Raw genomic sequence first — 121896 nt, 5'->3', positions numbered from 1 at the left:
TCCCTCTGGGGTGTAAGCGCTAGCCTGGCGGGGCTGCTTCCCAAAGCTTTCAGACCTAAATTGGACAACAGAAACCCCCAGGCCTGGAGCCCTTTCAGTTTGCTGGGCAGGGAAAATCCTTGAAAAACTCAGTTGGTATTGGGGTTTACAGACCATTCCCTGAGAATCTGAAGGCATCAGAGATAATGGTTCTGGTTTGAGGACCTGTGAGTGGTGGCATGAGCAGCCTGCCAATCCCAGCTTCCCTCCCTTAGGCCTGTGAGGACAGGAAAGGGAGGGGTGGTCACTTGAGTCAGCATCTCTCCCTCCTTCCCACACTCCAGGCCACAGGTAACAAGACACTGACTCACTAGCAACACCAGGTGGCCACACATACACAAAGCCCTAACCTCCGCTGCTGAGTCGGAGCGCGCCCTGCAGTGGTGCTTCTGGGCATTTCCCCCCAGTTTTGACAGCATACATATTGTTTATATTGAAGAATGGCTAATAAAAGGAGAGCAAATGAATTTTCCTTTTGTAAAACTTAAGTGATAGCCCTGGCTGGTGTGGCTCAGTGGATTGAGCGCCAGCCTGCAAATCGAAAGGTCGCTGTTACGATTCCTGGTCAGGGCATATGCCTGGGTTGTGGGCCAGGTCTCCAGTTGGGGACGTACAAGAGGCAACCAACTGATGTTTCTCTCCCTCTCTTCCTCCTTTCTCCTCTCTCTAAAAATAAGTAAAAAGAAGTAACACCTGAAAAAAAAACTTAACAGAATTTCCACATTGCTTCCTTTTTAGGATCCCAATCCTGGGGTAAGCAGGCAGAGTAATTGTTCTCATTTTACAGATGGAAACCATGAAATCTAACACAATAAAAATTAGGATACTAACAGGATTTTCCTGTGGAAATTTAAGAAATTGAGGATTTATGGTAAATTTTTAATTCCCAAACAAGTAACTTACCTTAGTCAGTAATATGACATTTAAGGCTGCCTATCAGGCCAGTGGAGAGAGGGAGCAAACCACCTCCTATGCAGGCACGAACCAGCCAGACCATGACCCACCGGATAGGCCAGCCACCGGAGGGTCTCCAGCTAGGGAAATGGAAGGTCACAGGTGCCACTGGCTGGCCTAAGGTATAGGAAGAGCAGTAAAAAGAAAACAGACAAGAAAGGAAAAATCAGAGTATTAAAACAAGGTCAAGCGGCAAGGCACATTAAGTCTCAGAATATGAAGTCTAGACGCGCTGCGCCAGGTCTAGAGGATAGAAGGTAGCAACCTCCAGACACCAGGACCACCAGGATAATGGGAATGCTTGGACTCGGGAGAGCAGACCTCCCAGTGAGGCCCAAGGGAGCATACTACAACGCCTGCAACCCTGGAGGCATATAGACGGCAGGGGCCGCTATTGCTCTGGGTAGGTGCTTAAAAGGCGAGTGAATTCTTACTGTGCCCAGCTAAGAGAAAAGAAGAAGGAGGCAAGACATCTGTCATGGGCTATGGGTTCGTGTTTATTGGCATTCGATACAGAGTCCTGCCCACGGGCAAGGAGGCAGCCCAGGCCGTGGGTAGGAAAAACAGCCTCTTACTCCACATTCAACTCACTCTACCCACACCACCGCCACCCCCACCAGTAGTCCAAAGAAGGTAAAAGAAGGTAAAAGGGCCCAGGAACATGCTGTGCTGTTCTCTCAACAGCCTGCTGAGCCTCAGAATTGGAGAGTGAGGAGTATTTGGAGTTCTGTCCATTTAGTTTCACAATAAATAAGCAGAGGCAGGAGGTGGCGGCAAAGACCCTGGCAGCCACGCATCTTGCTAGGTCTTTATAGCTGTGTCTCTGGATTTGTAGGCAACTCCTCGACTTTTCAGCTCCCGCACGATTCCTGTGGCAGAAAAAGAAAACAACTCTGTGAGTGAAGAGGGTAAGAAAGATCCTGCAGCTACCACTTTGCGGGGAGAAGGGAATTTCTAGACTGCACATCATAAGTCCTGCTTGGTTGGCTCGTTGCCGCTGAAGATCCGGGCAGGTGTTTGATGAGCACTTCGTAACAATGAGAAGGGAAAGAGGCTCACTGTACTTGCCGAAAGCAAGGATTCTGGAGTCAGAATGCCTCGGTTCAAATTCTGCCTCCTCACGTACTAGCTGGGTAACTTTGGGCAAGTTATTTAACCTCTCCGTGCCTGGGTTTCCTCAGAGTTTGTGAGGACCAGTGATTAGTTCCCATAAAGGACTTCCAGAGCTAGGTGCAGTAAACAAACACTGGTGGTTATTATGACCATTATTACCTTGGGGCAGGCGACCAGTGACTGACACTGCATACACACCAGGCTTAAAGTTACCTGAAAAAGAAGAGAGATCGCAGTGACCGTGAGTTAAGACTAACGACCAAATGGAGGCCTACGCTAAAATTTTTTTAAATGCTTCAACTCCAAAAGAAAAACAATCACTTATTCTGGCTACAAATATTAAGTGACTTTCCTTGTCAGTCCTACAGCCCAATCTTTCTCACTCAAGGCCACATACCCAGTGGTTGAAGACTCCCCCACCGCACTGAGAGACAACAACACCACCAGCCCAGGATAAGGAGAGAGGGAGCTACTTACTGACTCGCTGCCACTTGGAGACCCAGCTGTCCTCTGGACTCATCATAGCAATGATTCTAGGAAGGGAAAAGAAATACTCAGCCAGAGAAGAGAAAGTCTGAGAAGTGCCCTCTACTCTGTCCCCGGCAGCACAACGGTTCTAGGAGAGGAAACCCAGGACTGACTGAAACTTTGATTAGGCTGCTTATTAAGTTTGGGTTTGGTGCCATGGCTTAGCAAAAGTGACTCCACTTTGCCACTCCCCCCTTTTAAACAGTAATAACAAATAAACAAAGGGACTACAGTATCGAGTGTGCATATGCATATGTAGGAAGTAAACTTCTATGACATTTTTTTTGCCCAATCCTTTACTCTTCCTTCAAAGAAATCAAAGAAGAAATGAAGTTGGTTCACCTTGAAAGAACTTTAGCAAGTACTGGTTAGAGCCCAGTTTGTGTGTAAACCCTTAATTGGCCTAAGGGCAAAAGAAACAGCAGCACCTTCTTACCCCCTAAAGAACACTGCCCTCTGGCTCCTATCCTGGAAAGGAAAATTGAGACCTGGCCACTTATGTTTATCTCATTTCCTCTTTTCCCCACTGGACAATCTGGGTAAGGGTCAACTTTTCTTACAGGGCCTCTCAGAGATATCTACGAGCATCAGCTTCGGGGCAATAATTTACCATCACTGTACCTTCCCTTCTCTGCATGCATTCAACAAACATTTAAGTATCCATAACCTTCCGGGCCCTGTGCCAGGTCCTGGTGCACAAGGTAACAACAGTCCCTACCAACAGCAATGAGCTGCCAGTCCAGTGGAAATATAATGAAAGCCACACAAGTTATTTAAATTTTCTAGTAGCCATACTTAAAGTACTAAAGACAAAAAGATCAAATTAATTCCAATAACATATTTCACTTAACCCAATATATCCAAAGTATTTTCACTCTGGCATATAATTAAAAAAACAAACAAACACATTTTGCATTCTTTTTCCTGGGCTCAGTTTTTGAGATCCGGTGTGTATTTTACACTTAAAACGTACCTCAGTTTGGACTAGCCACATTTCATGCACTCAAAACCACAAACGGCTAGTGGCTACTGTACTGGACGGTGCATCCCAAAACAACTTTGAGATCAATCAGGATTATGGTCTCAAAATCTGCCCCACGTTTACTTGGAGGTGTGGGGTGGGGAAGGGGCTTACCCATCAAAGGAAGAGCTGGTGCAATCATATACCATCTCGCGGTTACCCTTCATCTGAAGGTATGCATCACAATTGTCACAACCATCATATTCAAACTGGTCTATAGTCTGCGCGGGAATAATTTTAAGAAGGGAAGTGAGCATGAACAAGGTCAAAAGAAAAAGCAGCTTTCTCCACACGTCTACGTGGTCAAGTAGAAGTCTCCCTATGTTGGCTCTGTCTCCTCAGGTCTTATCAGGTCCCCCACTCACCAATCCCATAGCCCCTAAGTTTCATCCTCACATTCCTTCTTCTCTTGTTCCCAACTGCGGTTTACCTATTCCTTTCCCTAGTCTCCTCAGGGTCAGGCTCCCTCTCCAACTACTTCTTCTGCTACTGATGCCCACCCCACCCTTTTTGTCTCCCAGTGCCCCTCGGGCCCAACAGAAGTTCACTGAACGTCTGTTAAGGGTCAGGCCAGTGCTAAGAGTCGAGGGTTCAAAGGCTTGTAAGGCTGCTCGTGCCTATGGCTGCAAGATCTGTTCCCACCGATGTAAACTATGGCCTCCTACAGTTTCTTCCCATGTCCCGTTCTACCCACTTTCCCCACCTTGGTCCCCCATTGCCCCTAAGACCAGGTCTCCGATGCATACCTTGACTAGCGAACACAACAAACAAGCCCGGAGATGCCGCAGGTCCTTAGGCACCGTCTCCAGGGCCATCGTCTCCGACAAAAGAACAGCGATACTATCACTGCGGCCTCATCCACAGAATATAAACAACGAACTACCCAGAATGCTCACCACTTCCGGTACCTCAGACTTCCGCTTCCGGTTGGGAGGCAGCGGGCACCATTTCTCCCCGCGCCTTCGGAGATGGTTTCTCCCGCCTGGAGGCGGGGCTGGCCGGGAGTCACCTGGGTGGGCGTGCGTCCCTGTCACCTGGGCCAGCATGAAGGCGAGGCCCGGGCAGCCGTTGGGCCTATGGGCGGGGCACTTGGAGGAGGGGCGGGTGCGCCTGGCGCCTGCGCGGGAACACGCTGAACGCGCTGCGGCGCGGGCCATTTGATCTAGGCCGCTGGCACCAGGTCCACCCCTGCCCGCCAGTCCTCTTAGGAGGATCCCAGCTGACAGCTGAGAATCTTTTTTGTCCTCCCGTTTTAACAGTGCAGGGTCAGAGTCTGCTGTCTCCCTCTGGATTATTTCTGCAGAGGCGAAGAGAAATCCAGGGACAGCCCCCCCTCCCTCCCATCTGCGAGAGCCTTATAGGTGTCCGTTTACTGTCCACAGGAATGCTGGCCTAGGAGCGGATGGCCGGGCGAAAAAAATGCATACTTAATGATTTAAAACGCTACCTACGTTTCCTCGTTGCAGCTGATAATTTATGCTTTGTGTAGCTTTTAGCATTTAAAGTTTTATTTCAGAACATCTGTACAGGATTAAGTGTCCTTTAATTATATATTTTTTTCATTTTACCCATAGAAAGCTAACGGCCTTGCTCTGTGGTTCAAAATCGGGCACCAGACCACCACCACCCCTACCAAATCTTTCCCAGAGAGCAGGAGGAGGACAGCAAAGGCCTCTCCAGGCCCGGTGGGATTTCATACCAGCACAGCACCACAATAGTGCCCGCGAAGGCAGAGCACGGTTGTTCGTGTTTATCTGACTGGAGACTGGAGCTTTGGGGTGTAGACAGTTTCAGGCCCTGCTGTTCCGTCCCCCCCCCCAACTAGGCCCCCTAATTGAGACTGAGCTGCTTCAAGGCAGGCCTGCTTCCTGTGCCTCCGGTGCTGTGTTCAGCTGGGCTCTGCGACTGGGGTTAGGAGGTGTTCTGTCACTGAATACTTTCCCCTTTGGGACATGCTTTCCCTCTGTTATCTCAGGGGAGCGCCGCAACTGTGAAGGAGACCCATTTTATGGGTGGAAAAGTGGGGCGCAGAGTATTAGCCCCAGATCATAGAGAAAGTCACTAAAGTATCACAAATTAAGAGTGTGAAGTCAATAGTATAGTAATAATACAGACTGAACCACCGTGAGAATCCAGTCATTCTTTCTCCTTCCCTGATCTCATTTAACCATGCTTTCAGGGGCTTACAAACCAGTTCTTGCTGCCAAGCCCACCATTCCACCTTATCGTTTCAGAAATCAGAGCCTACTCTCTGCTATCAGTATTTATTTCTGTTGATGGAGAAGATGAAGTTGTTACCCTGAGTGACAGTCATAACAAAACAAAACCATGAGACCAAACTGCATTTATGGATAAATATATTAGCAAATAAATACATTTCTCAACATAGTGCCTGATTCAAGCGTCTTTCTGTCTGGTTCAGATATAAATAACCATGTGGGTGCCTAGGTGCCAGTTCCCCACTGACTCTCAGGGAAGAAGATTCCCAGGTGGGGTCCTGTGCCCACTTTGCTCCCACATTCACATTCCAAATGGGATAATGCCTGAGGGGCCAGCAATGATCAAGCTGCCCTGGGGTGAATGTCATCCCAAGGAGGCCCCTCAGCCCTTGCCCACTGGGTACCAGCTGCTCAGACCAGACTTCCTGCTCCGACTCCACTATCACGTGCACACCATCCTGTGTGTCCCTGGCCTGTACGGCTTATACTGGGAAGCGGAGCCTCTGGAACATCTAAACCCAAGGGTCCCACTCTGCTTTTCCTTTGTTCCTTCCTGTGCCCCATCCCTGCTCTGAGAGAACACTCTCAGAGAAGAATTCATTGTTGTCCTCGGTCAGCTGTAATTCTGCCCTTTCTACCTTCATTCCATCCTCCCTTTTCCTAGATGAAGTCCAACAGAAATCGTCCTCTTTCTGCCCACATTGGGACTTTGAGACAGGAGATCTCCAAGGAAGTTATTCCCTCCTACTACCCCCCACCCAACTCCCAGAGAAATTGGGGCTGCTGGAGTGATAAGGGCGTCTGAAGATCAGAGGCTTCACCCCAGGTTCTTCAAGGTGCTGTACCACCTCAGGGAGAGAACTCCATACTCTGGCTTCCCAGAGCCTCTCCTCTGGCCTAACATAGTGTATATGAAAATTAAGGACGAGAAGGGAAAAACATATTCCCTTATGTACCAGGGTGGGTACTGCTTGGAGAAACTGCAGATCTCCTCACTCCCAACTGTTAGAGGACTCAGGGGTCCCCTATGCTCTTGGTCATTTTGCAAACAAGGAAAATAAGAGCCAGGGTTACCGCTGATGCAGCAGCCTCATCAAGGAGGAGCCGAAGCTGGTGTGCAGGATTCACTCAAGGAAGGAGCACAGAAGGGGTCACGCATGCATTCGGCTGGACCCACTGGCAGGTGTCAATACGAGACTTGGGATGAGGAAGACCTGCTGGGGCTGGGGGAAGGAGCAGCACCTTTATAACACTTATCTACCCATACCTAGCTTCCTGCTTCCAAAAAACAGCCTTCAAGGGAGCCAGCCCACACAGGTAGTAGCTGGCTCCCTGCTGGACGTGGACTGGCTGCACTGCAGATGTGCTCTGCGGACAAGCTCCGGATCTGGGAGCAGGAAACAACATCCCCTGCCATCTGCCATCACCACTTGTCTTCCAGTGGTCCCAGGAAGTGTGGCGAAAAGAGGGGTGTTTTCTGAGACCCTTTCTTCTCTCAAGAGCAGGACTCCATGCCAGGTCAGGCCCGAGTCATCCAGAGCACGCTCGTGGTTGGAGGTAAGCCTGAACATCTCACACAGCCTGTTCACACAGCTCCTCAAGCTCCTCCTCTGAGCCTGTATTTAGAGAGAGGGGGGGCAAAGAGGTCAGTGAGGGTCAGGGCAGCCCCTTGCTTATACCACCTGCAGGAGAGTAGAGCTGGGAGGGAACCACAGAGAGGGACACAGGGGAGAGAAAAACAAATCTAGAGGAAGAGAAACATACATAGCAACCAGTGTGTTACTCATTCACCCACTAAATATTTATTAAGCACTCATGAATCTGGCCTGCCACCGTGTGCCAAATTGAAGACCAAAAAGAATAAATAGGGACCTGACAACCTCGTAGGAGAGAAGGCTTGTGTGCAGAGGGCAGTTATGCCAATGGGACAGGGCTGGTGAGTGGAGGAAGGAGAGAGAGATCACGTCCAAGTGGAGCAATCAGAAAGGGCTTCCTGAGAGTGGAGATAAATGAGCTGGTCCTTAGGAATAGGTAAGAACTAGAATTCTGGGAACAGGAAGGCAGTAGAATATTCTGGGCTGCAGAAACTGCAAGAAGTGTCAAGCTAGTTCAGCTAAACAAGGGAAGGGAAAGCGAAGAGTGGAAACTAAGATTGGGAAGAAAGATGGAGGTTAGATGGTACTAGAACTTTGAAGGCCAATGCAGGTTGAATTTTTCTTTACTGTGGACAAAGCAGAACATTTGAGGGTTTCTGGACAGCTTATTTGGGGAAGGTGACCCTGGCAGCAGTATGGGGGGTAGGGGCAGGGCAGCTGTGCTGCACAACTCTCTGGGACGCAACACTGAACTTGGTGGGGGGGGGGGTCTGCAAGGGGGAAGGGCAGAGCTCGGGGGTCCTACCCTCGATCTCTCAGTTGCAAGTAAAACATGGGCAGGGGTCCTCAGTACTGGAGGAGAATATGACAAAGAGAAAGTTAACAGAACCTGGCGTTGGCTGGATTTGGGGAACAGGGAAAAGGGAGTCATGGAAACTAGTTCTGAGTTCGGGAGAGAGGGGAGGTGGTGGTCTGTCACTGGCAGCACTGAGGGCACACACGTGACAGGGTCCACGTGGAGCTGTCAGATGCTTGGCCACAGCCTACATTACATGGCTCTGTGAAAGCAATTACAGGGCGGGGCAAAAGTAGGTGTACAGGTGTGAGTACCTGAAACACAGTTTATTCTTATATTATTATTTATTAGTTATTGTATTCTTTTCCGTATAAACAACCGTAAAACTACTTTTGCCCCATCCCGTATTTCTCTATGGTAACTGTTTGTATGCCTGTCTCCCATAGACCTGGGTCTCCAGGTTGACACATCCCATGTACTTGGAGCCTAGCCTGGAATCTAGCACAAATACAGAAAGTGGGGGAGGGGTGGAAGAAATGAATGAATAAGTGATAGAAGCTCAGGTCCTGCCTGTAGGATTCCTAGACTCTGAGGTCTTATATTTCAAGACCTCTGAGTCTCCTTGTGGGATGGAGGGATCCTCCGAGAGAGGCCTGTAGGCGAAGAACTGTGTCGTTTGCACAAAGGGACAAGATGGGGAAGATCAGGAGGTAAAAGGGTCAGGAAGAGCAGAATTTGAGCAAATAAATACCAAGTTAAAGTTGAAGAGTTACATGATCATCATTGCTTGTAATACAGTATCAGGGATGCACTGAACCCCCAAGAAAATGAGGCCCATCTTATTAACAAGAGTACTTAAAAGGGAAAGCCTAGCTGCGCTTTTGCCCCAGGGGAGAGGAGAAAACCTAAGGCCCCACAGGGCTGCTGCGAACAACCCATGACCTATTTTTCTTTTTGCATCATTCACACAGCTCCTCTTGTATGCCCTGGTATCGTGGTTATCAGTCATTATTTCTCCTCTGTGCCCTCCTCATGGGCAAGAAATGCTTCTTGGCCTTCCTTGTGTTTAAAGCTAATATTGTGCTGCATGCATTGGTATAGCTGTACCAATTATTAAATTACTGAAACAATTCAATTTGAGCTGCTGCCCTGGGCCACCCCAAGTGCCCTCTAATGTCTCAGCCACACTAGGACTTCCCCCGAGGCCTCCCTACGATCTGGCAACCAAGAAACGACACCTGGCAGCGCTGCAGCACCAGGGCGCTCTAGCCAGCATCCTGTGCTATGCCAGCTGTTCAGTACTTTCAATGTCATTCCTGTCGTACCCTTCTCAGCTTCCATCACCCCCCTGTCATCTGATTTCATTCGTCCAGCAATATACAGCTCTACTCTCCTCTCCCCACCATGCCTGCTTCCCCTGAGAACTCACCAGGCTGGGCTGGCAGCACCTGGCAATGTGGGTAAGGGCATGGCCTGCCCTGTGGGGTGCCAGAGCTCCATCTGCAAGGCCCTTCCCCAGAGGGGTGTGGTCCCAGGGGCTGGCGTGGAGTCAGACACAACCACACAGGCTGTGAACTTGAGTAACAGTGGCCTGGGGTTTCTGGTAGCACCCTCCTGTCCAGACCTGGAGGTCCACAGATCAATGGGTGGGTCTCTGGGGACCAAGAGTATGCCAGGCTGGGGTCATAATGGGGAAAAACTTGGCAAGTTGGGTGTACAGTCAACTCCTGGGGCCGAGAGGCTGGGGGAGGCTCTGTGGGACCTCCCCGCCATTTCCTCTGTGGGTGTCGGACAGGGAAGCTGTATTTCTGCAAGTGGAAGAGACTGCTGGGACTGGGACTGGGGCTGGAAGCATCAGTTAGGGCTGGGGCTGGCTCTGTGAGGGCCCGGGGCCGTTGGGGGTTGGGGAGCTGCCCTGAAGGGGCCGCTGTGCTGTATCTGGCAGCTTGCTGATCAGGAGCCGGCGGCTGGGGCTTAGGTTGTGGCCGAGGAACAGCAGGCCTGGACTGGAGGACCCCAGTTTCTGCACCAGGCTTCCTGCCATGCCACTGGAGGCGCTTTTTGTAGTGGTGGTGCCGATGGCGGTGGTAGTGGACGTGGCTAGAAACCTGGGCTTCCTCTCTGGGCACCACTGAGTCCAAAGAACGAGGCCTCGAGGTCACACTGGGCTGAGTCTCTTCCCCCTGGGGCTCCCCTTCCAGGCTGCAGTATACCAAGGGGTCAAAGTCACTGCTCAGAGAGCTGCGGAAGGTAGAACTGCTGCCATGGATGCCTTGCAGGCTAATGTCCGTGCAGTTGACCACTGAGTCACTTGAAGAGCCATGACAGGGTCCCGAGCTGGAGTCACTGGCTGGCCCATCTGCCAGGTAGCCACTGCGTTCTGTGCAGTAGCTCTCTGCCGACCCACTGCTGTCATGAGGCCTGGCCCGGCGCGGGGGCGCTGGGCAGGTGGTGGCGTGCTGAGAGGTGCACTGGAGGGGGCTCAGACCCCAGCCCTGTGCAAAGGGGTGCTGGGCCACTGCCAGGCACTGCTGCTCGCCTGGAGCCAGGGGATGTGCAGCCCTGGGGAGGCGGTGGTGTCTGGGGCCCACACCTGGCTCCTGGGATGGTAGGAAGGAACCAGGTCGTGGGGGCCGAGCCACCGAAGTCCGGGAAGGGCCCAGCAGGTAGGCAGCAGGGAGGTGGTAGTGGGCATGGCCAGGATGCTGACGGATGAGGTGGAGTCTTCGGCCTGGCTCCTGGTAAGATCGAGAGGGTCCCAGGGACTGGGAAAATGAATCTCCCTCTGGAAGAAAAGAACCAAGGGCACAGGTGTTTGCATAAACCTATGGAGGGTGCATTGTACAGAAAGGCAGGTTATAGCACATCTCTTTGAGTCTGCATAGCCTGAGAGCTCTCCATCAGAGTTCGGGGGACGAGAGCATCCCTAACCTGCACATGGCCTGGGATGTCCTCGCTCCCTCCAGCCAGGTTGTCCCCTGAGTCCCACTGCGCAAGACAACCCCTGCTCCTCCCACCAGTCGTTTAGCGCTTTTCACCCAGGGCCCCTGCAAGCCCACACTGTACTTTGGATGAATTAGAAAGACACTGTCTTTTCCACAAGATACTTCATTGACCTCTTTTAGAAATTGTCATAATCTCCTGGTTTTGTTAGAATTGGATACTTTATTGCTAGAAACTTGGAGTAATAAATATACAAATTTAGATTTAGAATCAACAAAGTTGTCATAAAAATACACATAATTTCTAGAATAATAAAGATGCATACAATGTGAAGCCCGCCCCGCCCCCCAGACAAGGCATTTCTGAACAGTGCACGGCTTAAAGAACTGGGAGGTAGTGCTGTTTTCTCCTCAGCTTCAAGGCAAAACCCTTTCCCACAGGGAAGTCATGTTCTAGCCCCCCCACCCCCACCTGTACACAGGGGAGACCTTGCCCCACCTCCTACCTACGATGTTGAACATGCAGAGGGGACAAGTGCGATGCTGATGGAGCCAGGGGTCCACACAGGCACGATGGAACTCATGGAGGCAGGAAATGACTCGTAGCTCCTGGAGAAAATGAGGAGGTTCAGACCAAAGTTATCTGTAGCTACAGGACTGTCCAGGAACCAGAAGGTCCTACTGACTCCCTCTGGCCTCTCCTTTTTGCTAACATCTACTTGCAAAAGGCCCCCTAGGGGACGCGAAAAGGCATAAGCTTTGGTATTAGGAAGACCTGGATTTTGCCACTTAGCTGCTTGACCTTGGGCAAGTTTCTTAATAGACAGTTTTCTGCTGTGCAGAAGGATCAAAAACTAACCTACCTTCACCCCTCCTGGTCAGAGACTAAGAAGAGATAATGCATCTAAGGCACAGGGAACACACTCAACAAACAATAGTTCTCTTTCCCTGGAAGACCAGGAAACTAACCAAACTCAGGGCTGTCCCCTACCTCTGCCCCAGCAGGATACAAAGGACACAGATGCGGCCAGAGCACCCACCGCCCACACAGGTGAAAGGCGAGAACGGCCTTACCTGGCCCTCAGAGAACTCCTCCAGGCAGATGGCACACACAGGGGCTGAGCTGCAGCTGCTCCCTGAGTCTGGCCACTCAGCCCTGGGCCCTCTACAGCTGGCCCGGTACCTCCTGGTGGCCAGCTGGCTGATGGCCCATGCTGTTCGCTGCTGAAGAGGATCCTGGGAAGAAGGGTAGGGCTCAGAATGGGCATGGGCTCCTCTTCCCTCACCGCTGGGCCCCAAGTTGTACTCAGTTCCCAGTCACCCAGACAGATCATGTGGTCAATTGACTACCCTTGAGAGTTGGTCCCCTTCAACTTCATATATGGCTCTGCCAAGTGGGAAAGCTTTTATCCAACTGCCTGCTGAACCTCTCAACTTGAATATCTACCGGGCACATCAAACTCTGCCCAGCCCCCTCCTCAAACACCCAAAGTGCCGCAACCTGAATTCCCTAGTCCCAGTTAAGCACTCCTGACCATGCCTGCCCTCCCCATCTCAGTGAATGGCAATTCCATTCTTTTAAATGCTCAGACCAAAAATCGGGGTGCCATTCCTGACTCCTCTGTCTCACACTTCATGATCAACCTATTAGTAAACCTGTGGGCGCTACCTTCAAAATATACTGAGAATTTAATTCTCACCGCTTTCCTACCCTCCCCCCTCCAAGCTACCATTACTGTCACCTGGATTCCTGTAACAACCTCTTAGCTGGTTTCACTCTCGCCAGCCCTGCCTCCTGTAATCCAGTCTCTGCAAAGCGGCAGGAGGGACCACGTTACACCTTCAGTTAGATCAAGGCACTCCTTCTGTTCAAAACCCTCCAAAGGCCCATTTCCCCCGGAGTCCAAAACGAAGTCCCGACAGGGACCGAAGCGGCTGGCACACCTGGGCCTGTCCTCACCTCCTGCCCTGCCCTCACCCCCCTCCCGTTCCAGTCCCACGGTCTTCTCACTGCTCCTCCGCTCCTCCGACAGACAGCCCCGCAGGCTTCTGCCTCAAGGCCTTTGAACTCACTGTTTGCTCCATTCATTCGCTTGGTCCCCAGAGACCTGCCCAGGTCGGGGCCTCCCCCCCCATTTAAGGTCTTCCCTATAATGTCATCTTCTCAATGAGGCTTCCTGGACTGACTTTTTTTTTTTTTGACTTACTTTTTAAAATTAGCTTTTTCCCCTTTGCCTTCCTTCTCCTCCTTTCTATTATTTTTATTATTTTCCCTAGCATGTACAGCCATCTAAAATACTATATATTTTACTTATTTTGTTCATTGTCTGTCTCTTCCCACTAGAATGGAAGCTCCTGAGGGAAGGGATCTTCTTTTTTTGTTCCCTGCACTACGCCCACCTGGCACATACGATGGAGCTCACTGTGTTTGTTGAATGAATGAATGAGCAAACCTATGGAGAGAGGCTGCTGGAAATCAACAAAGTCAAATGCAGTGTATATAGATATCACCTGTTTCATGGCCATAAAGATACCTTCTTTCCCCACTTTTCTTTCCTGCTCCCCACTGTCCCACACACAAGCACATGCCCACCTCCACCAGGGAGCCCACCGTGCTCACCGGCCTGCTGTGGCGGGGGCGGCACCGGATGCGCAGCACTGAAGCCAAGATGACCACAAAGATGGTGCCCACCACCGTCAGGAGGATCCACACATCATAATCTGGCTGGGAGAGCGAGCAGAGAGGGAAAGGGTCGTACTTCTGGAAGGAGCTGGGCCGGTTTGGCAGGAACACAGGTGCCCCAGTGACCCAGAGATTGATAAAGGTCCCCTTGAGTCTTCCAGTAAGGAGGCGGGGTGGAGGAGCCTGCAGGTGGGGTTAAGTGGGTCCTCTCTGCCCACGGGCACCCGAAGGAGATGGTCCTCCGGATGTCAGCTGTGAGAGGTACTATCTGAAAAGGGGGGGAAAGGGGGAAAGGAGACCCCTCCCTGAGAGGTGGGAGCTACCCAATGAGCAGCTGGGTGAGGTTTGCTGCCAGCTGAGAAACACCAGCCAGGGTTCAGGGGGCCCCCAGGGCCCAGGGTTTTTCTGGCTCTACTACTCTGTGCCATGAAACCACAGAGCTGAAAGGAACTTTAGAACTCAGCTGGCCCAATCTGTTCTTTCTGCAGTTGAGGTCCAGAGAGGAAGAAACTTGCCCAGAGGCACACAGCTGGTGGATGAACTTGTACTAGGAGGTTCCTAAGGTCTCTTCAGCCCCAGGAGTCCAAGGGCTTTGGTGGGCGATGCCATGAGCCAGGGCGAGGGTAAGAGCAGGTGCTGGGCAGGGTCTGGAGGGCCGCAGTGCTTACCCAGGCTGGGGGCTCCTTCAGCTCAATCCTCACGTGGGCCTTCCGGTTCTTGTACACGAACTCCATCAGCTTCTCGGCATCCTGACCCCAGATCAGCACCACCGGCCAAGTCAGCCCCAGGGGCTGCTGCAGCTGCAGAGCAAAAGGGCACAAGCGTGGCTGTGTCCTGGCTTCTCCATCCCCTAGTCGCTCTGTCCTCCTCTGCCCAGCCCCCTCCTCAAACACCCTGAAGTCCCTGGGTACCTGCTCGGCAGCAGCCCTATCCTCAGTGATGTCGAAGAGGACAGCGCTGGCTCCTCGCTCACCTGCCATTCGGGCCTGCAGAGACACACAGCAGGGGCCCAGCTGAGGTCAGAGAAGGACACAGCCCATCCATGCACCGGCCTTACCTGGCCCACCCACCCCTTCCTAGGATCCTGCACACACTGCACCTCTGTATACTCACCTGTAAGGAGTCAGTGGGACCAGGATCCCCTGCCCTGCCCTGAGCTCACTCAGGTCCTGCTGCCTCCAAGGACAACATTAGGGCCTTTTGTGGTGGAACAAGCCCTTAACGAGGGTTTCATGAGTGTCAGGTGGCCAACTAAGCTCTACTGATAAAACCAAATAAGGCAGCTCCTGCCCTCAGGGTTCCACCAGTCTGCCTCCAGTAAGAAGTGTGAGAACAGATAGTAGCGAGTGACCAGCACCACAGAGAGTAAGGGTGACCAGTCCCCAGTACAGAGAGGGAGAGGGGGACAGCTGAGAGGTGGAGAGCTGCTTCAGAATAGAGCTGGGCTTTCTAGGGGTTAGCCCTGCCTGATAAGAGGAACCTGCAGGGCATCCCCCCAGCTCAGGTGAAGTTCCAAGAGCCTGGAACACGGTTGCTACCCAAGGTCTCTGTGGCAGAGCCCTAGGCCCAGCCTGTCTCGTAGGCTCTCTCTGCCGGCCATACTGTAGTTTGCCAGCTCTTTCTCTGGCTCCAGTTCAGGGATTTAATGGAGTCCCTGTCTAGTGCTTTATCCCTTCCTCCTGTCCCTGAGGGGTGGAACTAGAGACTCAGGTGGGGAGGGACCTGAGAGGCTGTTCCCACAAGGACACAGCTGTGCACATGTGCACACTAGCCAAGGCTCCACAGGAAGGCTTGAGGAAGCAGAACCTAGCCAACCAGGCAGAGCAGAGCGCAGAGCCAGACACAAAAAAGCAGGAATCTATGGGCCCTGGGTGTGGGTTAAGAGAGGTGAGATAAGAGCTGAGGGCGGGGTGGAGGCACAAGGGCAAAGGACCGACCGACAGACACTGTTGCTACCCTTGGTGTCAGGTCTCCCTGCCCAGCACAGCCACTTTCAGACTTCCTCCCTAGAGCCAGGGCTCATCTTGTAATGGCATCCGGCTGGGCCCTCATGCCCCCGGGGGCCTGCTGAGTCTTTGGGGCCTTCCTGCAGGCGCTGAAGGAGTTAATCCTTCTGCGAGTAGTGGTGGCAGGAAGGGAGCCAGTGCTGGGGCTTACTCACACTCTCGGCGCTTTGATCTCTGCTTCCCTTCCCGGGGAGAGCCTGTTGGGGCAGGTCTCCTGCCAGGCAGGCCAGGGGAGCCTCGGGAGCTCCCGCTCCCTGCTGCCCGCTCCCCGCTCCCCAGGTGGCAGCAAGGCCAGGGGCCCCTGGAACAGGCAGCCTGCACGCAGGGGAGCTGGGGGACGGTGGTGGAGAAATTTAAGTGGGGCCCTGTTTTTGTCGGGAGAGTAACTCCCCTCTTTCCTCCTTCTTTCCCTGAGAAGCTGGGCTGGGCCCTGTACCAGCACCGGGGCTCAAGCTTGCTGGGCTAGTGGACTGGAAATTCACAGGATCCAGAATGGAGTTACTGATGAAATGAAGAAGTCACAGGCTCCCTCTCTCTCCTGCCCGCTTCCTCCTAGGAAGTCCACCCCACCTAGAAGACCCCATTTTCAGAGTCCTCAGAGCTAGGCTACGGGAGCAGCCTGGGGGAAAGGTGAGGGACTCCTGCAGCTGATCTCACAGTCCAGGACTTGGCCAAGGGGTGGGGAGGTCACCCCAGTAGTCAGAATTGAAACTCCTGGATCCTCCGTGCTGCCAGGCCTCATGTTTCTCATCCCCAGAATGAGACCCTGGACCCAGCCCAGTCTGGAGGAGCATGAGGGAAGGGCACAGACCTCCTTCTCTGGAGTGTTTCTTATTTCTCCACCCCTCTCTCTTTGAAGGATTGGGGTAGGAACAGTGGAAAGTAATTACCATGATGTTCCAACACCCCGGTCCCTTATTAGCCCATAATTACAAAGTGTAAAAGTGATCAAAGAGAGAAAGTTGGCCAACAGGGGAAAGAAAAGGACTTTCAGGCAGTGGGTGCCTGTGTCCAGAGTTCTAGGAATCAAAAAATCAAGATTGGGGGCCAGACAGCAACCCACGCTGGGGTTATCAAGGCTTCAGACCACCTGCACCAGAGAAAGTGGGAGGGAGGGAGGAAAAGAAGCACTTCTTCAGGGACTGGAATGTGGAAGGCAGAGAGAAATGGACCACTGGACTTCAGAAAGACAACCCAGAGAGCTCTGGGAACTGCAAAGAGTCAGCCAGCCCTCTAGGGGCAGCAAGCAAGGCTGCCCACAGCCTCCAGCAATGGGAGCCAGTGCAGCCCAGGACTTGGCCTTAGGTCTTCCTCTCCAGACACAGTGACAGTCTCTGCACATCTCCTCCTCATCAAAGACCGACTGAGCACCTTCTATGCCCAGGGCTTCAAGCCAGGGAAAGGCAGGCCCCCAGAACAATTCATAGTCTAGTTACCGAGACAACGCATATACATACAATTATAATGCTGATAACGACATTCTAGAGCACAAAATGAATGAAACAGACCAGTAGTTTCCAACCTCTTTTCACTGCAGAGAGCCCTTCTCTCCACTACACTCACCACCATAACACACACACACACACACACACACAGACTATCTGACACAAATCTCCAATATACAGAACAGATCAAAGTGAGCTGAGGTTGAGGGTAGGAGTCGGGGTAGGAAGGACTCTTGGTTTCCCCTTTCCCCAGACACCGCCATGAAACACTGTGGGGGAAGCATGGCCAGAGACCCTGGTGGTGTGCCAGGAGGGAGGGGCTTCTGCTCCTAGAGGGCTGGCTGGGCCGAACTGGTCAGGAAAGATTCACTGCGAGTGGTGGGACTCCTCTGGGCTTGAAAGCAAGGGTAGGAGGAAAGAGAAGGGATATAACCTTAATTGAGACCCACTCTGCCCAGACTGCTTAGGGTGGAGTCCTGAATCCGCTAGCTAATTATTACCTGTGAGACTTTGAGCGAAGTCACTTAACTGTTCTGTGCCTCAGTTTTCCTTTCTGTAAACTTGGGCTAATAATAGGACCTACTTCACAGTGTTGTTTTGAGGACTGAATAAATTAATCCAGGTAAAACCTTATCATAGTGCCTGGCACACAGTACATGTTCCTTACGCATTAGTCACTACCAAATCAGCTATTACTATGTTCTTTGCATCTGTGATTTCATTCACTTCTCAAAACAACTCTCCAAGATTGCCATCAGCCCTCTTTCGCACCGAGGGAAGCCAGGACTTCAGCCTTGTGAGCGCCTGGTCACCAGATCTCGGTCTCTGTGGTAACAGAGGCAGGGCTTGAGCCCATCTGCTTGCCTCCCGAGCCAGCTCCTTCCACCACGCAAAGGCCACTGCTCTGGTCCAGGTAGGTGCAAGGCGATAAAAGCCTGGGCAACCACAGGAATGCCAGTGGAGTTGCTAATAAAGAAACAGCAAGCAGCCAGGTGACTGGATAGGGGGAGAAGGGTTGGTGGTGACAAGAATGGAAGAGGCCAGGAGAATTACGTTGAGGGTTTCAGAGATGGTAGTGAAAGAAAAAAAACACAATCTTGTTCACTGTGAAAGCGTGGGCTGATGACAACGATAGTGTGTTGCAAAATTTACTGAGTGATTACTATGTGTTTGGCATAAGGCTAAGGGCTTCCCTCTGGACTGTCTCATTACATTCTCCTAACTACCTTATGGTATAAGTTCCATTAGTATTCCCATTTTATGGATGAGAAAACAGAGGTTGAGAGAGGTGAGCTATGACGTCTAGGAAACACGGAGGGACTGTGAAGACCCCAGGCTTCAGACCCAGGGTGGTCTGGCTCGAGTCCCAGCTGTCCATCCCTGGTGTCGGCCCCCCGAGGCTAATCAGCACGTCAGAGCAGAGCTGATGAAGGTCAGTGGTTTTCAAACATTCCTTATCAAAGACCTACCCTTTACCTATGCCTCCCTTGAGCTATTTTTTAAAAAATATATCTTACCTAACTGGCTGCATTTATTATGTAACACATTTTCCTATGAGATAACTCGTATGAACGCATTGAACTGTTAGCATTGTAACCAAGAACAAAAATTGAATATTTCAGTTAAGCCTGTGGGACTCTCAAATGTTGGAAGTAGCTCAAAGACCCACATTACTACCTTCCCAGACTTCCTTCGGGCCAGCGGATCCCTGGTAGGAGGTGGTGACCTGAGGGAAACCTTGGACCTGGCCAGCGAGACAGCATGGGGCTAGAGCAGTTCCCACCAGAGGTTCCCACCTGGAGACGGGGTGGAGGATGGAGGGGGTGATGCCAGGTGAGAAGCTGAGGGGAGAGTGTGGCTGGGGAAGGGGGTGGAGGAAGCACGGGCAGAGACCACAGAGGTCACAGGGCAGTGGCCAAGGTGCCTCTCTATATCCCTGTGGGGTGTGTGTGTGTGTGTGTGTGTGAGCTTTGGCACCATTTGCCACTTGACATACATCATTTTCATCCTCACAGTAACCACTGTGGTGGGAAATAAAAGTCCCATTTATGGTGGTGGAAACAAAGGCCCAATGGATTCAGTACCTCCACGAGCACTGACCACGTCCTTGTTTCCCAGCGTCTGAGCGCGTGCCTGAGTGCGCTCCTCCAGGGGGCGAGAAGAAAGCCTCCTGTGTGGGCCCGTCCCAACAGGTCGCCAAGTGTTCGCAGGTGTGCGAGATCATATGCTGCTCCGGAAGAACAGCAGAGCTCCTCTGAACCCTTCTTCCCCCATCTCTCTCTCTCTGTCTCTCTCTCCCCCATACATACTCTCCATTCACATTCACACTACCTAACGCTGAGAACTTGAATGAATAAATGACATTTCCCCATGTTTTGTAAAGCAAGGGGAGCGAAATAGCCAGAAGCAGGGTAGCTCCAGCCTCACAGTCTTGCAGAGGCACCACACTCTCCAGCCCCTTTGGGTGTGTCCTGGCCCCCATTTATTGCCCACCTCCCCTGGATTCCACTTCTGCATCTGCACGGCCAGGCTGGGAGAATATCTTCACCTACCTGTGGGCACCACAGTTAGAAGCCTGCCCACATCCCTGCCCCCACAGAGACCTGAGCCTGAGTACAGTGAGCAGGTACACAGGCAGCAACTGTCACCCTCCTGGGAGCAGGACCTTGTTCCTCAAGTCCGTATGACTGTGCCACGCACAACCTCACTCCAGCCCGGCTTATGTCCCCATGAGAGTCTTTCGCATATGTCCTGTTTTCCCAGCCAGAATGGGAGGCAACAGAGCGGAGAGAATAAAAGCTCAGGTCTGAGACCTGCACAAGGCTCAGTTCAAACCGCAGCCCCACCCTTCCTAGCTGTGTCATCTTGGCAAGTTACTTAAGTTTCTGATCCTCACTTGCCCTATATGTCAAACAGGGAATAACAATGTCTAGCTTTCCTGATTGTTATGAGAAGTAAATGAGACAATATGTACAAAGAATCAGTCCCACGACTCCGGGCAGGCACACAGGGCAAGCACACACAAAACAGTGACGTTAAAGCAGGGGTCACAGGGGCCTGTGCGGGGCAGGCCCCCGGGCAGCAGGGCAGCCAGACAGCCCACGTCTGGAAAGGCCACAGCTGCTGCCAGCTCCAGCCAGCAGCGGAGCCCCGTGGAAATGTGGGGCCACCAGTTTGCAGTTTGGGAGGAAGAGTGGGAACTCTTCAAGGGGAGAGGCAATGGCTTCTGTTCCTGCACAGCGCTCGGTAAACAGTTCCGAAAGATGGAAACGCCCGCCCACTGGCCCCTATTTGCTCTGATGTGGGCAGGGGAAGTGGTTCAGGAATTTCCAGGTGATGGGGTAGGAGACGGGACAGGGCACATGCCCTAGGTGATGGTCAAAAGGTTCTGCTGGTATGGCCCTGGCCAAAATCATTGTCCAGATACACCAAGATTGCAGGTTCGATCCCTGGTCAGGGCACATACCAGAATCAACCAATGAATGCATAAATAAGTGGAACAACAAATTGCTGTTTCTCTCCCTCTCTCTCTCTCAATTTCCCTCCCTCCCCCCTTCTTCCCTCTCTCTTCCTCTAAAAAAATAAATAAAAGTAAAATAAAATTAAATTATAAAAAGGTTGCACTGGTCACTGGGTGGTGGGAAAGGACAGAGGCCTGAGTTTCCAGCTCTCTCAGATCAGTCATGGCTCCGGAAAGCCTGAGCGAATCGGGCACACATCACTCTAAGGAGAAAAGAGGCCAGAGAGCACAGGGGCCCCTCACAGCCTGGACCCGGGTGTGCACGTGGGGCTGAGCGTGAATCTACCTTGCTGGCCAATGACAGGCAGGGGCGGGGGGCCCGTTGGGGACTCTCCAGCTTGACGATGCTGATGAATCCAGGCTCCAGGTTGTCATCATCACTGGCGTTGCACAGGTACAGGGGGTGGGACTGCAGGGAGAGAGAGAGAGAAACGTTAGGGAGGCTCCAGGGAACAGGAGTGCGCTATGAGAGCCAAGCGCTTCTCCACTGTGCTAGGAAGGTACCAGGAAGGCCCTTGGTACTAGGAAAGGGTGGGCATCCTTTTTCGCTTGCCTCACAGTAAGCTAGTGAGCATCCATTGTCACTGCAGGGGTGCCAGGGCCAAGGATACATGGAGGTGGGGCCAGATAGGGTGAGAGGTGTCCAAAAGGGGGACCTAACCGAGGAGCCTGCTGCAAAGCAGCCCTAACAACCCACAAGACTTGGTTTTCCAGACAGGTTGGACGCAAAGGACTCTCTTCCTGGTCCCAGCCTCTCTCACCTCCTAATTCCTTGATCTGCTCAACACCCCTGCAGAAACTTGCTTTCCCTCCTTGCCCACCCCCGCCCCCTGCTGGCAGTGGTGGGTGCTGCTGGTGACTTCTGCCCCCTCATGTCCCCTACCACCTCCCCACCCTCCCCATAGCTGTTGCCTTGTAGAGTCCCATCTCTTATGGGGCTCGAAGTCTTCTCACTTGGCGCTGCCTTGCTCCCCTCAATGTCCTCCTTTGCCCCTGCCCTGTGACCACCCTGGGATTAAGCAGGTTGCTGACAGAGAGAAGAGACTACCTGGGGGTGAGGCTTGGCTAAGAGCTAGGCCTGGCACAGCCCAATTCTGAGGGGTATGGCAGCTCCCGTCCGAGACCTGGGCCTCCAGCCCTGCTGGTGCTGAGCAACGACTGAGGGGGAAGTGAGCCCAACATGCGCTAACAGAAACCAGAGGGTTCCCTCCTCACAGGGACGAGGCTGCCCTTCCACACGCTCTCTTCTCACTCAAGGGGATTCGAATACCCATTTGAATCTAATTTTCCCAGAGTGCTGCGAGAACAAAGCATGATTTATTTGGCCCCGGATCACCCTATGGGCCTCATGGAGGAAACCCAATGTATCCTGGCAAGAAAGCGGGTTTCCTACCGGGGAGCTGCCCACTCTTCCCTCTCAGCTGCTATTGAAAGGACTTCCAGAAAGAACCATCAGAGGAACCAGAGAACTTTGAATTTCTGAAGATGATAATGTCAATGATGGATCTGAAAGCACAGTCACTTTTCAAAAGCGCTTTCAGGCTGTCCCGCCGCTGCGCCACTGCAGTCCCCGAACGCGGTGGGTCCTCAGCAAATGTGCCCTGCCTGGCTTTGAACTGTACCTTGTGAACACAAGTCTCAGGGCAGGGGATGTTGAGATGGGAGGGAGTTCCATTCTTGCTTCTACAATTTAAGGACTATTAGTCTGGTAGTGATCAATGTTTAGTGTAGGGGGGACAAAGGTTATACGCCCCCTCACCCCCAGAAAAAGGCTGGGGTGTCAGGTTGCAGCTTATTCTCACTTGAGTGAAGCTGTAGTCCCTGCCTCAACAAGCTCCATTAGTCCGTCTGTCTGCCCATTTGTCCAACTATGCGTCCATTCATTTCTTCACTCTACCAACAATGAAGGCCCCCTTGGTGCCAAGCAGTGTAAAAACATTGAGTTGTGATGAATCAGATAGGTCCTCGCCTTAAAGAAGCTTTGAAGACAAATGTGCAAACACAATGCATTGTGATGTTACAATGCAGGTTCATTCAAGGGCCTGTGGAAGGGCCCAGAGAGGGGGGCTACCAATCCGGCATGGGAGGGCAGGGTGACATCAGTGCTTCTTGGGGACCGAACAGGCATGTGTTCACCGGGGAGGGTACCTTCCCAGGAGAGGAAGCGGCCTGCGCTGAGGCGTGCAGGCACAGGCCCAGGGCTGGGAGGGACTGTGGGAAACTAGGTATGGTGTGAAAGAGAAGGCGGGAGATCACGCTGAAAAGGCTGGGAAGAGCCAGACCACAGAGCAGGGACCAGAGATTTGCACTTGAGAAGAATCTCCCTAGTGACATTGGAGGACAGTCCAGTGTGCTGAGGAGTCCAAGGTCCATCGCTCCAACGGAACAACAGCTGGGAGACCCTCCTTCAGGAACAAGCTGCAGCCACAAACTTCCACTGCTTTGCTTGACCCCTCCCCCTCTCCCAACCCCGCCACGCTACCCATGGGCCAGCTTTCTCAAGATAACTCCAAGAGAGCTCTGACTGACCAGAGGGGCCGCTGGGAGAGGGGAGAAAGTCGCTCTGGAGAAGAGCAGTCTTTGCAGCAGGATGTGCAAATATTTAATCACCTCTCGGTCCCCCGACCGGGCCCTCACAGCGCTATATTGTCGGATGCCTCTGAGGAGGTGGAGGGAAAAGAACTAACTATGGAGGAGGGAAGGGGAGAAAATGAACCATTAGCAAATGCCTCTGGTGTCCAACCTGTGGCCGGCGGGCCGCATGCAGCCCAGGATGGCTGTGAATGTGGCCCGACACAAAATTGTAAATTTACTTAAAACATTATGAGATTTTTCTTGTGTTTACATGTCGCCATGTATTTAATAATATGTGGCCCAAGACGACAATTCTTCTTCCAGTGTGGCCCAGAGACGCCGAAAGGCTGGACACCCCTGCTAGATGTTTTCTCATGGTGAAGTAGGTATGACTATCCCCATTGAAAGAGAAAGAAGCATGAGGCTCGAAGTTAAGGTCACACAAGATTAGAACCCAGCTCTGTCTGACGCTATCCTCTGGAGTCACGAAACTCCAAGTGAGCCACATAGTCAACCCTCCGTTGCTCTGGATGATGACGGTGACGGTTTACATTTACTGAAGGGACACAGTGGGCCATTGACTGTTCTGAGCGTTCTGTGTACGGACTCTTCCGCCCTCACAATGCTATGGGGAAGACACTATTACTGTCTCCATTGTGGGGATGCGAGAGTGGAAGCAGTTAGAGGTTAAGGAACATGCCTAGGATTATACAGCTAAAATCAGAAGAAATGAAGTGTTGTAGAAGATAGGTTAAAACAATAACAATTGAGAGCTAGTTCCATTTGACTTTGACAATGTGGTACCTTTCCTCAACGCGTGGCCGAGAAAATTTGCTTTCCTACTTGCACATTCCTAAAGCGGAGGGGCCCCAACACGGGTTCCTGAAATACTAGTGGTGTCTCACAGGACTCTGTCCTGGGCCCTCTTCTCCCTTCATCCTCCGTGCTGCCCAGGGGGACCCCGGGCAATTCCCTGGCTTCGTTTTCCACGCCGAGGTGGTGGATGACACCCATGCAGCTGGGACGGGTCTCGAGTTCTGGACTCATATGCCCACCAGGTAGGGCCTAGACATTCTGCCTGCAGAAATTTAGTGACACCTCTCGAATTCAGCATGTTCAAAACTGAACTAATCCTTCTGTCCCTCAAAACTGCTCCTCCAGTGTTCCCTATTTTAGGGATTGGCACAACTAACCTCTACCTGTCCCTCAAGTCAGATGTCGTCCCCTAGTCTCCTCTCTTCTTCACCCCCTACCACCACCACCAATGTGCAGCCAATCATCGAATTCCAGCAGTTCTAGCTCCTCAACACTTCTCTTCTTCGTCCTCTCTCCTCCACTGCCACTACGGCTGCTCTCACACGGGTCACCATCACCGCTATTCCAATACGCTTCTCCACCTCACCCCGCTCGGTTCTTTATACTGAAGACAAAGAGGTCTCAAATGCTAACTCGAGCACGTCACTCTTCCACTTTAAACTCTTAAAAGGCTCCTTATAGCTGTTGGAATAAAGTCTGTGCTTTTAAACATAGTTTAAAAGGCTTTGCCTGCTTGGGGCTCATGCATTTATGCCCCGCCTCGAGGCTTACCATTCCCTTCCCAAACCTCTTCCTCCCTTGCGGCCCGCGCTCCAGAAACAACCTCGCTGCTCTGTCAGGATAGGTTGGAGGCCTCTCCTCCGGCCGCTCAGCACTTTGCATTTCTCCAATCACAGACTTATCGCTCATCACTCTGCATTTCTCCAATCACAGACTTATCTCGTAGTATTTCAGTTGTCTGTTTATGGCTCTCTCTCCCCCAGGCAATGACTGACCTCCATTGCCCCTTCGGTGACTGCTACTCAGTTTTCTTTTATTAAATATCGAAGGCCTACAACAGACTACTGATAGCTAATTGTAAAAACAACATAATGCAAGCCAAACTCTGGATCACAGTGGCTTTGGGAGGGGAATCACAGGAGATGGTGAAGCGAGATTTTGGTGTTTTGCATTGAATACTTCAATCATAGGATGATATATTGAGATATTGAGTCTTATTTTTTGCTGTTGTGGAAGAATAAAAAAGAATGAGAGCTATTTATAGCTCTGTGTCTTTCCCCTCTTTCCATTCTAAGATAGCCTTACCTATTTCCTTGCCTCAGGTTCAGCTGCTAAAAGCAAAAACCTATCTTCCTGGCCTTTTCAAAAGAATGATCTCACTGTGGAAGTGTAGGTGTCCTGAAGGCAGAAAGAAGTGTGTGTGGTGGGGGTGGGGTGGCAAGGGGGTTAGAGACCCTGGAATCCTGATGGGTTGGGGGAGGCTCCTGAGGATTGAGTGCCAATGGAAAGGGGCTTGCAGGCTTAGGAGAGGGTGGGACTGGGAAGGGCTCCTGGAACCTTGGTGGACTTCAGGATTCCTTATCTTTATCTGCACCCTCCTAAAAGGCTAGGAGATGAAAAGCCCGTGTCCCAGAGGCTGCTGTGAGGGGCAAATTACGAGGACCTACTCTCAGGGTCCAGGCCACTCTGGTTGAGAACTCAGCTTCGCACACATGCTTTGTACACTTTCGTAAAGATGTGTGCACTGTCCTTTCATGAGCTGTACTTCGTATTCTTTTTTAATTAATTAATTAATTTTTAGAGAGAGGGGAAAGGAAGGAGAGAGGGAGAGAAACATCAATGTGTGGTTGCCTCTCGCACACCCCCCACTGGGGACCTGGCCCGCAACCCAGGCATGTGCCCTGACTGGGAATTGAACCAGTGACCCTTTGGTTTGCAGGCCGGCACCCAATCTACTGAGCCACACCAGCCAGGGCTTCACTTCATATTCTTGAGTCTTCTCTATATCTCTATCTTCCTCATTAAACTTATTTGGTCTGATTTTCACCCCCTCCTTCCAAAAACAGGCCTAAGTTTCAACATTCTGACTCCATCATTGACCTGTGTGGTCTCGGGCAGGTTACTCTGCCTTTCTGAGCCTCGCAGTCCTCATTTTGGGATGGGGACAAGAAATGCCCCCCGATTTTCATGAAGACTGGAGCTACTGGATCTAAGTGCCTAGAACGGAGCCCCAGACAACCAGTGCTCTTCGAATGTAGCTGTTTTTATCATTGCATTCCTAATAATAAAATCCCTTCTTATTCCTGGAAGGGACAAAACTCTTTCTGACTGCTTCTCCCTTGGCAATCTCAACAGTGCCTCTGAATGCCAGCGTTCCACAAGGCGCAGTCTGGCGTAGCTCATTATCCACGGTCACTTCCCTCCTGTACTCAGCCCTCCAAACCCCACTGAACAAGCTCTTCCAGTTCCCAGCCCGCCTCCTTCCCATGAAGGCGGCCATGTGATCTCATTACCTCCTCACAAAGGGCATTCCAGGGCTCAACTGAGCCCCGAACTTAATGCTGGTCTTACTTTATCTGTGGCATCTCCTCCTCTTGGGGTGTGTGCTTTTGCAAGCAATTCTTTACTGTCTCCTGTTTCCCAGCCACCCTCCTCCCCCCACCTCTGCTGTAATAATTTCTTACTTCTCTGATTCCACATACAGACCTTCACCCAGGCCTTGGACAGGTAACTTTACTGCTTGCTACAATTTTGCCTTTGTAATCAGGAACACTGGCCAGACATCAAAGGCACCCTTCTCCCCATTTCCTCTTTTCAGATTTTATAATCATGCTATCCTGTGCAACCTCCATTACCTGAACTTAGAACTACCTGGCTTTTATCTCGGGCAGCAGGACACACCAGCATCATAAAGTCAAGCTCCTGTAGCTAGGGGGTTGGGAAAAACCAGATTGGCCTGGAGTTGCTGCTTCCGGTTCCCAGCAGCAGAATAGCCTCTGTGGCCCAGTTTGGATCTTTATTTAATAGAGTTCAATGCTAATCTACAGGTTAACTCTAATGGTGATTGCTTAGACTTGCATTTAGAAACCTCTAGACCTCATTCCCATCCTAACCTTAGCCTGTGGCTTCCTCTTTGGGATTGCTGAGTTCCCTAGTGGATTAAGTTGGGAGGCTAGGGAATTGTCAAGAGGAGTTTCCCTTTGTCTATTTTGCTAAAATGTTTTTGCAGGGAAACTGGATTCCTGTTTAATTGTGTGATTTTTTTTAAGGTACAAAAGCAAATAATGCTGGTGGGATGAGAGAAGGATGACCTTGGGCCACCTGATGGGAAGAGACTGGCAGAGAGCGGATGGATGGTGGAGGCCTGCAGGGGTTCTTACCAATCCAGAAAACCTTCCTGGGGGGCTGGAGCTGGTGAGCAAGAGGGCTGACAAAAGAACTGGAATGTGCCACCGTCTAATAGGAAGCAGGGTGACAAAATACAAGGGGATAAACTAAGCTCAACAAAGGTCCAGCCTGGGGCTTTGCGTATTGTAGGCCCTTAGTATTTGGCAGCAGAATAAGTAAAACTCAGTTTGAATCCAGTTGCCATACCATTTATAAAAGAGCTGTAAATAAGCCTCGGCCAGTGTGGTTCAGTTGGTTGGGCATCATGCCATGGACCAAAAGGTCATGGGTTTTATTCCTGATTGGGGCACATACCCAGATTGTGGGTTCGATCCCCAGTCAGGGCAGGCATGAAAAGGCAACCAGTCGATGTTTCTCTCTCTCACTGATGTTTCTCTCTCTCTCTCTCTCTCTCTCTGTTTCTCCCCCTTTCTCCCTCTCTAAAAGCAATGCAAAAAATGTCCTTGAGTGAGCATAAAAAAAGAGAGAGAGATGAATTACTAAGAGCTGAGCCTGATTCGTACCTGTAAGGGACATTCAAAACTTGCATTTTAAAGATGAGGAATGTCGGACATGTTGCAGACTGCCCATGGTTGCACAATTAGTTCAAGGAGGTCGAGGTTTCCTGTATTCAACCCCAGTCCCGTCTATTCCACATGTCCCCTCTAAAGAATGCACGTGGGAAAGTATTCTGTATGGTACAACAAGCACTAGCCAAGTATTATAATGCATGAATCAATGGCTTCAGGCCCTCTATTGCTAGTTCTTTCAAACTTGAATAATTCTTAGCAACAAGACTGGAGCAAGGCCTGTCTGTCCCTTTTCCCTCTAGGCCTAGGCTCTCTCTGCCCAGCAACCTCAGCTTCCTTCCTCTCCCCTAGGACTAATCTCATGTCTTTTCCTAGCCACAACAAAGGCAACCAGACCTAGACGCTGCTCAGAGAGGCCTTCCCAATGAATAGTCCCTGTTTGTTTAGGATGAGAAAGGTGTGTCCTGAAATTAGAGGTCACAGAAGCTCAGACCCAAATAATGGTTATTCAGCGAGACTACCATTTCCCTCACTGTCTCACCCCACACTGAAGACTCATTCTTCAATTTAAAAATTCACCTCTCCTTGTCTCAGATTGTGTCCAAGCTCCATGATGTAACTGGACCACTTGACCCTCCAATGGCCCCCATGTTAGGGATTTTCTGACCCCACACTCTGCCTGGCATCTTTGTATCATTCACAGGATCATGAGCAGAGTTATAAGCAGGAAAAAGAAAGGGAGGAGAAAAAAGAGCTAGTAAATTGTATTAGAGAAGAAAGCTTAGTTGGCAGTAACTAGACAGAGAGAGAGAAGGAGAAAAATCTCAGCCACACAAGAGGTAGAGCTTTTGTCTGTTATATTCCCGTATAGAACTATGTCTTGTCCTGACTCAGCCCAGAACGACCTCTAGTTACGGGGGCACCAGGGAGCTACTTGTGAAGTTAGGAGCAAAGGAGAGGGAGCCCATCAAACATCATCTTGGTTATATCAGCGCTCTTTGGAAGAAAGGCTATAATACAGGGTATCAAGGTGCTGATGCCCATGAAGGTCAAGACCTTAGAAGACACCCATTCACGTGGTTTGGACTCCCTCCCTTAACCAGGTGAGGAACTCAGGGCTCCAACCACCAAGATCCTCCTAGAAGGTCCTGAAATGTCATCTGAGTTCTGCTACTCAATGACTGGGAAGCAGGTAGTGTTTGTTTTTAGCTAACTGTTTAGGTTAAGATTATAATGCTGAAAAGCCCAAGATAAAACCCAGACAGTCCTTGTAAAAAAAGACCAAAGAAATGAAGCTTGAGGAGATCAGATTATTTCTTTAAATACGCCATAGGCAGAGCCAGACTCCCAGCAGAGCTACTCAGCGTGGCTAAGTTTGGTGATAGCAATGCAAGGGTGTGAAATGGCTAACTTTATCTGGTTATTTCACACACACTCCGTGTCTTTCAGGCCTAGTCTCCTGCTCAGAGGTTGTAGGGATTTCAAGTTGCCCCACAAACTCTGCTCCACACTGACCGTGGTTGTCCATGCCTGGCTTCTAAGCCCTTCGAGGGTGGCTATTGTATCCACATGGGCCAGCTGAATGGAATCTACACTCAGGTTTTCATTGTCACATTGTGAGGGGGGCGGGGGGGTGGGTGAAGCTATGGAGTCGGCTGGGCTGGTCCCAGTCCCCGGCTCCTGGGCAGTAACACGCAACATCGCATTTATATTGCAAATTGGGGAAAAATATGGAACATGGGCCTGTGCTTCAGTAAAGAAACAAGAGAGGGGATAAAGGGGTAGTTGCACTTAGAATTATATCAGGAGGAGAAGGGCGAAATTATTCAAGCCACCAGCCAACTCAGATGCCCGGAGTTTCTCCTCAGAAGCCATTGGGGGTTGAGATCAGGCCAAGGAGGCTTCTGTTCAGAAGAGGCAACAGTCAAGAGAGGCTTGTGTTGGAGAAAAGCCCAAGGGCTCAGCCTCACTGCTGACAGCCCTCCGACCACAGCTCCAAATCCCTGTCCATGGGGTGGCCCTGGGGAAGAGGCCTGCTTTGGGGGGACTGTTTAATGATTTGCCAGCAAAGAACAAGGCAAACAGACTTCTGGCAGCTGCCTGGATGCAACAGGAGAGTAGATTTTTATTCCCACCCACGGTGTAGCCTTCCAGGCAGGGGATAAAAGGAAAAGGGAGAGTTGGTGGTGTGAGAGCCCGGGAGGAATTGCCGTTTTGGACTCAGCATTTCACTGGGACTCTATGGATGGTGCCTGGATATCTTGGCGCTGGTGCCATTTGGTATTTCCAGCCTCTGAATATTTAGTAATTCCTAATAGCTGCATCTCTCGAGCTCCTAGGAACTAAGGAGTAGGCTCTGTAAGCGGCCTCTTATGGCAGAGGTCGAGGCATCAAAGAGAATGAAACAAAAACAAAAAAAACCACCGTCTTTCCTCTAAAGAAATCTTTTACAGAAAATGTGTGAGATGGGAAAGGAGTTGGTTTTCTGCTAAATTCCTTTTACTTTCTTCTCTGAGGACCTCCCTCATCTCCTTGACTCTACAGAGAAAAAAAAGTGGCACTTGCCTTTCCCCTGTGAGCCAGAGACTCCAAGATCTAAGTCCTACAGCTCCCTGCTTCTTTTTCGCCCTTGACCTCCCAGCCCGGCCCAAACTAGGTCCTTCTCTAACCCTCTAGCCTGCCTTCAGCCCCCAGAATGATATATTCAAGATTACTAAGTGACACTTCTACTTTTATGGTTAGCTGTATCCATAGGTGTGCCACTGTGGCCCACCCTCTTACCCGTTTCCTCCAGCAGCATGCCCGGTTCTTAGATGTTTAACAAAATCAGAGTCCTTTCCTCCTTCCTGTAAAGTAGATCCTGAGCTCTTTGAAGTCCAGGACTAGATCTTACCCATCCCTTAGCATAATGCAAGGCGCATAGCAGATGTAGGGGGAAAATGCATATTTAATTATGTGAGATCAAGCAAATGTGGCGGCTGCACTGTCAGATTGTGCTTTCCCTCCAGAGATCTTCTATATAGTCCCTCTACATTTCTGACCTCTTAGGGAAGGGAGAGTTCCTTTCCTTTTTACATGAAGCCTGAATCTCCCCTATAACTGGAACAAAACACTTCTTTTAGGAAACCCTCCCTGCTTAATAACCTCTGCCTAGTTACTCTTTTGTCCTCTCGCATATGGATGTGCTGAGTAGAACATGATCCCTAATGGGGAAGAAAGCATCTTCCCACCAAAAAATGTGAATGGCTCCTGCTCTCAAGAGACCTGAATCTGATTGCAGATCTAGAGACATGCATTCGCAGGCTCTGCTCAGGGTCTTAAGGCCATTTGTCAGATGGCACACAGGGAATGCAACTTCACAGAGCACAGCACTGACATACTGGGAGAATGTGGCATGATGGTAAACTTACTTACACTTGCTGTGTTGCCTTTGAAGTACTCTCTAGTCATTTGGGGCCTTTTAGTCTATCTCCCAGAGCTGATGGGAAGCTCCTTCAGGGCAGCAGCCATTTAGAGACTATTAAAAATAGTTTCAATTATTTTTTTCTTTCTATAGAATTGACTCAAGCTCTTGCGCACCACTGGCTCTAGGCCACAGTGTTGGCTGAATGTTCTAGGTCAGTGGTCCCCAACCTTTGTGGCACCAGGGACCGGTTTTGTAGAAGACAATTTATCCGAGGACCAGGGTGGGGGTGGGGGAATGGTTTCGGTACAATTCAAGTGCATTACATTTAAGCTCACCTGCTGCGTCTTGGTGCCTTACAGGCCTGGACTGTTACCAGTCCATGGCCAGGAGGTTGGGGACCCCTGTCCTAGGTGAGTGAACTTCACTCCCTACCAAGATTTTATAAGGATTTGACCAATGATCTGCATGGGAAAGGTCTAGAAAAAATCATGAATTGTTTTACTCCCAATAGTATTCCATTTTTTTTTTCCTAGGTGGGTGTTTTTTCTTACCTTTAACAGAATGAGAGATAAATTCTCTCTCTTTTCTCCATCCTTTATACCCTGAAAAGTTGATGCGTCTGAAGTCCGAATTTTAAAGACTTCAGCTGAGGAGCCATTTGAGCTCTCCACCTGTCTGCTGCTTCAGCTTCCCAGCAGCCTGACTGAGTGAGACTCTCCAGCCTACCTGGGCATGAGGATGCGCAGGGGCCACCTCCCACGGAATGCGGTCACGTGCTCAGTTATTCCAGACACCCCTTGGCTTGCTCTTTGCGAACTGCGAGTTCTTTGTCGCTTCCTAATTGCTCCAGCTTCTTTATTTTTCTTGCTAAGTGCAGGTGGTAAGAGATTCGAAAAGATAATCGCAGTGCTGTTAAATGGCAGAGGCATCTTCTCAGTTATCAAGTTGGCTCTGCTGAAAGAAGGCCCTGTTTGCATTTGTCAGGAGATTCAGGGAGGTGCCCTCACCAGAATCAGTGGGTAAGGGAAGTACTTAGAGAGCTCGGGAGGGGAGCCAAATCCCTGGGTTGAGAGTTCACAGGGCAGTAAAGATCAATAGCAGCACTTTTGATTTGTACCCTGTTATCAAGGTACAAAGCAACACTACCCTTTGTCCTTTTAATTTTTACTCTGCTAATGGAACCCTTTACCCTAAATTAACACCATTACTCAGCTTTGACATTGTATTTTATATTAGCAAAGTGCTTTATAATCCTTCATTAGCTATTTTATTTTCCCTCTATTAGTACCACCTGTTTCACAAATTAGGCGGGAGAGACGAAGCAATGCATATTGGGCTTGCAACCAGGAATCTTGAATTCTGCGCATGGATTTCATGTACTAATTGCAATGAAAGGAGACTTGATGGACCACAGGAAGAGTCACAGGGTAAAAGAACAGAAGCACCAAAATTATAAGAGCCTTCTTGGGAACTAAATCTCCAATGAGTTAGAGCAAGACTTGAACATTTTACTTTATTTTGCTAGCAGTAAAACTAAGAACCTTTATTTATTTAAATTAAAAATGTGATCACCAAACACATCTTCAGGCTGTGGACTGCCGAATTTCCTCCATAACAGAGGAACGCAGAAAGAAAACAGCACAAACCTGAGCCTAATGGTGCCAGTTCTTTCCTAGGGGACTAATGCTGAGCAAGACGACGTCCCTCAGCTACCTCTGGTGTGTCCCATGCCCCTTCTTGACACTCTCCTCGCTTTGTCTTCGTGAAATAATGCTATCCTAGTTCTTCCACTTCTCTGCCTGTCCCTCACCTTTCTCGTCTGTTCTTCTTCCTCTCATTTAAGTATGAGGATATATTCTCTGATTTTTATTATCCTCTCTCTGGGGTTCTTATTCACTCCAATCTTCAACAATAATTCTCAAATTTGTCCAAAGTCAAATTCTCCTGCCCTTCAAAAGGCCTGCAGACATTATTTCTTTGTAGCCTTACTGGTACGTCAAGCTCAGATAGACCAAACCCACATATCATCTTCTCCTTGCACTCCACCCTAAACTAATAAATAACCCCCTTTTACCTATTTTTGTTAACGGTGCCATCATTTTCCTAGAGACCCAGGCTGAGCATCTCCGAGTCAATATGCCTCCTCCTCTCTATAGCCAATTACTTCAACTTGCCTTTGGAAATCTACCTTCTCTATGTCTCTGGAGTCTGAGTCATTATAATTGACTTGTTATAACTGTTCTCCAGGCTCTCACCATTCTAGAGCTCTTTATATATTTCTGCAAGAATGATCTTTCTAAACATAGCACTGATCATAATATTGTCCTATTCAAAAGCTCTCCAGTGCCTCCTTAATTAAATTCAACGTCCTCAGCCTATCACATCAAGGTTCTGCACTGGCTTTAGAATGAGACAGCTTGACTTCACACTTTAACTCTGTGACTTACAAGATGTGTGTGATTTTGAGTGGGTGGCCTAACCTCTTGAGTCTTGGTTTCCTTATTGGTAAAAAAAAAAAAAAAAAAAAAAAAAGCAAATACTATCCCTGTCACCAAGAATATCATTATAGAGAGTCAGTTAGATAACATACTTACAGAACCCGCAGATCCTGCACATAGTAGGCACTCAAAAAGTATAATTCCTTCCTCTCCCCCTCTACCTTTTCAGCTTTACCCCCACTTGCCTCCTACCTGTACTATACTACTTGTCCAAAGTATATATTACCCACTATCCTCCCATGTCTCTCGGAATGCCTACTTCTCCTATGCTGTCACTTTTTAAAATCCTACTTATCCTTCTAAAGCAAGTTTATCTGCTACCTCGTTCATGAAGAAACTCTTCTTCATTTGAAGGGCCCCAATCAACTTGTTTGTATTTATTGCACGGCACTTCTCACCTTCTGCTTTGTATTCTTGTCCTCTAAACTGAAGGCAGGCGTTTCTTGATATCCCACACGGCACAGTGCCCTAACATAAGGCAATCAATAAATATGTGCTGAATTAATATGGAGAGCTTGAGCATTTGGTCTCCCAAGAGACCATTCATTTGTGATTCATACTTCACACTGAGAACTCTTTAGAAACAATCTCTGGCGGGGTATCAGAATTTCAAACAACTTCAGCAGAGAAGCTGAGTCAGTGTAGGATTAAGTTCAGCCCTAGTTCAGCCAACAGGAATTGTCTGGACCCTGTTCCTGCTTGAGATATCTTAATTTGGCAACTTGTGTGAGCCATGGGAGCGCAACATGTTTGTCTTTGGAATAGGCAAACAAAAATGTATGTGCATGATACCTATAAAAATCAATCACTGGTAGGTTGACAATGACGATGGCTTTCCTGGTATGAAAAGGAGTCCCCAAAAGCCACTTGGTTTCATAGGTTCAGAATGTGGCTCAACTAAGAGGTTTAACTATACCTTACTTTGGCTTTCATCCAATGCATTTCCTCTTGGCCCACTTAGCAAATAAATGGATAATTATATGACATCAGCCACCATGGTGGCTGGAACACATGGTGGTTTCATGGTGCCATATAATGTGGCCCCAAGTTTCTGAATCACCAACCACAGGCGCATCCGCTCTTCCCCTCACCACTACCCCCTTCCATAACAATCACCTTATCTGACATCGCTGTTGACACAGTGACTACGCGTAGGGCCTGGGCACTTTCCTTTGCTTCTTCTTAGTGTTTGTTCGGGTGGGGACTTCTGTGCAGAGATGTCCACAATGAGGGCTTACAGCGCGGGAGTCATCACCCAGTCATCAGGCCATAAAGGCTTTTGCCTTTAGGTAGGCTTACCTCAGAATGTAACCACATATCTAATTGCTAATCCCACACCTACCTGAAATGCTTCAGAGGCTGAGCTCCCTTCCTAGCCAAACACCTAGCAAGCGGAGCTGCTGTCTGTCACTAAGTTTATTCTTAGCCTGGATGTTATCAGGCCTGGTTCTGGAGCCATCTTTCTCCCTAAAACAGCAGCTACTGCAATGTCCCCCCAAACCCTTTGTAACGGAGCGGATCAATAGCTACCAAATGTTCCTTGTCAGGACGAAGCCACTTGATATTACTGCTGAGTAGGATGCTGGATGCGTACGCACAGAGATTCCCCCACGGGCACATCAGAATGGGCCTGAGATAGGGCCTCTTAGTTGGCATGCGTTTAATGAACACCTATCTCCTTCCCAAAATTGTGTTAGGTCCTTCCCAGGAGTTACAGTCTTACTGGGGAGATAACATACACATACACAAAAACTAAATGGTGGTACAATGATCTATTGTTGCCCTGACCAGTGTGGCTCAGTTGGCTGGAGCATCATCCTGTAAACCAAAAGGTTCGTGTTCGATTCCCAGTCAGGGCACATGCCTGGGTTGCAGGTTTGGTCACCAGTTGGGGTGCACACGGGAGTCAACTGATCAATGTTTCTCTCCCTCCCTCCCTCCCTTCTCCTCACTCTAAAATCATTAAGCATGTCCTTGAGTGACAATAAAAAAAGATAAGAAACAAACAAACAAAATGATATATTATCCAGTGTCACGTTGTGTGGTACAGACAACAGGCCCTGTGGGTTTTGTGGAGGAGATGGATCTTAAGCTCGCCCTTAGGGAAGACAGAATTTGAATAGGAGGAAAATAACCACATAAGTAAAACAAGCAGGATCTGGCCCTTAGGTATCTATTAAGTGGATTTGGGGAACTTCCCAGCTATAGCCTTGAGGAAAAACCAAGGGGCCAAGTGAGAGGAAAAGCAGGGTTCCTGACCAGTTTCTCTCAAGTTTGCAAGGCATGGGAAGCCTTTTATGACTGAAAAATAGACGTGCAGAGATAGTTTGGGTAGCTGAGGCAGAGTCAAATTCTGAAGGCCGCTGAATGTCAAGATTAAGAGACCCTGCTGGCATATCTGAAAAAAGGAATTATCCTAAATTCTTAGGGAAGGGGATCTCATGATCAAAACATTATTTTAAGCAGAAAAACTTAGTATCAGGGCAGAAACTATAGAGGAATGAAAAGGAAGCTGGTGATAGGAAAACTAGGTAGACAGCTGTCCCAGGAACTAGCACTGGTGTGACGAGAGCTTGAACTCTGGTGGAGACAGTTAAAAGGCGAAGAGATGAATCACTGAACATGAAGAAAGTGTTGAGTGCACTTGTGGACAGATCGAACTATAGGGATGAAGGAATTAAAGGTTCTAAATCTGGAGAATTGGGGGGGGGGCAGGAATGAGATATCAACCAATAAAAGGAATATTGGGGAAAAAGTTAATTTTGTGCAAAGAAATTTTCATTGTCTTGGGAATACTGAATGAGAGATGAACATTTAAATCCTATAGGCAATTTGAAATAAGAATTGGACTTTGAGTGAAAACACAGGGCTGCAGATACAAATCTACCCAACACTGTTTATATCTTCAGGTACAGTATTATTGATGTAACATTTTAAATGTTAAGTTTAATGCATGAAAATACTTAGAAACAGTTAGAGCGTTTGCATAAGTGAATCCTATTAAAAGTATGGTTTGTGGTCACTGGCTCACTTGAGCCGGCCCTACTACAATAAATACAGAAGAAATGATGCTGTGTAGCCTGCTATGCTATGGTGAAACTCAAATCACTTAGCTTCTAAAATAAGCTAATGCACAACCTAAGAGGTTCCACAGCTCAGGGAAATAAAAAGAAGAAAAATGAGAATTTCTAAAGGCAAGGCAACCTTGGAATCTTCTTTTGGAAGATGACATAAAAAACCAATCAAAAGCATTGGTTTTATTCTTCTTATGTCGTATCATTTGGTTTGTAGCCCAGCTCATTGGTTTTCCCAAAAGCAAGTTCCCACCTGCTAGCTGCTGCTCGAAAGAGTCAGTAAGCCGTTTGCCAGGTGCCTGTAGATAAATGACCTACCCTTCAGGCCACTTAATCTTTGCAAGTAAGACAGTATCTCTCATAATTAAGTGTTCACTTTCAGATATTAAAGCCACAGTCACTTCAGCACAACTTGGATGCTCTGGCCACGTGAAGGCAGTCGATATCTGTTAAAGTTATTGTGGTTACAAAGTAGGCAGGAGCCTCGAAGAGCGGATCTCAAAATGTGGTTCCCCAAGACCCAGCACTGTGGACATCGCCTGGGAATTAGTTAGAGATGCACATTTTCAGGCCTCGCCGAATCAGAAATTCGGGGGGTTGGGCCCAGCCAACTGTGTTTTAATAAGCCTTCTAAAACGGATTCTGATCCATATTTACATTTGTGAACCATAGATCTAGAGGGACTGAAGTAATTCTAGGCAGCTTCCTTACTACAAAGACAAGGAACGTAATGAGGGTGGGGAGCTATAATTCAAGACTGATCATTTCCCAAAAGAATGCTATATTCAGGCAGAAGAGCAGGGGCTTCCTCCATTATTTCCCAGTCACAATAAACCTGTGAATGGCCTCAGAATTAACCAGGGCATTGAAATGGGTGGATCGGATAGCATGCCGCAAAGCTTCCCTGTAAAAGCACTTTATACGTTCTGTATTTCTACCATTCCACTGAATAAATGTGATTCAACACATCCTTTCAAATAACCACTCTCCTGGTTACCATGAACAAATAACGGTGCGGAGCAAATGGCAAAAAAAATCTTGATTCTGTTTGCTCTAGAGCCTGTTTTCTTCTAAAGGATTTCTGTTTTAAAGATTGAGCTGCTTTTTCCCTCTGAAGTAGGGGAGGGTATCAGTCATCCTAGGTAAGAGGAAGGGTGTACTGAATTCAGCGCTCAGCCTCAGCGGATGCGTAAACCAGGGGCACAGCGCATGATGGCGTGCGAGGGTGCACATCCGCAAGCCGTGGCTTCTCTTTCCTTTTATCCACGCTCCTCCAAAGCTACAGCCAGAATCAGCAAAGAAACCCTGGTCGGTAGGTCAGAGGCAAACTCCCAATCCAAAACATGTAATGGGAATGGAAAGGTGACCCAGAAAGCTGAGCAAAATAGACAACAAAACAACAAAAATAAGCATGAGATCAGAGCTTTCTCACTAAGTCATGAGGGCTCCAATCAAGCTAATTACACAGCAAATCCTCAAATACCATTGTTTCGTTCAACATTGTTTCCTTGTAACGTTGAGGAGGAAAAAAGATGGACTCCCAGGCGGGGCCAGTGTGTGGAGTGCGTGCGTTTTCCCCACGTCTGTGTGGTTTCTCTCCAGGTGTTCTCATTTCCTCCCGCATCCCAGAGATGTGCACGGGAGGGTCACTGGTGTGTCTCAATTGTCCCAGTCTGCGTGAGTGTGGGTGTGCGTGAGTGTGCCCTACGATGGGATGGTGTTCTGTCCAGGGTGGGTTCCTGCCTTGTGCCCTGAACTGCTGGCACAGGCTCTGGTCACCTGCGACCTTAAACTGGAATAAGCAGATTGGAAAACAATTACTTTCTATGTTTTTATTCATCTTTCTTAAATGTATGTATAGTTCACATTTATTTCCTGGTTAATATTAAAAGGGTTTGGGGCCTTTATTTAGAAGTTTGCTGATGTTTTTGTGACTGGAAATACGCCATAGAAACTTAACTCTTGTTTCTACGGTAACATTGGTTTCGTTATGTCATTTCGCTTAAAGTCGCAGTTTCCAATGAAGTGAGGACTTCCTGTGTAAGACAGTATACAGTACTGTTCTTCCACATTGTTTGGAGGAAGAGCGCCTTGGGGCTCTGTCATTTTCCTCCCGTTCAAGTAAGTGGGGCAAGTGTGAAGGTTTTGTTCACAGAGGAAATGAGGCTGGACGCTTCATATTTGGGATCCTGGTACAAGGGACAAAACCTGGGTCTTCAACGCTAACCTTGAATCTGATGACTACAGCATTTTATTCCCTTATTTAAAACCTACGGTCTCACTCAACTTCACTCCCGAGCAATGTAAACAAGCTGCTTCAGTAACAGTAGCCTTAAAACTACTCTGAACACCTTTGAAAATGTTCATCGTCAAAGGGTCTTCTGCAATTAAGATGCTCAGGATAAGTTGTGCTTGGTTTTCCTGGACTACCCTTTGGAACCAGGATACTCAATGGGAAGGCAGGTCTCAACTCCGCCTCTACAAAATTCTAAAAGTGGCTTCATGGTTCCATTTTCTAAGTGCCTGGAACGCTCAAGACGTGCCCAGCTTGATTAAAAAAAAAAAAGTCAAAAGAAAACGGATGCAAAATATAAAGGAAAGAAGCTAATTAAAAAAAAAAGTACTGAAAAAATTCTTTTCTCCGAACTGGGAAGGAGCTTCCCTGACCACCCTCGCCACATTCTGTTCTTTCTCTTTGTGGTGACTTCCGTAGAAGCCCCTTGCACACTGTATCTGGCACTTACCGTCAGCGGTCACGGCGGTGGTTATCTCTGGGATACATCTAGTACTATCTTAAGGTCTCAATTAGGAAGCACTTTGAGGGCAGGGACGTTTGCTGTTTTACGCTCCCCGGGGCGCTCGCCAGGGCCCAGCATTGTGCCGGGCACTGAGGGTCTAGTAACGTTGGATAGCGGAAAGCCAACTAGAGACACGGGAGACACTGAGGACCAAACTTAGAAGCAGTTAGGAGTAAAGGTGCCGACTAAAACAGCGGATGGTGAGGCTGAAAGCCTTTCAGAACATGAATGTAGACAGGGAAGCTGAACTGAAAAATGAACTTTCTGATCTCCGGTGATAATTCCTTCCCTACTATTTATTCCTAGTCGAGGGTTTGTTTTGTTTTGTTTTGTTTTGTGTTTTCTCTCTCCCCCCCCCACCCCCAGCATCAGCCAGGTACAGAACAAAGGAAATTATGATGTAGTTACTGCTCCAGTGCTGACCGTTCGCAGTCAGTCGTGGTTTGGGCCTCGCTGGCTGTGTGCAGAGCACCACGGCTTCAACGGCCACAGTGGGGGCCCGTGCTGGACTCCTGGCTTCTAAGCAAGAGAGATGAAAGGCTCCTAATGTAATAACTGACGGCCTCTCAGTGCCGTTTGAACTGTTTACAGACTGAGTTAACGATTACAGGCAATGTGTATCTTGGCCAGGTGCCCAAATTTCTTACCCACCCGCCAGATATTATCAAAGAGCCCTTCCATGCCTGGCTGGAGTCCTTCCAAAGCACCTCACAGGGATGCCGACACAAAAGGAGTGTTCAGAATGTTCTCTCTCTCTCTCTCTCTCTCTCTCTCCCTCTCTCTCTCTCTGCCAGAGCAAGCAAGTGAGTTAGAGTCCCAGGCATGAATTAGGTGCTGAGGAGGCTACGCTTGCAGGGCTGCTCAGGACTGGGGAAGGGGTCAAGGACAGCACTGGGGCTGGGGAGAACCAGATTCCTTGCTAAGCAGTCTGGGAGGTGCAGGTAAGGGTCTTCACGGCTGGCAGCTAAAGGATGATGGGGGTAAGGAAACAAGACCCTTGAGATGAAACAGAAATCGGCACTACCACATGACACCAAAGCCCCCACGACAGCAAATCTATGACAAAGTCCCTTGGGCAGCAGACAGGGGGGGTACAAAAGTATACTGTTTTTTTTCTAATAACAATGTACAAGTTGACAGAGAACATCACCTCAAGACTAAGATAGAATAAAAGACTTCAAAAATGACAGTAAATGAAGTTACAGGGAGCTAAGAAGGCACCTCTCCATTGGGGTGAGTCCCAAGAAACTGAATGGCATTGGTTTGGCATTATCTAAGTGTTTTTCACACACATACATATGAATATTAGTCTTGAAGTATAATGGGAAACCAACTAGCTTCCGACAGAAAAACAGACAACACCAATAATGCCAGAAAAGATCTCTAGGGGCAGCAAATATTTAAAGAGCACTCCACCAGGGAGAACTGAGTCAGGTTATTATTTAATTATATGTCCACTTGTGGACTACAAAAGAAGACAGAAGTGTTTACTGTTGGCCTCTGACTACATCTACAAGTGGAATAAAAGGCAGTTCTTACAACTAAGACCTATAAATCTGAAGTCACTATGTACGATAGTTGCACCCTCACTCCGAAACTATTATCATTACTATTAACACTCCCAGAGGGGGATACCTGTCTTCCAAATCTAAGGAGGGGTTCTGCGGCTTTTTAAATTTCTATGTACCATATATTGCCTGATGTTGAAGGAATAGATATAGCTTATTACAAAAGGCACTCACAAGAAAACTTGGGGGCAGTGGCTATAATTCATCCTCCTTTGCCCGTATATGAATCTAATCACCATCATTACACTGTTTCCTTGAATTTCCTTGGCAGCGTCCATTGGATACGGTTGTTTTAGTCTCCTGCCCTAACTTGCTGGGTAATGTTGCTACTAGGGAGCAGCTGGTGACCCACCCTGTGCAGTGGGGGCCAGGCCTCCATGTGAAAAGGCTATTCTTCAGACTACCTACCTTGAGGTGGAGATAAATGTGACATCATTCTTTTGATGACAGTGCAGGTCAAGAAACTGATTGATTAGGCTTTTGAGATTTATTCTCATGTTTTATATTTCCTACAGCAGACCACAACTCCTGTGCATTTACTTGCACTGTGCTTTGAATGGAAACACAAGTGGACATTGTTAAGTTGCTTCATAGAAGCACTTCCAACATTCTCTAGACTCCCATCTACTGGGGATACTATTCTCTCCTGGGAAAAGATTAGCATTCAGTTTGATTCGTAGAATACAAATCAAAATCTTGGTTGCAGTGAAACTGTAGAAAGAATACAAGTCAATGGAAACTTGAGAGGTAAAACTACAAAAGTAAATTCTATCAGTTGATGGTGACTTTTATGACGAGATGCCAGATAATCCCTTAGAATTTGGTCCCATACCCTTCTAGAAAATAGCCTCAAAGGGGGAAGAGAACATCTTCAGCTTCTCTATATAGGTGGTCATCAATGACTTGGTATCAGATAGAATGAAGGAAAGTAAGGCATCGAATATTGTACAAATGGAGGGAAATAACTTAGAAAGTTGTTAGGGAAACAAGAAAATCAAGTGAGCAAGCACTTAGAGGTGGTAGCGCGGTGGAAAGAACACGGCTCAACCGTCCACCTCGCACAGCGTGGGTGAGAGCACACCGGGAGCACCTACGCTGTGCGCACTGCTAGCGCCCTTACTTGCACAAAAGATGAATACACTAGAAGTTCAAAGCAGGCCAACAAAAGGGTAGGTGGACTTGAGATGATTCACAGGGAAGGGCAAGGGCCACCTAGACGAATACTTTAGAGGATAACAACAGGAAGGCTATAGTGCAATCGTTACCACTGCGGTGCCCGGACTAGTCCAGATGCACCGGCTCCGCTGGAACGGCAGCTGTGTCTTTGAACTTCAGGACTCTTGGGGGTGGGGAAAATGGCCCGCTTTCATCCTCTCAATAACCCTCACCTTCAGGGTTGTGAAAATCTATGGAGGCACAATGGTTTAGCTATTTTACAGATATTCTACCTTATCTGGGGAACTGCAACTCGGCCACGGGGTTCTCCAGCGTGGGGCATGGAGCTGTGCAGGCTAGTGTACCAAGAGGAAAACAAAGTTCTTATCAGTTTTCCAGATAATCAGTTGGCTTGTACAGATTGACGATATATGGAAAATAGATAAGAAACCCTGATTTCCTTCTCCACAAGATTACTACTACAACCTCTCTGCCTTCGGTACTTAACAAAACTAGCAAAAATTGAACAGGATCTGCAATTCCTTTGAGGGGAAATTTAAGGTAATGGCTTTGAGGCAGCCAAATGGTCTGCCACACCATGGCCTACCTATCCGAAGGTTATGGAAGGGTATTGTCAACGGGCTGGTAGACCCCCTCACTGTAAACACACACGTGACTCAATTATTTCAGAGGTCTGGATCCATGTAAGTTCCACACCTGCTATCGGAGCAGTAGCTGTGAGGTTATTCCTTCTTTATGAGGGATGGTTTGTTACTATATATATTTGAACTCCTAGAAACAGTCACAGTTCCCTGATAAGTACATCTATCATGGCAATGAGATCAGAGAGCTATAAAACACAAAAGTCTGAGAAACATTCTTTTGGAAGGAAGATCATATGACTTAGTCCCTCGCCATAATGATCAAGTGTTAAACAAACTTAAAAAAAAAAGATTAGACTGGTTCTGCAGCTTAAGGAAGAAAAAAAAAATGTGGTTTCTCTAGCTAAAAATTTTCTAGATGATGCAGGAATGCTGCTTAGAAACTACTTTCTAAACAAACTGCAAAGGGATGACTCTAAACATTTCAAAAACGTAGTACAGTAAAATCCTGTGGGAAGCAGCCGTACCGTTAAGGATAGAGAAAACCACAGATGCTGGGATTTCAGTTCTTTTTCATTTTCTGTATTTTGTAATTTTCTTTAAAATCTAAGCTTTCATCTGATAGGGAGAGAAAAGGGATCTTTTTCTGATGGGAAGACACAGCTGTCAGCATGCAACCTGACATGCACTTGCCTGTTAATACAGCCTGCAGAGAACCGTCTCCAGATGAACAATAGCGGCAACACCCCCGCTGATTCAACAAAATAATGGTTATTTTGCGACATTTATTGAGCACATACAGTGAACCTGCTACAGTACATGGCCTAGAAGGGAACAGGCCCAACCTCAATTAGACCAACAGAACATAAAAGATACAAAAGTGATACATTTCCGGGGTGTGGAGAAAATTCCGACAACTGTAACTGAACAACAATAAAAAAAAAAAAGCGATACATTTCCATATGAGAAGAGTCATTTACTTTGACAGTGGGCACAGATTTTTTTCAATGACCCCAAAATGAAAATGAGAGAGAAGAAACAGAAGGACCATTATGTAGCTTAAAATTCTTAAGGAGAAAGATAGCCAACATAACTGAAGAGAGATAAAGGAGCAGAACTTAAAAGGAAAGAAGAAACTCAGCTCCAAAATGCTAATTTGAGACGAGGCTCAAACAGAGAGAAAGCCATCATTTGTGAAGAAATTAGACTCGTTTTCTGCTAAGTGAAAGTGACTAAAATTCTGAGTGGAAGAGCAGGCTTCGGGGAAAAGAATACAGAGAGAGGGACTGCCCTAAGGTTATGCACCTTGCTCGTGACCATTTGCTCAACAGTGAAATTTCAAAGACCAGATAATTGATTTGGCTTCAGAGCCTCCAAAGGCAGCTATTTGCAAGACTGGTCCAAGATTTGCTTAGAGGAAGCAGCTTCCCTTAAAGGTTTGAAAATAAGTATTTAGAATATATGCATATGTTTTACATTCCATATTAATGATCTATGTATTATTATAGGTCATTATTAGATTACATATAATGTATTATATAATGTTCATAATAGATAACGAGTGTTACATAGAAGTATATAAGATAAGTTAATGTGGATACACACGGAAACACATATATTACCATAGTAGTCTCAGGGTGGCTGGTTTTGCAAGATGTTAATTTTAAATAATTTTGTATTAGTAGTTGACATGTTATATATACACCGTCCTTATCTTCAATTTCCTGTAGAATCTGTTGAGTTCCTTTGATTCTAACGGAAATTTTCAGACTTTTTTCTCCAACTTTACACGTGCTGAAAGCCAGGTTTACAAATTTTTTTAAATCTCTGTGTAGCCCTGGCTGGTGTAGCTCAGTGGATTGAGCTCGGGCTGTGAACCCAGGGGTCATCAGTTCGATTCCCAGGCAGGGCACATGCCTGGGTTGCAGGCCAGGTACCTGCTACAGGGCACGAGAGAGGCAACCACACATTGATAATCCTCTCCTTCTCTTCACCTCTCTCTAAAAATGAATAAATAAAATCTTTTTAAAAATCTCTGTGTAGAGATACATAAATTGGGGTGGGTTTGAAAAAAACAAACTCAATTGGAAAACTACGGGGGGGGGAATATATGTGTATAAGCAAGTTTTATTGTCAGAAAACCATTTAAAATCTAAAACCAGTAAACAATTCATCAACCAGGTCTATGAAGAATGTGCCCTTCTTTACATAATACAGCAGCCCCTCGAACTCAACAGCATTAGGAAACACTTGAGCCATAATTCCACTCCCTTCTCAAATAGAGCTGCCAATCAGGGCACAAGCCCTTTAATATAGAAGTCACAAAATGAAAGTTTGTGATTTATTTAGTTTTCTAAGGACCAGGAGGAAGTCTTTTAAAAAATTTAATCTTTACTTTTGAAACCCTTTCTAAAATGTATTGGTGTACTTTCCTGACTGAATACATTTTCCTGAACATAGTTTAACCTTTATTTGGTATCTTTGGTCTCTTATAATACAAGGATATCACCCTGGATGGTGTGGCTCAGTGGATTGAGTGCCAGCCTGCAAACCACAGGGTCACCGGTTCAATCCCCAGTCAGGGCACATGCCTAGGTTGTGGGCCAGGTCCCCAGTAGGGGGCATGTGAGAGGCAACCACACATTGATGTTTCTCTCCCTCTCTTTCTCCCTCCCTTCACTTCTCTCTAAAAGTAAATAAATAAATAATCTTTAAAAAATAACACTACATCAATACCATTTAATGGTCATTTTAGTATGAAATAATTTACACTCTTAAATATAGGAGATAGGGCTGGACTTACAGTGTCCCTAGGAAGTCCCTAGGAAGCTCTTACTTGGTTTTTTTTTATTTTTTAAAAAGATTTTATTTAAATCTTTAACCACTTAATCCGATGAACTACACCAGCCAGGGCTATTATTTGTTTTTTAGGTTCTTTGTATCTGCTTCTTTCTTTTATCTCTAACTCATAAGCACAGTACAGAAAGAAATCCCAGTTAATTTGGTAGTTATTCTATTTAATAAGATATTTTATATGTAACTCTGGTTCTAAGGTAAGGAATAGAATTGGAAATAAAAACTCAAATGATCAGATATTAAATTAACGTTGCCACCAAATTGCCAAATATGAACAAGGTATTCAAAGATGGAACTATTTACTTTAAATACATTTTCAGACATTCACCCATAAAAATGGAAGTTGGTAGTCATTCATTCTTAACACCCTATTGCTTAGGATCCCAAGACTTTATCCAACAGCCTTAATAAATGTATGAAAGTATCAAGAGGTAAAGGTCAAAAAAGGAGCCAGGAACATCAAACAAGGCTGCTGGAAGTGACCCAAAACATCACATGCTGGCTTTTCCTTTTCATGATAATAACAGTGATACTGAGTGTTTATCTGTGCCTTTATTTCACAGAGCTTCAGATGCTTTGCAGACATCTCTCACTAATCTTCATTAGGCCTTGGGAAGAAAACAGTATTCCCCAAGAAGTACCATCAGAGCGGGAGGAAGCTTCCCGAAACCAACAGAAGGGAAGACATGGCCTCTGTCTGTCTCCCCCGCCCCACACTTGTCTTCTGACGCCCACCATGCTGTGTCACACTGTGACTGAAATGGGTTATAACACCACCCAAGTGTTGAAAGGATAATAAGGGTAACTGAGTTTGTTTCTAAAAGAGCTGTAAGCTCTGTGTATTTAATCCTAACAGGGAATAGGTAAATAGATGAGAAAACCTGTAATTACCTTTATCCCGTTGCTTACCCATTTAGGGGGAGACTTCAAATTAGTAAAGGTACAGTATGGAAAATGCTGTAGAACATTAGTCTCAGAAATGGCTCCAGGGATGATTTTTACGTCAAAATGATTTCTAGGCCACAAATGTTTGGGAGATGCTATGACTTTAACTGCTTAGTCTCATTTTGATGCAATATTTCTCAGATGGGGAAATGGGACTCTCCACGACTTGTGAGATCATTTCCAGGTAGGCTAAGGAACCTTATCTGCTGAGCTTCAAAGAACTACATGTTGGGACTAGCACAGTCCAAGAATAACGAACTGGTAAGTTAGTTCGCGTCGCAATCCTGAGCTCCCTTCCTGCAAAGGTGGACAGGAAGCTGAAGCTCCAGTGTTCTGAGCAATTCTTTCAGGGTCACAGCAATTAAAAGAATACTCCAAATTTTCAAACAGGGAGAATGGAAGCGTGACATGACATGCGATACAGTGCTAGGATCCCTCTGACTCTTGAGAAGTAAACTTGGAAAACAGCGGCTTTGGACTGTGCCAGTGATCACGGGAGAAAGCGGACGGGCTCACCTACGCAGAGCAGCCGCTTGCACGAAGATCCAGGGAGGGCAAGGGATTCACCCTGGCACAAGCAAGGCGGCAACGGAACTTAAGTTCCCATCCTAGAACCTGTACACTGTTAGTCATTCTCTAAGACACTCAGGCTACCTATTACCACATTATGGTAATATTTAATCAGCCCTTTGGCCTACAAAATTTTACATTGAAGCTCTAGCTACATTAAAAAATACAAGTAGTCTTGCCTAGTTATTTCAGGATAATGCTAAAATGAATCCAAATAGGTTAACTGGGCCCAAATCAATAACCTTCAAACCTAATATTTCTTACAGTAAGTAGGTGAGTAAGAAAGAGCTCCAGCCCTGACCAGTGTGATTCGGTTGCGTGTCATACCACAAAGAGAAGGGTTGCCGGTTCGACTCCCAGTCAGGGCACATGTCTGGGTTGTGGGCCTGGTCCCCAGTCAGGGGGCTTGAGAGAGGCAGCTGATCAATGTTTCTCTCCCTCTCTTTCTCCCTCCTTTCCCCCGTCTCTAAAAATAAATAAAATCTTTTTTTTAGAAGGATCTCAAGTCTAATTATTATTGATTATAATAAAACCTAACATTTGCAATTTTCAAAGATAATTCTCATACATTATTTCATTTCACATAGGTAGATTACTTATTATTATTATTCCCATTTTACTCCCAAAGGCACAGGCTCTCAAAGAGGTTAAGCAATTTTCCTTAAGGTCATAAAGCTAAGAAGGATCGGAGCGGACATTAAAACACAAGACTACCGAGAGCTCCTTTGACTAGGATGTCGCAACTCACTCTAGAGTGCCCTTTATGCCTTATTATCGTATTATATCATTATATGTGGATGCTGTGCAAAGAGCAATATTTGATGGGCACATTATCATCAATTATCTGATTGGTGATAAAAATTATGTTCTTAGGCCAGAAGGCCTCCAGTTATACATAAAGTTAGAAGATAATGAAGTAATTCTACCCTAAGGAAACCCAAGAAACACTCTGATAATTCAAAAGGAAAAAAAGTCCTCATTAAGGAAGTCAGATTGCCTCTGACACAAGTGCTTCATCAGAGAACATTCAACTGGTGGCCAATAGGGTAACTTCCATTCCTGAGAAAAGGACAAAAGAAGCAGGGACAAACGGTAGCTTCTCACGCCCGGAAACGCTGCCTGGTGTTCCGACTCAGGAGATGTGCTTCTGGTCTCTCGTGGAGAGATCACACTCTCCTTCATGTGTACTAGATGCATAAATGCAGAAGGCAATTTCCAAATAATAAATCATCAAATGATTCATTATCATCAGAATCCTCACAAAACCTTAAAAAACAAGTGAACCAGAAATTTACATCTCTTCCATTCAAATGAACAGTAAAATAATCCTTGAATGCGATGCAGAAACTACCTCCGCCGTCAATGGGGGAGCTCGTAGTGTCGGCCGGGAATTGAGACGACCCAGGTTTGGCCTGTGTGCACACACTGCTTAGGTGCCAGGTGCTATATAGTTTCTGGGTAGAGTTTGTCTACAGGAGAAAATCAGATCTTCTGGCAGCACTCACAAGGCAGGTGCAGTCATAAAGAACTTGACTTTTGATTCCATTGTCTCTGTCAGGACAGGTGGCTTGGTAGAAGTATGGAATCCTGCCAGACAGGCTCCAGCTCAAACTTCCCTTTAGAAACAAAACAATAAAAATGGAAACAAAATGCCAAATCCTGTTCCATACCTTGAAGACTGATATCACTTGCAAAATTAGGGCACTTCACATAGTAACGCTAATGTGGTTCAAGCATACATCAACTCGGGAGAAATTAGATGACAAAAATGAAAGGTCAATTGCAGGTTGGGCTCCTCCCCTGCAGTTCAATGCCCTGCCTATTCCCCTGTATAAACTAAAGGGACACTTACATTTCAGTGAAATGTACACATAAATTCTCATTGTAAAATAACTCCCCAAACTGTAATCTCATACCTGCACAGGAGCAACACAGGCCAGTCAGCATTGCTGAGTGGAATAAAGACCTCTGGCAAATCCTGCCTCACCCACACATCCTGACATACCTTCCTAGCACAAACTAGTGCGTTTAAAATTTTGTGAGGCTTCGGCAGTGGACGATTCCATCAAAGAGGCTGTCTTTGTCTAACACAAGACTAGAGCATGTTAGTTCAGAACAGAGCAGAAACATAAAGGATTGTTGCTGGTGGCAAAGATAGACAACTGACATTTTCACCAGGTCTGTCTTCAGGGCGAGCCTTGGTGCTGATGGTGTGGGCTCCTGACCAGCACGGGAAGGCTCTGAGGAAGAGTGCTCAGAGAATCTTTGTGGGAGCACTCTAGCCGCCACGATTGGAAATTGTGAGCATTTTTTGGTGTTCTTGGAATTCTATTTCCAACCACTACTTTGCGGTTGTGATGAAGGGCTAGGAAGAGATGGAAGTCTTCTAGAGCAAATACTTTCTTCTGTTCATAATCACAGAGCCAAGATGAAAATAACAGGAACGTACTTTGCCCAGGGCATAATTCTGCCTGCATCTGATCTATCCATTGCTTTATTTTTTGTCCTAATTCTTGTTTTTGCTGTTATTAATCTGCCCTAAGGAAAAAAGTTAGATAATCTATAATGGGTTCCAGAACAGCTTGGCAAAATATATGGATTCAGAGAAGGATATTTAAGAAGGAGCCATAATCTCTGAGAACAATGCCCTATAAATGTCCCAAAGTGCAAGAACCAAAATATTAAATGAATCATTGTTCTTACCCTGTGTAATTCCTTAAAGTTACAGTTTTAATTCTCCCTAAATGACAAATGGTCTATTCAGGCTCCAGAGATGAGGCTGTGAAGCTAGCATTTAACATGGTTGTGCCGCTCTGTGCCTGACTCAATCAAACAGTTTCAATCCAAAAGTACGTTCCTCCTTCATTTACCTGCCAAGACCTGAGTTCAGGCCCTCAGGGTGCTAAGGTTTTCCTTTGTGGGTGAAAATGACATCATCACCACCTCAGAGACAGTAGGGTATGCAGGGAATGTGGCTCCCAACATTGGTGATATCATCAACAGCCCTGGGAGAAACCCAAAATCCCCAAGAGTGGAAGCACTGAAGGTTTAAAAAGGTGTTTTTATTGTTGTTTCAAGCTTATCAATAGAATTTGAGGGTTCCCAATATCAAGTTGTAAAAGAGCAGGCAGAGGAAGGGTACTTCTTCCAGTAAGCACCTCAAGAACCAAATATATGGAAGTTAAGTCCAGATAGGGCTACTCAACTCAGTTGTATCTTAGGGGTATATCTATCCAAGGAAGAGTAGAGACTTAGTTACATTAGGCTCTCTCCCAGCTCTGAGATGAGTATATTCTTTGGGGGACTTGCTAATGTTGCAACTTTGCATTCAAAATAAATTCTAAGCACTCACATAATCCCCCCAGTCTCCTCCAAACTCTCTTTGATGTCCAACAACTAAGGACAAGAATCTCTGATTCTAAAACAATTTCTTTGGCTGGAAGAAAATTCTTTGCAGGGCGTAAATAGCAGGAGACAGAAAAAATTTTTCTGAAGTGCAAACTAGTTGGAAACCCCCTGGGGAAAGAATTTGATTCCCAGTCTTGGAGAGGACCGGGCCTGCCCGTACAAGCTGCCTCTGCTGCAGGCCTCTAAGAAGACGCTTTTGTGTCTACTGTATGGCCCTCAGCAAAGCAGCGGCCCTTTTTTTTTTTTTTTTGCCAGCAGTTTTCCAGCTCCAGGGACACACAATGCAGAAAGTCACGGTTTAATAACACGGCAGAGCTCCTAATCAGATGGCCCATTTTCACTCCCCCCAGGTGTCTCCAGATGCTTATGTCCTAGAGCTTTATCCCCCAGACTCACACATCTACCAGCTGCTCTCAGATCTTATTTATAGCGCAGTAGCTATTCAGCTTATCTCTAAAAATCCAACTTCACAAAGCAGTTCAGGATCAGATGCATCATCCTCCTTCCACTACCAGGGTCCTTCCCAGAGATTTGGATTCGCTTAGATGTAGGTTTGTGATGGGAGTGATTGAAGTCGGAGTGGCTTAGCCACTGGGACATCCTTGAAGGATTCAGAAAAAGGGTCCTCAATCCACTACAGATATTTTAAAAGGCAAAGGTCCGGAGAAAAACTCTTTTGTGTGTGCGTGTTAACTGAATGTAAAGACAGCAAAGGACCAGAGGAAGAAGAACACAGTTGAGTCTGATGCTTAGTTTTGCTACCAATCTTTTGTGTGACTTTAAGTAATTTGGTCAGATTCTTTTGCACCAACTACCTAACAAATTTTATCTCATGGAAAAGGAATAAATCAGCAAGTTACATGTCCCTTTAGTATACAAAGTCTATTTCTAGAATAAGCATAAACTATAAATGTTCAGAGCTGTTGGGTGGGGAACACACAATACAATATACAAATGATGTGTTATAGAACTGTACACCTGAAACCCCATATAGTTTTATTAACCAATGTGACCCCAATAAATTCAATAAAAAAGTAAAAGATAATAAAAATAAAATAAAACCCTGAAATTAAAATATTTAAATAAATTAATGTTTAGAGCTGGAAAGGATCTTAAAGATTAGTTACTCTACCTACTCCACCCCAACATATGAAAGGTTAAGTGACTTGCTTTCGCTTTTTTTTTAAAAAGATTTATTTATTTATTTTTAGAGAGAGAGGAAGGGAAGGAGAAAGAGAAGGAAGAGAAACATCAATTGGTTGCCTCTTGTACATGCTCTGACCAGGGACAACCAAACCCGCAACCCAGGCATGTGCCCTTACCAGGAATTGAACCAGTGACCTTTTGCCTGTGACCTTTTGTCAGTGACCTCACCGATGCCCAACCAACGGAGCCATGCCAGTCAGGGCTGCTTTTGCTTTTAAATGGACATAAAGCACCTATGGACTGTTCATATACCCAAAGGGGACAACTAAGTTCTATGTAATCTCTAATGATGATAAAGATATATGTAATGTATACCATATAGTTTACAAACTTTACAGCAAGTAATAACCTAATGTGGTCACAGCAGCTAGGTATACATTCTTCTCGAGTTGGTCTCCATGTCCCTCACATAACACTAAAATCAACAAATTTCAGAGAATGGGAATAACTGGTACTAATGACTGAAGTCCATAATTTTTTAAAATCTTGCTATTAAAAACAAATTTTGCTGAATTAAGATGACATTCATATACTCTTCACATCCTACAGTCTTACTATTTATTTCTTCCTTATGCAGTTTGTGAAGAATTAAAAGTGAGTCTGTGAGATTATCAATTCAAGAGAACTCCCAAAATGTTGAATTCTATTTATGGCTCAACTTTTCCTTTTCATTTTACTATAATTTAGAAGGAAATTCTTGCACATTTTAGGAAGCGCGTTTGGAACTTGAAAAGAAAGCCGTGATGTTTAGTTATTTGGACTTCTAAACAAAACACTACAGATGAGTATCATACACTCAGGAATGTTTATACAGGCCATGTTATAACCTATGTTTAACTGGTAACAGAGAAAAGCAGAAGGCATGACTGGTTTAGTTGCCCTGCAGCTTTAAGCTGCCTGGGTTAAAAGTTTATATTTTTTTGTTTTTTCTTCGGTCATAGGGGACATCTGAAGACAGAATTGCCAGAGTCATTTAAATGACTCCCGAGACCCTGAAAATCAGCATTCCAATGTGCCTCTGCCAGCACCCCTCATCTGGCATCCAGCACAGGCTGCCTTCTGCTGTTTAAGTTGCATCTCCTCAGCTGGGCTAGGCCAGGGTTGGTCTTTGTGATCCTAGAAGACCTGCCGCAACAGCATTTGGAACACAGCAGGCGGCCCGCATTACAAGACACCGAGAGAATCCAGGGCAACCCCCGGTCGGTAAGATTCCCAGCCTACACTTCAGAAGGAGCCTCTACTGCTGTGTAGTGATTCTTCGGCAGAATAAGTGCCATGTGTACCAAGTAAAGTAGCCCTACGTGGCGGCAAGGTATTTTTCGTTTGTTCGCTTGTTTTAAAGTATGCCTTCTAATTGTCTATGGACCAGAGAGGAAAGAGACCTTATGGCAGTCTATAATATCTTCTTAATGGAATGTTCAGGGGAAAATACATGCCAACATCTGTTTTTTAATCTCCCTGCAATGACCCAAAACAATTTAAAATAAATAAATAAGGTTTACCAAAAATACCAGCTAGTAAGATGTGGCAGTAGATCAGCAGTTCTTTGGCAAACCACTACCATCTCTGAGTCTGTTTCTTCCTCTGTAAAATGGAATGATCGAATTAGGAGATGCTGCCAGTAAGTAAAGGAATAGAGCATGCTGTATCAAACCCAAAGCACTCCCAAGAACTGACCTCATGGTCCACTTAAAATATGAGGAGATAAACAAATCTGTTTCACCCTCCCTCAGTTATTCCCAGCAATCAGAGTTAGCACCACCGCAATGCGCCTCCTGTGCATTCAACAAGTATTTATGGACTATCTGCTATGTCTAAGGCACCATCTAAGTGTATGCTAAGGCATTATTCCCAAGAATACAGCTCTGACCTAAGAGACAGAAATCCCTGCTTTTACAGAGCCCGTAATCTGTGAAACACTGCAGTGTGTCACGTGGCAGTAAGTGTATGAAGAAAAATCAAGCAGAGAAGGAGAATATGACTCGGGGGGAATAGGAAGGGTCCTTTGAAATAGGATGGTCTAGGCAAGCCTCACTGATGAGGTGTATTTGGCACTTGGGGGTGACACTAGAAAGACTAAGAGGAGAAAGTAACTGGGGTGTAAGTGGGACTAGTAAGGGGGAAGGCCCTGGGGGGGAGTATGCCTGGTTTAACTGAAGGACAATTGGGAGGTCAGGGTGCTAGAGCAGAGTGAAGGGGAGAGGAGGGAAGAGGTGGGGGTGCCAGGCCTGGTCCCGAACAGTCCAACAACTCCCTGTAAAGACTGGCTTTTATTCTAATGACATTTCTCAGAAGAACAGTGAATGCTGGTCAGAGCATTAGCTCACAGGGCTTTCTGAGACATGAAGTTGGTAGACTGTTTCACCAAAAGTTTTTTTGGCGGAATTACCACATTGAGCAGCATCGATCCAAAGAGAAGGTATCTCAGCCGTCAACCGTATTTAAGCTTTGTAGGATTTTCACTCAGGAGAATTGATCCCTGAGAAATCCACACCCTCAGATACCTTAAACACTGGATGACTCCACTATTTCCTGCACAGCAGATTGGGTCCGTCTCTATGTAACCTTGTTCTTGGGTAACTTACTTGGTTTCTCTTACCCATTTTGTTTTATTTTCTGTAAAATGAAGTAAATATCACCTGTTCTTATCTGGCTTGCACATATTAGTGGGCCATTTTAAGGTTCTTGAAGGAAAATACATAAATTCAATGGAACATCACTATCACATTCTTCTCCAACAATACCCTGTTACCAATTCTGGTTCCTGACGGGACATTTATAGTAGCACACTGGTCATTTATACATCTTTTTCCTCTACTGTACTTAGCAATTTGAGGGGAATAATAGAGAAAAACAAGACGAGTTCCAAAAAGCACTTTCCAGTGAATAAAATATAAAGGCAAAACCTATTAAAAACAAACCTAACCATAAGCCCTAGGAATATCCTTAATCCTCTATAAAAAGTAAACTATGGCTAATTTTTAGACAGAGAAAATTATAACACGCACGCACACACATGCGTACTTTACTACAAAAGCCAATGAAATACCTACCCCCAGAACCAGCTGACTGAGCACTAAAGAGACTGATAGGGACAAAGAGACCAGGGCACAGCTCATTCATTACCTCTTCCTGACCGCAGAGGTTTACCAACTTGAACATACAACATTTGTGCTGGAATCCATATGAAGTATGAAAGCATTGTATATACAAATCTGTTGGATGAGTACTTATAAAAGAGATACCTTCTTAACTTGAAAATCCGTCATTAAAAATATCCTGCAGCTTCCTTCTCTCCTCTGGGTGCCAGGCTTCTAACAACCAAGCCAAGTCAGAAGGCCCTGAGCCGGCATTGCAGGAGGCAAGCCCCTGAGATGGTGCACACAGAGAAATTATGTCTGATGGGCACTTCTGACTATGCTCCAAAGTCAATTACAAATTAATTGGATTATCTGCACCTACCACCATTATCATAAATGAGAGGTGACTGCCCTTTGAATATTACACCCCTTTAAAAGGCTGGCCTCAATGCAAAAATCGTTGAAATCTCTGCTGCTAAGGGACTTGAGTAATGGCAGTTAAATGCACGTTGTTTCAAAGGTTGTGGCAGGTTCCTGTGTTAGATAATTTACCATGGGCTGTTATAAAATGAAGAGAAAGACACTGTTATGTTAAAAGGGAGACACTAAGCAAATACACATTCTGCTTTACAAATACCTTCACAAATGAAACACAAATGAGAGAATAGAAGAAATGAAGAGGTTTTTGGAAGTTCGCAGGATATTGTGTTTTCTGGATCAATCTCAGAGAGTAATACTCATCATTATCATTCCTTTCTATTGTGGAAAGGAATTGATCGTTCATACAAAGCCTATGCTGGTGTTCTGTTCATCTATGGCATTCTTCGATGTATAGAATTTTAGAGCTGGAAAAGCACAGGCTTTAGGGTTCAAGTTCCAACTATGCAATCTACTAGCTACGGTCATGACCTTGGCAGCTACCAACAGTTTAAGCTCCAGTTTCCTTATCTGTAAAATGTGAAAAATAAAAGTACTGCATCTCTTTCATGAAGTTATTATGAATATTTGATGAGCCAGTACGTGTAACAATCACAGCCCAAGTTTGTTATGATTATATTTCAATCCCTCAATTTTACAGATAGAGACTCTAAAGCCTAGAAAGGTGAACCATTTTGTCCCAAATCACCCAGCCAACGTGGTGGCAGAGTCAGAAATGAAAGTCAGTCCCTTGAGTCACTGTTTAGTCACTTTGTCAACTACGATTTTGCTATATAGCATTATCTCTCTGGCTTTGTCCAAAACTTTATAATAAAGTTTTCTCTCCCTTCCCAAATAATTCATTTCAGGACCTGACAACAAATAAAGTAAAAATGCAAAGGTGAGATAATGAGGTGTCGACTAACAGGTAAATGATGGGGCAGGCAAAGACCTCAGGCAAGGGGGAACGCATCCAGGAGGTGCTCGCTACTGCTGCCCGAACGCTGATGGACCACAGCTCCCACTGCAGGCCTGAGGCCTCAGGGCAGTATATTCTAATCTTGATCATCCCTTTACCCTGAAGTCTAAGACCGTCCAGGACAGCCAGCTGAGCAGGAGGAGTCTAACAGTCCCACTGGGGACCTCTCCTGCGCTGCATTCAGATCCTCGAGCTCTTTTGCTTTGAAAAGAAAAGATTCATTTGAGTTGTCCCTCTAATTAGTAATATTTATGAATAAGGAAAAATATTAAGAAAGAAAATAAGACTGTAATCATTTTTAGAAGTAGTAACAACTGTATTACCAGAAATAATATAAACAAACTTTGAGAAGAAGTAAACAAACTAGATAACTGGATAATCAGACAATGCATAAGCTCCAGTACATTTCCCATCTACAATGCTATAAACCAGGACAAGATATTCAAACGAAAAATAAAGGACTGCAAGAAGTTATAATCCCTATTATTTTGTCCTCTTTATCAGTCACCGGCCAAGTAACGAGGAAATCTGGAAAGTTTCCTTAAAATGGATTTTTTTTTTTAGTCTCCCACTTTCTCTGTCTCTTTCTTAATTGAGATATAACTGACATATAACACTGTATTAGTTTTAGATGTAAACATGATTTGATATATAGGTATATATTGTGAAATAATTACACAGTAAGTTCAGTTAATATCCATCGCTACACAGAGTTAAAAATATTTTTGACATGGATTTTTGATGGCTAGTTAGGAAAATAACTGATCAGAATAGCAGCAGAAGGAAGGTTATCCTAAATATAAGTTTTAAATAAATATATTTATTTTTATATATAATTTATCAATATTAAGTGGAGACACAAAGAAGTGGAAGGCAATCAGCAGAAAGAAAGAGACAGAGACTGTGGCAAATGCAGGGCAAACCTAAGAAGGAGGCACTTCCAGACAATGGCCAACAGGCACAGGGACGTGAAATGCTCTGGTCATGCAAAGAAGCAGCTCTTGGGCAGAAAAGAAAGAAAAACAACTTAATTTGGTCAGAGCTAAGATGGGGAGTTTTGAAATGGAAGAAATAGCCAAGGCTACATTTCCTCTTCTGTTTTGACTTTCTTTTAGCACGCTAAATAGAATATTACAGTTTAAAACTTTAAACGTATCTTGTGAGATAGGTATTACTGCGGGTAAAAAGAAACCTGAGCACAAAGAGGGAGGTATAAGACTCAGGGCAAAAATTCGCCAGGGCCTGGACTTCAATGTCCTCGTACACTCAGCCGTCAGATGCAGCTGACACAAGTACAACTGTTTCAGAGTCGGTTCTATGGCCCATTTCATGACTACACAAATTGGGGGCACACTGTCAAGGGGTGTCTCTCTTTGTCTAGGAAAAATTAAAATTGTAATACAAGTGAGAATCTAGTTAATTGTCCCTTATGAAATTGTACCTACCTTGAATTAATTGAGCAGATTGTTAGATTTTTCTGAAACTCTCTGGAAATTCCAGAAACCACAAGGATTTTTTTTTTTTAATCCTTCTTTTCTACCTTCACATTTCCCAATCCATAGCATCCCCAGGTTTACAAAGACTGCGCCTTCGGAAACAATCAAAATTAACAGGCAGCTAGAATAATTCATTCAAAAGGTAGAAGGATGCATAGAATTGTCCAAAATTCCTTAAAGCCAACAGAGAAGAGCCCTTTAGGTTTGTGACACCAGGGTACCGCTATTCACCGAGAAGGCTGAAGTGCAGCAAAGTGCAACTCCAGGGGGTACCGACAGAACCCCTGCTGCACGGGAGGCTTGGTTAACCACAGACGAGCAAACCTGAGTGGCAGCATGACCTGGTCAGGAATGAACAGCATGGATTCCAGGCGTGTAAAACCATGTGCCCCAAACACACCAGAGTTCTTTGAAAGAGTTAATCCAGTAGTGGATAAAAAAGAACTGATGCTTACCATTCAAAAGGTTGTTTTCTAAAACATAATTGTCTCCTAAGGGACTGTTAAGAAAATTTAGTAACTATTCTGGATTAAAAATTGATTAACAGACAATAAACCAGGAACAATACTGATAGTCACGAGAGCTTAATACTAGGCTAGTTTACAAATTTATTTATTAATGACCTAGAAGATGCTTGTGTGGACAGAAAAGGTAAAGAAAGACTGAAAATTGCCCATGACACAAACCTCTGTAAAGCCTGAGAGGCCTTTACTAAATAATAGACACAATGAAATTCCCTCTTCTCGAAATAAAGAAACAACACTGAAACTATGCTAACAGGCTCAATATTAACAGTTTAAAAGATTAGCAAATGTTACCGTGAGGAAAAGGGCAGAATAAGAGAAGATACGATAATGACTGACAAAACAATCAGTGGCAAAGGGAATGCCAGCTAGTGCCTCTTATACGCCTTTTCCTCTGTGAATACACAGAAACTGTACATAGAGCTTTATGACAGAAGAAATAATCTAAAATAAAAAGGACCCGATTTTACACAGTATATAATTAACCCATTGAACATGCTGCTGCCAGGACTTTAATACGGCCCAAAGCTTAGTACAGCTCCCAAAGACCTCCGAGACCAAAACAGAGGTGGACAGTAAAATAGCTAAGGTTATAAAACGAAGCCCATACTTCAAGGAGTCAGGGTGCTAACTAGGCACGGTCAGAAAGAAAGTTTCCTTTCTAATTGCTGTAGTCAAATGATTTATGTTTCAACTTTTAAGTGTTCCTGATGCCATCCTAGAGTGCAAATTAAATGATTAGGCTCTTATGCAAAAATTCTTACGCCATTTTTTCCAGATACATTCATTCTCTGGCCCCGTTTATTTTTCTAAATAGCAGGGCCTTCCATTTCACCCAGTTCTTCCTCTCACTTCACTCATCCCAGCTTCAAAATATTGCCTAAAAAGTAATCGTGAAGAACCACTAAATCATAAATGTAAAATCCATGTCTGGAAAGGGAGTTCTAGAATTTGTTCCAAATTCTCACTTTCTTTCTCAAGAGACCAGAATTAAAATTCATATCATACTTTGGTTCCGTTCATACCATAAAATAGAAATCTGAGCTTGGATGCTGAGATAAATCATATTTAACAACATTTTAACCTGCGTCCAAGAGATACAGCAAGGGGTGTCCTTTCATAAAATAAAGTTTAATCGATAAACAACCAACATAATTGTATGGAATAAGACACTGGGAGGCCACATTACAAAGACCCAGCCCTCTAGGCTCCATCCTCACCAGGGGAATGAGCAATTCACCTGTGAAACGCTGTGGGCCTCCTCAGTTCATAAATTCAACACAGAAAGAGCAGGCTGTGAATGAGTTATAGGCAAAATTCACAGCCTGGGAGCCTGAAAAACTGTGTCTGAGAAACTCTGTGCGTCAATAAAAAAAATGTTAAGTTTTAAGTGTTTGAAAAGTCATAAAATTATGTACAGACAATGCTGACGGGACCAGGAGGCAAGTTTACCCCTCGTGTCCATTTTGCAACCCAGGCCTCTCCATTTCGGGCTTAGCAATAGGTGCCACACGTGGTGTAGAGCCAGCCGCGCACTCAAGCTCCACTGATTTTTAAAAGTGACACAGCGATCAAATACGCTCCAAGGGCGTTCCAGAATTTCAAGGCGCTGCTGACCATTAAAACCAACCTCCCTAGGGCTCCCTGCAAGTTTAAACAGCCCTCAGTTAAACACAAGCCCACATATTTCATCTATCAAAATACTATGTCCAGAATGCATCACTTGCAAAGACAGGTCTTACTAAGTGTATCTAAAAATGCACTGTAATCATCAGAGCGAAAAACAAGCAAGGGATCTTCTAAAATGTAGGATTTATAAGTTTCTTCTCGAGTATAAAGTCAGAATTTGCTTTAGAATGCCAATGAGGCAATGTCCTTAAAAGATGGAACATATAAAAAAGGTAAGCAACAGAGGCCCTTGAATATACTATTTGGTTTGGGAGACACAAGGAGAAAGGCATATTTCTAACAGATGGAAAGTGAAATATAAGAAAGGTGTCCTTACCTGCATTAATTTTCCTTCTGCTGGAGTTATTTCAGCAACACCAGCAAACACACCTTCCAAAGTGAGATTCAGTTTTCCTGTGGGGTCCATTTTCAAGGGGATCACTCTGATAATAGCTTTCTGCTCTGTTGATCTTTCAGACTCCACCGCTGCTGCCAGTACCAGTCCTGTGCGTCCGAAGCCTGCCTGCAGGGTAGCCATCAGCAGCCAGGGCCAGAGGGCAGCCAGCTGCAGCTGGTGGCCACCACTCATGCTACCAGCTGCAGCAATGCACTCCGGCCATACATACTGCTTCCACTAGCTAATACCAAACGCAGCTTCTCGGATCCAGACAAATGAAGGAAAAGAGAATTTATGCTTCAGTTTCAGAAACCCCAGTCATAGTTTTGGCCCTTCCTTTCTCTAAAGTATATTCCCAAGAACAGGTGGCATTCCTGATCTGGCAGGGAAGAGGGTATTTTCAGCCCACTTCTGCTGCAGGTATGTCGTTTTCTCCCATCTTCACTATTATTAGTAAAGATATCACCACTTCTCTTCGGAATTTCCCCCGTTGCTTGAGGTTGAATGTCACATCCTGAATTTTTATTATGTCAGATCACTTGGTGCTGGTCTTCCATATGCATCAAGGTGTCAAGCCACTAAACCCAATGTTAATGAACAAAACAAGGCAAAGTAAACAACTAAGGCCATGCATGGAAGGTGAGAGTAAAAAAACTCCAGCTCAGAAAGTGAAGAGATGGTCCTTTTTAAGCCACAAAATTTGTCAAGTGGTAAAAGGCTAAAGATCACAGGAGAATTTTTCTTTCAAATGGGGAAGGAGAGGGAACATTTCAGGTCACACCTTGAGAGATGTCTAAAGATGCTACAACATGTATTCATAAAACTTTACACACTCAACTGCATTGCAATGTGGCCAAAGTTCTAGGCCCACTGAATTTATAATGCTGTTCATGAACTTAAAATATACTATAATGTTTTTATGTTCTACCTAAATTTGCCTGTAAATCAGGTGGTAATTTATGTCTTCATATATTACAGGATAATCCTAAGCATCGCAACCTTTTCCAACTTTCAAATTAGAAGAATATTTGGAAAGGTTAGCTTTCCAATTATTTTTCCCAGTTAGAAACCATATTTCTATCTTTACTTTTCTTTCTCTCTTAGGAGTTCCAGCTTTTATTCTCCTGCTTGAGAATGCCAAGCACTTTGATTTCCCATGAGATGCTTTTGGAAACTACTTTATAATCCTGATTTTATAATCTGTAATTTTCTAGGTTCATAAGTAAAACAAAGGACTATTCCTAACACGTTTTCAAATTCCTTGAGGGGGTGGGGTATAAAAGATAGGGGGGAGTAGGGAGGTAATTAGCCTACAGGCTCTAAGCAGAATGTTCTGAAAAAGTAAAAAGCCTGAGTAGGGTAGATCTGTGGTATTTCTAGGTACACTTGAGAATTTGGGTCTTTGTACAAACAAAATCTTATTTTAAAATTTTAAAATGTGCAACCTTAGTAAAGTAAATATAAATGCACTTCAATCACAAAGCCCACTGTGTTCAGTGGTCAAATTTTAAAAATCTTATAAAGTCTTCAGAATAAGTGCTGAAAAGCCAAGCAATTGAACATGAACCTGTTATACAGATTCTCTCTTTTGCTGAGGCAGAGGGAGGAAAAAAAGAATTTCAAAAGAAATCTGCAAACCTGTTGCGCTGTCGGGCCCACTGGAATCCACGGGTGTGAAACCAATTCAATTACGCTTTTATAGATCCTGCTCAAAAAAGATTTCAACTGTTTAACCAAGTACAGCTCATTCTTCCACCTTCTTACTCTGCAACCAAACCAAGAGCCCCACACTGCAGGTAGGTGCCGAGAAATTCCGAAGCCTGAAAAAATAATCCATGCAGGTCAAAGGCAAAAACTTAGTCCAGGGTTAGAGCTACTGTCCCCAGGAACTCTAAAAACACTTATAGAGAATCCAAAGTCATTTCTGAAATCGCCTTTCTAACAAAAGTTCTTTTTCTCCCCAAACAGCATATAAAAGGATCAAATCTTGAAAGAGCAAAGAAGCAAAGCAACAATTCACTACCAGGAACACAGAAAATCCCACAGGGAGAAGGCAATATCTCTGAATCATGGATGGACTTGGAAAGTTCGGAAGGATTCGAGTGCTTCCCTTCCAGAAAGACAATTCTGGATCACCTCCCTAGAGGAGGAAGCCTGTGGTTTGTAATTGGTGTTCTAGCTCGGCCTCCCTCCCCTGAGACTGCAATCACGCTCTCTACCTGCTGACACAAAGTGAGGGTGGAGCAGCTAGAGGCAACCACCCCCCATCCTGCCCCTCCTCCTCCTGACTGGCTCCGGCTGGGGCTGGGGCGCGCACACACTTAACCAGACACGTTCTTTCGCTCTCTCTTCTCTCAGCTCCTCTACTCCCTCTATTGAGCCACAGCCAAACTGCATCCAATTCAATCCTCAATTCCTTTCTCTGGGTAGGCAAGCTACCACATGTAAATCAGGGCCACTCAAACAGATATCTAAGCAGATTCTGCACCCAAGAGCACAGTGGTATGAGGAAATACAGAGAGGGGAAAAAAAAAGGAAACCCAGATGAATAGACACAGGGTTTTACAAATATAAATTCAAAGCGATGTCTGCTCTTTCCGGGTTTTAGTGTCTACAAACGGCACAAAGCCAGAATAAAGTGATCCTGTGCTATAATACTTACTGATTTACTGTTCTTGTGTCTGCAATCCTGGCGAGAACTCTATTTGATGCGTAGTGTTTCTTCAGCTCTTACTGACTTAAATTTACTAGCTCTTTTCTAAACTGTGCCTCTATGGAGCTTTTAGATCAGGTTGATATCAGAGGTCTAGAATCCGCTATTTTGTTCTCACATCTTCGGGAGGGGAAATACTACTATGGACTAGACCTACGCCCTCCATGTAAGACTGCAGGTAAGTCTATGTGCTAGATACAAGCGAAGGGGAAAAGTGTATACGCCTAATGAGAAGAATGTAGGAAAAAACCCTAATTTTTGGCTGATTGCTACATTCACGAACTATATAGCCTTCCCAGTAATCTTGTCATTAGAAATAATACATTCCTAATATATTGCTAAAATTTGAATTTTCAAATTTACCATATTATATTTGTCACTAACATTTTTTGGCCTCTGCCAAAAATCTTTCCAAGTTGTACAAACATACAATGATGTGAATGAGGTCAACACTACGGAACTGTACACTCAAAACCTGTTACGATTTGTAAAAAAAATGGTTAAGATGTGTTACATGCTTCTTTAAATTGTGGTAAGAAGCACCCACAACATCAATCTTAAAACTTTTTAATTGTACAAATGAATTATACAAATTTATCATTTGCTAAATGTGTATGATAATAATTGCATTGTAGGTCTGTTGTGAAGATTAAATGATATAATGCCTCTAAAAGAAAAAATTATGAGTAGTCTATCTACCATGAGAAGTTTTTCCCTAAAGAAGGTTTATGGGGATAGTGTTGACATTTTAGGCCTAGTAACTAACCTAGAGTACAGAGATAAATTCTAATGTAAATTCTTAATTTAGCACTTATTCTTTATGGGTTGGACATTAAGAACACAATGTACATTTAGACCTTTTATAGGTCCTTTCTAAAGAATAGAAATAGATCTAATTCTTCTGGAGAGAATTTTAAAAAACCTGTTATGGTCTTGTATTTTTATGTATGCCATATAATAAATAGTACAGCATAAATAATGCCAAAATATACATTGTTATATATGATGTATGCAAAAATATATTTAAACTAAAGAAAAGTAAGCTACTAATGAACTTTGCCTTACTTACTTCTGCTTAAATCTTTCAAAGGAATTAAGAGAACCAAACCTGAGTTAATATACACATTTAGTTGAAAAAAGATACAAACAGAAATGTGGTTGCCCTCTCTTAAGGAAACTCGAAGAGCTGGGAATAATGATAGTATGTATCATGAGCCTGGGTACCCTGAGATACCAACGATCAAACCAAATACCTCTATGTAGTTTAGTTCGCTGCAATACTGTGTTTGCTTAGGTCACTGGAACTGACAAGCAAGAAAAATTATTCTCTGGCTTTAAAGCTTTGGAGTTATCCCTCAGGGGTTGGTACACCAGAGCTTCCACGGAGATGTCAAAGATGCCATCACGGTGGCAATGGAACGCCCATGTCTCTGACATCTACCACCCACTTTTACACAGAAGACAAGCCACCCTTCGGCATTTACTTTCACATCTGGATTGACTAAAGTTACTGAAGAGCATTCGTCCTCTACCAAAAAACTAGGTTTCTACAAATATGTCTAAGAATGGTCCTTATCCTTAACGGCACTTAAAAAATACAATCTCTATTCAAGTGCAAATGAAAAAGTAAAAACGCCAGGACATATTTTCTTAAAAAGTCAGATTCTTTGAAAAAACAGAGTATATTCTCTTTTGAGCTTTACTGTTATGATTAATAGTCATATGGCTGAGGTTTCCAGTAATCACCAATTAAACAGTAAAAACAAGCAAGACAACGAGTCAAGTTGAAACGCTTACTTTATTGTTGACTGATTAAAACTGATCACGCTTAAGGTGCTGAAGGACTGAAGCGCTAGTCAGGGACCTTGTTAGTATGCATCAGACCCGACCGGCTAATTCACACCAAGATTTCATTTTCTCTCTTTCCATTTTACCCAAGTCAGTGATGATAGCTTTAGTTGATAGGCAGCAGGCATGTGACTATAGCAGGAGATCTAGCTCCTTGGTCTGTTGCATTCATATACATATTTTTAAAAAGTCTGGAAAGCTGATAAAGGCATTTAGTTAATTAAGCCTTAAAACCACTGAAACCAAATCCATGCCAAGGTTCCTACTTGACACATGTTCCTCAAAATATATTATCTCTTTCAACACATACAAAGCTAAGAAAGGCATATTTACAGGAAGAAATAGCACCACGGTATATAAGCTTTTCAACATGACAGAGAAAAAGCCAAATTCCTTCATTTGGAAATTGGGTCTCCTCCTCATATACTCTGCCAAAGACATAGTCTGGCCGAAAGATGTGGGAGTCTTGATAATCTGTTCATTTTTTAAACCTTGCTAATAAAGATGAATAAATGCCCATCACGTGGACATCAACTAGTAGAATCAGATGGACTGAAGGTCACTTTTCAGAACCTACTTTCGTATCTAAACTGAGTCGCCAATACAGAGCTCATCCTTTAAAAAAAACAACTCTCTGTAACACTTCTAGGGTTTGACATCACTGCAAAGGCACCATGCAATGTAGTGAATTGTTATACCCACAACGCTAACATAGTACTCGCATCACTAAGTGCCTTTTCTTTTTAATTACTTTCATATTCCTAGGCTTTCCTTTTGTATCTGCAGTGCAGAAAACTACAGCAGAATCCAGTAAGGAAGTCCTAGCCAATTTAAAAGACGCTGAATCAGAGAGTTTCTTGCTGTCCTGGGATGAGCAAGTGAGGGATCGACCACAGAGAGTGAACAACAAAACACCTCTCCTAAACCCAGTCCCGCGGCCCTACTGCTCAAATGCAGAGCCCGACAGAGGGGATGGGATAAAAATGTTAGAGTCTCCCCCGCTGCCTAAAATTCCCTCAGAAGCTTAACCCAGACATCGACTATTAAAAATACGGGAGGTAAAGCTTCTGTTAAATGACTACTAATTGGTTTATCCCAAAATTTGTGCACAATATCTGATATAGGTGAGAATTTATACTTACTGAACGTAAAAACTAAAATATAAAGCACTGTCTTAAATCTCTTAATGTTTTTGTTCACACATTGTATATTTCCCCCTCAAAGTAAAAATATTACACATATCTCCTTTATCCTTCTATCCTACAATAGCAATAAAAATACAGTTTTAAAACTCTTAAATCTACTAGCATTTATAAATATATTAAACAAGTTAAATACTTTTCTTTAGAAGACATTTAAATAAGTGATATACTAACAAAACCTTATCATTTATAATAATGAATCATTAAAATTAAAGAAAGATATGAAAATAGAACAATGCTCCCATTAATATAAAGGAATTAGAAGCTGTTAAGTGTGACGATGGCCCACGTCGGAGGACTTGCCCTTGAAACGGAGTGCTGGGTTAGAAAGCTAAGAGCATCTCCTGGTGAAATACTTAGAGAATTAGCTCTTTCCCAGAGTTTCTTCCCGAGAATTCCTGAACCAGTTGGACCTGTGCTCTTGGTGACCTTATCTGCCTTCGTTTCTCACACAATCTTCTCTAAAAGAATCACACTGTGACTTGAAACAAATAGACAAACCGGCACACACAGATTTTCCAGTCCGAGAGATGCAGCGGTTTTCAGGTGCGTCTCACTGTAACACAAGGCCAGGAATTGCCATTCGAGAGGGATCTGGGCAGCAGGAAAAAAAAAAAAGCTGCTAGATGTTTAGTGTTTGTCAAGGTAAATAATCTGAACTGAACGGCTGTAGTAAATACCAAATTCCAAATTTTCAATTAACAAAATTTTCAATTAACAAAACAAAAATGTGTGTTTCCTTAACAGAACTGAAGAAACCCCAACGGTGTGTCGTGCGCACGGCTAGTCTGCCTCTGGCCACAGCTGGAGTGTCACATGTCATCCATTCCTCACTCTTTTAATTCTTCCTCCTTTGGAAAGTGCTCCTGCTTACAGGCCACGTCCACGAGCAGATGAAGATCTAGAAAGAAAGGTTTGTTTACTCAGTCTTGGCCTCTCAGACTGTAGGGTTTGATAGGCAAGTCTTCAGACAAGAAGAACAAGTTGCTTATGTTTCTAAAATCATTATCTCATCAGAGTCTAATTTTAGGGCATTCCTATACTTCTAAAGCACACAGATGCAGCCCATTTGTTAACCCAAAGAGATCGACAAAGTTTACAGTTTCCATCCCTTCAGTGAGGTGGTCAAGCCTTTTTTCATTTAAGATGCCTTTTCTTGTAAGTGAAAAATTAAGGAAAAGTGGCAAAGGGATCAGGTGAAAAATACACATGAAAATTCATTTATTTGATGCTGTAAGACTAGGTGGGTGGGCTGTGGGAATATGAAAAAGTAATGCCTTCAGAAATACACTGTTAAAATAAGTAATCGCTACTTTTTCAAAGTTGCATGCCCCCATAAATTTTTCACATATTGACTAACATAGCTGATCTCTTACAAAAAACACCTATCTGAACTGTTTGTAAAAAAGAAAGCACGTACTTCACAGAGGTCAGGTGACAAAGAGTAGTTCGCTGAGAATAGAAATAAGTAAAAAATAGGCTTTCAGCTCAGGTACGAGGTTCTCTCACTCAAAAAGCTAACACCATGGATAGAAGTAGACTAAGTGGCTTATCTGAGTAACACAGACAGGAAAGAAGGATGCTAATGAGGCTTCTAGATTCAATCTAATAGTTGGTAACTTCTAAAGTCATAACATGACTAGAGAACCTTTTATGTTGGTCTTGAAATTTACAATTTTGCCCTAGTGGCATTTGAGAATTAAAGTAAACTATATAGCACGAATCCTTTATTTCTTTCTAGACAAACAAAGACTTTTGTCACTGTGTTTGTAGAACACAACCTCTGCGGGATTGATCCACAGCCTGGGTGAGAGAGCTAATTCAATAAAATAATTCTACCTCCTTTGAGAAAATCTAGAAAGTACCTGAAACAGCACCTAATTTTTGCCACATTTTGTAAAAGACAGACCAGTCATTAGGGAAAGTATTCACTCATCTGGTGAACTACACTTACAATCTACCCATAAAGAACAAGCAATTTATTCAGACAAGCATCTTACAGAGGGAGAACAGACCATCAGTTTGTCACTTAAAATTGGCCTCTTGCACATTCATGATCAGAGCAGCATGATGCACAACGCACAAAAGGTGGAAGCAATCCAAGGGTCCGTCAACAAATGAATGAATAAACTACATGCAATAGAATATTATTCAGCCGTAAAAAGGAAGGAAATTCTGACATACAGGGGTGTCCAACCTGAGGCTATGAATGCAGCCCAACACCAAATTGTAAATTTACTTAAAACATTATGAGATTTTTTTGTGACTACATGTCACAATGTATTTAATGTGTAGCCCAAGACAACTCTTCTTCCAGTGTGGCACAGAGACACCAAAAGGTTGGACACCCCTGTATGAACCTCGAAAACATGACGTTAACTGAAATAAGTCAGTCGTAGAAGGAAAATGCTGTATGATTCTACTTATATGAGGTACCAGGAGTAGTCAAATTTACAGAGACAGAAAGTAGAATGGTGGTTGCCAGGGGCTGCAGGGAAGGGAGTTACTGTGTAATGGATCAGGAGATCAGAAGATGAAAAAATGTCTGGAGATGGTAATGATAGTAATGTGAATGTACTTAATGCCACTCAAATGTACACTTAAAAATGGTTAAAGTGGCCTGGCTGGTGTAGCTCAATGGATTGAGCATGGGCTTGCGAACCAAAGGGTTGCTGGTTCAATTCTCAATCAGTGCACATGCCTGGGTTGTGGGCCAGGTTCCAGTACGGGGCGTACAAGAAGCAACCACACATTGATGTTTCTTTCTCTTCCTCTCTTTCTCCTTCCCTTTCCCTCTCTCTAAAAATACATAAATAAAATCTTTAAAAAAATGGTTAAAATGGTAAATTTTATAGTATGTACATTTCACCACAAAATGGCTTCTTTATAGTCTAAATATATAGTCTAAATATGGTCTAAATAATACTGATAATAATGATAATGGTACTATCTTATATATATCACATCTTTTTTCCAAGTAACTAAAATGTGTCATTTTTAAAAAATTATTTATTTATTTATTTCTAGAGAGAGGGGAAGGGAAGGTGAAAGAGAAGGAGAGAAATATCAATGTGTGGTTGCCTCTTGAGCACCCCCTACTGGGGACCTGGCCCACAACCCAGGCATGTGTCCTGACTGGGAATCAAGCCAGCGACCCTTTGGTTCACAGGCCTGTGCTCAATCCACTGAGCTACACCAGCCAGGGCTGAAATGCAGTGTTATTATAAGGCAGCAATTTTCAACCAGTGTACCATGGCACACTGACGTGCTGCAAGAATGTTTAAAACATGCAATACCTGACTATTTAGTCAGGGGCACTGACCTCTTTTCCCTTAGACTGTCAAATAAAAAAATGACAACAGCCAACACAACACTAACCAGTGTGAATGGATCAAAATTATACCTATTTTGTCAGATTGGAAAAAAAAATTTTTTTGTTGTGCCACAGGATTTTAGTAATTCGTTTATGTGTGCCATGAGATGATAAAGGTTGAAAATCGCTGTTACAAGGTCATCTAATTAATCCTGAGGAGTAAATAAATACTGGGGGGAAGAACTTCTAAGCTTGACTAATAAGTAGAGCCAGTGGTTTCTAAACCTTGCTGCACATTGCAATCTTTAAAAAAATACTGATGCCCACAGCTCCTACCCCATTTGAAGGGTATGATTTGATTTGATTTCAATAGTATAAAGTACAATCTAAGCATCAGGATTTTAAAAAGCTGATCAAAAACTGTAGAAGGAGTAACTTACGATTGTTCTCCAAACACTTCAGCTCTGTATCAGACAAGAAGGACAGGCCATGTGCAATGGAAAACACTAAAACAAAGATTTTGGATAGACCCAACTGTAACCCAACTTTGAAAGCAGAGCAGGGATTCTTGATAATGACAAAGGCAAATCCTATTAAAGCAACTACAGATCTCAGACAGGGTAGCAGACTGAAGGACAGCAGCAATAAACCCTCTTCTTTTTTTCAGTGAAAAAGTGTCATTTATTTAATTGCTTATTAAGACTTTATCCTGTTGATAGGCTCAAACAATGGACAAGAGCACATCACGGACAGACATATTTAAAATAGCAGTAGATAGATGCGTGGCTCTGTAACAGCCTCGGAGTGACTTATGCAAAGTAGTATGAGCAACGAACCCTCAGAACCTTACTGATTGAGCCTGCAAATAGCATTTGGCACAAAGCTTCTAATAACAAGCACCTAAGCATAATAATTTTATTAAAATGAGCTTCTTTAATTAGCAAAGGTACCAATCAAGGAGTTAGAGTCTAGAGACCAATAAAGATATAAAAGACGTACACCAGCCTGGTGCTGCTAGAGGTTTGTATGACTTCATGGAGAAGACAACCGTGCATACTCGTCGGAGGAGATAAGTGCTGTATTTAGAAACTGTAGCAGCTGAGTTGCTTTGAGAGCTGAAAGGCCTTGAGGGACAAGAGCCCTCCCTGCCTCCACTTGTTTAGGAATGTTAATTCCTACCACAAGCACTCTCTAGGGTTTGGGGGCTATTTCCTTAATGAAATCTCACCCATCATCCAATAGCTACAAAATTCTTTCTTCAGGAGTGAATTGAACTTGACTGTTAAACATTTAGTTTCCCTTAACTATAAATATCCCATCAGAATACAAGACAGTCCAGTTTCTACAGTAAGATTACTATTTGGGTATATTCAGTTTAGGTTAACACCATTATAGAAATTGGAGGTGCATGACTGAGTCCAGTTTGCTTTACCTCTTGGCACGTTAAGTCCACGAGGTACCTCCTTAAGTCACCCTGTGCTCCAAAGGCCTACACACAGCATGGCAATGATTGATTGGCAACCTCCCTCTAACAAAATGCACCCCTACTGGAATCAATATCATGGGGATGCAAATCAAATTCAAGTCTCTTATTCGAAAAAAATTCAAAGAAATCTTGAAGTGTCAGGAGATGCCCCTACTTAAACAGAGCAGACAAATTTTCAAAATAATTCAGTCACAGAAGGACTCTGCTAAGTTCTGGATACAAAATGCTCCTGTTCAATGGGATAATGAGATTCCCATGTTTAGTGTCAGAATCATAGTTGCAGCATTTGGAGCCAAAGGAGTCTTTCGAGGTGAATGGAATTGTAATGTATCAGGAGAGTTGGAGCCTTACTGAGGTTCCACTATTATCACTTCTCTTAATGACAGTGACAGTTGCAATTTAAGTGGTACTTCAGGAATTTTACATTCGATTCCTACCGTTCATAGTTTAACCTTGGAGTTTCGTAGCTATCAAAATAAAAACATGTGGCCATCTACAAGAACTAAACTAACTACTAGACCACTGTCAGCCCTCCCCACAAGTACCTCCTTACTCTCTTGAGGGCTTCTCTGGTCATCAACAGTCGGGGCTGTGAAAAGATCAGAAGCTAAGCACAAAGCCTTTCTAATACAGGGTGCAAGAGACTGAATGTTTGTGTTTCCCCCACCAATTTACATGTGGAAACATAACCCCCAATATGATGGTGTTAGAATGTGAGAGCTTTGGGAAGTAATTAGGTCACGAGAGTAAGCCCGTATGAATGAGATTAGTGCCCTTTTATAAGAGATGAGAGCTCCCTTGTCCCTTCTGCCATGTGAGGACACAATAAGACGACGGCCATCTATGAACCAGGAAGGGGGCTATCGTCAGACAACAAACCTGCTGCTTCCTTGATCCTGAACTCCCCAGCCTCCAGAACTGTGAAAAATGAACTTCTGCGGTTCATAAGCCACCTATCCTATGGTATTTTTGTTATAACAGCCCAAACAGAGTACACAGAGCAGGCAAATTTTTTCTGTAATGAGCCAGATAGTAAATATTTTAGGCTTTGTGGGCCATATGGCCTCTATTGCAACTGCTCAGCTCTGCTGCTGTGGTGTGAAGAGAGCCATAGATAGATAACATGTAAATGAACGCATGTGGCTGTGTGTTCCAATTAAACTTTATTACGAGCACTGAGATTTGAATTTCATATCATTTTTGTGTCATGAAATATTCTTCTTTTGATTTCCCCAACCACGTAAAAGCTAAAACCATGCTTAACATGCAGGCCACATAAAAAAAGGCAATGAGGTAAATTTGGTCCAGGGGCCATAGTTTACCAACTCCTGTCCTAGAGCACACACTAGGGCTACAATCCAGAGAAACTTAACCAAAACAAGAGAAGATTTTGTCAAATATAATATGTTATAATAGTTCTCAAAAATTGTCTTTTCTTCAAAAAAAGATATAAGTGGCTAATAACCACATGAAAAGATGCTCCACATCATTAATCATTAGGAAATACAACCAAAACCACAATGAGGAACCACTTCATAAAGCTGAGAACCATACAATTTCACTCCTGTGTGGGATATGAAATTGAAACTCGTAGACACAGACAACAGTATGGTGGTTTCTGGGGGAAGGGGTGGGAGAGTAGTGAAGGGTAACGGGGCCAAATATGATTATGGAAGATGATTTGATTTGGGGTGGTGGGCAATACACAGATCACGTGTCACAGAAATGTGCACTAGAAATCTATATGAGCCTGGCTGGTGTGGCTCAGGGGACTGAGTGCTGGCCTGTGTACCGGAAGTTTGCAGGTTCGTTGCCCAGTCAGGGCACAGGCCTGGATTGCAGGCCAGGTCCCCAGTTGGGGGTGTGTGAAAGGCAACTGATTGCTGTTTCTCTGCCTATCCTTCTCCCTCCCTTCCCCTCTCTCTAAATACAGATAAATAAAATCTTTAAAAAAGAAATCTATATGAGCCTATAACCAATGCCACTCCAATAAATTTAATGACAAATTAAAATAATTTAAAATAATTAAAAAAGAAACCACTTCACACCCACCAGGATGACTACAATAATAATGAAAAGTAGAAAATTACAAGTGCTACAGAGGATGTGGAAAAACAGGAATCCTTATACATTGCTGTTACAGAAAATAGTTTGGTGGTTCCACAATAATTAAAGATAGAATTACCGTATGACCCAGCAATTGCCACTCCCAGGTATATATACCCAAAAGAACTGAAAATAGAACCTCAGCCCTGGCTGGTGTGCCTCAGTGGATTGACTGCTGGCCTGTGAACCACAGGGTCGCCGATTCGATTCCCAGTCAGGGCACACGCCTGGGTTGCGGGCCAGGTTCCCAGCATGGGGCATGCAAGAGGCAACCACACATTGATATTTCTCTCTCTCTCTTTTTCCTTCCCTTCCCCCCTCTCTAAAAATAAATTTTAAAAAATCTTTTTAAAAATTAAAAAAAAAAAGAAAATAGATACTCAAAAAAAATACATACACAGGTGTGTTCATAGCAGCACTTCTCACAATAGCCAAAAGGTTGAAATAGCCCAAATATCCATCAGCAGATGAATGGATAAACAAATTGTGGTATGTACATATAATGTAATATTTAGCCATAAAAAGGAATGAAGTTCTGATACACATGCTGCGATGTGGTTGAACCTTAAAAACATTATGTTAGGTAAAATAAGCCAGACACAAAAGGTCACATATTGCATTTCATTTATATAAAATATCGCAGAACACAGCTTGGTGGTTGCCAAGGGCTTGAGGAGGAGGGAATGGGAGCAATTGCTTAATGAACACGGGGTTTTCTTCTGGAGGCTGAAAATGTTTTGCACCCAGAGAGAGGTTGTACAAGATTGTGAATGTACTAAATGCCACTGAACTTTTCACAAAAATAGTTAATTTTACGTTATGTGGATTTCACCTAAAAATATATTTTCCTATCAATTTGAAATGACAAGACTAGATGAAAAGGAAAGCAGAAAATAGCTACAAAAAATAAAATTCATGACCAAATATACCTCAGCTTTCGATGCCAGAGCATAGTAACGAGATACGGAACGGTGTCTTTAGTAAGACCCGCAGTTCTTGGTTCCAGCAGAACAGAACTGTTGAGCACACCGCTTGTGCGCCCTTACTGCACCTGGCACAGTACCAAGGCCAGGGCGGTTGTTCAGTAAGTATCCGCTAAAAAGAAACCTGAGGGGTAGTTTGACTCACAATATGTTCAAAACTTCTCTTTTGGTGACTAATGCAAAGACTGCTCAGAAAGATAGAAAGTAAAACGATGGTTTCCAGGGGCTGCAGGTGGGGAGGAAGAGGGAGTGACTGTTTAATGAGTACAGAGTCTCAGTTTTGCAAAATGAGGAGTTCTAAAGAGGGATGGTGGTGACAGTAGCAAAACAGTATGAATATACTTAATGCCACTGAACTATATTCTAAAATAGTCACGATGGTAAACTTTATGTCGTGTACTTTACTGCAGTTTTTTAAAAAGACTGTTCTCTTCCATGGGTTTTTTAAAAGTACATCAGTAAGATAAGTGTATCCGATGAAGGAAAAAGCAATTCATTCATTCATTCACTCAACAAACATTGAGTGCCACAGGTAATATTCTAGGTGCTGGGGATACAGCAATGAACTAAACAAAGGCTGTCAGGCAACTAACCTTCTAAATGGGGAGAAAAATACATAGAAAATATCAAGAAGACATAAACACTGCAGAAGAAAAATAAAGAAGGATAAAGAATAGAGATTGAGGGAGGGCAGGACATGAGGAATAGGGTGCTATTTCAAACAGCGTGGTCAGAAAGTGTCCTATGATGAACTGGCATTTGAGTGGAGAATTAAATAAAGTGAAGAAAGCAGCTATGTGAATGCCTGGGTGAAGGACATTCAGGCAGAAGGAACAGCAGTGAGAAGACAGGACATGTGAGGTGTGCTCAAAGGACAGTGGAGAGCCTGCTGTGGCTGGAGTAGAAGAGGGAGACAGGTGGTAGAAGAGGAAGTCAGAGCGGTCGTCAGGAACCAAATCATTCGGCGTCTTGTAGACCATAGTAAGGACTTTATATTCTAAATGTGACATAAAACCACTGAAAAACTTTAATTAGGGAAATCGATGTTTCAAAAGGATCACTCTGATTACTGTGTGGAGGGAAAAAGCCATAGGGGCCAACAATGGAAACAGAAAGACCAGTTAGGAAGCTACTGCAGTCACCTAGGCAAGAGACGGCAGTGGCTGGGAACGTGGGGATAGCATGTAGAGGCGATGAGAAATGGTCGGGTTCTGGACCTACACTGAGACAGAGCTAACAGGATCTGCTCATGGGTTGGATGTGGGATGTGAGAGAAGAGAGTCAAGGAAGACCCTAAGATTTTTGGATGACTAGAAGTGATTAGAAATACTAGTTCCTGAAATAAGTAAAATTGGAGAAAGGGTAGAATATATTCAGTTTGGAACGCCTATTGGACATCCAAACAAAAATGGAGCATGGGCAATATGGTATGCAAGTCTGGAGCTCAGAGAAGCTTGAGCCTTGCGGTACAAATTTAGTAGTCATCACAATGAAGGTGATGGTGAACGCAATGAGACTGGCTGAGATTACCCAGGAATTAAATGAAGAGAGGAGAAAAGAGGTCTAAGAAATGAGCTCCGAGACTCATCAACATTTAGGAGTTAGAGAAGATGAAGACTCAGTAAAACAAACTATGGGATGGCCAGTGAGGTTGAAGGAAAACCACAAAGAGGTGATGTTCCAGAAGCCTCGGGAAGAAAGTACTTCAGGAAGGTTAGAGTAATCTGTTCCAATGCTGCTGAGGTACAATAAAATGGGGACCGAGAACGGACCGTTGGATGTAGCAACCAGGCGTTGCTGGAGACCTTGACAAGGGCAGTTTCAGTTGAGTGGCAGGAATGAAAACCTGATTGGAAAACCCGGTTGAGGTCAGGATATGCTTTCAAGGAGGTTTTCTCGAAAAGGAACAACAACAACAAAAAAAATGGAGTAGAAGCTGATGGAATTATGAATGAAGAAAAGGTGAATTTTTTCTAACATAGAACCTATGATGGCATATTTATATGCTCATGGGAATTATCTAACATAAAAGGTAAAATGTGAGTTTTGAAGAATAATTGGGGAATCGCGAGAAGTGCCAAGCCCGTAAACACACAAAAGGGAATGGGATTCTGCACACAGGTGAAAGGACTAGCCTTTTCCACTACGACAGGGTGAAGGGTAGACAGGGTGAAGGGTACGGTGTAGAAGGTATGAGATTACAATACGAGGTTCATTGGTTGATGGGAAGATACGAAAGTTCTAGCTGCTTCTCTTTCCTCAGGAGAATAAGCAACAAGGTCATAGCTGAGAATGAAAAGAAGGGCGGGGCTGGAAGTTGGAGCAGAGAGAAGATGGCAGGGTGGCTTTGGACATTTTAAGTGATGTCAGTTATCTGAAAATTATCTAACGGTAAATCTTACACTGACTTAGGGTAACGTCTCTTAATACCATAGAATCATGTTTTCGTAAACCAACTGTTAGGCTAAGCTCTGTCAAGGAATAATAATTTGCAAGTTTATAAATTATATGCCTGCTTACTCTTTCATCACAAAAGCTAACTTTTTAGCAAAGAGGTTCTAGCTTAAGCTTAAGTCATTTATTTGCTCCCCGACCCTATTGAAATGAAAATGTAGCTAGATGTCATAATAATGCCACTATTCCACAACTCTTCTGTTTCACAGCAGGAAGCCAAGGTCAGTGAAGACTCATTTATCAACACCACTAACCAAAGGATAAGGTTTTACTGAGAAACAAGAAAAACAGGAAAAGTTAAAGTGCTAATTATTTTATCAGTTCCACTTATAACCATATTATGTAGTGAAAGAGAGGAAATTATTATTCTAACAGCGGGCACCAGAGTTCCTCTTGGGAAGGTAACTGTCATTGTTGAGGCATATACCTCCACAGGCTGTTGGTGGGCAAAGATGTGGCCTCGAGGACATTAGGAAATAGAAGAGATACCTAACCTTCTCTGCCTGAGTGAGATGCGGAAGTCAGGACCTGGGGAAAGGACAGGAGAAAAAGGGACCAGAGAAGAGAAGGTGTGGAGCTAGTGCCAGGAAAGAGGACAACGTGGCCGGAGGCTGTATTGACTAGTGACGAGGAAAGGCAAGTGGAAACGTGATTGAAGGTCTTTCAAAAAGAAGGATGGTCAACATTCCATTCAATTATTTGCAATATTTTAAATGCAAACCCTTTCTACCTCCCCAAATCTTCAGAAAAGTGTGCCGCACATCCAACTGCCTAATGTAAATGCTTGGGGGAGGGGAGAAATCAAAGGAAGGGGCTAACCTCTGCATCTGGCATGGCAGGGAGCAGAAAGGAAAGAGCAGCTTTAGGAGGTGAGGAATGGACAAATTTGGAATTAAGCAGAAGCAGAAAACTCCAAAATAAAAGTGACTGTAAGCTCTAGAGATTCTCAGAAATCATGGAAAAGCATTTCTGGGGTGGGGTAAGGTTACCTTAAGTCAATAATATCTAAACCTCAAAAGTAAGGTTAATATCTGGGATATAAATATTTTTTCAAAATATTCTTTAATCCACTCATTGCTATTTTTAGTATTTTTGGATTTTTTCAATTAAAAAAATCTAGGAAAACAGAAAAAGGGGTGAAAATTTCCCTTAATCCCACCATTGTGTAGATTCTTATAAAATTGAGAAGTAAAAAAAATACTTCTCTACACGACCAATTCTACTTTCCCAGAGGAAAATTACTGTTACATGTATCAGTGTTATATTCTTCCGGCCTTTTTTCTATAATTATATAATATATACCTTTACTTAATTTATTTTGTTTATCCTCACCTGAGAACATTTTTTCATTGCTTCTAGAGAGAGAAGAAGGGAGAGAAAACCATCAGTGCAAGAGAGAAGCATGATTGGTTCCTTCCCATACACCAGACTGGGGACCAAACCCGAAACCCTTTGGTTACGTGACGAGCCCCGACCAACTGAGCCACACCAGCCAGGGCTACTTTTCCGTCTCTTAGTCCTTCTAGAAATTGGACTGTCCTAAGATACATTACGCTGCGACTTGCTTCATTCACTTAACACATTGCAAATGCTATCTTTCAGGCAACAACACATCAAGCTACTTTTTCTTAAATGGTTGCATAGTATTTTATTACATGACTTTATCAGAATTTATCTAGTTCCCTGTTATCAGGCATTTATGCTTTTCCCAAATTTTTGCTGTTAGCAGTCACTATAGTAAACTCTGTAGGAGAAATTCCTAGGAGTGGAATGCCTGAGTCAAAACACATGAACACTATAGTTATAGATAATGCCAAACTGTGCTCTGAACGGTCCTACAAATTTACATTCCAAAACAGTGGATAGGAGGGAGGTTCCTTTCTCCCTACGCCTTTATCAAACTTAGATATTAGCAGTAGTTTCAGTTTTGCCAATCAGATTAGCCAAAAAAATTTTTAGTTGATTTAATTTGCATTTATCTGATTACTCATTTCTCTGAGGGTTCAACATCTTTTTATATTCATATTGGTTGTATTTCTTCTTCTGAACTGCACATTAATATCATTTTAGTTATTTTAATTGGGTTGCCTTTTTATTGATTTATGCTTATGGATGCAAAGCTTTATATTTTGGGTTGTAAATATTTTTTCTTGGTCCATGTAACAGAGTTCTAGTTGTCTCTTAATATCAATATTTATCTTCCTTTAAATCATGGTATAGTTTAAATAGGCAGATGGCCCCAGCTAAAGACTGCATTTTCCAGCTCCCCTGCGGCCAGTTTGATCATGTGACCAAGTTCTGGAATTTTCATCAGGATTGCACTGAATTTATAAATCAATTGGGGAGAGCTGTCACTTTAACAATATTGGGTCTTCTTATCCATGAACACGGCATATCTTTCCATTTATGTCTTAATTTCTTTTAGCAAAATTTATGTGTTTTAGTATAGAGGTCTTAGACATCTCTGTTCAGTTTATTGCTAGGTACCTTATGATTTTGGTCCTACTGTAAATGTTTGGCCTTTTAAATTTCCATTTTCCAGTTGTATGTTGCTAGTTTATAAAAATGCAATTGGTTTTTGTACATTCACCTATTTTCTGTAACCTCACTGAGTTAATTTATTCTAGTTGACTTACAGATATCCTAGATACTTTTACATGAATAATCATATCTTCTACAAATAGTTTATTTCCTCCTTTCCAGTCTTTATGCCTTTTCAGATCCTTGTCTACTGGATGGTTGGGCCCGCCAGCACAATACGGAATACAAGTAGCTTCTTGCCTTACTCTCGATCTCTGGGGAATGAACAGTTTAGTCTTTCACAATTTACTAGGGTCTTCACTAGACATAGATGCTCTTTATTAATTTGAGAAATTTTCAACTATTTCTGCTTCGTCGAGAGTTTTCATTATGAATGAGTCCTAAATTTTATCAGGTGCTTTCCCCATATGTATTGAAACCGTCATACAGTTTTCCTCCCTTATTCTGTTAATAAGGTGAATAATACCGCTTAACATTAGAAATCAATTAACCAATTAATCTTGCATAAAGACCCTAATGAATCTGAGCGACATCTTGATCCTATCACTATCAGTTTACCTTTTGGAGAAATTCTCACAGAAGTTCTCAACATTTTTCAAGTTTTTATTGGTTATAAAATGATTGTTTGACCTGATTAATTCTACTGAATTTTATGCCTCTGATATGCATATAACTGAAGAATATTAACGCTGTCCAATGGAGACTTCGGTAACTTGTTTTTGGATTGCATAAGAAAAACATTTTGTTAGATATCACTATTTTCTTCAGAAATGATTTTGCTCAGTTCCCCTAAACAGGGGTGGAGCCACATCAGCCTCACGGTTGCTTTCAAAGGCTGAATATAGTTTTAGGACTGTATAATGTAACCACTCCTTAACAGTTAAGTGAGAGCTCGGTGCTGCCACCGGGTAGAAACAAGGTGGAGGGCTGAATTCGGCCCGAGGGCCTTGTGTTTGCCACCTTTCTAGGGCCTACAAAGAGTAGACCCAACTATATGTGCCTACAGACCACGAGAGAAACAATCCCACCCATAAAGCCACACATACATCTTTATAACACGTTCAGGATGTCTTTAATGTTTATCTAATTTTTTCCTGCTACAATTTAAGCACATTCCCTCTTGTCCTATAGACTGTTAATAAGAGAACAAATACATCTACAATTACAAAGCCTTTGGCATCTGAAGCAGTTATTAAATCACCCTTCACCCTTGCCTTCTCCAAGTTAAATAATCCAAATTCCTTTGCTTTTACTTAATATGGTCTATCTTTTTGAAAGCTCAAATTACATGAAATATTGGAGAAAAAACTTTTACATACTTTACAAGGACAATTAAGAAAAAATATGAGTTAAAATAATAGCTAAATAAAATAGCAATGTGATAAGTATCATACAATTAATAATTAATGAAGACTCAGAAAATTTGTCATTCATGTATTAATTCCACACCATGGTTTTACTTCTAATGTTCTAGAACACTGTAATCCTTACCAGGGGACTTCCCTTGCCGTGAGTTGCTTCTTCGCTCTCTGTATCTGGCTGGAGTGGATAAACCTGTGTCTTTACTAGGCTTGCTAGCAGGCCCCATCTCTGAAATAAGGAATCCCATCTGTTCTGAAGGCAAAATATTCTCAGGTGGACTAGTCTGGCATTTTATACTGGCATCCACCTAAAATATTAAACCCACTCATTATTCTGAATGTTCTCCAAATATTCACTAAAAGCTCAGATATTTTATCAGAGTAGTTTAATTATAGAAACATGATCCAATAAACATGCTTGTAAACACCTTTATGAATACTACCTTTAATTTTGTTGATTTAATCTGAACATTCGGTATTAAGACATATATTTCCCCATAAACAAGCCACTGAAATGTGGAGCTAAAACATTTACTTATACTCAGATTTACCATGAATCTTGTTGATTTTTTTTGTAAAATTCACACACAAAAAACTTACAAATGGTTATGATCACTAGATTTTTCCACTCTAGCATCCCTTCCATCGGGTTTCCCTTCCTGTAGGTCATACTGGAAGGTCACAGGCATAATCCTGTTGGATGATGTCAGTGGAGCTGTGGACACTTTATTCTACTAAGTTTTTATTCTTTGCCTTACAGAAGTCCTCAGCGCTTATAAAATCTAGATCTTCCCTGCTTATGAGGTATGAGTTTTTTTCTTGGAGTTCCTAAGTTTTCTTTGGAATGTCAAGTCCTTTTGTCAAGGTGACCACTTCTGCAATACTCCATGTTCAAATATATTTTTTTAAAGTAACTGTGCAAATGCAATTTTAAGGTATGAAATCTAATATTTTGGATGTTACTATGCAGGAACAAAGATAAATTTTCCATTAGCATATTTGAAACATAATGGGCCTATATTTGGTCTACTGAATTTACATTGTTTTAACACATGATATACTGGCTGTCAACACTTGGGCTAAAAAAAAAAAAACACCCCAGAAAACAGTGAGTTCATAGATACCCAAGATATTTCCATCTACAATTACAGTTGAAAAACAATGCATTTTAAAAACTGCCTAAAAGTTATCTTGGGAATCTCTAACAATAAAGATATTTTCAGTGCCATTGAAGAAAAAAAATTAAAGATGTGTGTGTGTGTGTGTGTGTGTGTTGTGTATCAGGCTAAGATCAAGAAAAAAATTACTTATTAAGTTAATTCTTAAAGAGTGATTTTATTTTGTATGTACTTTTATTTAGAATCAAAGCTTATTCATTTTCTGGTCAAAAACTAGCAGCAATAAAGGAATTAGCCTCTATATACAGCATGTGTCTGTCAAGCCAGAGGCAGAGGTACGCTTTAGGGATACAGATATTAGTAAGGAAACTCAAAGTCAATTAGAACTCAATCATGCTGTAAGAAAGTATAAAAAGACCTCCAACCATATGCTTAGTTCCATGCTACAAATGGCTAGGAAGTCCTGATATTACCTGTCAGATAAACCATCCCTTCTAAGTAGTGGAATTTAATCAGCCAAGCACACCTAGTCCATCCAAATTAAGAGGAAGCAAAACTCAAGGAGTGCTTTTAACATGAAAATAAGTCTTGTACCACAACGCTCAGCCTGCCTCTCTAGAAGCTGACTTCAGACCATAACACAGTGAGAAGATGCCTGAAAGTTAAGGTTACTTCTTTCAGAATATTTTGTGCAGAACCAACGGGGCATGATCCTGCTAGAAAGTATGATGAATTAATATTAAACCCAAATAAAATATGAACAACTCCCCAACAGAGCAGCAAGAACACTAGGTACGTTAAGGTTTATTAGCGTTTTTTCTTTTCCCCTTACCTCGTGTGGGCTGAATGACAGCCCTTCCTGCACAAATACTACTGAAGATGGAGATGGATTCTTACTTAGCTGCTCCTTCAGTTTGACATGAGTTTGTTGGATGGCTGTAGATTCCTGCATGGTAGTACTTTCAACAGGCTGAGCTGTGTGGATGGTATACATGTACTCAGGTGATTGTGGTAGAGAGCAGGTAATTGCTTGTTCTGTTCCAACCACAAAAGATGTAATATCTGAACCTACAGGAGTAAGTGGCTCCAGTTGGCTAGCCTGACTTGTGGAAGATGGATTGCTGTTGCTGGAATTAGGTAGGATATGTTGGCCTCTGTTAGACTGAGATATTGGGCACTGATTCTCAACAGGCTCCACCTTTACCATCTCCAGTTTAGGGGAGGAATGCAACTCATCTAAGATGCGAAAAACAGCCTCTAGGTTTACTTCTGTCTTTTTATTTTCATCAGTGGTACTGCAAGGCCAATTAGAAGGCAGAAATTCAACTGGATAGGAGGATTGCATTGGAGGATTCTGGGAAAAAAGAAAATAGGACTGTTTGGATAGAAAATCAAACATGAGATTAAGGAGGAAAGAAACAACATATAGATTAATGAACACTAAACATAAATAAGAGTAAACTTAAACTAAAGCCTACTAAAAAACTTGGACAGCAATCAACTTTTCAGCAGTGGTAGCTTCAATTCTACTGGTAACATTTATTTAGCAACTATTATATATATCAATCACTTCCTATGTTTCATACTGGAATGGACCAGTAATTCTCAGGGTACACAAAACCAAAAGCCTACAGTACGCAAATACCTAATTTGCTGATAAAATGTCTATATACCGCCCTGACCGGTGTGGCTCATTGGGATGGGCATTGTCCTGTGAACTGGAAGGTTGTTGGTTTGATTCCCAGTCAGGGCACATGCCTGGGTTGCAGGCCAGGTCCCTGGTTGGGTGCGTGCAAGAGGCAACTGATGGGTTTCTTTTTCTCTCTCTCTCTCTCCCTCCCTTCCCTCTCTCTAACAATACATAAATAAAATAAAATTTAAAAAATGTTTATATATCAAGTTCTTCCATGACGGCTGACAGACCAAACATCACTTGTATCTATCATATACTGTTTCAGGAATGTAGTAAGCACATTTCAAACACAGGATGCTGTCAAGTCCAGCAATGTTTCTATAGATTCAGGGGGAGGTACTGTTCCAAGTGAATGATCTGAGAAAAATGAATGGAATATCAAATGTCCTTTGGTTTCTGAGATTTTATGTATGTATGTACATATGTATGTATGTATTCATTTCTGTTCCATTTGGGCAGTTTATTCAGTTAAAATTCAACTCACAAATAATATTTGAGTGTCTACTATGTACTGGGCGATTTGCTGGGAAAATAAAACTGCTTCTCTGACTTTCTTGCCTCAGTGAGTGGCAGCTCTACTCTTCTTAAATCTTTTAAAAGCTCTCTCCTTGATTCTTTCTCTCTTCACAACCAGTTCAGCAGGAAATCTTGTGAGTTCTGTCTTCAAAGCCTAATGGAATCCAGCTAATTATCACCATCACTCCCTAGTTCCCCGGTCTCTTCCGGATTAGACTGCAGTCTTCTAATCAGGCTCACTGCTTCCAACCTTTATTCTCTATTCTCCACACAGAAGGTGAAGCGATTCTTTTTTATTAAATTGACTGGGGGGACACTGGCTCACCATTGTTTATTTTGAACAATAAAACAATAGATTAAAAATACCTGTCACTTTTAGCTTGATCTTTAAGATGTATTCTCTAATACATTGCAATTTGCACAGAGTAGGCATTCAGTTACGTTTGGTGATAAATGACCTCAAGATATGAACATAAAATACTAAAAAGTAACAATTAAATAAAACATGTAATGAGCCCTGGCCAGTTCCTGGATTCAGTTCCTACATCCAGGTGGCTCAGTTGGTTGGAGCGTCATCCCTTACACCAAAAGGTTGCAGGTTCAATCCCCAGTCAGGGCACATACCTAGGTTGCAGGTTTGATCCCCAACTGGGGCACGTATGGGAGGCAACGATCGATGTTTCTCTCCTATATTGATGTCTCTCTCTCTCCCTACAGCCCCCCACCTTCCTCTCTCTCTAAAAATCAATTAAACATATCCTCAGGTGAGGATTAAAGAACAAACAAAAGAAACATGCAATGAGCTGATGTTGCCAAATGTAGAGGTTTGCACAGAGTAGGCATTCGATAAATGTCGATTATCTCAGATTATAAGCCTAAAATACAGAAGTTATGATTAAATAAAACACGTGGTGTGTCAATGTTGCCAAACACACTATAATGACTGTGTCAATGATCTGAAGAACACTAATGCCAAATAATGTAAATTTAATGGCTAAGCATCAAGCAACTTTAGTACAGCCAACAGCAACCATTTATTAAGTTCTCACTATGTGCCAAGCATGTGAAAAGTGCTTTACATACATTATTTAATTTAATCGTTACAAGAAGCCTATGAAATGTGAGAATCTCCATTTCCGTATGATGAAACTTAAGTTCAGAGGAACTCCGTAATTTACCCGAAGTTGCACTGAAATAACTGAGAGCCGGGTTTCAAACTTAGGGCGGCCTGACCCAAGAGCTCTCGCTCTTAACCGCTACAACAAGCAATAAACTGACCATTCGCGCACACGGTCGCCAACACCCGCAGTCCGACTCACCGCACGGATTTCCAGAATGGCATCTGCAATACCTCCCCTTTCTTTCCATTCTAAAATTGCATGTCTAGTTATCTTTATTTTCCTACAACATACATGCATTGTCCTTGTAGTAAGAAAAGGTCTTTAAAGATGTTTTTAATGACTTAAGACAAACATAATCAAGAAATGAACACTCCAGAGTATCACCAGAATGATTCAGAGGAGAGTGTGTCTGGATTCACAAACAAAAGCATCTAATTCGTGTGACAGGTATGTCCCTCTAGTCAAGGCAAACAGACTGGACTATCATGGTTGATGGTACCTGCCATTAAAAATGTCCAACGAAGCCCCCTTGATCTGATTCTATACTCTCCAAACAACAAACTGATTATAATTTGACTTCCCCTGTAGACTTTCTCAAAAAAAATTTTAAAAAAACAATGTTCTTTTTCTCAAAAAAAAAAAAATTAAAAAAGGAATGTGCTTTTGAGTACTGGAATGCCCCTTGTAAGATATTCTCTTAAGGACAGAAGCTGTCTTGGCTACATGATATCAAAGGCAAACACGTAATTCCAATCTTTAAGAAATCATAGCATAAAGTACAAAGCATAGAATTTTATTTTATCCTAGAAAAATCAACCTAAAACAACTGTTTCATAATAAATAATGAGAAGCTAATTGATAATTGAGGTGTATTGTTTACAACATGGGTGCTGAAGGGGACCAGCCCTTAAATTTCTTTTTTTACATCATTTTTTTCTCCTTAAAAAAAGTAATTGTCTACGCCACCTAGGAAGAATCTGCCATTTGGTGACGTACTTTTAGGGTTCATCTGGCATTCATCTTACCGCGGAAGAGCCTGGAATAGCGTTATTCTGACTGACTTCCCACAACGCTGGAAATGTCCTCTAACTGTGCTGTACAATTTCGGTAGCCGCGAGCCTTATGAGACTACTGGGCACCTGAAATGAGCGTAGTGTGACCGAAGGATACATTTTATTTAATTTTCATTAAAATAACCACGTGTGGATACTGTCTACTATATTGGACAGTGCAGGCCTAGAAGAATCCTCAGGTATCATTTACATTAACTCTCTTCTTTAGAATTGAGAAAACTGAGGCCATAATCCGTAGCTTACCTCTGGCTACTAAGATAAAATTTCATTCAGTAAAGATAAAATTTCACCTTGAAATTCTGCAATACCGTTGCACCTGATACACAGAGTCTGTGTGCGCTGATCCCAGCTCTTACCTGGAAGTAGTTGCAGTGCGCGTAGGTAGAGGCAGTGGGAGTCACACAACTACTGAGAGCGTCCATGTGGGTAGAAGGAGAGCAACACTGTAACACAGCTGGAACAAATCCAAAATTGAAAATCCATCAGCCAAAATAAACCTCTATAGCATTCAAGGTACTCTCCTTTTTCATATTTGGAGGGGAAAAAAAGCTTTCCTTTGTGGGTGCGATAAAATACATTTAGTCCAATTTGGTGCTATTGTTTATTGAAAACATGATAATAAATTAACTTTAAAAGTCACTTAAAAGTGTCATGTCTAATTTATAAATGATTTCTTTAGCACCTAAACATTTTGTTACTTTTCTAGCCAGTTATTTCTATTAAAGGTAATTTCTTTTTGTTGAAAATATCAGAACATATTTGGAATTCCCAAATAATTATGTCAATCATTTTAATAGTACCAAACATTTGGAGGAGAATGTGTTTTTAAGGATAAAATAAGTACGAAATACTCTCCAAACATTCCTATCATTATACAATGCATCCAGTGAGATCTGTACAAAAATGTGTTAACCATTTTAGACAAGTGGTTAGGAATTCAGATCCTAGTGCCAGGACTGCCTGGCTTTGGAGCCCAGATCCAAAAACTTAATAGCTATAAAAATTTGAGCAGGTAAATCTCTTTGGGCTTCAGTTCCTGCATCCAGTTAAAATAGGGATAATAACAGTACCTACCTAACACACTTGTTGTGAGGAATGAATGAGTTAATATGCATGAAGCACTTAGAATAGTACTGGCATGCAGTAAGCAATCTAACTGCTATTATTTCAACTAAAAAAATACATTTTCCAAACATACTTATAGCTATGATACCATGAAAAGACTGAATTCTTTACACAGGGATAGTTACAGATGCAGTCTTAGGAATAGATTGAGTCTCCTCTTTTTCAGAGACTCTCCAGAACGAGTGAGAACCAGTTATTCCACCACACCTTCGGATTAGGCAGAGGATGACATTCTCTGAGCACCTCCCACACTGCAGGCACAGTACTCAGTGCGTTACAGTATCGTCTCATTTAATCCAGACGACTGAATGAGGTATTGACATAACTTTACAAAAATAAGGAAACTAAAGCTCAGAGATAATAAGTAATTTACTGAAAGTCACATAGCTGGTAGTAATAGGTGTACCAATCAAACTGCAAAGCACATGCCCTTGAATACACCACAATACTTCCCTAATCTCTTTTTTCTAAAATGTACATTTTAATTTTACTTGAACTCTACTTGAATATTTTCTAAGGATTTATTTATTTATTTCTAGAGAGTGGGGAAGGGAGGGAGAAAGAGAAGGAGAGAAACATCAATGTGTGGTTGCCTCTTGTAAGCCCCCCACTGGGGACCTGGCCCACAACCCAGGCATGTGCCTCAACTGGAATAGAACCTGTGATCCTTTGGTTTGCAGGCCAGCACTCAATCCACTGAGCCACATCAGCCAGGGCTCTACTTGAGTATTTTTAAGGTGTCTTTATTATAAGGTGCAACATTCTCTCTTAATGTCCACATTTTTCATATTTCCAGCATGCTAATAAAATTAGTAAGTAACCTCATTCCATAATCTTTGAAAGTAAATTAACTCAAGGATTGTAAAAATGCATTGAAATGCATTTGCCTCTTTCTCCATTATTGACTAATGATATTTAAAATGTCAGAAGTTTATAAAGGTAAACTATAAATAAATATTTTTCTTATTGTATCATTGTGCCATTTGAAGCTTTTAAATTTTTCACATGAAAGGAAAAACTTGAAATAATGGACAAAATTCTAGTTCAGATACAGATATTACAAATTCAAGCTGTTGTCACTTCCAATATAGGTTAGGCAACAGGTTCTTACACTGTATCCTTAGAGATTATTCAAATGTACAGTTAAAGTGTTTTGGATTTGAATTTGGTTTCCCAGGAGATTTGAAAACATAAATATCCTAAGAAATAAGTTAAATGAAAAAAAAAGCCAAACACCAAGGAGGGGCCTGCAGGATTTGCCAAAACTATGGAAAAAAAAAACAAAACCAGACTTTTTTCTAGAGTTTTAGCAGCTAAGGAAAACCAAGCCCCCTAGTGGCAGGAAAAGGCTCAGTGTTTCATTAACAACAAATCAATGAAAGGTATTAGCGTTAATTATCTGATATTGCTATGTCTGATTCCAGTGGTTAAAAACTACACATTTGAAATAGTTGTTAAAAGTGTACTTTAAAATAAGGTGTACTTTATTTCCTGGAGAAATAAAATAGAATATACAACAGAGAAAATATTTGTAGTTGATAGCTGATTTTGGCATCTAAGGAAATGGCAAAATAGTGAAACGTCCTTTAAAGGGTCCGGCAATGCCCTGGCTGGTGTGGCTCCGTGGGTTGCGTGGGTTGAGCGCCGGCGGCCCGCTAACAGAAAGGTCTCCAGTTGGATTCCTGGTCAGGGCACATGCCTGGGTTGTGGGCCAGGTCCCCAGTTGAGGGCACGCAAGAGGCAACCACACATTGATGTTTCTCTACCTCTCTTTCCCCCTCCCTTACCCTCTCTCTGAAAAAATAAATAAATAAAATCTTTTAAAAAATTAACAAATTGTCCAGTAACAAATAGAAAGTAGAAAGGTACCTCATGAAAAAAAAGGACTTGAATAGACAATCCAAAAAGATTCCTCAATGGCTATTTCCTTACCAGTGCAGTCTTACTTTGTAGAGTCAACAAAATAGAACAAAGCCAGGTACTAGTTAGCGTACTGAATACAAAAACCTAGCGATAGAACTGTCTCCTTGATGTGCGACAAATTAATCTAGTGTGTATTACGAGTTTATTACTATGTCCTAAAACACATTCTTCCATATAAGAAACTTCTAGTTTCTTCCTGAAGGCCGTGGTAAGCCATTAAACTGTAATTAGGATAAAAAAGTAGAATAATGAATAAGATTCTATTTCAGATAAAGTTGATTACATTTAAAAAATAATTCTAGTATTTTAAAAAAGCCAGATTACTAAAAATTATCCAAAGGTAAAGTTTTTCAAGTAAAAAATAAAGGTAAAAATGTTCATCCCCACTATAGGTTAGGAAAACAAATTCATACACTTTATCCTATGAAGGTAACTCAAATATATAATTTCAATGCTTTCAACTTGAATCCACTCCAGAAGAGTACAGTGTCAACAGCAAGAATATGCCCGATATAAATGCTCAAAAGGAAAAACATCCTACTGATAAATTTAATTGCAAGATAGCAGCTAGAACCCCAACATCTCCTTCTTTATGATGAGGTGAAGAAAAGGTCATCTGGGCAGGCACATACCCAAAAGCAGTGAAAGCAGAACAGGTATCTGTGCACCCATGCAGCAGCATTATTCAAATAGCCAAACGGTAAAGCAGCGCACTATCAGCAGCTGAGCGGATAAACAAGATGTAGTACATACATACAATGGAAAACCATTCAGCTTCAATAAGGAAGGAAATTCTGACACATGCTACAACATCACTTAAAGATATTATGCTAAGTGAAAGAAGCCCATCATAAGAGGACAAATATTGTATGAGTCTTGAGGTTCCTACAGTTGTCAAATTCTTCAGGACAGAAAGTAGAATGGCAGTTGCCAGGAGCTAGGCGAAGAGAACATGAAGTCCGTATGTAATGGGCACGCAGTTTCAGTTGTGGAAGAAGAAAAGGTTCTGGAGGCGGATGGTAGTGATGCTAGTACAAGAATGTGGATGTATTTAATGCCACAGAGCTGTACACTTAAAAATGGTTTAAATGGTCAATTCTAGGTTATATATAGTTTACCTCAATAAAAAGGAAGGCAAATAATAATTGTGCTTTTGTTTAGTTTCTCCTGGCAGCTAAAGAGAACTCCCTGGTGCATCTGTGCCAGATCTCTTTCCATAAGAACAAAATCAGGCCTTTTCAGAGAAACTAACAACACAGACTACCTGAGCATCGGAAAGCTCTTTACAGCTCCAGATTCTGTATTTCTGTACGTTATGTACGATTAGAAGCCTAACAATCAAATTTTAGAATTTAAATGTACTTTAAAACAATAATAAGCAACTTTTTGTCAGTCAATTCAAAAATTTTAAAAAACAATGATATATATTTTTCAATAAAAAATTGAAAAATATGTACCTTGAAGGAATATATCTATTAAAAATTATTTAGCCTTTGAAGTATTAATATCTAGGCTCATTTGAAAAACAGCTTTTGAACTGTTTCATCCTTTATATGTATAGTGTTTTAAATTTTATAGTCTGTTCATATACATTGATTCAATTAATCTGTGACCCAAACAATTGTTCACACTTTACAGAAAGGGAAATTGAAATTGAGTGATATGAAATAATCCACTGAAAGTCACAGCAGATGATTAACTACAAAGCTGAGAGTAGAATTATTTCATTCCATCCAATAAATTATTTACTAGGGGCCCAGTATAGCCAAGCGCTATGTTAGGTGTAGGCAGATACAGAAATGAATTAAAGGGAGCCCCGCTCTTTGGAGGCCCCAAACCGGACCTCCCACTCTAGCAGTTGAAGTGTGTTCTCTCTGCTTGAGCAGGTGAGTCAGTGACCCAGGACAGTCCCACTGCCACCAGTAGCATAGAAGGGAAGGTCCCTTCACCAATCTGTTGTCGACCCTATCTGGGAGTAATAACTCTGAGGAAGAGATATGCCAGGAAAGAGTCCTTCAAAAGCAAAGCAAAACAAAACTCCCATCTTTGTTTGGGAGGCAGGCAGGCGGGTAGCAGGGCACAGTGCCCAAAAGAATGGACGAGTCAGTTTGCCCTGCCTCTGCCTCGCTGTTTCAGTTTCCTAATCTATAAAATTAGGATAATTATATTTCCTACTTTATATAAGGTTGTGATGATTAAGTGAATGAATATTTGGAAAGTACTCAGAACAGTGCCTGGTTGTAGTGATTGCTATATAAATATATATTAAATAAAATATGAGATAAAAGGCATCTACAAATTGCTAATCACTGCTTTGAGCTTAAAACTTGGAAAAACGGCAAAATTGATTTTGAGTCAATTCTGCATTGTAAGATTAGTCAAAGGAAAAGAATTCCTCAATACAGGATTCTCTCTATAAATATGAATGTATTAATATTCCTATATTTGTTCAAATATATAGAGAATGAGTAAAGAGGTCTAAAATGAAATTTCTATTAGAAAGGGAAATGAAATGACAGCAGCATATTGTGAAAATAACGTCAGGGAAAAAACCTGAATTCACGACAGGGCAAAAGTAAAGAGAATCAATAAATACTGGGTCTACCGCATTCTGTCTTTGAAGGAGCGGTAAGAGTGACAAAATGAAATGAGCTAGCAAAGAAAACAGACACCCAAGAGAGGAACGAAAAATGTAAGAAGTGATTCAGGTGAGTCCTTTTGTAAGTCAGTCTGATGGCAATTTTTTAGTCTCCACGTTTGGTTTTGCTAGAGAAATTAATTTATGAAATATAACAAAATTCAAAATTTACTGGCTATACCAGATCCAAGTTTATTTGCAACATAAGTAATTGTTAAATGAAATTGGATGTTTTTTACTAAAATTTGATCAAAACTTCAAGTCATATAGCTCACTTTGAAGGGATTTAAGTATGACCATTTCCCAAAATGAGGTACTTTATCAGGACTTACACAGGTTGGTTTGGGAGTGCTTGTTATCCTGCCTCTGAGAATATTCTATTTCACTTTGGAAAGTTATTTGCAATACTCTGCACAAATAAGTACTTATAAGTTGTTGCTTAAATTGCTTATTACTTTTGTCTTCCTTTACCTAAAGCTGGAAAGAATTAAGTACCTATACAGTATTTTTATGGCACTTTCTTTTCCATAGCAGGTCTTTGGTATTGAACAGTACAATTTTTAATTTATGTAGTACTTCAGGATGCTCCAAACTGTTTGCTACATTATATCACAGAACTACTCTATGTATTAGAAGTCCTCATGAGATCATGAGCTTTCTTATCCTCCTAACCTCAGAAACTCTGTAATCATTTCAATGGTCCCTATTAAAGACAAAACAAAAAATTCAGGTAACACAAGATCCTATTTCGTATGCACTGTATACTATCAAAACATCAGCAGCACTTACTTGTCCTTTTAATGTTTCTGTCCTAGTCTTTACCTTGAACTCGTGGAGACAATTTTCGATTTATAAATTTATATCCAAGCTAACATAAAATATTTTTAAATAACATATCCTAAATCCTAATAATTTAACAAATAGTATTTCTATAATGAATGAATAATAGTAACTGTTTGTAGTATTTTCTGAGAAATAAATATAACTGGTTCTCATAAAATTTAGAACTAGGAGTTTCCAAGAAGATTGTTTGGAATTTGGAATAATTTTCCCATGGAAACAACATCACACAGGCTAGTTTGACTCCTGAGCCAGACTGTCAGCATCTTTACCTGAAGTGTAGGACTAATGGCAACACAGAACTTAACCACCGTGCCTAATATGTCCATTAAAAATGCCTCCAAAATTCCAAATTGGAAGGCCAAGCACATTTCTACCTCTCCCTGCTACAGTCCTTCCAAATGTCAACTCCCCAGAAGTTTTTGAGTCTTTAGTTAAAGTTTAAGGAAGAGGGTTTGGAGCACAGTTAGTAGAGAGCAGCATTTATTGGTAAAAGGAGGGGAGATAAGGTTACTGTCTAGTTTGTGGGCTACAGAACACAAAGCAAGGGTTAGGAAGACACAGACTGCATGTACATATTCTACAAATACAGGGAATGCAGCCAAAATTACAATGTAGATAGCCATGCCTAATTTGTTTATTAAAATATTGGGTTAAACTCACTAATAAAAATCTGACCTATTTGTTCCTATACATAAGATATAGAACTTATAACATGAAATTAGTCATCTTCTGTTTTTAAAGATCACATATATATTTTTGTTCTTCCAAGAAATAGCTGACAATCTGGAAAAATACTTGGCCTCAAACCTTTTCTATATAAAAAGGTAAAAAAAAATGTAATATCTAATAGGCAAAATGATTAAAAGTGCTAAATCATCCTTACTCCATATAATCCTTTCCCCCTTTTCTTCTCAATCCATCCAGAAAACATTAGTAGCTCAAAAAATCTATAAAACCCAATTTAATTTAAACTCTGGTTTTATTATTTTAATATTATTAAAGTTAAATGCTTTGAGAAAATAAAGCAATCCCTTTTATAACTATATTTAGGTAGAATGCAATGAGCCCATAGTAAAAGGATATAGTTGGATATTACGGTGAGTATTGTTACAAATAGAATAGTTACCAGATTTATAACTTTTAAAAGGCAACAAATTATTTAATTCCCTTATCTAATTTACACTCCTTCCATTTATTTTAGCTTTTGATGTCATCCTACCTGAGAGAAACAGTCTAACAGGTACCTCTAGAGATTGCTTCCAGATCTACATATTGTGAGTAAATTAATTCCTAGAGTTTTAATTCATAGGGCAAAGGACTGCTCCTTTCTTCTCTCCCTGGTCTTTTCGGAAAGCCCTGACCCTTGCCTTGTTTCTGTTGCCCCGTTTCACCACTGTGCAAAGCATACTGCATGATGAACCACACACTACAGCTACGGTGCTTCTGCAAAATAGAATACACAGCTGAATCACACGGTAAGGCTGTTTATGACCTTGCAAAAACGTATTTCCTCCCATCCCCCACAAAAAAAAGACCCTATGAGCTAAAGAGATGGTCCCTAGCATAAGGATTCCCAATCAGGTGCTTGATATCTACCAGTATGTCTTCAATGCCCTCGGCTGAGATCTAAGTCACGTGTCACTGCCAAATTCTCTCTGTTGTTCCCCAGTCCTTAGTTGGCTGGAATTAACATTGCAGGGACTGTACTGTCAAACCATGCCATCAAGTTTTTACTAAAAGAATATAATTTAGCTTTAAGGGATGGAGAGCATGCTCTTTTATTAAACTTCATGACTGAGATAATAAAATGATTTCATTATGAGGTAATCTCACCTATGAACTAAACATATATTAAATATTTAATACGGATGTAATTTTTTAAAAAATAATTCTGCACCAAGGATAGAGCTGTAGCAAGTTTCAATGTACTAAGTCTTAATTTCATTACTAGGACACATTTCGAGGATACAAAAGTCTCACTAAAAACATACACCAAGAGAATTTCACAACCCTTAAGAACATGTGAACTTTTATATATTACTTAAAACTGTCTTGATGAGAAATCTTTGACATTTCTTAGGTGCATATTCCCAGTATTTTTGTTTAAGCATGAAGAAATGCATTTAAAATTATAAATGCCGCTTATAAAGTACCTTAAAGGAAGCCATTGAACTTGAATTTCTCATACCTGTTGGATAGTAGGCTTGGGAGTACTGTGCTGAGGGTGTGTAGTTACTGTACTTTTGGGAGGAGCTGACCATCGTTTGAGGACCTTGCTGAACATGCACAGACGTGGTGCTGGGCTGCAGGGTATAGGTAACTTCTGTTGGAAACCTCTGCAGTACAGGAAATGGAACCCCTTTATCTGAAAAAGTGGGAGACGTTTCTACTTGTCCTGGGTGCATTCCAAGGGAGTTCTGCCACGTTCTAGGAGGAATCGGGGTCCGATCTAAACCTTTCAGAGGGAAAGTATTGTGGTTGTGGGATGAAGTTGATACGTAGGAGTAAGGAGACAGACTATCTCGCCGGAATGACCGATGAAATTGTCCTACAGCCATGGGTCCTGCATAAAAAAGGAAGAGCACATTTATTAATTTTACGCTACACCACTGGACGGAGGAAACCAAAAGATAAAAAATACATACTGCTCTTCACCTATGAAGTGTTGAGTTTTCAGTGATTTTAACACAACAGAAATTAACTATTGTAAAAACAAGTTCAGAATCCAGAATATGAAATTATACATATACTGCTGAAAAAATAAACTTTTGTTTGAACCTCAATGTGACTGTCATAAAGTGGCAAAACTCTAAAATTAAACCAAATGTTAAATCAAATATTCAATGTTAAAAGCCTTTTATAAATTATTCAGTCATCTTACCTTTGACCTCAGTTGACTGACCCTAATTTTTCCAGCCTGTGACCTACTTCCTTGACAGGGGGTCAAGCTCATTTTCACCGGAGGCCACATCAGCCTCACAGTTGCCTTCGAAGGGCCGAATGTAATTTCAGGACTGTATAAATGTAACTACTCCTTAACAGTTAAGCGAGAGCTCAGCGCTGCCACCGGGTAGAAACAAGGTGCAGGGCCGGATAAAACAAGGTGCAGGGCCGGATAAAACAAGGTGGAGGGCCAGATTCGGCCCACGGGTCTTGTGTTTGCCACCTGTGCCCTAGAAGCTTTAGAAATTCCATTCTGTCTTTCAAATAACTTAGGAACTTTTTTAACAGGCACAAAAATAAGCACTCTACCATATATATATATGAAATAAGTGTGGAGCAGGCCCTGGCCAGGTAGCTCAGTTGGTTGGAGTATCATCCTGATATGCAAGGTTGTGGGTTCGATCCCTGGTCAGGGCACATAGAAGAATCAACCAATGAATGCGTAAATAAGTAAAACAACAAACTGATGTCTCTCTCTCTCTCTCTCTTTCCTCTGTCTCTCTCTAAAGTCAAAAAATTTTTTAAAATATGGAACAAATAAAAATATAATACAAACCAAAAAGAAATTTAATGTTCTTTGCTCCCTTTCAAACTTTTTAAAAAAGTGATGATCTTTGCAGAAAAGTCAGGCTTGAAAACTTTGACTTAGTTCTCTTCTTCATCCCTTAAATCAATCAACAGTTTTCCATAGTCATTTTTTTCCTTCAGAGTTTCTCTAGCAGAGTCCCTTCCTAGATATCAGTGACTCTCAAAAACTGATTTACGTCTGAGTCACCTGGAGAGTTTGTTTGTTAAAAAACCACATACTCAGGCCCCCAAATTCTGATTATTTGCTTTCTTTTATCTAGAAAGGTAGAAAGGAATTAAAAAGAGGATATGAGGAAGAGAAAGGGCAATACTGTGTAATAAGGAAAAGGAAAATATAAATGTTATAATCTGGACTCATTTTATAGAGGGTGCTTCTTGAACATAAACAAAGCTAGCCCAATTTATTCCTAGAGAAGACTTCATGTATTAAATTATGTGATTCACAAATGCCATTCAATTTGTTTTATGAAACAAATCTATAGAACAGAGGGAAAGTCTACTTTATATGCTACTCATCTGTTAAACCACATGGTGAAAATGGCACTCAAATTCTTACTTTTTCAAATAGTTAACCTGTAAACCCATTCTACATGTTACACACCACTTATTTTATTTCTATGGTGTTTGGTTCTTCCAAAGAATAAAGTATTAGGGAGCGTTCCTAACTACTTCTGGCTTGGCCCTACCTGACTTGAACTGAGTTTTGCTCAGATGAACTCTTATAGAAGTAATAAAATTTTAAAAAGCATTAATGCCAAAACAAACAAATATATACATAAAAATATACATAAAAATTTCTGGAACCTTGGAAATCAAAAGCTCTAAAACTAATGGGGAAAGAACATCTTAGTTCCAAAGATTGTACTTAAACGATGTAGCTCTTAAAACTGCTCTTCCTTTTTTCCTTTAAAGTACAAAAATAGTTTTTATTTTACTTGACTAGCAATTCCATATGTATACACACTGTGGAACTCACCACCGACAATTCTTCCTTTGTAAACCTAGGAACATTTTTTGCTCTTCACAGCAGGAATTTCTGAGGTAGTTTGGATGCTTCATGTGCTAAAGCTACATATTGCCACAGTGCAATAGCTCACTAATCCTCTCTCTACCCTCTTTAAAGTTGAGCTGTGGATGAATTTTCAGACTGTCAATAATTTAAGCAGCTGATTCCAGAACTGTCTACCTTGATTTCTCAATTTCTGGTTTAGATCTGAATTAAAATATAAATTCTACTTCTATCAAGATAAATTCTGAGTGATGGCCAAATATTTACATATTTTAGATGCTGCTAACAGAAAATCACTGTTAGAATGAGAACATTCCTTTAAATTTGATCTTTGAAAGAAAACTCTAAGACATGTTCAGATCCTATTTATTCTTCTCTTAAGGAGCACCTCATAGCATTCTATTCCAACTTTACAGATACCTTTAAGATACATTTGGCAAAGTTTGACTGCAGAATTCGGGAAATGCAAGGCAGGATGAATTTCTGTTCTTAGAAATTCTATTCCTTCTGTATAAATGAACTTGAACTAATAAATCCCCAGGAAAAGAACTTGCCTCTTGTCCAAAACCTGCCTCTTGAGAGCTTGGTAGCCCCAAGCAAAGATAGATGAACTACTGCTCAGGCTTGTTATGTTACTTAGTGTAGAAAGTTTTAAGAAATATTTTAAAAATTGACGCTGAAAACAAAATAACAAAAGTGGACAAACCAAAAAAAGAAAAAAAAATGTGATCCTCACGTTTCTTATCAAGACATTCTCAAAAAGTAAAAAGGACAGCTGGCGCAAGGACCTAGATAAGAGAACTAGACCCTGAAACAGAGGGTTGTGCTGTAAAAGAGAGAGCAGTATTCAAACCCCCAACTGAAGGAGAAAACCAAAACCAAAATGGAAACTAAGAAGTAGCAGTACAGTCAGACATATAACCAAAACAATTCAAGCAGAATAAAAATTAAATGAGGAAAAAGAGAGGAGCTAAGGACTTAGAACATGGAATTAAAGTAAAACAAAATTGGCCAATATTCTTGAACTTAGAATTACATTCCACCCAAACTGGTAACACTGTCCCCTAGCGAACCAAGCCTGGGGTAGGCAATCCACATCCCACACACCTTAGGCATATACCAACGGGTAGAATGGTTAAAAAAAAATTAAAAATCACGAAAACTACAATAATCTACTGAAAAGATACAAATTGCATGTTTTCCACGAATACTCTTTAAAATGCTGGCCAACTGAAATAGGAAGTGAAGAAAAACGGATCCTAGACAGCTCTTGTATTTCTTCAATTAAAATGGACTCTATCCTTAGAACGCAATTAGATTTAAGATACATGAGGGAAAAAGAAAGTCAGAGAAGAGAAAATAGTGAGCAAGAGTTGATTTCTGTGTTTATACGTATGCATGTACGTTTCTTTGATTGAAGGTTAACCTAATTCTCTCAAGAGCCCATTTTCCAGCCTTTTCCCCTCCTGTTCATCAGATATACAACCTGAAACAAATATCCACGGCAGAGAGTCTGCCAGACGTAAGCGATGGTACTGTCTCCCATTGCCTTGCACCATTCGACCCCCCACCCAAATCAATGGCCATCATGTGGAAGTAGCTTCATATTCCTTCGGAATTCCTTTAGAACATTCCTATGCCACTGCTATTTTTCCAACTTGATACTAGAACTCTAACCTAATCCCTAATCTTCTAAACTCCACAGACACAACCTAATCCCTTCTAAATTCCAAACCAACACAGTGCTGCCTCATTCATAGCTCTGGGCTCAGGTTAAACTGAATACAGTATTACTTTTACTTGTGCATTTTTCAAGTTTTCCATAACAAAAGTAACCCAGAAATCTTTATGTTAAATCCATGTCAACACGCTGAAAATGCTTCTATGACTCTCCTACTTGAAGGTAAGGCATGAATTCTCAATATTATATCCTGTTACTTTCTTGGAGTTCATACCACAGATCCTTAAACAGAGAGAGGGAATACTGCCCCTCTCACCTTCCTGAAAGGAGGGGAAGAACATCAGAAATCAAGTTTACAAAATAATTTTCTATCGGAGAATTTCTGAACTTTTAGTAAATACATATTTATAAATACAAAGTTTTTCACATGCTGAAAGGTTATAGCCAACAGTGAAAAATTCAAAGGCCACAAATGCGAGACTTCTAAGATTCTTGGCAACTAAAACTTGACAGCTGTAAAGCAAATCATCTTCTCCTTTCCTGTGTCCAACTATTAAAATAAGCGTCAGCTCTCACTAGCTTCGGTGAGACAACTGTTTAGCCAATTCATCCTACATAGGAACAACATCTGGTAAACAATAAAATGTATTGTTTTTTGCTCTTAAGACATAAACAATGTCTTATCGTTCTATGCATAGCCTGGGCCCTAAAATATGACTATTGTCAGAATATTTCTTCCAAGATTTCTTAGTTGTGTCAGTGGGCGGAAGATGGAATGTCTCTTCAAGCACAAACTTTCACTCAAGTACCTTGTTCACTTTCCCTTGGTTGGCATAAATGGTCTTAAGTGTTCCTTAGAAACTTGGCCGTGACTTCTTCCTTCCTTCCTACCTTGACCTTCATCACCTTCTCACCCTATATATACAGTAACTCCACTCTGCTCCCATCAGAGCGAAGGAGGCCCTTTTGTGTTTCCTGCAGACCCGGGGCTTCAACCAGGGGCCGCTTATTCCACGTGCTCACGGGTCTCCAGAAGGTAAGCTATGCGGGTGTGGAGCTCAAGAGGGGCACGGGAAGGGGGAAAGGGCGTGAAAAACATTGTCCCCCTGGCTGCTAGTGGACACAGAAGGGACTGAATGCCTACGGCCTCTTTTCAGAGGAGGTATTGGCACCAACGGGGTGCTGGCGCTGGTGAGCACGATGCGGGCGACGCGCCCTCTGCGCATCCCGGGCGCATTCGGGATACCTCCAAGAGGAGGGCGTGCGACAATGTCTCGGAAGCGGCGGTTGCTCCCTGAGCCCGTGTGCCCTGCGGTGGTGGGCGAGGAGGCCCGAGGGGACTCACCGTGCGGCTCGGGCCGGGGCCCCGAGGGCGGCGACAGCTCCTGGTGCTGCAGCGGGGAGGTGGAGGCCGAGGCGGAGGTGGAGGCCGCGGAGGCCGCGGAGGCGGAGGCCGACGTGATGAGCAGCCTCTGGAAGCGGTTGGGCGGGCGGCAGGGCACCTTCAGGCCGGCCGCCAGCTTGGCCTTGTTGGCGCTGGTGAGCCTCTTCAGGTGCACGAGCAGCTGCGGCTGGTCGCGGCGGAAGTGCGGGCTGTGGAAGTGGTGGAGCGGCCCATCGCCCGCCGGCCCGCCGCCCCCCGGCCCCGGCCCCGGGCCCGCCGCGCCCGGCCCGCCCAGCACCACCTTGCGGAAGCCGTAGAGGTTGAGCTGGCGGATGAAGCTGGTGAAGTTGGTGGTTTTGAACAGCTCCGGCTCGGTGCCCGCACCCCCGACGCCCCCGCTGCCCCCGGCGCCCCCGCCGCCGACGCCGGCTCCCGCCCCGGGCGGGCTGAGCAGTTCGGCCTCGAAGAGCGGCTGGTCGATGAGCAGCCCCTCGCCGCGGCCGTCCCAGCGAATCGAGCGGTACCGAGGGCTGTTCACCAACCGCCACAGTTTGGCGGGGAAGTTGTTGGGGTTGATGGGGGTGGAGAGCAGCGTCTCCTCCATCGCCCCGGCCTGGGCCCTGGGCCTCGCCCCACGGAGTCTGGCTCTCCTGCCCCCGTTCTCGATCCCCCCAGGCCTTCGCTTCGCCCTGCCCCCTCCTGCCAGCTCCCGGCCTCCACGGACCTGGGGACCGTTGGCGTACGAGCCCCGCAGCGCCTTCCAGCGCGCCCAATGGGGCCTCGAGTTCCCACCTCGCGCCGGGAGGAGGCGCCAGCAGGCCTGCACCCTGGGCGCTGCACACGCAGCACACCCGGCACGTCCGGCCCGCAGGGTGCGGGTCGCCTCCGCCACCTGCGCGGGCCCGCGTGGGCGGAGTGGGATGTGGTGGAGGAAAGTCGCGGTCCCTTGGACTACCACCTTCGGCTGGACGCTGCTGCCCACCAGGTAGGGGTAAGTCCTGCAAAGGAACGAGCCCAATTATCCCCATGGAATACCAAGATTCCTTTACTTCACGCTAGCCAGCGGGCGGGGACTTAGAATTTGGAAAGTGTGCATTTGGCAATACAAAGTCAATCGTTCTTGAGAACAAAGGGCCTAACTAACTTGGTAATCGTAGTACTAACAACTGAATTGTTCATCTGGTGACGGTGGTAGGGAAGTATCCTGAGTAAACAAACTCACCTTTCAGAGAGCATTTTGTATATTTTTGAATTCACTTTTAAGCCGAGATTTTGCTCACGGCAATCTACATAAGGTGGGGGTAAGAACTTTGAGGTGACTTTGAGGAGGGAATGAGAATACAGGCACAACCTTTTGTGCCTAATCAACCAGCTGGTGAAATTCTAGACCTAAAAGGGAAATAAGCCTCACGAGATGGGATAGAATTCCCATCAACTGAATTGTACCAATAAGGACAACTCTCGCCCTGTCTGGTGTGGCCCGAGCGCGGGCCTCAAACTGAAAGTTTGCTGGTTCAATTCCCAGTCAGGGCACAAGCCTGGGTTGCAGGCCAGGTCCCCAGCTGGGGACATGCGAGAGGCAACCCATCCATGTTTCTTTTGCACATTGATGTTGCTCTCCCTCTCATTCTCCTTCCCTTCCCCTCTAAAAGTAAATTAAAAAAGGACAACTCCCCTATCTAATCAATAAATAAGAATGAAAGGAGCTGTGCTGATAAAAGAAAAAAAGTCCCTAAAAAAACAGAAATGGTTAGGAGGAAGGAGTGTAATGTTTTCGTCCTTTCTCACAGTCAAAGAAAAAAAATGAGTATGCATTAGGTTTTCTTAAAAATTAAAATGAATAAAAAGACCCAACAAAGCAGCACTAATATAGAGATTTTATTTAAACTGTATTGAGTTTTTACAGCACATTGCATTTTTGTCACAACGCAACTGCACAGTTTGGATTTTTGGCCACATCATGTCACGCCCACAAGAGCTCTGAAAGGAGTATTTGATGAATACATCTGAGCCCAGAGTCTCCCTCCAAGGCCATGCAGTATGTTCACTGATGGGACAGCCCCTCAAAACAGCCATACAAAATAGACAGATACAGTCCCCTCGAATGTTACCAATCTTATTCCCCCTGAAAATGGGCAGAGTGAAGTGCAATGGAAGTCAGGTTAATTAAAAAGCCACTCACAACTGGCAGTAAATTGTAATGATTGAGAAAATGCTTAGAAGAATTTTATATGTCAGAGACAAGGGATAGCTTGTTACTTTTTCAATGATCTCAGGAATTTCCCAGACACAAAATCTCCATTCTTCAACTCCATTTAAACCAAAAAGAGTTCTGCTTAGGCTGACCTAAATACGCCAAAACTTTTTAGGTTACATCCATGGCAAATATAAAAGGACAGATGCTTCTCTGTAGGATTGAAGTAAAGGTCAGGACAAATACGATTCTTGTTCTAAATGCAGATCCTAGTTATTTTCGAATAAAAAACATTTTTTTTCTAGGAAGCGACATGAAAGTAGCAGTTAGACAGCTACCACCGTAGTTTTAAAACAGGTTGAGCCTAAGTGTAATTTACCTTTTATACACCAACAAATTAAGAAAAACGTATAAAGTAAATCCTAGTGGTTTTGTTATAGGTCAGAAAGACTGTATCTGTCCCACCCACAGTACAAGGCTATATCACTGTATCTTTTGGTTAAGTGCCACGGGTACATATTAGGATGAAAACAAACAAACAAACAAAAACAATGTTTGGTCCAGATGGACACATTTTCTCTCCCAATTTTGGTATCAAGGCTTATTCTCTTCTGCTTGGGTTCCATTGTTAAGTGCACAGAAATAAACAGCAGCATTTGTACTGAAACCCTCACATACCAAACAGCATATTCTAGGAGGTAAAAACCAAACACTAAATTCTACCCTCAAGATGTCAAGTGTTCAGGATAAGAAGCAGTGTGACCCAGAGAAGGCAGCAGCCAAGGGAAAGACAACATGAGGGAAGTGGGCAATGGAACGACAACAAAAACAACTATGGTTTTATTTTCATGCCAGGAGAGGATCAAGGTGTAGTTCCTGTGTTAGCACCAGGACAACTAGGAAAAGTCAGGCGCAATGGGTAGGGCACAATCAGCAAATATTTCACAAGGATAATTTCTGCTTTTCCCTTCTCATTCTTCATAGTGCACACCTCAAGATCCATCACTGAATAACACAGATTACTGCCTTCATAGCTCAAAATAACTGATTTTTGCCAGGACTGAATACCAGCAGAGTTTTCCTCTGCTCCCAGAAATGTCTCACACCCGAGAACTGTCCCCCTAAACTGAATATTCACTAATGCTGGCTGATGAGCCAAGTGAAAAATACAGCAAAACCCTACTTGCTGAACCAGTCTTTAAACCAAACTCCACAGAAAGACAGAACTAATGCAACTAGAGGAAGTGCCTCTAAAGACTGGGCCTTCATGCACAGACACAGAGCACAGAGGTACAGGGTATAGTTCATTTCAACAGGATAGGAGTTCCTATCTTATATACTATAATCTGCTTTTTTCAAGGTGGAGGAGAGATGGATCTGGTTATCACTTGGAGTTTGGTTATACATATGCCTTTCTATTGCTGTTTGGAGCACACATTACCAGGCAGTATCTATGAAATCATTGTCTTGTGACCCCCCCACCCCCGCCAAGAGAAAGAAGCCGAAATCACCAACTCAACATTAAACTTCCAGACTCTGGGTCTGGATCAGGACCATTACCCCAAGGTGACTATCTCGCCCGCAGAGGACCTTCTGTGAAATTGGATCTCCTCTGCTCCAGGCTCATGATACCGAGGATTTCTCAAAATGGTATCTTTGAGCTCTGTGATTTCATGAGCCACACCAAAGAACCTTCAAAACTACACCTGAAGCAGATCCTCCCTTCAAACCTGCTATAATTGGACAGGCCGTCTCCTCTGGCATTCAACTGGAAGCTGTAGCAATGGGTTTCTTCAGATGTTGGCTCATAAGTTCCCTGGCACGAGATACTTGGATGTGTTCATAACAAGAGTTACAGACGAGAACTGGGTCATAGAGTTGTTGATCAGGAATGGGCAACTTCAGGTGGCAGCAGCCAGCACAAAATACATTCCCACAATTTCTGCCAAAGGACAAAAGGAGAAGAGTTCATCAGAAATGCCACTGTGCTGTACACCCGAAACTAATACAAAATAATACTGAATATACACTGTAATTGAAGAAATTTTTTAAATAAATTCAAATATACTGAGAATGAATAATACTCTAAAAGGCCTTCCATGAGGCAATAGAGAGAGAAGTTGGAAACAAACAAAAATAGTTCCTGTAAATATGAGTTCTGTCCAGAAAAAGTCCAACCATTGTTAAAATAACAAGAACGCTTTGCATGACATCAGTGTAACCTGGCGGCCAAGGAGAGTGGACTGGAATGTGCATGCGTGAACAATGATGACTTCATTGTACTAGTCAGTGGGGGAGGTAGATGTCGTTAAGCGAACATGTGTACTGGGTAGCTGTCACATTCAAACTGAGCAAGTAGAGCAAGAAATCTGCATCAACTTTTGTGTTAAGCTTCAACATTCCTTTGCAGAAACTATTCGGATGATTCAGAAGGCTGCAGCTACGGGCAACTGGTGATTGGCAGGTTCATCAAGACAGTGCACCCGCTCATCCATCACATCTTGTGCAGTTTTTTGGCAAAACATCAAATCACCCAGGTGACTCAGCCCGCCCACAGCCCAGATTTGGCACCCTGTGACCTCTGGCTTTTCTCAAAAGTAAAATCACCTTTGAAAGGGAAGAGATTTCAGATCATCAGTGAGATTCAGCAAAATGCAATGGGGCAGCTGATGGCAATTGGGAGAATTATGTGAGGTCCCAAGGTGCCTATTTTGAAGGGGACTGAGGCATTGTCCTATGTACAATGTTTCTTGTATCTTCTTCAATAATGTCTCTATTTTTCACATTACGTAGTTGGATACCTTCTGGACAGACCTCATATGTGTCCATTTTCAGATTAATTCAATTTCATTCATATAAATGTACCTGTTTTCTGAGCCATACTAAATCATATAAAGCATCTTACCTGCAATGGTGTCTTCGTTTGGCCAACCAGAATTCACAGTCACAGTTATAGCAATGTGATGCCATGTGGTCTGGAACCCAGCGAGTCACCTAACAGAAGGGATAAGAAAAAAAAATCCAGGCAGGTCCTTGTCAACAACACAGAAGACTAACACTGCAACAAGGAGAGTGTCCCAGGAGAAAAAGAAAACGCCTGTCTTTACAGTTGGCCACTATTCGCCCAAAAAGGAAACACTCTGGCCCAGGCTGGGTAGCTCAGTTGGTTACAGTGTTGTCCCATTACCCAAGAATGTGGGTTTAGTCCTCAGTCAGGGCATATACAAGAATCAATGAATGCATAAATAACATATCAATGTTTTTCTCTCTTCCCGCCGCCCCCTGGACCTTCCTCTCTCAAAATCAATAAACTAAAAAATTAAAATAAAAACCAAAAAGACACTGTCTACTCAGTAGCTTACATAAGTACCCCATATTTGCCTGGACACACCTCAGTCTCTTTTTTATCAACAGGTTCCCAGCTTGCTTCTGAAAGACAGTCTTCACTGTGATCGGAGCCAAAGTCTTCTGTATCACTGCCGTCTGACTCCTTCAGACACGTCTGCAGAAAAGGTGAAGACATCGACATCACCTTGTCATCTCTAACGTTTATTATTTACTATGCGTCACGCACTAAGTTCATCACATGTATGAACTCCTTACAGCAATCTTATGGTGTATACTATTGTTATCCCCATTTTATGAATAAGGAAACTATATCCCAGAGAAAGTTAAGACCTGATAGTAAAGCTGAGATTTGAACCTAGTATTCTGGCTACAGATCTATGTTCTTAACCAATAATATCATATTGTGTAAAGAATACCTCTCTCGTTACATCTGAACTGGGGTTTGCAAACTGTAGCCCACGGGCCAAATCTAGCCCACTGCTTGTTTTTATAAATCAAGTTTTATTGGAATACAGCCACACTCATTTACTTACACATTGTCTATGGCGGCTTCTGCCAAGTAGCTGCAAAGGAGACGGTATGTCCCACAAAGCCTAATGCATTTACTATCCAGACTTCTACCAAAAAAGGTTGCTGACTGCTGTTCTAAATCATCACCCTGAGTAGTAAGAAGTTGTTGGCCCTGCCTGTCCCATCCCAGCAAGTGGACAGCCAGGATGTGGTAATGTCTTATCGGGAGGAAATGAAGTGCCTGTGCAGATGACAAGATATTATGGGAAGAAGCTGACTCCTAGAAACTCCCTGAGGACTGCTGTGCCAGAACCGGAAGCTTCCCAACACAGCGAAGCCTAAATGTGCTCATCACCTCTTATGTAGATTATTCCCAAACATGCGAACCAGACTCCCAACATGGGTTTCTGTGGCCTCACCCACTTGACACACTATTGCTCAAGCAGTATTCTTAAAATACAAATCTGATGACGTTACTCACTGGTCAAAAATGTTATCGCCTTGGGGGTAGAATCCAACAATAAGGGAACTCAAGCTGACCTTTCCAATCCCTATCTACTTCTCCAGTATCACCTCCCACCTCACTTATCCAACTGCCTCCCTTTCTAGCACAAGTGTACATGTACACATGCATAAACACACACTACCCATTTGTTCAAGACATGCCACTGGAATACCCATTGCCTCCAGGTTTCTGCAGTTATTCCCTTCACTGTCCACCACACTAAACGGGACACATTCTTGAGCACTCAGACCAAGCATTATCTTCTCAGGAATGCCTTCCCTGACCGTTCACTCTACCCCGGCCCCCAATACCTGATGCTTCCCTGTATCATAACACTTAAGAAATACTCAGTTGAATTGTTTGCTTGTTTCTCCCAATAGACTGTGAGCTCTGTGAGAGCAGGTTCTGTGTCTTGTCTTTCATCCTACAGCCCACCCACCTAACACAGTGGCACGTGGCAAGTACCCTATGAATGAATGTGGAATGGAAGGCCAATGGAGAGAATAAACGAACGGATGGGTGGCAGTAAGCGAATACTTACAAAATCATCCTCATAGTCCATGGGAGGCTCTGCTGGAGGGGCACAGCAGTGACGAATATCCAGCCTCATCTGCAGTTCCCTCACCTGTCGACGTAGCTGCTCCACCTCTTGTTTGTACCCTGCCTCAATTTGCCGTAGTCTATGCTGAATCACATCCGTGGGAAAGGGGAGTCCATCATCGTCCAGGTAGAGAGGAGGCACTGGAGAAGGGCAGCTCAGTGGAACAGGCTTTGTGCTGGAGACCTGCTTTGGATGACCAGACAACCATATCCGGTTGTTTTTTCCTCCTGGACCAGTACAGTGTCCATTGGAATGACTAGAACAGAGAGGTGACTTTACCCCCTCTCTCTGAGCCCACTGGCCCCCAAAGCAGGGCCCCATTGCCCGCATCTGCTTACTGCTCAACCTCTTGCTACAACAGCCATAGGAAAGCAGCCGACGAGGGGTGGTCTCCCCACTCGGGAATGAAGTCATCATCCCTTGGAAGCTGTCCCAATTGGACCCTAAAAAAGAGAACTCACTGATCTGGCTCTGAGAAATTGTCTTTCGGGCCAAATCCAATGGCACTTTCCCAAAGCGAGGGTTTTCTAATAACTGCCCATTCCTATTATTCCCTCTTTTGCCAGTGTCTTCCTCCCCATGAATCAGATCTGGCACAGAACTGGGCTGTTCCTGGTGGGAGATGCTTGCCACAGACCCTGGGGAATCTTTGTTGAGAAAGTCAGTGCTTGGGTCTAGAGCAGTTTGGCAGGTAGCACTCGGTGGGTTGCAAAGGGTACCCAGGTTACGATCTGGAGCGGGTCTGGAGGATACGCCTAGCAGAGAATCCAGCTGGGCCCGCTGGGGGGCACCTGAAAGGGAGTCCTGGGAAGACTCAGGAAAATCACAAATTCTATCACACTTGTTGGAAATGACTTTAGAGAGTGCACCGATAGCTTCCTTTTCAGGACAATGTTCAGGTGGCTCCTCTGTGCCATCTAAAGTCCTATGCAGCTCATCCTGGGCAAGAGGGGCTGGAGCTGGTGCCTTAGTCTCTTCCAGGACTTTGATCTCAGGATCAGAGGTGTTGCTCTTCATTTCCTGGGGCATTGCAGCATTGAGCAGTTTGTAACTTGGAGAACAGCTTTTGTGACTCTTAAGAGGTTTGTTGCTCAAGTAGTCTTTCTGGCTGCTGGGCAGAGGGGGAGGAAGACTCATTTCTCCTGTAGTCTGCTGAGGACCTCCAACTCCAGATTCCACGAAGGCTGTCTCTGATCCCTCAGCATTGCTATGCCAGGGCTCCAGGCCTACCCTGGCCTCCTGACAGTGGTTATTCAGGTTAGGGTCACTGGATGTGCGTGTCAGAGGGCTGCTTGTGTCACAGGCAGAAAGAAGATCATCCATGGATCTGGTTTTAGGTAATCTGGAACAACAACACAACACCTCCCGGTCATGAAAGGGGACCCACCTCCAATATACAGAATCAGGTCATCAAAGCAATATCAAAGACAGGGTTCACAAAAAATTATGACATTTAAGATTGCAAATAACCAATGTTCCTACAAAAAGTCTACTCTGCAAAAAAGTGTAGGATGTTGAACCCTGCCCTCAAGAATACAGGCTCTGTCCCAAGCTTTCATCGGTCTTCACCCTCTACAATCTCCCTGGGCAATCTCAACCACTCCCATGGTTTTAACTGCCTTCTAGGCTGGTGCCTTGTAAAGCTACCACTCCAGTCAGGACTACGCCTGAGCCCAAACCTAATGTCCAGCTGCCTCTGCCACACAAGGTAAGACAGGAAGAAGATGGGTTGTGGAGCTAGACGATATTGGCTGTGACGCCAATTAGCTATACGACTACAAGTAGTATAGCTTGAAACTTGGTTTCCTCCTCTATAAATGATAATAAATTATACCACGTAGAGATGCTATGATTCAAAATATAGAAAGCCAACCGCAAATTTATTAAGGCTACACTAACGACTAATTTTTACAACTTTTCTTATTTAAATTATCCCTCAATCACAGTAGTAACCAACACAACTTTTTACAACCACTGGGCAACAACGTTCTCCTCGGAGTCACAAGTCACCATGGCAACTTCCTCAGTACAAAGCACTCAAGAGTTCTAGAGGCATTTACGCACGCCAGATGTGTAACATTTTCAAGAATGGCCTCCCTGATTTTTAACACAGTTCAAAAGTCTTTAGAGCAACAAAAACTTCAGAAAAACAGCAGAGACATCACTGGGCTCCTATCTTCAGATACCTCAGTCCAGCCCTTACAGAAAAATCTCCTGCAGGTAGAATTACAATATAGCTGATTGTTCGAAGTGTTTGGTTTTTCAAACTTACTATGTTTTCAAGGTATGTTTGTGTTTGATTTTACTTTCGAGTCAATTTTGATATTTTTTGGCTATTAAATTCCAGGAAGGCATTAGCAATGGTTATGATTACAGTCTCTGGAGTCCCATAGCCAGGCCGTGAATCCCAGCCTGGCAACTTTTTAGTTTCTTGTTGCTATTGTTGTTTGTTTACTTCTTAATGGAAACTTCCAAACATGCAAAAGAAGTAAAGAAGTAGACAAAAGAATATGAATAACTCCTACATACTCCTTAACCAGACAGAACAACATCAAAAGTCTGCCATCTTCCACAGCTGATTCCTATGGGCACCAAAGGGTTAATCAATAAAATAATGCTGGTGGAGACAATAATGCCTGAGGAGTTTGGAACAATGAGAGCTAGGGTGGTCAGGGGAGGCTACACACAGAGGGTAGGATTTCAGAAGAATGTGTTGGACTTCAATGGAAGAAGAGGAAAGAAGCCAGGCCTTTTTTTGATCTAGGAAAATGTAGAACCAAAGGTACGAAAGGTCAACTATTAGAGAAACCATTTCCTTTAAGACCTTTATACTACTTACTCCTCCAGATCCAACTCTCCACCTTGAACTGCCCACAGCACACCTCCTCTGCTGTGAACTAAGACTTCAATCCCTACCTACCTATATCTGCTATTTCTCCCCGAACTGACTCCTCGCCTTTTCAATGTCTGTAGCGGGTACTGATGTTCTCCTGGTTTCTAAGCTCAGAGACTTGGAACCTGTCTTTGGTCCTCTTTACTTTTCACCTCTACCCTCCAACATCCAAGCAATTCCATAGCCTGCTGACTTCTCTACAATGTCTGTGAATTTAATTCTTATCTTTCCTAAGCACTTGTCCCCCTTCTATCTGAGTTACAACAGTGCTAGCTGGTCTCTGTCTCCAACTGCCGGGCTCACGAAGATTAGTTCTCCCCAAGTCCCACTGCCACCAGGCCGCAATGACTTCCTACCATGACTTACCGTTGACAACTGAATCAATATAAACTCCTCAGCGTAATGTTCAAAGCCCTCGATGAACTATCTTACGTTCATTTATTTCTATTCCTCAAAAATAGCCCCTTCCTAACCCCTGCCAGGTCCACAGAGCTGCTGCTTTTTTGAAAAACTATCTCTCACGTATCCAATTCCTTTGGACCCCTCTCCACCAACCTTGTTACCAAGCTCACAACTCCCTTTATTCCATTCATTTGTTTGTTCTTTTAAGTATTTACTAAAGCACCTATTATGTGCCAGGCCCTGAGCCAGATACAGATACAAAAGAGCCATGGTTCCTGCCTAGTCTTTTTTTTAAACTGATTTTGAGAGAGAGAAACATCGAGTTGTTGTTCCACTTATTGAAGCATTCATTGCTTGCTTCTTATATGTACTCTGACCGGGGATTGAACCTGCAACCTTGGCATATCAGGATGATGCGCTAACCAACTGAGCCAGGGCCCTACGCAGTCTTAAGAAGTTCTGTGAGTAAAGAGTCACCAAATGACCCCTAATACTTCTCATTTCTCTACTAACTTTGAACTACACACACCCTTATTTGCTTAGATGCTGACTCAGAGTTGTTCTCTAGTGTCCTGTGTCTTATCTTACAGCTTTGTAAAGTGTCTTAAATAGAATCAGTATCTTCTATTTCTTTGGTATGATCCATAAAACAGTATAGTACCAGGCAACTTGTAGGTATTAAAGTAACATTTATTGATGTGAAAGTTATATATTGACGTAAGGCAATGATTGTTAAATAGGTCATAGAACTTACTCAGTAAAAGTTATGGTCCTTCTCCCTGAAAAAGTTAACTTATAAAGCTATACCCAAATTCTGCATTGTTTGGGGAAGGAGAAAAATCACACAATTTCATGGGCTCCTGAGAATGGACTCAGTTCTAAAAACCCTAAAACCAATAATTTAGGGGGTTAGGGATTTTTGTTTTCCTTTATAATATTCAACCAATTATGTAAGTTATATATTTTTTTAAGATTTATTTGTTTATTTTGAGAGATGGGAGAAGGGAGGGAGAAACAGAGGGAAAGAAACATTCATGTGTGGCTGCCTCTTGCACACCCCCAACCGGGGCCCTGGCCTGCAAACCAGGCATGTGCCCTGACTGGGAATCGAACTGGCAACCCTTTGTTTCACAGGCTGGCACTCAATCCACTGAGCCACACCAGTCAGGGCTATGTAAGTTATTATTTTAATTTTAAAAACTTTCTGCCAGTACACAAAGATTAAAATTTGAAATGTACATATCCTTTGAAATCAGCATTTTCATTTCCAGGAATTTATCTGCAGGAATACTAGCACAAAGGCAAAGGTACAAAGATAAGGTAACACTACTGAACTGTACACTTATAAATGGTTTAAGTGGTAAATGTTATATTACGTGTATGTATCACAATTTTTTTAAAAAGTTACATATATAAGGATATTAACTAAGACATTCCCTGTAATGACAAAAAAAGTGAAAATCATCTAAATGCCCAAGAGCAAAATGGTTATGTAAATTATAATGCACTCTAATTTTGGACAATTATGCAGCCAGTAAAAACAATAAAGCAGTTTTATACTGTCATGTGGGAAAAACAACGTGCAGAACAGAATGCGAAATACGATTCTGTTTCTGTATTTTAAAGGCTGTTTCTCCGTGACAGTGGGACATGTAGACGTGTCTGTGCAGAGAGAAATGCCTGGGAAGACACGCACCAGAGTGTCAGCAGTGGACACCTGTGGGCACAAGGATCAGGGAAAGAGGACTTTTATTTTCTACTTTTATACCGTTTGACTTTTTCTTTTAAATAAGGGACATGTATTACTCTTTTACTTTAACCAACCTCCATTCTACTTCCCCCCAAATATTCACCAGGAAGATAACTTTACTTTTCATGTCTCCCTTTAGAATATGGCCTTTCTCTGAGAAAGTAATGTAAAGGCCACCCACCTTCTGGGAGCCCATTTCCCGGAGAGTCAGATGCTTCTGGAAGCTAATGCTGGACACTGCAAAGGTTACTACTAAGATAACAAGCTCCTCATGCCTTCTATCAGTGAACATAAGACCATTCCCATAAACCTTCTGAAATAGTCCTTTCTGTCCTGTTCTCCTCTCCCCTGAGTGGAAACGTCACGCAGGGTGATAGCAGTTCCGGGAAAGAAGGTAACCAGTCTTATCCTAAGAGAGGGCCTTGAAAATGCACACAGTGCACCCCAGGCCAGCTGCAAGTCCTGGGCCAAGTTTCTCCTTCAACCAACTCCGAAAGTTGCTTCTAAATATTTCATTTTTTAAAAAGACTAATGCAAGCCCTGGCTGGTTAGCTCAGTTGGTTAGAGTGTTGTCCCAATATACTAAGGTTTTGGGTTCAATCCCTGGTCAGGGCACACTCCAGATTCAACCAATGAATGCATGAATATGTGGAACAACAAAAATTGATGTTTCTCTCTCTCTCTCTCTCTCTCTCTCCCCCTTCCTCTCTTTCCCTTCCTCTTTCTCTCTAAAATCAATCAATCAATAAAGTAGATGTCCACTGTATAGGTAGGGCTTAAAATAAATACATACATACATACCTATATATATCCCGTGCATACTAGTACAAAATTATACTGAACATAAAATGCAATGTAAAAAAGAGAGAGAGCATGCAACATTTAGGCAAGACACAGAGCAGTTATTGTCTTCTAGTAGAGAAGAGAGAGCAAGAAGGGCAATCTTACCTGTCCAGAGAGCGACCAGAGAACTCTTGGCTCTGAGCCACTGGGGAAAGGTAAAGATCCATGTTCTCTTCCCCGAGCGTGCATGGAGATGATGCTGGCAAGTAAACAGCTGTCCAGAGGTGCAGGGCCCGGACGTGACACACGGGATGCAGGACCTAGGGAAGTAGGCCCATACTAGTGTTTTGTTAGATGTTCCAGGGCCCTATGCCCTCCCCACTTGACTTGGCTTCTTTTCCCTACAGGTCTCTAAGCAGCACCTACAGGATGAGAGTTCAGGCTTACCATGTCTGAGCCAGGTGTGTAGAGAAAGTTATGAAAGTTTTTATTGCCAGCTCGCAGGAGGGCCCACACGGAGCAGGTCCGCTTGTAGATGTTACGCTTCTCTCGTTCGCAGGGGTTGTTGGCCAGGAACGTGCCGTAGAGGCAGGAGTACGTGTGCTGCACCAGTTTGACCTACAGGGCCAAGACAGCTTGCACCTGGGGGCCTCGGCTGCCATCCCCTCACTCTGGTCACAGGCTTTAGAACTTACCAGGAATGCTTCGTTAAACTCAAACAGGCAAGGGAACTGCTTGAGCAGCTGATGAACAGAATCAAGCCACTGGAGGAACACAGGACACTGCTCATTTTGGTCCTCTGCATTCTCCTGGTGGCCACAGCGATCTCCGAACTTGTGTCCAAAATCTAGCCAGTCAGACTCTACTAATACTTGGAAGCCCTGCAAAGAACACAGAGTTCAAGCACAGGGCCTCCCTGGAAAGGCTAGTGTCTTCTCTGCAGGGGATGCCCAAAGCAAGAAGCCAGCAGCTTCAGAGAATAGGAATGAACCTAGAAGAGGACTCAAAGCACCAATGGCCTCAACTAAAAGTCCTCCAGACAGATCCAGAGGGCTGAACACCTTCCCCACCAGCCCTTTCCCTGTGTTCTTTCCCACCCAACCCCTCTCAATACCTCCAATGTCCTGTAATACGGGTCCAGCAGTATTTTGGCCAGGGCTACGATCTGTGGCGTCCGGTCCCAGCCGTCCGAGCAGTGCACCAGCACAGGCCGGCCTTCCCGGTCTACTGTATTAGCCACAAGCACAGCTGCCTTTAGCATCACTGACAAGTGCTGCAGCCATTTGGTGCTCTCCAGTGCTGACAACCAGCTACACAAGAGCAGAAATAACGTCTGTCACTAAAAGCACTAAAGCTACAACAGTGTTTCCACACCCACAGACAGCTACACCTACCAAAGCCCCTAGTGAGGGCTGAAGCAAGAGCCCAGCCCATGGCCTTTCTGCCAAGAGATATCTAGCAGGAAGACAGGGAAGATGGGACCCAAGGCCAACAAGAGACTCTTAGGATCAACAGAAAAACTGGGCAGCATCACATGCACATTTAGCCACTTCCTTTCCCCAGTTCTCTGTGTTCTTTGAGTAGGACAACTGATCCAGACAAAAGGAACCCAATGTCCTGTAGCCGTGCCACAGTGCTGGCTGAGAAGTAGAAGTGTTCTTAATTAGGAAAAAAAAACCACCACCAAAAAAGAAGTGTTCTTGGAACTGACTCATTGCACCCAGGTCCTCGGGTCTCCTGCACCTGCGCAGTTCCCACCTCCCCACCTAATCTTCAAGAACAGGAGGTACTAGGCAAGGGGTGAGACTGGAGGGAGGGCAGAATCAGAATAGGGAACACGTACTTGCTGGGGTCTGGCATCTGGCTACACACGGCACGCAGATACTGGAAGCTGTTCCGGATGGCATGGATGTTGGCCATTCCCATGAACACAACCTCACAGTTGGGGTAGTACTCTGCAGACATGAAAGGGGCGAGTGGAGCCTAAGAGCATGTCCTGGAAACAGGCAGGCAGGACAAGGGCAGTCCCAGTGAGCAAAGCTTCCCTGGCAGGTAGAACACTCCAGGATGGGGACTCACTATATTCTGGAAATCTCAGTCACCCTTTTATCTCTGGATACTCAGGTGCTATATACTAATAGTTGTGGTAAAAATATTATTGACAAATGATAGCCATAGTACTATTAGTAAAGACAATGTGAATTCTCAGTAAATAGTAGTTGTTCTATGCCAGTAATTTTATACATGTAACCTCTAATTATCCAACAACTTTGCAAGGTATGTATCATTCCCATTGGACAGAGAAAATAAAACTTAAATGGATTGTTACTTAAGCATAGTTACAGCTAGAAAGTGGCAGAGTCCTGATTCCAAGCCAGGTTTGTTTGGCTCTTCCTACTACACTGCTGCACCCTGTTCCCTTCTCACCAAGGCCACCTGGGGCACAGGCTGGCTGCAGATACTGGGAGAACAGCAATACCTTCACATTCGCAACCTCCACCCTTGGCCCGGTTAGCCACTGCTGCCGTGTAGGATCGAGCATCCAGGATCAGCAGCTTCTGGGGAGCCGCTGTGCTCTCCACTCCAGAGCATGCAGTCAAGGAGGCATCTAAAAACAGAGTGGGAGAAGACCCTGTGTCAGCCAGCCACCTAGCCTCACCCTACGCCAGGGCACTCCCTTCCAGAAGAGTATACAACTGGAGATCCCTCACACCCCACAGCCTCTCAAAAGGCAGGGACCCCCTGTGTTATATCTTCTGCCCATCCTCACACTGAGGACCCCCTGGAAGCCAATGAGGCCAAGGTGGGGGCCTGCTCCCCAGAGGACCAGAACCACCCACACCTTACCGAAGTCAGTGTCACATGCCTCGCTGGCATCACTATTCCCAGTGCCAAGGGAGCCCCCATTGGCCCTTGTCCCCGGGTTGAGGGCACAGGCTTTAGCGATGGATGTGACCAGGTACTCATCATCAGCATTGCGCCAGCCCCACCAGCTGATCTCGGGCTGGCTGCAACGTGCAATGGCAGCCCCATTGCGTAGGTGTCTGACAGAGCAGAAAAAAAAAAAACATTATGCCCTTGGCATTCACAGCCTCCAGAGGCCTACCACACTGAGACTCCAGGGGCCAGGATCTCCGAAGCCAACAGAGGCTACCTGTTTATCCCAGCCATGAAAATAGCAACCAAAATCCCCCAGGGGGCTTTCTAGTTTACAAAGCGCTGCCATACACATTTCTCAAATGGACTCTACATCCCCAAGGTGACCTTGACTCATCAAATCTGCACAGCATCTGCTCCAGGTACAGACGCCCAGCAGGAGAACAAACCTGAGCCCAGAGCACGAACAACTCCAAACCCCAGCACCTGTCTCACTCTATTTTAGCTGCAGCATTCCAGTCAGGGGTCGGCAAACTTTACTGGCAAAGAACCAGACAACAAATTTTTTAGCTTTGCAGCTCACAGTCAGTCTGTCACACATCCTTCTTTCTGTTTTATGTTTCTTAATCCTTTAAGAATGTAAAAACCAATCACAGCTCACAGGCTGTATGTAAAGCAGGATTTTGGTTCACAGGCCATTTTGCCAACCCCTGTTCTAAGGTAATACTTTATACACACACACATCCTGGGGGCGGGGTGGGGGGGGGAGTGAATAAACTCCCCAAAAGCCTCATCCCTAGAAGAGAAGAAATTGAGGCAGTTTTTATTTTAACATTATTTCATTGCCCCTTCCCCCGCAGGGTGTCAATTCTCAGTCAACCACACTGCCACATGCCTCCACTTCTGACTCCTTCCTTGTTGCATGAAAAAACGTCCCCCCTATTTCCACCCCCCACTGCCTCACCTATACACAACCACGGGGATCCGCTTCCAGGAACGGAAGGAAGCCACATTCTCCAGCTCTTTATCTGTGATCCACACAGGAACCAGCAGCTTCTGGGGGTAACTGGGACACAATCTGAGAAGAGACCAGATGGGGTCACCAAGCTTGATCTAAGACAGGTGATAACAAGATCCCCAGGACGGCTTTGTGGGAAGAGGGACCAGGAGACCTCCTCCCTGCCGAGTCTGGGGAGCTGTGCCCACCGCGCTTTCCCCACACACGGAGGGGTCTGGGGCTGGAATAGTGTTTCGGCCCCCCCCCACCCCCTCCTTCTCACTTGTAGTTGTTGTTGATGTGAGAGATTCTCCAGACATTCTGCAGGTCAAAGCCCATCCTGGCAAGCTCAGCCTCCTGCCGACAACGTATGTGTTCTCCTGCAACACAGCCCCCATGCCTGTCAGCATCCAAGGGCGCCATGTCCAGGGGTGGGAGTAGGGTAAGAACCAAGTAAAAAACCTCACAATGAAAACAGCCTGGCCTCACCTGGCTGACACAAGTGGGTATGCTGGTCCTCCTCAGTCAGCCCCAGGCACCAGGCATGGTAGGCAAAGGCAAAGAGATCTTCAGGCTTGGCAGGTCTCGCTGTGGCCCGGCTTAGCCGTGACAGCCACTCTTGGCACTGCTTGAAAGTGGAGAAGTGGCATCTGCCAAGCAAAAAGCCACAGAATGAGGCAAGAGGCAGGTGTGCATTGGGGCCAAAAGGGTCAAAAATGGTCACAGGGAGGCTATGGGGAGAAGAGGCTGCAAAGCAGCAGGTAACAGACACCCTGGGGAGGATCAGGGACACTAACCAACGTCCAAGAGAAGTTGTCTTTGTGACAATTCTCTTCCCAAGAACTCTTGTCCTTGAGACATAATTGTCTCCTCTAATGGGGCCCCATCATTGCTCATATCAAATATAAAGGCTTCCACGTGGCCCTGAGAATCTCTATTCCTTGTGTTATCTCTCATGACTCCATAACACAGACCTGCCTTAGGCAGGAGGTCCTGCTCATGTGTCTCCTGTCTTTGTTTTTTCACTTCGGCCTGATAATGTCTCCTCTTGGTCTAGCCTCATTCTACTGACACTTTGAAGATAGTTCCAGTCCCATCTCTTCCTGGAAATCTTCCCAGCCTACTCAGTTCCGCAGACCCTTCCTTTCGTATTCTTAACGAGCTTGGAGTATTAAATGTTAAGTTTTTTCATAGCGTATTGCCACATGTTAACTCTTCATTCAAAACTAGACTTTAGCCGCCTTGAAGGGAAGGGCAACGCAGACTCTCCTTCTGAATCCCTACAGACTGAGCACATGGCAGGCTCTAAACAGGCCCTGGGTCATCCCAGACTCCTCTTTCCCTCACATCCAATCTGTATGCAAATCCTGTCGTCTTTACCTTCACAAGTCAGACTGCTTCTCAGTATTTTGAGAATAGTGGAGCTACCACCCCACACAGGCCAGCACACTCTCTAACCTGCAATGGCGTCTTAACTAGTCTTCCAACCTCTGCCCTTGCTTTTGCCCTGTCCCCTTCCATCTGTTCTCAGTACAGCAGCCAGGAGGATTCCATAAAACATTAATCAGATCACATCACTCCTTTGCGCAAAATCCTCCAGTGGCCTCTCGTTTCCCTCGAAGTAAAAGCCAGTCATATGACAGCCTGATTTTTACTTTTGCCTTTTACTTTGACTTTTATATGTAAGACCCTGACCTCTTAGGTCTTATACCCCACTCACCCACGTGCACCCCACTCCAGCTGCACTAACCACCTTACCACCCTTTCAATAAGCCAGGGAGACCTACCCACTCAGAGCCTCTGCACTGAGTGACCTCTGTTACCGTGCTCTTCCCCCAAGTCACTTTGCCTAAAGCTACAACCTTCAGCCCCATAGCACTCAAAGTCCCCCTTCCTTGCTGTATTTTACATCCTTGCGCTTAGCATCGTGTAACATGTTTTTCTTATTATTTACTCCTGGTGTCTCCCCATAGGAAAATAAGGTACATGAGGGCAGCAAATTTTGTCTCCTTGTTCCCTATTGTATCCTCAGTGCTTGGAACCATCTGACGTAGGACAGGACACTTGGTAAGCATGCGTTTAGTGAATAAATAAATGAACCAACAATAAAGATATCATTCTACAAGCTTTCATACATGTTCTCTCATTTATTTCCTATGAGGACACATGAGCTAAGTATTATCCCCATTTCTTCAGGTCAAGATACTGTGGGTCAGAAAATTGACCTCCCAACCCAGACAAGATTTTCACTTTTTTTTTTTCCTCCAAATTATGAAAGTGAGGCACTATTTTTCCTTTCTTGCTCCATTAAAACCCTGCAGCAGAGACGTCTGGGCAAAACGAGGGTGAGAGGACCGGAGTGAGGCGCCATTATTCTCACCTCACCACTTTGGAGTCCTTGCAGGCAATGTGCAACTGGAACATATCACGGCTCTCCACACTGTCAATCATCCGGAGAGGGACCTTCAGAGGAAAGGCAAACTGCGGCTCAGATCCCCACTCCCCACCTCACTCAGGTGCTGATGTAGCAACAGAAGAAAGGAAACCGGCATTTACTGGTGCCCGTTTAGTGCCTGGTCATTGTGTGTCCTCTATGCATGGGACCCCAATTAGCAATCACAAGAACCCTGAAAAGCAACTGTTTTCACCCATATTATTTAGAAGGATATCGAGCCTCAGATGGGTGACTTGACCAAGGCCACAAAGTTGACAAGTGGCGCTCTTCCAACAATGCCACTATGTCCCTTAGAAAAGCCAGCAACAGAATAAGGGAAAGAGAAAAGAGGGGAAGGAAGAATAAGTGAGAGACAGAAGACCTATAGCTAGGAGAATGAGGCAGGAAAACAGAAAGCGAGAAAAAGAAGGGAACCCCAACTTTTCGGAGACACGATCAAGTAGAGCATTGGAGCAATACCACCTTGCACCTCACACGGTTCTGGCTTGGTTGTGGGAGAACATGACAGGAACTCACGTTGATGACAGAATCCTTGAACTTGATATGCAGCCGGTAGTTGGAGATAGCGATGAGGGCATCGGCTGCCCGACCCAGGAACTCCACTCCTTCACCCTGCAGCACCGTGAAGGGCACCTGCGGAGGCACAGAAGAACGCTCAGTCTAGAACTGAGTCACCCTTCCAATCCCTTCCCCAGTCCCTGACCTGTGGGATCCCCTCTAGAAAAGCTGGGCCAAAGCAGGACAGAAGAGTCCTCTCCACGGTAACAGCCCAGGCACCAGCTGTACAAGAAAGCTGCCTTTCCTTCCCTGGGGCCAAAGGTTCCATAATGCACATGCAGACAGACTCTCTACCCTTCAAAGACTGGGGAGCAGGAAGCCAGAGCTCCAGTACTAGATCCCCTGGTAGACACTTGGGGGATGGAGGGTGTTTTTTTTAACCAAGCCAGGAATTCCACCCACCCTGGGTCCCCATCTCCTCCTTACCTGCAGATTCTCCTCCTCTTTCACTAGTTCCTTGGGGGGGAACAGATCCTTGGCTTGGATGTACTCCAGGCTGGGGGGCCCCTCCTCACCCTGTGGGAAAGGCTTCAGTCCTAAGTCACCAGGCTCCACTTGACCCATTAGACCTCATTCTGCTCCCCTCCCTTCAATAAACCCACATATACCCCACAGTCACTGATAAATGTTCTGGTCACCAGAGGAGGAAAAGGAGACCTGGCTTGCTGGGAGGGATAGGATGGAGGGGGTACTCAAGCCTAGGAAGCCTCAGGGAAGAGTAAGATTCAAAGAGGAACTAGCAATCTGCTCCTCAAAGGGGGACTCTCCTGTAGAACCAAAATTTCCCAAGTGGAGGAGGAGAGAAACTTAAGAAGAAGAAAGACTAATGTAAGGGAAAGACAAGTGGGAACAGGAAGTGCTGCCCTGAGGAAAAGGAGCCCTGTGTGGCAGCTGGTTAGAGAGAGAGGAGGGAAAGCAGGCACCTAAGGCCACTGAGGCTTCATTCTGGTGGAGAAGGAGACAAAGAGGAGTTGGGCTGGGGGATTCAGTCCTGTGCCTCTAGAGGGCCTTCATGGATGCTTTCAAAAGGATGTGTTTTGGAGCTGAGCTGATCTTCTCACACTGCTAACCAACCCCCAACACCTGCCAAGCCACCTGCCCTACCTGCTGATCTGAGGGGAATTCCTGAGGATACCCACAGCAAGCAGAAGTCACTCCTCTCCCAACCACCAGGGATGGGGGGCGGGGAGAGGGGATCCACGCGCCTAGGAGGAACAGGGAGACCCAAGGACAACCAGGGTAGAGAGGCCTGGCAGACACCCACAGAGGGTGAGGAGGGGAGGGTGGGAACATCTGAGAGGACAGATGGGGAAGCTAGGAAGAAGCATTAAACCAGAGGGGAGGTGGGGAGGGCTGGGAATGATGCAGAGGTACGGAGGCCTGCCGAGCCAGAGAAGATGGAGAACAGAGGCAGTCTGGGGGACAGTCAAGGAGAAAAGACTGTCGTGTTAGGTGAGGGATGGAGTGGTGGAAGGGGGGGGGGACTGGAACCAGGGAGACAGCCCAGACATCCTGTGCTCCCCAACCAGCCCCCTAACATCCCAGA

The 121896-nt window shown here is 43.9% G+C and overlaps 4 protein-coding genes across 10 annotated transcripts in view; all 4 read right to left on the bottom strand.

Moving 5' to 3' along the window:
- Window positions 1-1469: 1469 nt before the first annotated feature.
- SUPT4H1 (SPT4 homolog, DSIF elongation factor subunit) lies at window positions 1470-4561 on the bottom strand. The gene is made up of 5 exons (XM_024573109.3): window positions 4402-4561; window positions 3770-3876; window positions 2584-2639; window positions 2266-2319; window positions 1470-1862 (listed from the first exon to the last, which is right to left on the bottom strand). Exons 1-5 carry the CDS (start codon window positions 4468-4470, stop codon window positions 1795-1797), a joined length of 354 nt encoding a protein of 117 aa, XP_024428877.1. The 5' UTR covers window positions 4471-4561; the 3' UTR covers window positions 1470-1794.
- A 101-nt stretch (window positions 4562-4662) lies between these two features.
- On the bottom strand, window positions 4663-63025 carry RNF43 (ring finger protein 43). 3 transcript variants are annotated; one of them, XM_024573026.3, is made up of 10 exons: window positions 62454-63025; window positions 60756-61393; window positions 21148-21270; window positions 14802-14876; window positions 14559-14690; window positions 13828-13932; window positions 12282-12443; window positions 11714-11816; window positions 9695-11050; window positions 4663-7490 (listed from the first exon to the last, which is right to left on the bottom strand). In XM_024573026.3, the coding sequence occupies exons 2-10, from the start codon at window positions 61005-61007 to the stop codon at window positions 7447-7449; spliced, it is 2352 nt and encodes a 783-aa protein (XP_024428794.2). In that variant the 5' UTR covers window positions 61008-61393; window positions 62454-63025; the 3' UTR covers window positions 4663-7446. The 3 variants fall into 3 exon arrangements, with proteins under 3 accessions (XP_024428794.2, XP_045038264.2, XP_045038265.2); XM_045182329.2 differs by having other exon boundaries at window positions 60756-63025; XM_045182330.2 differs by lacking the exon at window positions 60756-61393.
- Window positions 63026-65325: 2300 nt separating this feature from the next.
- Window positions 65326-101081, bottom strand: HSF5 (heat shock transcription factor 5). The gene is made up of 6 exons (XM_053930485.1): window positions 100439-101081; window positions 95061-95435; window positions 86700-86797; window positions 82773-83294; window positions 80953-81130; window positions 65326-67479 (listed from the first exon to the last, which is right to left on the bottom strand). Exons 1-6 carry the CDS (start codon window positions 101079-101081, stop codon window positions 67409-67411), a joined length of 1887 nt encoding a protein of 628 aa, XP_053786460.1. The 3' UTR covers window positions 65326-67408.
- A 1256-nt stretch (window positions 101082-102337) lies between these two features.
- MTMR4 (myotubularin related protein 4) overlaps window positions 102338-121896 on the bottom strand; it is a 23075-nt gene continuing 3516 nt past the window's right edge. For all 5 annotated transcript variants that reach the window (XM_024573139.3, XM_045182353.3, XM_045182352.2 and 2 more), the window contains 17 exons: window positions 120777-120866; window positions 120309-120425; window positions 119718-119800; window positions 117827-117987; window positions 117621-117717; window positions 117305-117418; window positions 116311-116507; window positions 115943-116071; window positions 115307-115418; window positions 114578-114773; window positions 114159-114344; window positions 113911-114081; window positions 113629-113783; window positions 107576-108977; window positions 106063-106173; window positions 105577-105665; window positions 102338-104613 (listed from right to left, as the gene is read on the bottom strand). In XM_024573139.3, coding sequence (XP_024428907.1) covers window positions 104436-104613; window positions 105577-105665; window positions 106063-106173; window positions 107576-108977; window positions 113629-113783; window positions 113911-114081; window positions 114159-114344; window positions 114578-114773; window positions 115307-115418; window positions 115943-116071; window positions 116311-116507; window positions 117305-117418; window positions 117621-117717; window positions 117827-117987; window positions 119718-119800; window positions 120309-120425; window positions 120777-120866 — 3588 coding nt within the window. In that variant the 3' untranslated portion in view covers window positions 102338-104435. The remainder of the gene's footprint in view (window positions 104614-105576; window positions 105666-106062; window positions 106174-107575; window positions 108978-113628; window positions 113784-113910; window positions 114082-114158; window positions 114345-114577; window positions 114774-115306; window positions 115419-115942; window positions 116072-116310; window positions 116508-117304; window positions 117419-117620; window positions 117718-117826; window positions 117988-119717; window positions 119801-120308; window positions 120426-120776; window positions 120867-121896) is intronic.

Source organism: Desmodus rotundus, chromosome 9 (genome assembly GCF_022682495.2).
Source record: "Desmodus rotundus isolate HL8 chromosome 9, HLdesRot8A.1, whole genome shotgun sequence".
Classification (NCBI taxonomy): domain Eukaryota; kingdom Metazoa; phylum Chordata; class Mammalia; order Chiroptera; family Phyllostomidae; genus Desmodus; species Desmodus rotundus.
Note: the sequence above shows the minus strand (reverse complement) of the source record. Positions and strands in the feature narration are given on the sequence as shown.

Excerpts from the sequence above, each read along its gene's own strand:
- SUPT4H1 (XM_024573109.3), bottom strand. The coding sequence starts at position 4,470 with ATGGCCCTGGAGACGGTGCCTAAGGACCTGCGGCATCTCCGGGCTTGT. Across the intron at positions 3,877-4,401 it reads TGTTGTGTTCGCTAGTCAAG|ACTATAGACCAGTTTGAATA; the intron begins GTATGCATCGGA and ends ATTCCCGCGCAG. Across the intron at positions 2,640-3,769 it reads ACCAGCTCTTCCTTTGATGG|AATCATTGCTATGATGAGTC; the intron begins GTAAGCCCCTTC and ends TTCCCTTCCTAG.
- RNF43 (XM_045182329.2), bottom strand. The coding sequence starts at position 61,007 with ATGAGTGGTGGCCACCAGCTGCAGCTGGCTGCCCTCTGGCCCTGGCTG. Across the intron at positions 11,051-11,713 it reads CTGCATGTTCAACATCGTAG|AGGGAGATTCATTTTCCCAG; the intron begins GTAGGAGGTGGG and ends CTTTTCTTCCAG. Across the intron at positions 7,491-9,694 it reads GGTGCTGCCAGCCCAGCCTG|GCTCAGAGGAGGAGCTTGAG; the intron begins GTGAGTTCTCAG and ends CTCTAAATACAG.
- HSF5 (XM_053930485.1), bottom strand. The coding sequence starts at position 101,081 with ATGGAGGAGACGCTGCTCTCCACCCCCATCAACCCCAACAACTTCCCC. Across the intron at positions 83,295-86,699 it reads CGCACTGCAACTACTTCCAG|AATCCTCCAATGCAATCCTC; the intron begins GTAAGAGCTGGG and ends CTTTTTTCCCAG. Across the intron at positions 67,480-80,952 it reads ACGGCAAGGGAAGTCCCCTG|ATCTTCATCTGCTCGTGGAC; the intron begins GTAAGGATTACA and ends CTTTCTTTCTAG.